At 35.5% G+C, this 144,179-nt stretch overlaps 1 protein-coding gene across 1 annotated transcript; it reads left to right on the forward strand.

Annotated features, from left to right (window-relative positions):
• Positions 1-8,774: 8,774 nt before the first annotated feature.
• Positions 8,775-111,978, forward strand: LOC105471055 (ST8 alpha-N-acetyl-neuraminide alpha-2,8-sialyltransferase 4). The gene is given in 7 exon segments (XM_011723398.3): positions 8,775-9,215; positions 9,389-10,274; positions 10,276-10,559; positions 18,018-18,149; positions 27,679-27,936; positions 60,172-60,465; positions 106,994-111,978. Coding segments are annotated over 6 exon segments (1,365 nt in total). The 5' UTR covers positions 8,775-9,215; positions 9,389-10,160; the 3' UTR covers positions 107,277-111,978.
• The last annotated feature ends 32,201 nt before the right edge of the window (positions 111,979-144,179 follow it).

Raw genomic sequence — 144,179 nt, forward strand, 5'->3', positions numbered from 1 at the left:
TATTTTCCCCTAGAAATCCAAGTTGTAACCATCTCGCTTTCTCAGTATTACTAAATATCTCCCATCTTTTCAGCTCAGCTTCCCTGGTAGTACCTCAAAATTGAGACTTCATCCCAAGGAGCTTTAGATTTTATCTTTTTGCATGATTCCCTTTCTGTTTTCACTCTCTTTGTTACTCTTATATTTATTTGGTGGTTCATATTTATTCTCACGAGTTTTTAAGCACTTACAACTCTTGTTTCCTCTTCACCACTTGAACTCAAGTACATACATTTTCTGTGTCTAAACTCCATACAACTGAACTTAACTGAAAATAGTCATATAACCGTATTGACAGGACTCTCTTTAAATTCATCATTGCCTAAAAATAATATTATGTGTCCTAAATCAGTATGCTGTTTTAGAATTTGGTATAATTATTTCAGAAATTTGCTTTCAATAAATCCATCCCTATATACTATTCTATCTTTCTTAATTTATTGTGCTCAATATGATGGCTTCCATTGTATTCTTTATTTCCTGACATTTCTGCCTAGACAATTTCCACTTCCTGATCTTTGCACTTTCTATTCTTTCAGACTATAAGGCTCTTTCCCCAATCTGTTCAGAGCTAGCTCTTATTCTGGAGGTCTCAATTCAAATGTCACCTCCTCGGAAAGCCCTTGGATGGAAATCCTATTCAAAGAAAAGCTCCTTTATTACTCTCAGTTACATTGCCCTGTTGGTTCCCTCATTGCACTAATCACAATAATTACCTCCATTTTTTCCCTTTTATTATACCTTTCTACATCTAAAAATTATAGCCCTCAAGAGGAGGATGTTTTTCTGTTTTGTGTTCTGCTATACCCTTCGTGTCTAGTATAATGCCTGGCAAAGAGCACGTACACAGGAAAGATTTTTTGATTGATGAATGAATGAATACCAAATGCAGATCACTTGCTAACACTAATTCAGTTTTTTATATGTAAAGAGAGCAGGTAAAAATACATGATTTCCAAAGTCTTCTTTGGGGTTTTAGTCTCATCTTTAACCCCTTGACCACAGATTGTGAATATATATGCCACCTGATTAGGTGGGTAGTTGAATCAACTGTTAGTTTGAAGTGTCTATTTGGGCTAGTTCTACCATTTGTCATAGAGATTTCCAGATACAAGGCTATTTTTGATGCTTCCTATAGGTGACTACATCTTCAAAGAGATCTCAGCATGCATAAACAAGAATCATCGGCCGGGTGTGTTGGCTCAAGCCTGTAATCCCAGCACTTTGGGAGGCCAAGGCAGGGGAATCATGAGGTCAGGAGATCGAGACCATCCTGGCTAATATGGTGAAATTCCATCTCTACTAAAAGTACAAAAAAAATTAGCCAGGCGTGGTGGTGGGCGCCTGTAGTCCTAGCTATTCAGGAGGCCGAGGCAGGAGAATGGCTGAACCCACGAAATGGAGCTTGCAGTGAGCCAAGATTGCACTACTGCACTCCAGCCTGGGTGACAGAGCAAGACACCATCAAAAAAAAAAAAAAAAAAAATCAATTATCCAAACCTCTCTGCTCACCTTAGTAGATATATAGCAGCTGTTTGTAATATTAGCTACACACCACATATTCAAAATCTCTATAGGTTCTAGGATAGTGTTCACAAGAATTTTACACGTTAAAAAAGTTACAATAATCAATTCATTCCTGAGAACTCACTTTAAATTTATTCATCTGCCAAAAACAAAATTGGAAAAATCCACTCTGTTACCTTCTTCATGTTCCCATGTAAGACATGGAGTCACAAAGCAAATAGCTTTACATGTAGGTCATACAAAAGTTATTAAAATTCCTGATAGTTTAGATCTTTTGGTAAAGTTTAATACGTATTTCTTTGTTTTTTTCTTTTTTTTTTTTTTTTTTTTTGAGACGGAGTCTCGCTCTGCCGCCCAGGCTGGAGTGCAGTGGCCGGATCTCAGCTCACTGCAAGCTCCGCCTCCCGGGTTCACGCAATTCTCCTGCCTCAGCCTCCCGAGTAGCTGGGACTACAGGCGCCCGCCACCTCGCCCGGCTAGTTTTTTTTTTTTTTTTGTATTTTTTAGTAGAGACGGGGTTTCACCATGTCAGCCAGGATGGTCTCGATCTCCTGACCTCGTGATCCGCCCGCCTCGGCCTCCCAAAGTGCTGGGATTACAGGCTTGAGCCACCGCGCCCGGCCTCTATGTTTTTTTCTAGTGATGAGATTACAATCAGACAGCAACTAACATAAGCTGTCACAATTTGCATAAACTTTGATTCGTAAGCATAATGTGCTTAAACACAATATCTATGCTATCCTTAGATATTGACATGAAGTTTTCTGGTGAAATGTAGGCAATTATAATTGTGGAAATACAGAGAGAGATCAATTGTTTATAATATGTTGGGTAGGCACAGGTCAGATGTGAATAAGACTCATTATTTTTCTTGTATTCCCACAGGCTCCCTCCAATAAGTGTCTATTGATTCATTCTCCCAGAGCAACTTTCTCCTGCTGACTGATAAGGCATCTCTAGAGTTGGCATCAAACTCTAGTTCATATGAGTTTTAGTTAGTTATTTCCTCAACTATTCACTTTACAAATGCTAAGATTATTAACATTTTAATCTATTAAGCAGGTCAGTTATGAAATTTGTGTATCATAATAGAAGTATTCACTTTAAGGATTGCAAACTCAGATTCATGCAGGGTCCAAGTAAATCAAATCACTGAATAAAATTTTTGGAATAAACAAAAATTTAAGATAAAGTAAGCTGACACAACTGTTACTCAACTCCATCTAATTGTTACTCTGAGAGTAGGTAAGTCTGGCATTAACAAATTGTATGATATTTCTGAAAAGCAATTTGAAGTACTGGCACCGTGTGTGTGTGTGTGTGTGTGTGTGTGTGTGTGTGTGTGTGTGTGTGTGTTTTATTTCAGCCCAATTTACAAAGAAAAAAAAGTCTTCTGCAGGCTATATCCATCACTCAGTCTACAGTTATTAATGATTTCAGTATTGTTATTTTTATAACATTCAAACAATAAATACTAAAATAATATTTAAAATGTCATTTCCTTTACAAAAATTCAATGTACATAGAACTGCTCTGTGTAATAATGTGTACTTTGATGCAATATTTTTCCGTGATACTCACTGTTTTTATTAGAACTATAAAAGCTGTTATGTAGATGTGTAGATCTCAAAAGACATAGGCTTACACAAATAAAGTTTTAGCCTTGCATAATATGTACCATTATTTCTTCTTTTGCTTTTAATATGAAGGGTTAAAAATAGAATAAAAGGAAGACAAGTTACTCTAATGAAGAAATTAAGTGGGAGATTGGATTGGACAATATGAGAGAGGAAAGATCCTATGACAGGTGAAATAAGTTGGCTAAACCAGATACAAGTGAGAACTTTTAAAAAGCCCACAAATATGAAGAAATTACAACTCCAAACAATAAATTTCCTAGAGATAGTGACATAGAAGATTGCCTAGTAAATGACCACTTTTCAATAGGAGAGCAGGTTGGAGGGATATTTTGTTTACTGATTACTCTGTTCCTACCAGACTGTTCCTCTTATCACATTTGATCAGAAAAACACAGCAGAAAGAAAACAAAGAAAAGACAATATATTGCTAGATGTTAAAATAGGACATCTGTGATTTCCCAAAACATGTATGGGGTAGTCTATTTGTTTGTTTACAACATTTTAGGGGTCTATACAGTAGAAAATAAAACATTGCTAACCTGGACTATATAACTAAAGGAGATAACTGTAGATAAACAATTAAAATGTGGATTGTGAGCAATTGAAGTGCTTATTACAAATTGAGTCTGTTTGATCAACAGTAGTTAAAAGATTTCTTTCAAAGGACATTCGAAATGGATATTATAAATTGAAGACTATTTGACTAATGCTACCTAAGAATTGCCTCTTGCAAGGACACTCATGTTTAAAGAGAGATCAGAGTGCTAAATGCAAAGGATAATTCTATAAGTTACACAGGTCAAACAATGAGGAGGAATTGATAAGGACAATGATGGAAGTTTTCTGTTCTTTCAGAAATTATACTAGATTCATGATTTTGTCTTTTACCTAATGTCAAGGTCATCTTTCTGTTGTAAGCTTATTATTTCTGGTTATTATGGATGAAAAAAATGTAACAGAAGAATGTAAGTGAATACACATACAGAAAAATATTAATATTTTATAGGAATTCATATAGATAAAAATTAATTTAGAAACAAATACTTAAACTAGATATTTTGTCTGGAAAAAAATGAAAGAGAAATAATTGCTCAATGGTTAACAGCAGTTTTCTCATTTATATGCTTTTCCTCATTCATAGGTAAAAACTAAGCATGAATAATCCTCACTGTATCATATAATCACAAATAAAAATTTCAACTTTTTAATTTTTTGTGTCAACTTAGCTAGGCCATGGTGCTCGGATATGTGGTCAAACACCAGTCCAGATGTTACTGTGAAAGTATTTTTTAAATAAAATTAACTTTAAATCAGTTAAAATTATCAGTAAAGTAGATTGACCTCCATAATGTGGGTGGGCCTAAATCAATCAGTTGATGGTCTTAGTTAAAAACAGATTGATGTACCCTGAATAAGAGGGAATTCTGCCTCTAGACTGTCTTCAGACATGAAGATAGCTCTTCCCTAGGTCTCCAGCCTGTCAGCCTTCTCTGCAGGTTTTGGAATTGCCAGCCCACACACCATGAGGTGTATTCCTTAAAATAAATCTCATTTTCACTATCCATGCAAATATTATTGGTTCTTTTTCTCTGGAAAAAAAAAAAACTCTGAAGTATACACTATTTAACATTTCCATTATCAAAAAAATAATATATATATATATATATATATATATATATATATATATATATATACCATGAGTTCCTGCAAAGGGCAATTGGAATTTGAAATGAAACACAGTATCAGTTACATTAACTCGCCAAACAATAAAATATTCAGGTATAAAACTAATTAAATATGTTAAGATCCACGTGAGGAAAGGTAAAAAAAAAAAAATCTAATGAAATAAATTAAAGAACAGCTAAATAAACGGAGAGATAGCCCATACTCACAGCTAGAAATATTCAAACTGTCAAGATATCATTCCTTCCCAACATGATACATGATTCAGTGAAAGCTCAATGAAAATCCCAATAAGATTTTCTTGGATAACAACGAACTCATTCCAAAGATTATACAGAGAGACAAAAGACCCAGAATAGCTAACACAATATTAAAGGAAAACAATAAAGTTGGAAGACTGATGCTACCCTATTTCAAGACTTACTATAAAGCTTCAGCAGTCAAGAGAGTGTGATATTGGTGAAAGAATAGACAAATAGATCAATGGAACAGAATAGAAAGTCCAGAATAGACCACCCAATATATTTAACCTTTGTTTCTTTGACAAAGAAGCAAAGACAATACAATGGAGAGAAGACAGCTTTTTCAACAAATGGTGCTGAAACAATTAGACATTGACATGATAAAAAATAATAATCTAGACACAAACTTTGCATGATTCACAAAACAACTCAAAACAGATTATAGACCTAAACAGAAAATGATAAAATGCCTAAAAGATAACATATCTGAAAAATCTAGTTTATCTTAGGTTTAGATTTTAAATAAACATCAAAGAAATCATCAATAAAATAAAAATTAATATGTTGGACTTCATTAAAACTAAAACCCTCTGCTCTGTGAAAGAAACTGTCAAGAGAATGAAAAGACAAGCCACAAACTGAGAGAAAATATTTTCAAAAAAGAGATGTAATAAAGAACTGTTATTCACAATATAGAAAGAACTCTTAAAACTCAATAGTAAGAAAATGAACAACCTGATTAAAAAACTGAGCAAAAGTTCTGAACACACAACTTACCAAAGAAGATAAACATGTGCACATTGCTCAACATCATATAATATTAGGAAATTGCAAATTAAGACAACGGTAACATAGGTAAGATACAACTACTACACGTTTAATATAATGGTCAAACTCTAAACCAATACAACAGCAAATGTTGGCAAGGATATGAAACAACAAGGACTCTCATTCATTGCTGATGGGAATGCAAAATGGTGCAGCCACCTTGGAAGCCACTTGAGCAGTGTCTTACAAAACTAGACATATTCTTACCATATAATCCAACAATCTTATTTCTTTCTATATACCCAAATGGGTTGAAAGTTTTGCATCTACACAGAAAACTGTACAAATATGTTTACAGCAGCCTTATTCATAATTGCCCAAACTTGAAAGCAATAAAGATGTCCTTCAGTAAGTGAATGGATAAACTTTGGTATATCCATAGAGTGAATTTTATTTAGTGCTAAAATAAAATGAACTTTCAAGCCATGAAAAAAAAAAAAAATCTGTTTTTTAAGCCATGAAAAAAAATGGAGCATATTACTAAGTCAAAGAATCCAAACAGAAAAAGCTACATACTGTATGATTCCAAATGTATGACACTTGAAAAGGCAAAACTATGGAGACAGTAAAAATATTAGGGAAGTCAGAGCCTGGGGTGAGGGGCAGTGAGAAGGAAGCATGAATAATCAGATCCCAGCGGATTTTGAGGGCAGTGACACTAATTTGTATTATACTCTAATGGTGAATATATGTTCAGTATATATTTGGCAAAACCCATAAAGTGTACACCAAGGATGAATCCTAATATGAACCATGTACTGTAGGTGTTAATATATATACATGTAGGTTCGTTGAATGTAAAAAAAATGTACTGCTCTGATGAGGAATGTTGATAGGGAGGCTGTGAGTATGGGGAGAAGGTAGAGTTATATGGGAACTCTCTGTATTTTCTGTTTAATTTTTTTATACACCTTAATGTTTTTTTTTTAAATAGTCTATTAAAAATGTCACGGGTCATTAAAAACTCCACCATGAGACTGCAAGTATCTATTCATTTCTTGCCAACTAGATTTGAGAATACAGCCAGCAATGAAAATATGAATTTACATTAAGTCAAAGGATAAAGTAGAATTTTAAAACCAGCTGCCATTACTCACATTATTTATTTATAGGCTATTGTATAATTGCAGAATTGTGCTGAATAAAGACAAATATATTCTCTTTATTGAAGAACTTACAATCCAAAGATCAAATGAAAATTTAGAAACAACCTTATTTGCTCAGGAACATCAAACTAAGCATTCTAATAGAAGAAGTTAATTCCAAAAGACTTCTTATGTGGACAAGATTTTTTGTCCCATATTTATAATTCTTGCACCTACTTACATATTGAGTAAAACCATACTGTTCTCACTTTGGTCTAAGTGTTGGCCTGTATGGCTTCTTTTCAATTGGTAAATTATAATGGCTCTGTATTTAATGAGTCTAACAATACTAAACAAATGGCATTCAATTACACTCCAAACACTAAATTGCTTTAATTTGGGAAGAAGAATTCCTGGAGTCTCGCTGAACAGTTATCAGTCATTCAGAATTGCTCACCGTAATATAAAAAGTTCTGTGCTTAAAAAATTCAGAAACAGCAGCATTATACAGTTGGAGAGCTCACTTATTCTTCTTCTGGGCATTTACATTTGTCTTATGTGTTCCTATAACTAGTTCTTGGTTGCTTTAGTTTCCCTCTTTTCTTTTTCTGTTTGGGCTAGGTAAGTAGTTTCCCCTAATGTAATTTAAAGCTTAATACATAAATTAAACTCACTTTCCTCTTGAAGATTTTCTGTGGCTTTCTCATTAGAGAAGACAGCTTCACACTCTGGAGCCATAGAATATTATGAGCACACCGAAACTTTTGGACCAGCACTCTCCCTTACCACTTTCCCTTCTAACAGTACTGAGCCACTTCAAAGTTGCCCCAAAGCACCAGCGTTTTATTCCTCTCTGCAGTTGCGCATACTCCTTTTTCCACTTGCAATGTTCTATCCTCCCTCTGCTTGGCTTAATCCCTTGTCAGTTTTGAAAACGGGTCTGTGTGTTCCCTTCACAGGGAAACTCATCTTCGGGGCTTCAAAAGGCTTAAACACTCCATGTACTTCAACCCAGGAGCTTACTCAGATACCATGTATATTTCAAATGATGTTTCTGATTCGTGGTGCCATACTGTAAATTATTATTTTAAAAGATGTCCCCCTTTGAGTGAGTAGGATTTGTGTCTGACTAGATGCTACGTTTTGTTCATCTTTGTACTCCCATCCCCTCACACATTGCCTGCCCTATAACAATTGCCTAAGAAATAATTAGTTTAATGAAATGATACTTGTTACTCTATCCCTGACAGAGAGTGGTGTTTTACTTATAATCTAAAATATAGTTGTCTACTGTTTACAAATCAAAGTTTATCCTTGATAAATTAGCATCCTCACCACGCATCCCTATCCCACCCGACCCCTGCCCTCAGCCCCTGAACTCTTTTAACTTGAATAAGAAGTTGTTTTATTCCGGCAGTTTTTGCCAGAATAAAAGTGAGTCTAACAGAAGTCAGTCCAACGGAAATGCATTAATGCAGGCTGGATTTGCCTAGACATCAATAAACTCGAAATGCTCCCTGCGGGGCACTTGTAGTGTCAATAAAGGTTCGTAATTACTTGCTCCTTGGAGCATTTTTATACCCGACCCCGTTCGCTGTGCTGCGAGGAGGAAACTCAAGATCTCACAAGTTCTTAACTTCCTAAACTCTAGAGGAAGTATGGTAAACACTGGAGGGAACTTCAGGTTTTTAAGCAAAGATGCTGGTAGTTTTCGTTGCTATTTTAAGCTGTCAGGCGACAAGCAACTCAGAATTCCCCTTCTTACTTCCGGCGGGAGGGAAGATTGGAATTGGGCCTCATCATTTCTGAGCATGAAAGACCGCTGAAGCTACTGTTCAACCTGAAGGAACAAGGAATTCAACTGGAGAGAAACTCTGGCGACCAGGGAGCTGGGGACGGGCGCATATAGATGAGGGAAATCCTGGTTCCAATACCTTGTCTCATGCTAGAGGTGCCTCCCGACCTACCAGACCACATTAAAGACCGGGACCAAGGCGTGGTACTAACAGAGTAGCAGGCATCTCTTCCACTGACGTCAAGGACCAAAGGATGGAGGAGAGGTACTCAGAGCGAGCGCTTGAACACAGAACTCTTGAAAAGTGTCCCTGCCACCCAATACAAGTACGAAAAATGGTAGGACGGAGGAGACGTGACAATCAGAGGCTGCATATGTATGTATATATAATTGAGACTTTTGGAGAGGACTTTGTTCTTCCTTCCTCCCCCCCCCCCTTTTCTTTCCTTTCCTTCTTTCTTTCCTTCGTTTCTTGGTATCCGAATGTGTGTGGGTGTATTTGCGTTTAAAAGAGAGGTCCGTGGTAGCTGCTTTTTTTTTTTTTTTCAGAACCCTGTTTCTCTGCAATGAAGTTTAAGCGGGACTGGAGTTTCCTTGACTTCTGCGTGAGGAGTTTCCAAATGAGAATTAAAGAGAGGAGCATAAATATCCATGAAGTTCCTAATGACACCTCTATCATCACTTGTTTCCTTCAGAATGCTGAGCCAGGGTCGTCGTCCACCACCCATGCAGAGTGGGCTGATCGCCTAAGAGGTTCATGCGTGTCTTTCCAGATTGAGCTGTTGGTGGAATAATAAAAGTCTTCTTCCTTCCAACGCCATCCCCACTCCGGCACCCCGTTTCACTCCACCTCGGAGGGCTTGTTTTTGCGTGTGAGGGTGTGTGTTTAGCAAAAGCGATTGAAAGAAGGTACTCCTCTTGCAATCCACCCCTAGCTCTACCCGAAGCATTCCTCGGGCGGGACGCTTTTGTAATCTGTCCCCAGGCGAGGTGCCCTCTCACCTAGATGCGGATAGACTATCTTGGAGCCCCCAGGTCCAGAGAGCTGATGCTTTGATGTCCCAGGAGAGGGTGTGTGGCTCTGTGTGTACGTGTGTGTGCGTATGTATGTATGTATATGTGTATGTGCGTGAGCTCGCAGGCGCGTAGCACTGTGAGCTTCCTCTCCCGGCACAGAGCAGGCAGAGCCGGGGACGTTACTCTCCAAGCAGCCTCCGCCCCCTTAGCCCGGTGATTGGCTTTGCGCAGCGTTTATCTCCTAGCAAGAGGGAAGGGCCAGTGACGCCCCCGAACCCAGCTGCAGAAGCTGCCGCCACCTCCAATGCACAAGGTGTCTCATCTGAAAAGAAACCTGAGCCCCAGGGAGGAGGCGCTGAGCGACCCTGGCAGAGCTGGCGCGAACGGGGCGAGAGGTCGCTGGGCAGCGCTCGAGGACAAGAGGGAGCTCGGCCACAGAAGACCCCAGCGATCTGATCCTGGGATCCCGGCTCCAAGCTCTCCTCGCATTTTACAGATTTCAACCCCGCGACTATCTCCCCAAAACGGAGTCTTTATATCAAGAGAAGGTGCCGGAGCTGGGGCAACCAGGACTTTCCCGGGCACCCAAGATGCGCTCCATTAGGAAGAGGTGGACGATCTGCACAATAAGTCTGCTCCTGATCTTTTATAAGACAAAAGAAATAGCAAGAACTGAGGAGCACCAGGAGACGCAACTCATCGGGTAAATGCAAAGCTTCATTTCAGGATATGACAAAAAGTCAAGCCATAAATGAAATGTGAATATAGAAGGTAGAGTGGTGGTTAGGATAGCATGTGTGTGTGTTTGAGCTTGCGTGTGGGTTAGTGTCATGAATTAAATAACAAAGGCTGTTGTTGAGATGTGCGTGCTTCTCTAAGCTGTTCCCAGTATGAGTTCAACTTGCTCTGTGCGGTTGTGGTGACAGTTGTGTTGGCCCTGGGTGCTCTCACGCCAAAGGAGAAGTCACTGCAGAAGTGTCAACAAAGAACGTGTGCCCTTGTCCTTTTAATCTGTGGACAGAGAGAGGTGTCTTTATTCTCCAAACGGTTGCCTGTTTTATCTGTCCTATCACCTAAGGAGATACTGGAGATAGATCGTTTCTTGAAGGGCTGAAGGTAAAGCTTAGAAAGCAGGAAATAGGTATACTCTGTTTCTCTATTTTTTTTTTTTCTTTTTGACGTTGGATAGATTAATGTATTATAATTTGCGTTAGAAACTCCAGTACCACTAAGGATACTTCCTTATTTGTTCTTCTATGGGTAAAACGCATGGGCGTCATGGTTACAGTTTTAGAAAGAAACTGGGTACTGTAGCTTCACAGAGACTATATTTCTGCTTTTTTTTTTTTTTTTTTTAGTTTGTCTAGATGAGTTCAGACTCTCCCCCGCCCCATTAAGTTCTCTAAATACCACACTTCCTTCCACCCGCTGGCCTCTGTGTCTTTGAAGTTTACCCAGGAGGTGGTGCAACTTTGTGTTGCTGACATAGCCTGGAAGCCTTTTTCTGAGGATGTGAACCTGATTGTCAACTCTATTCAAAGTCCTGTTTCGGAAGTCCTCCCTGTTCCGGTTTGGAGGCGTCCTCTATCAGAAACTACACACCAGCAGAGATGCCTGCCCGGTTTATATTTTTATCTGACATTGATTAAAACAAAGAAAACAGTCCTTGCGCGTGTGTGTCTGTGTGTGTGTTTGTGTGTGTGTGTGATGGGACTGCTAACACACACACATGCTCTTAAACTTCCTGCACTCCATTTCTTGATATTCCTGCTCCCTAGTTAATAAGCATTTATTTAAGTGAGCAAGATGCAGGTTTATCCTTACAGAAGGACTTGCTATTCTGTAGAAAACCAGGATAACAGTAGCACAGTCAATGAGGACTGGAAGAGAATGAAAAAGCTAGCAAGGAATGGACTGGAATGGTCGTTATGCATCAACGAATCTAAACATGGTCTATTCTGAGGGGGTAAAAGAGACCGGTATGAGATCGTTTACACAAGACTGGGTGGCTTGAATATCCAATCTGGCTCAATTGTTAGAAAAGCAGGACTTTGGGCAGGGGCGTGGGCATCCCTTGCAGACCTGTGCTTGCCAGACAGACAAAGGGGTCTTTAGAAAGGTGATGAATGGGCGCGTGGGGCTCCGATGAGAGGCAGAGGCTAGAGCGTGAGGGTCGAGGCTCTTTGTTCCCTCCCGGGCGGTGGGCTAGGAAGATAAGCCTGATCTCAGACAAAGCGGCCAAGGCTCACTAGGACTCCGAGGGTTCGGGCCCTTGGCTCGGACCCTGGAGAGCAGAAGTGGGCGGGGCGAGTGAGGAGAGGGTCGCCAGATACTGCCGAGGTGTCAGTCTCCGAGCCTCCCTAAACCGTGGCCAGGAAAAGGAGCGCGCCTCGAATCCCTGCGGGGGGAGTGGAGCCGGGACACTCCACATTGCACGGGTGTCATTTTTCCTGTGGCCTTTCCTGGACGTCGCCGGCTGGTGGAAGCAGCCCTAGGCGTTAAGGCAGAGGAGGCGGGCACAGGCGCGGCAGTTGAGCTAGCCGGGCTGGGTTTTTGCCCGCATCCTTTTCAAGCTGAGGCAGTTTCCTCCCAGCTTGGCTGAGAAGGCGTTGGGGCAGGCGCTTGAGTTAACCAAACAGGAAGAGAGGCGAGCACCGGGGCTATCCCCCTGCTCCCAGAGCGCTGGCGGCGAGGGGGAAAGAATGAGTGAGAAGACAGGGGCAAGCCTTTATTTCAGGACTCAGGCCCCTTTCGTCCCTCCCCGCCCCCCTCCCTCCCCCCTCTCCCCCCCCCCCCACACACACCAAAGTCACTTTCAACGCTCAGTTGGCAAGTGGCTCCTCCTTCTTAATTAAAACCCGCAATGGCAGTCTGGTGGGGCGAGGCAGAGGGCAGACCGCGAACATCGCGCTTACACCCGTGCCCTGTAGCGTCCTGGCTGCTTTGGCTCTTCCTGAGAGACCGAGACTGTGGATGGAGTTGGAGCTCCAGGAACAATGCGAGGACATCTAGGCTCCCTGAGCACTGTTTCTTTTTTCTCCAGGATGAAAGGTTCAGTGGAAAAGCTTGTGACTCGAGCTCGTTATTTCGTTTCAACTCCCAAATAGCGCTTCTGGTAGAGGAGTTGACTCATGAAACGATCTAATCATCTCATTGACTCTCTTTCTACCCAAGCCACGTGGAGAGGCCAGTTTTGAGTAACTGGAATGGAGGTTCGACTCCAGATCCCGGTCCAGTATTCAAGTGAGGCAACCAAGGCAGTCTCTGGCCTTTGGGGGGCACTGCGAGCCTTGTGGCTTGGCAGCAGTTTCAAAGAAGGGCCTTCCGTAGTCCTTGAATCTTGCGTCACCACCCCAGATTCATATTTAGCTTTTCTGCTACCATTTTTGCCATACACAGGCAGTTCCTTTATCCTTTCGACCCTTCCCCCGCAACTGAAGGTCCCATCTACAGTTACTATAGTCCCATCATTCCACGCAGACGGAAAAATAGAGAACCAGCACAACCTTCTCACCAACCATCCACACTCTCATATCTCCAAAGGAATACCTGTGGCATGTTTGTTTTGTTTTGTTTTGTTTTTTAAATATATATATAAGGAATTGTTCCAGCATAGGTCAAGTAATGATTATTGAACATCTAAAATTCATGTTTCCTTCCACGAAAGCCTATTAGTTAATAAAGTTTAAGTCAAAGAGCAGTGAAGGCATTAAGTGGTGTGTTCTTGAGTAACTTTTCTTTCTTAATAGACCTCACAGTTGGTTTATGACTTAACTAGCTCTTTGTGCTCTTTTTTTGTTTGTTTGTTTTGTTTTTGTTTTTTGTTTTGTTTTTTGAGACGGAGTCTCGCTCTGTCGCCCAGGCTGGAGTGCAGTGGCGCGATCTCGGCTCACTGCAAGCTCCGCCTCCCGGGTTCCCGCCATTCTCCTGCCTCAGCCTCCTGAGTAGCTGGGACTACAGGCGCCCGCCACCGCGACCGGCTAATTTTTTGTATTTTTAGTAGAGACGGGGTTTCACCGTGGTCTCGATCTCCTGACCTTGTGATCCGCCCGCCTCGGCCTCCCAAAGTGCTGGGATTACAGGCGTGAGCCACCGCGCCCGGCGCTCTTTGTGCTCTTTTGGGTATGATTGGAAATGTGTTAATGTAAGGCTCCCACAGGTAAAATATGCAAGCATCCTCATTTAATGAGATAATATATTTGAAAGTGTAACATAGACTTTAATGTGCTATAAATATTTGTTTTGTTAGTCCTTAAATCTTGCTACACACTTGCTACACACTACTTTTCTGGTTGACTACAAATGAGACTAACTTACTTTTCTTATTATCCAGAAATCTCCCTTATAATTTGAGTATTACTTTAGGTTGTGTTACTAAGTAATCAACAATATTAGTTCTGAAACCTATGATAAAATTGAAAGTGGAAATAAGTATTTTTACTTAGAGTATTACCATTGACAGCAAAGTTTGTTCCAGTTTGTTCTAGTTTGAAACACAACCTCGTGAAATCTAGAATTTGCACTTTACTTCACATTTCACATTTCACAATTCTAATAAAACTCATAAGCAATAAATTAAGGTAGAACCTATCATCTTTATTTTTAGTTGTTTGACACTTAGGTAATGAAAATACAAAATGGCCTGCTGTATGTGTTCAGGCTTAGTTTCATGCAAATTCTTTTCTTAAAATTTTTATATTAAAGAGGAAGTTTAACTTAGTCCAAAGGGAACAAATACATTCAAAAGCCAAGTCATGAAGAGTTTCAGAGGGGTGGAATACGGGGCTTTTGAGACCTAATGCCATGAAGTGAAATTAATCATATGTCTTACGTACTGCAAATCTATTAGAGTAACTTGTGGTGAAGCCTGGAAATATTTGTAGATACTAGGTTGCCTAAAAAGTGATTAATTCCTGCCATTGGTATCACATGGATGATTATCTTAGTGAATTTTTCTTTGCTCCATGTAAACAGGGATCCTTTGTATTATATTGATTTGTGCAGAGTGATTTCTTTGATGTGTTTTGCTCTTTTCCTTGTAAAAGTACGTATTGAATCTTCTTGTAGATGATCCTATGCAATAAATGTTTTCAGTGCAGCTGTTCAAAAGTCATGTCTGATCTGGAATGAGAAATAAGTAGAGGGGTGGCAACATCCTTCGAGCTTCGCATTCATGGGAAGGAAGAGCCTTTTCTGAGACAGAATGCTACCAAGGTCATGAGTGAAACATCCCATGGGACCCATTTAACTTTATACAGAGGAATTTACTCTAGAGCTTCAGATTGTACTAAGTGGCCTTCTCCCACACTGAGTATAAGAAGTGTGACTAGTTGCAGATATTTTCATTCAAAATTCTTTCCAGTGATAAAAGTCTGAAATTTGGCTTATCACCAGCTCAATGAAAGAAATTCAAACAGCAGAGTAAGATGGTAGCATTTTATTCATAGAACACTGATTTAAACTTTTTAAATCTTGGATATTCTGAAAAGGTTTGGAACAGCTGAAAACATCATAGCAAACATTCTGCCATGTAAAAATGTATCTGTATTTACATGTCAATGAAGCAATCATCTATAGATTATCTATTTAATTAATTACTTAGTTTTTAGAGACAGGGACTTGTGATGTTACTCAGACTTGTCTCTAACTCCTAGGATCAAGTAATCCTCTCACCTCAGCCTCCTGAGTAGGCACTGCCCACCATACCCTGATTTTCCACACATTTTAAAGAGTGCAAGTCCATGTATATTTTTATTTCTCCTATGAAAGTTTATTGGTGGTGAAAATAATTATTATAATGATATCAATCTGTGGTTAGAAAAAGAGGACATTGATACATCAATTAATAAGGTGATGATTAGAAATATTTCTTATCCCCAGAAATAGTGATAGTTTGTACCTGAAACCATGTAGTCATATTTCCCAAAGTGTGAATGTTAGCTTCTGTGTATAGCCACATTTTTATTCATAAGTAGTTATTATCATTAGAAATATAATATAAAAATTGACTTCTAGGCCGATGGTCAGTAAAGCACATCCCGTGTTTCTTGGCATCCTAAATGCCCCCTGTAAAGCAATAATTATTTGCCATGCACAGGCATGCAAATGTATCATTTTCATCAGTAGGATAGTTTAAGATATTAATTTTTATAGAATTCTGAATTTCACAGGGAGTAGCAGCCTATGATGCTTTGAACTGCTTCAAATTTAAACTACATGTTTAAAAAAGAATGCAAACCAAAATACCAAACTATAAGGCTTCAATCACAGAACTCATCCAATAACTGTTACACAGGCAATGTTTCCATTGATACTAGGAGAGGATTGCGTAAAAAAAAACAAACAACAACAACAACAAAACAAAACAAAAACACAGATTTAGACTTTGTTATGGAGCAAATAGTCATGTTACTTTTTAACTATATTTTGACATTCTAAGAAGTAAAAGGTGATGTAAAGAAATAAATACAAATATTCAAACGGCTACGGTTACTATTGGTATCCCATAAGAAGTAGCTTTTTGATTTTCTGAGTCTGGGTTTACATTTATAAAGTACAAGAAAATGGTCCATTGAATAATGAATTTATTCAGTTATAAATGTTCTAATGGCATGCATACTATTATAGGTATCTGCCAGCATCATCACTCCCACCACCATCTCAGCTAGTACCATGCCCCATGATATACTAGCTTGACACTATTGGTTGCAGAGAGGTAGTCTTTTTTTTTTTTTAATGTAAGAGAAAATGCCAGTAACAATGGCTACTGAATGAGTTTTCTGTCTACTATAATCTCTGTCTCTCCACCAACTGTCAGGGAAGTGACTCATTGTTGAGATGTTTTGAAATCGATGCAATTTTTGAAAAATTACTTTTGCATGCAGAGCCTTGCTTGATCCTCACAAAGCCATGGTATATTAGATAAAGTTATTGTAATTTTCAAGGTAAGGTAAGACCACTATGGCTTAGAAAGAGAGTAGAGTCCAGGAATTCAAGCAAGTCATAGAGTCACAAAGATGCCCAGATCACCTGATAGTCCAAGTTATTCTTGCTTCAAAACAGAAGCCCCTTCTATTATGCATATATGCCTTCTGTAAAAATGAAATTACAGTCTTAGGAATCACAATTATACAGATGGAGGAGCACTGACAAAACATTCTGTCTCTGTTGTCTAAATAGAGCTAGTGAGTGACTAGTAGGAAACAGAGCTTATTTGTTTAATCATATTTTAATTGCCAAATAATAATTGTATATATTTATGGGATACAATGTGAAGTTTCTATACAAGTATACACTGTGTAATGATAAGATCAGGCTAATTAGCATATCCATCACCTCAAAAGCATGTCATTTATTTGTGGTGTGAACATTTAAAATCTCCTGCAGCTACATAAAAATATACAATACAATATTATTAACTATAGTCACTGTGTTGTGCAACAGAACTTATTCCTCCTGTCTAACTGTGAAATTTTGTACCTGTTGACCAATTTCTCCCCATTCCCCACTCCTTCTTCCCTATATTCTGTTATCTACTTCCATGAGTTCCACTGTTTTAGAATCAACATGTAAGTGATATTAAAAGGTATTTGTCTCTCTGTTTTAGACTTATTCACTTCCCATAATGTCCTCTAGGTTCATTCATGTTGGCAGAAATGGCAGGATTTTGTTCTTTTTAAGGGCTGACTAGTACTCCATTGGTATATATAACCACATTTTCTTTATCTATTCCTCTGTTAATGGACACATATATTATTTCTACATCTTGGCTATTGTGAAGAATGCTGCAATGAACTTGGGACTGCAAGCATCTCTTTGACATACTGATTTCAATTCCTTTGGGTATATGCCCAGAGGAGAGATTGCTGAATTATGTAATTCTGTCTTTATGTTTGGTGATTATTTTTCTTCAAGTACCATATATATCATTTTTTATTCAGAAATTGTTTAATTTCAAAAATATTACCTGTAGATTCTTGTTCTGAGAGTCATATTCACTTAATCCTCATAACACCTTTCATCATGCTTGCATATTTCCTTCTAACTTGTAGGGGAAAAGGTATCTAAAATTCATCACCAGTATTAATTCAAATTGTGTACTGTGCTATATAGACAAAATGTTTCTTACTTTCACAAAGCTGGCAATTTTGTTTTGTTTCAGAGATGGTGAATTGTCTTTGAGTCGGTCACTTGTCAATAGCTCTGATAAAATCATTCGAAAGGCTGGCTCTTCAATCTTCCAGCACAATGTAGAAGGTTGGAAAATCAATTTCTCTTTGGTCCTAGAGATAAGGTGAGTTTCTTTACTAAGGCATAATAAATTTCACATCATGTCCTCAAATATGTTGGGCTTAGCAAATTTATATTAAACACCTGATTTATGGTTTAAGTATGAATACTTAAATAAAAGAATGAACCAGCTCTATTTAATGTTGCTCACTGAAGAATATGAAATCATAAAACTGAAATCATTACATAGTCAGAGATTTAAGGATGAATATGTGAGTTTTGAATATAGTGTCTTTATACGAGTGGAATACAATATTCATCAGAGTACTAATATTTAACATACTTCACTCAATTACTCAGGATGGACATATATTTTAAGAATTATCTTTAACTTCCCTATTGAGTCTTCATTCTGCTTTTGGGTTTTCTCAACTAGTTGAAAATTGAGCCTATTACACTCCTATTGTGCTGACGATTATAAATAAATTAGTCTTATCCTGTGAATGAGTATTTCTGTGTGGGCTCATGTTTTAAAAATTGGATAAAAATCAGAAAATAAGCTTTCTAGATTACTGACTTCTTTGTAAGACTAGTCATTTTAGCTGAAACCCACTCTTGAAATCATACTCCATGCCTACATTTATCCAGTATGTAATTTTCTTCTGATATAAACCTGTTACTAATAGGTAACAGGTAGGGTCACACCTTCTCAATTATGGAGGAAACAGGAAGATTGTTTTTTCTCTATAGTTACATTGCATTACTATATTGGTTGGTACCTTTGAATTAAAGCATTTCAGTAAACAAGAACTCACTAAAGTGTGAAAGAACACATTTGTTATATAATAAAATAATCTCAAAGTAAATGATAGCATTAACACACAGATTTTATAGGTGTAGCTTAGTGACTAAGATATAAGGGGCTGATTAATTTTCGTGGGTTTCTACCTACTCATTTCTTGGATTATACCCACCTTTAGTGTAGATTATAAGAAACTTGAAGGAGGAGTCTACTAGTCTATTACACTCATCTTTAGAGTATGCACAGAAATTTCACACAATGTTTTGGAGCAAAGATAATTACAGCATGTTGAAATTTATTTGAACTTATGTCTGGAAATTTTAAAAATATGGGCATCAGGGAGATGCAGGAATAGTATTACTACTTTGGTTTAAAGGTTTGAAATTGACTGGAAAGGGAAACAGGAATCAAATCATGGCAATGTCAAGTGGTGTATATTTGTTTGCTGTTAGTTTGGTGGGAGCTTTCTATATTCATGTGCCTCCTACAAGAATGAATAGATAAGTAGAATCTGATGATAGAGCTCATAAATCAATGACTTCTGGGTAAAATATGGCCAGCAAGCAAAATTTATTTCCACTGGATAAAGAAAAAAGAAACCTTAAAGCCAAGATTAAAAGCCAGGAGGTTTTTTTAATAAAAGTACAGATTTCCATAAACTCTTGAGAAATGGAAAGATTTGAAAACTCTGAATCTGTACTCTTCCTAACATTTAGCTGATTAAAGCTGACCCTAGCCATGGTCTCTCAAGTTTGACATTTTCATACTTGGAACTCACATCTTTCATGATATCTATCAAGTGCATTCTTCTCTGTCTCATATCCCCATTCTCATATTTGAATTTAGAAACCCTGTGAGAGATGAGATAATCATGAGGAAAAAGCCACAAGATGTGAGACGATGTGGGGTTACAAACACAGATATATTTTGGTTTAGAATGGTATGAAGGTTCATGTTTCTTGAAGGTACATTGGAAAAAGAGAGAGAGGGGTGATTAAATAGCAAAAATTTGATCTGTAAGCAGAAAAATAACTTTCAAATTGGATGAGTTAGCAAGAAAGGGGCCAAATAAGGCTACAGAGATCTGGTAAAGAAACCTGATGGAAGAAAGTAAAATAAAATATTGTAATAGTTTAACTAGCATATCTAGCCATGCTAAATAATGTGTCAGATAACAAAAAATCTATTAAGTAAATTAAATAAGTAATTGGCACTAGTTCAATTATTATATCTGGTAATGCCTTTCCTAATAGCTATATAAAAATCAAATACTATAAATATGCATGAGGCTTTATACATTTTGCTATTAATAACATATTCAAGTGGAGGGTAATAAACCTAAGTTGACCCAGAAGATTCATATTACAACTTTACAAACCAATGAGCATTGCATTCAGGTATTTGAGGGTGATCTATTTTCAATTATAATAGCTGATAATATGAATGAAATGTTAGTACTATATTTGTGTGGTTCTCCTTAACAGATTAAAGAAATAAACAATAAAACAATGAACAAATGTTGAATAATACATACAAGGTTGTCACTTCCTTGAAAGGAAAGGATAATTTGAAAAACCATTATTGTACAATGTACAAAGAGTTCATAAAAATTAGAATTGGCTATAGCAGAAATGACTAGTGAGTATTAATCAGTTTGACACCTGTAATAAAAAATTTAGAATATGAAAGTATCTGACTGTTGGCTTAGCTTTTGCAAATATTTTTAAAAGACATATTGGAAACTAATTATGGACCATTTATTACTATTATTATTATTATTATTTTCTTTCTTCCTCACCTTTCTGGCATTTAAGAATTTCCATATCACTTTGGGTCAGTGATTGGCTGTGGGTAAATTTTAAAAATGTTTTCAAAATTCTACTTTTAAATTTTTGTTTATTTTAATTTATTTTCTATTTTACTTTAAGTTCCAGGATGTGTGCAGAACATGCAGGTTTGTTACATAGGTATATATGTGCCATGGTGGTTTGCTGCACCTATCAACCCATCATCTACGTTTTAAACCCTGCATGCATAAAGTATTTGTCCCAATGCTCTCCCTCCCCTTGTCCATTGCCTTACGACAGGCCCAGGTGTGTGATGGTCCCCTCCCTGTGTCCATGTGTTCTCATTGTTCAACTCCCACTTATGAGTAAGAACATAAAGACGTTATTTCCAACCAATTTTTATCTTACGTGATTCAACTATGATTATAAATCTTTCAAATTTAAAAATCTTATTAAACTTATGATACTTTTATTATATTCCTAATTTTGTCCACATATTAAAATGTGAAAATAGTTCCTGAGATATATTTTTTTACATTTGTAGATATGATTTTCATCCCTATTACTAGCCCCTTCATTCCCATATGCCTTATATTATTTTCATAAGCACACCAAGAATTGCTTCCTATGTATTCATCAAACAACTGTACTTCTATGGAGTTGTCTATGAGAAATGGTTCCATGTGTTACTTCATTGTACTTTGAGGATTCAAAATATATGGAGTTTATGCATTCTACAGCTAACTTTGCACTCAAAATAATTATCCTAGTTTTAAGGCTTGATATTATTGATAAAAGTTTGTTCTTTATTATTACAAGCTAAGAAATGACATATTTAAGATCCATTAGATGTTGTGAATAAATCTGTGAACATTGTACTGAGAGATTATACAGTCAGGTCCAATACTTGCAACTTGACTTTTTTTCCATATTTGGATAATTTATTTTCTTTTTTTGTTGTTGTTTTTTATATGTTGACTAGAAACCTCAAACAGTGCAAACATGAATTATAGATGTATAGAAATGTACAAATGTACACATCAGGACAGCTTTATCACATCAAAATTAGGAAACAATATTTCAGCTCTTAGTGTCATGATATATCAATGATCTGAAATACATAAAACTTGCAGATTAACTAAACATAACTGCAAATTTATAGATGCTTAACTGACAAGAAAAATTTTCTTTTGCATACATAGATGTACTTTACAAAAAGGTATACATACAATGTGTATACCATCTTCCACTGGCTTTGATCAATAAGTTACCAGTAGAGTTAATCTCGGGTCACAAAGCTTATTAGTGGCAGTGTTAAGACTCAAACCCAGACCTCCTGACTGAGGAACCAGGACCTTATAAATATTTTTTTTGTTAATAATATATTTTAGTACCCAAATGTATATTATTAAAATTTATCATTATGGAATAAATGATTCTCTTTGCTCTAAAATAACACAAGATATTTTTCATTCAACATTACCAAATGCTGGGCCAAATATCAAACGGCAGTCTAGGGTGTAAATTAAACTAAAAATGCTCTTCATCAAGTATTGTGGGACAATTTTGCCTTTTCATTTGCTGTGTTTAAGATTTTTTTTTTTTTTTTTTTTTTTTTTTTGAGGGTACTAAGATGGCTTTCCCATAACTGCTAGGTCTTAGAAATCCTAAACAAGATACAGTTAAAGGTTTTATTTTTTCAGCGCTTTAAGGCAAGTTGCCTTGCAAAAATAATCTTTTGAAATAAACAAATAAACAAAATATGTGTGTTCTCTCTGTTTTTTTGTAGGCATAATGAAACACTTGGCATTTTTTAATTTTACTTTTTATTTTCTTTTAGTGAACTGTGTCAGTACTAACTTAATTTACAGTGATTTTTCTTGTAGTCAGTGTCTAAAGTTTGCAAAAACTGATTCCTAATATATGTATCATAGCCTAATTTGCTTCTCAACTTGTGATACATTCCACCTATAAGATTTGTCACACAGTATTTTCTGATATAGTTAACAATGTCATTTAGATTAAATTTTAGTTGCAACTGTGTGCTTATTATTGCCAAGAAACTTACAGAGAAGAGTGGCACTTGGTGATAGCTTAGCTATATTTAACTTTTCACAAGTGAAAACTTGTTACTAAACAATGTTCAGTAAATTCATTTTCTGGGATTCTGCAGTTGCTATTTCAAGTGATAGGTGATGTTGAAAGGGAAGTTCTAGTTGAAAATTCAGTTAAAAGTTTCCGTGTAGAACTCTACTTGTTGTCAGTTCAACAGTCCAAACCAACCTCTCAGTTTAAGGCTGATATTGCCTAACAATAAATAATTTCTATGCCTAAGATACTTAGTTTCACTGAAAATGAAACACATTTTCAGATTCCTTCAGTTATCTTTAACATTAAAATAGTTACTCAATTTAGGTGTTTGCTTATCTTATGAAGCTTCAAAAGTTGCATTATGATCACAAAATGACAGTTAAAGACCTGTGAAGGGTCTTTTTTTGGTTTGTCTGTTCTTTTGAGTCATGCACAGAAAACACAACCCCCTGCTTTGAATATCGGGTAATAACTTGACCACGTACCAGGAAAACTTGTACTGGTAAAGCATGCATATTAAGCATTAGCTTTTGTTGATTCATGTTTCTCTAGATAGAGCATAGATATTAAAGCCAGTTTTCTTTCTACCTCTCTCATTTCTCAAATAATTTTGTTTGACCTGCAGTTAAACAAAAATTTCTATCAATTGTCTTCTTAGCAAAAGCATGTATGTTCTCCTTGGTGACATGGTGTTTCAGTTCAGTGTAAATACAGGAGTTTTCTATGCTTCCAGTGACATTTAGCTAATTATATTTGAATGCATTTTTTTTTCATATTTATAGTCTGAACAACAACTAGACTTAGCAAATTCACAAAGCTTTTAATTCTGCATTACATCTACAGTCTAAAAACTGTTTTCACTAGGAGATAAAAAGCTAACCTTTTCTTACCGTTTCCAGAAATTATTAAGCACTTAAGTCATAATATTATTCACTCATAGTAATTACTTTCAGTCTTTCTTGGATCCTAGAAAAGGAATCTTAACTCAGATAACTTCCCATATGTAGAAGACCTAAAACAGAAACTAAAAGTTTGGTTCGGGAATAAGAAAAAAAAACAAAACAAAAACAAAAACAAAAAACCCAGAGCCACTAAAGTTTACCTCTTTTACTTTTTACTTTGTAAAATAGCGAATTCTGAGTTTTGCCTAAACTTTTTGTGTTTTTATATTTTGATTCGTCTATGTGAGTTGGTAGTCATTTTTGTTTTGAAATCACTTTTACTATTTTTACTGCTTCAATTGAAAAAAATACTGGCGAGCCTATAACAACATTGGAAAAACACGTAATTAAAATCTGCATTTAGTAATTATTTATCTTATTAAGCATTAGTTTCTTCTAAGAGTTAGACAATATGATGTCTTTCAAAACTTTGCTTAACTCTTATAGTTCTCCTTTTAAATCATTTTTCCCTAAGAGTAAATAAAGTAAAGAGATTTAATTATACTCAGGAACTTTTTTTTTTTTTTTTTTTTTTTTTTGAGACAGAGTCTCACTCTGCCGCCCAGGCTGGAGTGCAGTGGCGCGATCTGGGCTCACTGCAAGCTCCGCCTCCAGGGTTCACGCCATTCTCCTGCCTCAGCCTCCCGAGTAGCTGGGACTACAGGCGCCCACCACTACGCCTGGCTAATTTTTTTGTATTTTTAGTACAGACGGGGTTTCACTGTGTTAGCCAGGATGGTCTCGATCTCCTGACCTCGTGATCTGCCCGCCTCAGCCTCCCAAAGTGCTGGGATTACAGGCGTGAGCCACCGCGCCTGGCTATACTCAGGAACTTAAAAGACATGTTTTACATTATTTTTGCAACTAACTTGTCTGTAACACAGCAAAGGTGCTGTTATTGGAAAGTCCCTTTTGATGTTAGTTGACTAGCATGTAAGTGTTAACTTTTTTGACCATTTCCCGTTTGGATTTCCAAGCTACAGAGTCTTTTTTCACACCAGGACCACTAATCTACTCGCTGTAAGCTTGCAAACATGCCACTTCTTGGTAGTGTACATCTTCAAATAGCTCTACAGCAACCCATTTAAATTATATTCAAAGAAAAACGATAACACCATCTAGCTTGATGATTTAACCACATCCGTGTAGTCTCTATTTTAGAGCCAGCCTTGTCATTTACACAGGAAATGAGAAATTTCTGTTGAAGTACAGGTGTCAGATATTAATTATTCACCAGACAAATAAGTGGTACTCAATAAATATATACAAAAGTCTCTGCATATTGACACTTTTGGTGCTAGTTGTTAACTTTTGTGAAAAATCATTAAGTGCTTGACATAAACACTTTTGCAGTTTCTATAATACATAAGCCCTAGGGTTTCTTATTTAAAATATAATTATCTTCTTATATAACCTGGACTTTGCTAAGATAAACTGTTATGGTGTGTCAGTGGTATTTCTATCAAATTTTGTGATTTCATTTGTAGAGTATTATATAGGCTTTCCTGTACAAACTCTACTGCTTTTAACCTGATATTCAGAATATTTGGGAAAAAATCATAAAATTATTTTTTCAACTAGCTGATGGACATATTTCTTGTTTATAAAATCAGAGCAGAGTTTTTCAATCACTTGGTTTTCTAATTAGAACAAATATTAAACTGGAACCTATTTAGAGCAAATACAAATAAAGACAACAAAAGAAAAGATATGAGTTACTTTCCTCCCTTCTTTGCTAATCATGCTTATGCCTTCTGAGTTAGAGAATTACTCTTTTGATGGAGTCAAGGGATGAGGTTATATTCTGCTCTCAGTAATAAAATTTACTAATTGTGATGAACTTAAAAAGTAAGAGCAGTAGAGGAAAAAATGTGTCCATCATATCTTAAATGTTAAAATAATGCCATTATTGTTATTACTTTGAAAATACAAGCTTGCACTAACAGCACTTTAGTAAATAATATCCAATTTCCAACCTAGGTGTAGAGTTTTCTTAAATTGTTTCTTGCTGTTATTATGTTGTATATCCCCTATTATGTTGGATACCCCTAGAATCAAACAATTCCAGACTTTTGTAGACCAGGTTCATAATTTGAGCTAAACACAACCCCCTGCTTTGAATATCAGGTAATAACTTGACCACATAGTAGGAAAACTTGTACTGGTAAAGCATGCATATTAAGCATTAGATTTTGTTGATTCATGTTTCTCTAGAGCTGAGATGTTAAAGCCATAAATATATATATATATGTGTGTGTGTGTGTGTGTGTGTGTGTGTGTATATATACACATATGTGTGTGTGTGTGTGTGTATATATATACACACTTTTTTTTTCCTTAAAACCTACTAGGGTCCCGGACTCTTCCCTTCTTGTTAGTTCCAGGTATAAATAACCTCATCCAGTGATTTCTTCTGCTCACTGTTCTTAAGCCTTCGAACTCTCCTCTAAGTACTCTGACCTATCCTTCCCTCCTCTCAATTTAATGGCAGCTACCCTTAAGTCATTTGAATCTATGGACTTATATGGGAAGGCAATATCCCTTTTGCTGCCGGGATGGCTCCAATTTATAGTGGTATCTCTTGCTAATTGGGGTTACAGAAACATTTAAAAGGTCCCAATCAATAGACTCTCACACAGTTCAGATTACAGGCACTGCTAGATATGTATTCTCTTTTATCTCAGCCTGCAAGTTAGTTGGCTATTTTATGCCTGACTTCACCTCTTTTAGTGCCTTGCTAAAAGGAGAAACTAACATAAACCAACATACAGACACATTTTAAACAATTATCTAAGAACAACATATTTATTAGATGTATGGCACAACTTCCCAATTATTGCAGACAGCATTTGTATCAGGTGCTTTTCTATATCATGCCAAGGATCATCAGTTCTCCAGCCAGCCATATATATGTATAGTATAATAATTATACATATATAGGATGTATATATATGTGTGTATATATATAAAAAAATCATTTTCCATCATCTATCTAAGCATATGCATATATTTATGTTCATGTAGCTCTCAATCTGTTATCAATTTATATATTAGGTATGGGTTGGCTAAGTATCGACCAAAAAAGTAACTTTAAAATTTAGTGGCCAAACAAGTAGGAAATTTCTTTATTTCTCACATAAACTCACATGATCCACTCATATCCTATTTAATTAAGAAAACTAACTTGCATGACCCAGCTGAGCTCTACTTGGGTTTTGAGACTTGATGAGCATCCATGTGACCAGGTAAAACTTAGAAGGTTCAAATATTAGAAGGAAAAAGAGAAGAAAGGAAACTAAGGAACAATTAGCTACCTCTGCCACACACAGTCCAATGTTCTATCTATTCATTTTGTCTTTGAAGTATCCATCTTACTTCCTGGACTCTTGATCTTAGAGAAAAAGTTGCATATATATTTATTGCTATAGTTTTAATTCTTCTTTAGATAATTATAATATACATATCATATGTATAAATGTATATAAGTTTGAGAAGTTCATTCCTTTTAATAGCATTAACTGTGATACAATCAAAAACAATCTCAAATTATTTCTCTCCACCTTAACTAGATGATATTAAACAACATTTATGACTATCAAAATAGGCTGAAGCTAGCAGAATAACTATTCAAAGTCAAGTCATGGCAACTATGTTCTACTTAATATACCAATTTTTCTATATATTTTGATAATTGGAGTACTTTTTATAACTCCACAAATAGATGTATATACTATATCTATGTACACAGTCATGAAGAATCTGTGCAAATGATTTTTAAAATTTTATTTCTTATAGAATCAACTTAATTCATTGGTTTAATCACCACCTAAGATTCATAGCTTACCGATTTGGTAATCTAAGATTAATAGTTTGCCAATTTGTATTTCTTCTTATGTTACTTTTTAAATGACACCACCAGTTCTTGGATATGCTGATGGTAATATAAAAACTTTGCTTGTATTTCAAACACAGGAAGAACATACTTCGTTTCTTAGATGCAGAACGAGATGTCTCAGTGGTCAAGAGCAGTTTTAAGCCTGGTGATGTCATACACTATGTGCTTGATAGGCGCCGGACACTAAATATTTCTCATGATCTACATAGCCTCCTACCTGAAGTTTCACCAATGAAGAATCGCAGGTTTAAGACCTGTGCTGTTGTTGGAAATTCTGGCATTCTGCTAGACAGTGAATGTGGAAAGGAGATTGACAGTCACAATTTTGTAATAAGGTGAGTTTTCTTCTGTTTTTTGAGATTGTAAGTTTTTCAAAGACATTTTACTTGGGGATGGAAAACTGTTAGAAAATTTTAAAGTACTACTAAAAGCTCAAACAAATATTTGTCTATGATATCCTTTTCTGTGTAACATTTAAATTATATTTACCCTGGAAGAGAATATTATAATTATTGCATAGTTGAAAGAAAAAGTGATCTCATCACAGCAACAAGATTCACACAGCTTTTTTTGGTGAGGGGGGAGGCAAATGGCAATTTTATTAAATTTAATATTCCACACAAACTTTTTTCTTAGTATCTCTTCTTCATATTCTATAGTTTTGTGTGATTGTATTTGGTGTATAAAGATTATCAATATTACTATGGAATGATGTAATAGATTTATGTTAATGTTACTTTTTATTAATAATTATCTAAGAGATAGTAAGAACATAGTTTAACAAGTTTATATTTGATATCCTGAGCCATATTTCTTTAATTTCTCTTTATATGTGATATTTGTGTATGTTAGTATGTTTGAGTTTTATGGTTTTCTTACATAATTAAGCATGCATGTTTGTTTTTCATTAATGGTTAAAAGACATTTGATGAATTGTGTGTTTGATTAATCTATTAACTGAAAAAACTCAACAGTAGAAATGGAATTATAATCATATCATAAATGTAAGCAGTTTTTAATGGTCAATTTTTATATCTGTACAGTTTTTTTGGATTGTTTTAGTTCCTTAGAAAAATTAGCTAAATGAATGAAACATGGATATTGAAATATGAAATAGTACAATTTAAAGATGGAAGAAAAGTATGCTGAGTTGACATGTTGAAAAACACAGTCTCTTGAAGATATGCTGGAATATATTATTTTTGAATATTTTGAATATTTTTTGAATATTTTTGAAATAAAGTCTTAAAAGGAAAGATAACTAATTATGTATGTATTAAATCATAAATAGGCAACTACTTTAAAAAAAAAAAAGTCATGAAAAATCACACCCAAGCATTATCAAGTGAAGAAAATGCGTAACAGCAAATAAAACTGCAAACATTTTTCCTTATTATCTTTCCTTTTCTCTCTTTGGTGCAGGGTCAGAGATTAATGTGAAATCAATTTAGCCTTTTAAAACTTGAACTCTTACACTAATTAGACTATGAGAGAAACCTTGTGAACAAGTAGATATAAACAAAGACAATTGTATAGAAAGAGGATGTAAAAAATTTGATGAGGGAATGGCAATGGAAGTGGAAATCAGGAGCTTCAAATGTTGAAGTCTATGCAAAGTATAGCTGGGAAAAAATGTAAGGCCTCTAGAATTTCTGATGTGACTAAATCATAAGGTAGGTAAAATAAAGAAGTAACGATGTCAAGGCATAATCAAAATTGTTGCAATGTAAGGATTTCAGCAATCACAATAGGGAATTTTGAAAGGTGATAATACTGAAGGAAAGTAGAGTCTAAATGACTTCTTATTTCTGCATCCCTCTAAACTTTGACACTGGGGGCCAAGTTGTTAGATTTAGCCCCAGCTGTGACTCTGAAATGAAGACTGCTTTTACATGTGGGTAATGTTAGAGGCCTGATGACAGTAGTCCCCAAAGTTTACGTCATTTCCTTATTGCTTCCTGATCTGGCTTTGTTACTCCAGTTTCTATTGACTGGGATTTTGCATTATTCCAATTCCTAAACTACTGAGTTCTTATCTCATGTGGAATTGTGTGTCCAATAAGTAGGTTCCTACACTCTTTCTCTGTCTTAAGAGTGGCTGGTGACCAACCTTGCTTTATACTACCACCTTTCATTTTCACTTTTCCTGCCTTCAATTTCTAGAAGTTATACAGCCTGCACTATATCTCACTTCCCTGTAATTGGCTATGGCAAGCCTATAGGTTTCCAGATTTCTGGGATGTGGTCAACCTGTGAATAAAATTCTGATCTCAAAAAATCTTTCTGTCCACCCCTCTTATTCTAAAATTGAAGACTATTTTCTCTTTTACTGGCCAAGCAACAACTGGCCACTTGATAGTATTGCTTTCACAATTCTACTATGGACTACTGGACATTTAGATCACTACCAAGCTACTCTGGTGCTACTTCAGCAAAATGCCTAGAACTTGATATTGTACATATACTTTCTCTTCCTTTTATGTTTTAGGCACGTAATTTCATGCCTACTTTTTAGATTTAAAACCCTATAATCTGCCGTATACTAATGCACTCCAACTTCAATTTGGAATATTCTTTGATCATTCCTATAGTAACCCAACTCCAGTGATGTTCAGTAAACTGGTTTAACTGTTTTTACCCCATATTCTGTGACTCCTAGATTCTTTATCTACCTTATTACTAACTATCAGATGAATTTGAATGTCTGTTCTCAGTTTCTTGTCCTCTATTGTCAATCAACAGATCTACTTTTCTAGCAGAATATCATTAGCACTTCCTTAAGTGGTCCGTTTTCATGCTGTTTATAAGGGCATACCTGAGACTGGGAAGAAAAAGAGGTTGAATTGGACTTACAGTTCCACATGGCTGGGAGGCTTCAGAATCATGGTGGGAGGTAAAAGGCACTTCTTACATGGCAGCAGCAAGAGAAAATGAGGGAGATGCAAAAGCAGAAACCCATGATAAATCCATCAGATCTCGTAAGACTTGTTCACTACCATGAGAACAGTATGGGGAAAACTGTCCCCATTATTCAAATTATCTCCCACCAGTCTCTCCTACAATACATGGGGATTATGGGAGTACAATTTGAGATGAGATTTAGGTGGGGACACAGCCAAACCATATCATTCCACCCCAGCCCCTCCAAATCTCATGTCCTCACATTTCAAAACCAATCATGCCTTCCCAACAGTCCCTCAAAGTCTTGACTCATTTCAGAATTAACCCAAAAGTCCACAGTCCAAAGTTCCATCTGAGACAAGGCAAGTCCCTTATGCCTATGAGCCTGTAAAATCAAAAGCAAGCTAGTTCCTAGATACGATGGGAGTACAGTTATTGGGTAAATACAGCCATTCTAAATGGGAGAAATTGGCCAAAGCAAAAAGGTTACAGGGCCCATGCCAGTCCAAAATCCAGTGGGGCAGTCAAATTTTAAAGCTCCAAAATGATCTCTTTTGATGCCAGGTCTCACATCTAGGTCACGCTGATGCAAGAGAGGGTTTCCCATGGTCTTGGGCAGCTCAGTCCCTGTGACTTTGCAGGATATACCTTCCCACCTAGTTTCTTTCACGTGCTAGCATTGAGTGCAGTTTTTCCAGGCAAAGGGTGCAAGCTGTCTGTGGATCTACCATTCTGGGGTCTGAAGGATGGTGGCCCTCTTCTCACAGCTCTGCTAGGCAGTGCCCCAGTAGGGATTGTATAGGGGGGTGCTCCAACCTCACATTTCCCTTTCACACTGCCCTTGCAGAGGTTATCTATGAGCACCCCGCCCCTGCAGCAAACTTCTGCCTAGGCATCTAGGCATTTCCATACATTTTCAGAAATCTAGGCCCAGGTTCCCAAACCCGAATTCTTCAGTTCTGTGCACTCACAGGCTCAACACCAAACGGGAGCTGCAAAGGCTTGGAGCTTACACCCTCTGAAGCCACAGCCTGAGCTCTACATTGGCCCCTTTCAGCCATGGCTGGAGCAGCTGGGATGCAGTGCACCAAGTCCCTAGGCTGCATACAGGGATCCTAGGCCCAGCCCATGATACCATTTTCTCCTAGGTCTCCAGGTCTGTGATGGGAGGGGCTGCTGTGAAGACCTCTGACATGCCTTGGAGACATTTTCCCCATTGTCTTAGGGATTAACATTCGGCTCCTCATTACTTATGAAAAACTCTGCAACCAGCTTGAATTTCTCCCCAGAAAATGGGTTTTTCTTTTCCATCACATTGTCAGGCTGCAAATTTTCCAAACTTTTATTTTATTCAGTTTCCCTTATAAAACTGAGTGCCTTTAACACCACCCAAGTCACCTCTTGAATGCTTTACTGCTTAGAAATTTCTTCTGCCAGATACCCTAAATCATTTCTCTCAAGTTCAAAGCTCCACGAATCTCTAGGGCAGGGGCAAAATGCCACCAGTCTTTTTGCTAAAACATAAAAAGGGTCACCTTTGCTCCAGTTCCCAACAAGTTCCTCATCTCCATCTGAGACCACCTCAGCCTGGACCTTATTATCCATAATGCTATCAGGCTTTTGATCAATGCCATTCCACAGTCTCTAGGAAGTTTCAAACTTTCCCACATTTTCCTGTCTTGTTCTGAGCCCTCCAGACTGTTCCAACCTCTGCCTGTTACACAGTTCCAAAGTAGCTTTCACATTTTGGGGTATTTTTTTCAGAAACACCTCACTCTACTGGTACTAATTTACTGTATTAGTTTGTATTCATGCTGCTGATAAAGACATACCCGAGACTGGGAAGAAAAAGAGGTCTAATTGGACTTACAATTCCACATGGCTGGAGAGACCTCAGAATCATGGCGGGAGGTGGAGGTAAAAGGCCCTTCTTACATGATGGTGGCAAGAAAAACTGGGGAAGATGCAAAAGCGGAAACCCCTGATAAAACCATCAGATCTCATGAGACTTGCTCACTACCATGAGAACATTGTGGGTGAAGCCATCCCCATGATTCAAATTATCTACCACCAGGACCCTCCAACAATACATGGGAATTATGGGAATACTATTCAAGATGAGATTTGGGTGGGGACCCAGCTAAACTATATCAAGTGAGAATCTCATGGAGTCAACAGTTGTATTTTGACCTTATACTTTTTCTGCATGCAATGTGTGCTTTACTTTCTTTCAAATTTCATGAGTATTATAAAATTTATATACATCCAAACTTTAAAAGGTAAAATTCCTTGCCTAGATAACTAGTAATATTAACTAGTGTGAAAAAAATTCTTTTAAAGCTTTGAGAATAATGTTGAAATAGTTAACAAACTAGAATTTTCTCTTATTGGTAGTTTCCAGGTGCTTTCTCTTCCCAGAGAACAGATGACCTCAGATGAACTAAAATGAGAGGTATTATATAAGAATATACGCCACACAAAATACTAACTTTCTCAATTCAAAGTAGACTTATCTCTATACTTTGTAATACAAGAGTTCTTTGACAATTCAAACAGAGTTGATAAACTTAAAAAACAAGACAGGCTTGCTGTAGTTTTAATTTATATTTTTGAATTTGGAACATCACCGTGGATTTTTCAAACGCATTTCTGTAAATCTACAACCTACTTCAGTCTACCTCCCACTGTTGGTGACTTTCCTACATGAGTCTTACCTGCATACAAAATCAGAAATTTTAGAGTGGAGCAAGAATCTGCATCTTTGAAAAGCATATATATGGGGAGTTGACACTTAATTCACTATAAGGTAGAAGTTTAGTGAATGTAGATATATGTGTTTTATGTATATCTAACTCACATAACTAAGTCTTAGAGTGTCAGATTCATATACACACCCACCGGCACATACAAATATCATATTTAATTATTGTATGGTAAATATGAATGAGAAAAATTGAAATTAGTATAAAAGTGCCTTGACCCCTTTTTCTTCTTAGCATTATATCACCAATTAATCAGCAAATTCTATAGATATTACCTTCAAAATATATCAGGAGTCAAATGATTTATCATAACGTCCACTGCTGTCACCCTGGTAAAAGCCAACATCATCTCTTGATTAGAATTCTCCAATAGTTCCCTAACTGATTGCCTGGTTGCATTCTTGCTTCCTGTCCCCAAAGCCAAAGTCACTCTTTATCATAAAACAGCTTCTTACCACACTCTATAAAGTACTAATATCTTGCCAGTAACAATAAATGAGGTAATCTGAAGCTTCAGGGACAGACGATGTTCCTGCCAGTCATTTTCCCTGAAACCCTCTTTCCCACATACCTATGGGTGGTTTCACCCCCCATTTGGGGGAAAGGATGAGGGTCTATGCTTGTACAGAATATCCTCTGCAAGTCTTCCCTGACTGTAATATCAGAAACACTCCCTACCACTATCACCATCTTTCTCACTATCTCTTTACCCTTCCATTTATGTATTTATTTTTGCATTGTATGTTTATTTCTTTATTGTTTATCTTTTCAACTAGAATATGCAAGACCAGTTTTGCCTGCATTTAATCATTTTTTAATCTCAGACCCTGGCGAAGAGTCTGACATATTTATATATTCCATAAATATTTGCTAGAGGTAAGCGAGAAGGCATGTAGTAAGAAAGAAAGGAAGTAAGGGAGGGAAGGAGGAAGGAAGTAAAGGAGAGAGGGAGGGAGAGGAGCGAGAAAAGTGTTCTATCAAGGTCTTCCATCATCCATTCCACCTTGCATGAATGATAATCCCTTATATAATCTTCAGTATTACCATAATAATGTACTTGGTTGTCTGGGATGAGTGGCTGTCACATCATCTCATCCAAAACTACAGCTCATCTAGTCATCATCTCCTCTAAAACCTTAGGCGACCAAGTTTCAGAGCAGGATGCAAATTCTTCCTACAGTAAATGCAGAAGCTATCTTACTCTGTCTTTCATAGAGTAATATATATTGGGCATCTGTTGCTTGCCTTTTAGCCCACCATCTCACCAAGCAAAACATGAGGATCTCTGCTTTGAGTGCCTCTTCATTTTCTCATATTAACATAGTTTTAAACTTACAGTATATAGTTATAATTCCAAATGTATAGAATGTATCTTATGAAACAATTGGCATGAAGTTGAATTTACATAAACTCAGTGTCTTACAACCTAGAGAAATGTTGTAGGGTAGAGGCTACTTTACATGTGCACATCTGAAATCTTTTTGTAACCAGTTTTGTTTTTCTAAATTATCGTCATCTCTATTATATTATTCCTTTAAAGATACAACATCTCTATTATTTCTTTAAAGATAAAACATTCCTTTATATTTTATTTAAAGATGATAATAAACTTGAGGGCAAATCTATTGGGCTATATAAATTCAAAATTTATGAGTTTAATTTTCAAGAAAAATTCTAAACCTTTCTCTATAAACTTGCAATGTAGAAATGAGTTGAATAGCCATAGAACTTACTGATTTGTGCTTGAAAATTAGTAAATAGCAGAGTACACTTAGAACTAGGAGTTTAGGAGTGTCTTGATATTTTTAGCAGCTATGATTATTTTTAAAAAACTATTTAATAAGAACTAAATAGTGACCAATTCAAGTTCATAATTGTATTCCAGACTTATCAAGAAGTATAGAAAGGTAAAGATAAGCATCTTAATGAAGGCACAGAAATTATCACCGTGATCATTTTTTATTTTTTCTATGTTTTTACTACTTTCCAAAAATAGAGGTTAGAATGTTGTAGATTGAATTATTTGCTAGGGCTATACTGTCTTTCACGGAGTAAGGGATTACAGATTTGGCATCTGTTGTTTGCATTTTGCCTCACCATCTCACCAAGCAAAACATGTGGCACTGCTTACCACATAATCTAATCTACAATATTCTACAACAAAATTTCTGATTTACCACAAAAAAATCAGATTTTCTAATGAACATTTTCGAATGTATCTACATTTTAGAAACAATATCTACAGAAAAATCTTTTGTTACTTAATAGCTAGCTGAGAAATTCATTCGCTTGAGTTTATCATTTTATTATGAAATTGTATGTGATCACTTACTGTATTCTACAGTGTTTAATTGTGGAGATATTTGAAAAGTTTTCTCAGTACCTATGAGCTGAAAAATATATTCCTTTATTGTAGGAAGCAATAAGCAAAACACTGATAGCTGGTCATTATTAAGTAGTTGGTGTTTGTATCAAAGTTCAATTAGCACTTAAGAGTCATCATTACGAACAAAAAATGAGCAAAAGTAATGCCTGGGAATAAAAACTTTGCAGCCCAGCACAATGGCTCATGTCTGTAATCCCAGCACTTTGGGAGGCTGAGGTAGGCGGATCACTTGAGGTCCGGAGTTCGAGACCAACCTCAGCCTGACCAACATGGAGAAATCACATCTCTTCTAAAAATACAAAATTAGCTAGGTGTGTTGGTGCATGCCTGTAATCCTAGCTACTTGGGAGGCTGAGGTAGGAGAATCTTTTGAACCCGGGAGACTGATGCTACGATCAGAGATCACTCCCTTGCACCCTTGTACTCCAGCCTAGGTAACAAGAGTGAAACTCCATTAAAAAATAAATAAATAACTTTGTCACTTCTGAATAAAGATTGTCACTACTTGCCAAGAGGCATGCAACCTCATTTTTCTCATTTTATTTATTAGGCCACTCCTAAGAATATATTCTTCAAACCATCAAGCCGAAAAATGAGGTGCTATATCTGGCAATATTAATGATGAACCAAACTGTCCCAGCGCTTAAACTCCCTGTAAGTTAGATCCTTTTCAAAGGTTCATTAATAGTCATCTGAATATCTGAAATCAAGTCATTATTTGAGGCATAGTAAAGAAGGAAGAGTAAAACAGAATCCAATGCCAACCAGTTTTCCTAAAGACAGAAGTTAATTTCAGCTCACAAATGTCAATTTGTAATTGATAGCTGGAGAGTGTGACCGTAAGTAATTTAAATATAGAGTATATGAAACAAAAATCAGAGACTATTTTGGTAATAATTTTAATAATAGAAGCTCTCCAAAATCACGCGTAAGTGTTCAACCGATAGATTTTGGATTATTTCTTCTGGTACTACCTTTTCCCTTAGTATGATATCTATTTTCTATTTTGAAGGTCATATCGTGCTACCTCTTAACATTCTTAGATTTATAATAACCCTTGAAAATACAAAATTATAATCTGACTTATGAACATAAACAAACCAGTCACTTCATTGTGGACACAAGATCTTCAATGACCTGTTGTCATACCAGACTTCCATTCTTCCTTACAACTCTTGTTCCTCTTGCTGCCTTCTGACTCATTATTTGTGTAACAAATACATTTCCTTCCCCAAGTGTGTGTGTAGCCCTTTGTTACTACAAATGTGTCTCCTCTACCGTAGAAGGTACGGAGAATTTTTGCTTCAAATTTAATCAATCCTCATTATTCTTCCTTGAAACAGTTTCCTAGCCACATTGAACTGGTTAAAATTATTACAAAATTTTAGTAATAATTTTTAGGATCTCTAGAATTTTTTATTATCCTGGAGATGTGTATGTATCTGCGTAGCTGTAGACCTAATTGATTCGTTGGATGGTTGGTTTTATAGTCTGTGTTTCCAGTTTTTTGTTTCTTACTTTTCCTTTAACATAGTAAGTTTGTTGAAAGAGAGAGGGAGAGATAAATTATACCTGGTCTACTTGCAGTGGTCACTAATTAGTGCAGTAACTCCTTAAGGCTAAGATTTACCCACGTATTATACTCAAGTTGACCTCTAACTTTATAAACCAAGATAGTCTCTTAGTGGAGGTTTGTATCATTAATTAATCAATTAGGTTAAATAATGGTTTTAGTGGGGTATTTCAAAAAAAGGGAGTCCTGGTCAATATCATTACATGATGCTTAAAGTTAAAAAAAACAAAAACAGATAAAAATAGGAAAATAAATTAAAACTCAATTTTCATTGCCTACTGAGTGACTCAACATTGAACTAATTTCTAAAATTTAGGTCTCATGTACATATATACCTAAATAACAGAAAAATAATCATAAGAGTAAAATTCTTATTTCTTAACAAAAATGTCTAAAAGCAAAATTTACGTAAGAATTTTAAATACACTGCGATCAATGTTTTTGTATGTGAAACCCTAAAAACACCTAGTGTTTTTACAAGATTCCTTAAATAGCAAATGCCATGTTTCAAGGAAAGAAGATTGGCTAAGATAGAAAAACAAAGGAAGCCAGTCATTGACTAGGTTAAAGATATCTTCTTGTCCTACAGTCCCCTCTCATAAGAAAGATTTGTAAAAAATGATAACGTCCTCGTAATATTAAGATTTAATCATATGATTATAGACAAGCAAAATTTTGACAAATTTGGTTGGGCATTGATGTGCCATTTAAAATATACCATTTCTCACCTGTTTGAGAAAACAAGCAAATGGGAGCATAAGAGAAAATACTGTTTTGATATTATTCCTTAGACCTATCTCTTCAAAGATTGATAGGAATTCTGAATACCCTCAATGCGCTATCTTAAAACTACAGAAAATGATGATTTTCCCCTATGGGATTCTGTACAAAAGAATGTTCATTTACATATATAATTCAATCTCTCATATTCTCTTTTTCATCTCTGGGATAATTTATTTTATCCTTCAAATAACATCTGTATTTCTGGTATTGTTAAGTACAGAGGAGTATAGTTTTAGGCTTTATATATTTGTTTTAATAACCTAATAAGAGAAAAATTCCAAATAATCAGTTGACTAATGCTACACTTCTAATATCAATAGTAATGATGTGTGCAGAAGAAGGTAAACTATATGTGATTTTAAAATTGTAAAACACTAAAACACTACTTGATATTACTGCTTTTAACATTAGTAAATTGAGGAACCTGTAGAACTAGTTCCCTAAAATTTGTCTCAACCAGAGTCCATTTTAATGAAAAGTCTATCAACTGAAATACATTGGTTGTATATTTTTCTTGTAAACATTTAAAGAGAAAATTACCTTCTAAAAGATAAACATTAAGTTTATTTTATCAAAGGAACTAACACTTGTTACATTATTTTATCTATACAATAACATTTCATGAGTACCAACCAAGAGCCAGTCATGAACAGTGCCCAATTACAGAAATGAACATCTACATTCATTCTTTTTGTTTTTTGCCATGAGGACTTTTCCCACTTATTTTATCTATTAATTTCAGGGGACTTTTAAGGTATTAATTAACATGTTAAATACGTTCTTCCAGAGGTCATCCTTAATACAAAACAAAACCTCCTAAAAAGTTATGAAATTAGCTACATTATCTTGCAAGATACTCATATTATGAGTATTCCAATTCAAAGGATCTAGAATTTTACAACAAAGTGATATAAATAAGAATGTAAAACAAAATCTATTATACAAAGTCAAGAGCAAAAAATCAACTCTAGAGAAACTATAACAGCAATGAGATTTCTTATGTTATGTTGTTCAAGAGTATTACATTTATCCTATCTGGTTATACACCACAGAAGATGTCCAGCTACCAATACAATGAATGCATCAAAACATTTGTAAATGACTACACCTTAATAGGGGACAAAGTCAAACACAAGCATCTGTTAAACATACGTTTAGCAGTAGAATATTATCTCTAAAAGCACCACATTGAAAGATTTTCGATCGGAATCTTTAAAAAATGTTTTGAAAATATTATCTTAGGTACACTGGAGAGTGTTTCTTTTTTATTTTATTTTTTATACATTCATTCTTAAAGGACAGCTGGTGCCGTGTGGGGTGAGGAATAATCACTACAATTCAGAATCTCCAAAGACACATAATACATTTAAAATATTTGACTATGGCCAGGTTTATTATTTCCAATAATGCAGAGGACTAATAGAATGTTTGAAAGAGAAGTTAAGGTATGCTTCCAATGCTGAATGAAGTGTTCCCACTCAGAACTTTATCTGAAGTCTTTGAGATATTTCAGGATAACTAATTAGTTACTAATCTTTAGATATCACACATAATAAATTTTAAGAAGAAATCATTAGTAACTTTAAAGTTTTAGTTAAGTGCCATAAGCTGTCTGACATTCTGCTACACACCAACCAGAACACCGCCAACATCTACATATCTTATATGATTAACTATTAACAGACTCAGTCATCATCATAAGGGGCTGAAAAATATTCAACTGACTAAAACCATGGCGGTTTCTACCATACCTGTACTGTAGAATACTTTGACCCACTTTGAGATTTTACATACAGTTCATGGGATAGTCTATTACCATATCTGAGCGGAATTTAACTTAAATAACCCTTTTTAACGCCACAAAAAGTGGAATAATGATGAGTAGAATCTTTATTAAGTTAAATAAAAACTGGTAAGCATTAGAAAAATTGTCCAATTGATATATATTTTTTTAATTTTGCACTTGGATTGTCTAATGTGCTAAATACCATATAAACATAGAGATAGATAGACGATAAACAGAGATAACAGATAGAAGCTGGGCACAGTGGCTCATACCTGTTATCCCAGCACTTTGTGAGGCCTAGGTGGGAAGACTGCTTGATTCCAGGAGTTTGAGAACAGCCTTGGCAACATGATGAAACTCCATCTCTACAAAAAATTTAAAAATTAGCCAGGTGTAGTGGTATGTGCCTGTAGTCTCAGCTACTCGGGAGACTGAGGTGAGAGGAACACTTGACCCCAGGAGGTTGAGGCTACAGTGAGCCATGATGGTGTCCTACAAAATCCTTGCCTCAAGTTTACCCCCACCATGTATACTTATTTATCGAAAAGTGTGCTGTAAAATTTCAAGAATTGAGAGTTTGAAAGATTACACATATCATTTATATATCACCATAGGTAAAGGAACACAAGTTTAGAAAGATCCCCTCATACAATCTGTATAAATTGTCTTTTGAAACTTTTCTTAGGTTCTTTCTCTTTGAGTAGTTTTGAAATTAATGTAATAGTGCCTATCTTACATTAAGGAATTTAATTTGTTGGTTGTGAAAATTGTTTTGAATTTTGCAAAGCAATCTTTAAAGTGCTTTTAAATTTTTTCTCTAGTTATCTTTCAAGTTTTTACATAATCTACTCTCATGAGTATCTACAAAAAAGCATATTCTAATATTTGTATTAGCTATACTCAATAAATTCACAACAGTGGTTTTCAATAAAAATATTCATATATTTCCTAATAGTGATTTTGAGTGATGACAAAGAGCAAAGTCTCATTTCATCGCTCCTAGTCTCCTCTTTCCCCACCTTTGTTGGAAAAGTGGTGGTAAATTCTTTCCTTTCTCTGGGCTAGCTGTGGATTGTAGAAACTCTCAAGCAGCACTTCAGTACTGGTTCTTCACAGAAAAGAAACCTTGTTTCCCCTTGGTAACAAGAAAATCTGGCCCTGCACTGTCTTTGGTGTTACATGGTGGACTCTGAGGGAGGCAATGATTAACAATTGCAATTGGCACCTAATATTCTTTAACCATGAAATACCACTCCTTACTTTGTTTAAACAAAGATGCTAGAGGTAGTGAGTCTTTCTAGAGACAGTTAGTCAGAAATCAATTAAGAGCTACAAAACACTTTCTTTTGCCACTTTTGGCTAATTAGTTGGAATTTCTAACTTAAGTTTCTTTATTTACTTATTTCTTTCTGCTTACCTTTTCTCCATTCTGTCTTCTCATCTTCCCTCTAGATTAAATCACTATCTTCTATTTACTCCTTTTTAATTTCTTAACCAACATCTTCAGTCCCTTTCCTGCAACTTTTGCTCTCCTTGACTGCTTTCCTCCTAATTTCTTCTTGGTACATATTTTCTCCTTGAAATCAAAAACAGCAATAAGATATCAATTGAGAGAGCCACTTAAATGTGTATGTATTTATGTAAGTAAATCCTTGCTACTCAAAGTGTGGTCTTAGATGACCAGCATTATCACCTGGAAGCTTGTTAGAACTACGGAATATCAGAACTTGCACCTGGTCTGCTGAGTCAGCATGTGCATTTGATTACAGTGCCCAGGTGATTCTTATGTGCATTAAGGTTTGAGATGTGCTGGCCTAAACAATATGCCTTAGGCACGTTGGAGCTCCCACTATGTCTGACTTTTTTTAGCCTATATCTTTAGGACCTAGCACCAAGATTGGTATACTGAGGTTGGTCAACAGGTACAAAATTACAGTTAGACAGTTTAGTCCATTCTTGCTTTGCTAATAAGTAAATACCAAAGACTGGGTAATTTATAAAGAAAAGAGTCTTGACTCACAATTCCATATGGTTGGCAGGCCTCAGGAAACTTACAGTAATGGTGGAAAGCACCTCTTCACAGGGTGGCAGGAAATAATGAGTGCCCAGCAAAGAGGGAAGCCCCTTATAAAACCATCAGATATCTTGAGAAGTCACTCACTATCACAAGAACAGGATGGAGGAAACTCCCTCCATGAATCAACTATCTCTATCTGGTTCCTCTCATGACACCTGAGGGTTATGAGAACTACAATTCAAGATGAGATTTGAGTTGGGAGACAGCTAAATCCTATCAGACAAAAAGGATAAATTATGATGTCTATTACACAGTAGGATGACTATAGAAAGTTACAATGTATTGTATATTTCAAGATAGGTACAAGAAAAATTTTTGAATGTTATCACCAGAAAGAAATGAAAAAAATGTTTAAAGTGATGAATATGGTAATTACTTTGATTTGATTGTTTTATAACCTACACATGCATTAAAACATCACACTGCACCCTGTAAATATATAGGATTATGATGTGTCAATTATAAACAAAAAATAAAGAGTGAATACTTTTTTTAAAAAAAGAATATAACTGCCAAGAAAAACCTGATACATTGAGGTATATATAATGTATTTATTGAATGGATAAATGAATGAGAAAATTAATGTAGGAGTTGAGGAAATTTTGGTTTGTATCTGCTGCCAGAGTTTTTAACACACTGAATTTCAACATTAGTACATAAGATAAAGCATATATAAAGATAATTTAAAACTTTACAAGAAAATACAGAACTATGAAGAGTGGTACAGTGAAATGTTCTAAAGATTAGGAATCAGAAAACCTGGGTTCCTATTAATTACTATAAGTGTAATATTAGAAAACCATCAGTATTTTCATTGTTCAGTGAGGTCAATAATAATAGGCCTGTTAACAGCAGAGTGATTTTCTCACTTATCAGATGAGAACATAGTAAAGAAAAGCACAAACTGTAAAATGAAACTGATAATAAGTGATGCTAAAGGACGTCTTGTTTGAGTTCATTGTCATAGGTAAAACTTAAAATTGGCATTGCATTTTCTAACAGCCATGGCTAAAAGGGAAGCCTGATGACTAGAGATGCAAATTATCATTGTCTGATATGAGTAAGAAGACAAACTCTCCCTGGTACAATGCTGGTACAATGCGTTTTTATAACTCAATCAATTCTTTATTCTTCACTGGTGGATAATTTACAACAAGCTTTAAATCACCTTCTTGACCTTCTTTGAATGCTAACTCTTTTATAAGAAAATAGACTTTTCTGGAACAGAAAAAATATCTTTTCCTTTTCTACATGTTCACAATGAATGGCCTTAAGGCTTTTTTTAAATTTTTTAATTTTTTTATTATACTTCAAGTTCTATGGTACATGTGCACAACGTGCAGATTTGTTACATATGTATACTTGTGCCATGTTGGTGTGCTGAACCCATCAACTCGTCAGCACCCATCAACTCTTCATTTACATCAGGTATAACTCCCAATGCCATCCCTCCCCCCTCCCCGCTCCCCATAATAGGCCCCAGTGTGTGATATTCCCCTTCCCGAGTCCAAGTGATCTCATTGTTCAGTTCCCACCTATGAGTGAGAACATGCAGTGTTTGGTTTTCTGTTCTTGCGATAGTTTGCTGAGAATGATGGCTTCCAGCTGCATCCATGTCCCTACAAAGGACACGAATTCATCCTTTTTTATGGCTGCATAGTATTCCATGGTGTATATGTGCCATATTTTCTTAATCCAGTCTGTCATTGATGGACATTTGGGATGATTCCAAGTCTTTGCTATTGTGAATAGTGCCACAATAAACATACGTGTGCATGTGTCTTTATAGCAGCATGATTTATAATCCTTTGGGTATATACCAGGTAATGAGATGGCTGGGTCATATGGTATTTCTAGTTCTAGATCCTTGAGAAATTGCCATACTGTTTTAAACAATGGTTGAACCAGCTAACAATCTCACCAACAGTGTAAAAATGTTCCTATTTCTCCACATCCTCTCCAGCACCTGTTGTTTCCTGACTTTTTAATGATTGTCATTCTAACTGGTATGAGATGGTATCTCATTGTGGTTTTGATTTGCATTTCTCTGATGGCCAGTGATGACAAGCATTTTTTCATGTATCTGTTGACGGTAGGCATGTCTTCTTTTGAGAAATGTCTGTTCATATCCTTTGCCCACTTTTTGATGGGGTTGTTTGTTTTTTTCTTGTGAATTTGTTTGAGTTCTTTGTAGGTTCTGGATATTAGCCCTTTGTCAGATGAGTAGATTGCAAAAATTTTCTCCCATTCTCTAGGTTGCCTGTTCACTCTGATAGTAGTTTCTTTTGCTGTGCAGAAGCTCTTTAGTTTAATTAGATCCCATTTGTCAATTATAGCTTTTGTTGTCGTTGCTTTTGGTGTTTTAGACACGAAGTCCTTGCCCAAGCCTATGTCCTGAATGGTATTACCTAGGTTTTCTTCTAGGATTTTTATGGTTTTAGGCTGACATTTAAGTCTCTAATCCATCTTGAATTAATTTTCGTATAAGGAGTAAGGAAAGGATCCAGTTTCAGCTTTCTACTTATGGCTAGCCAATTTTCCCAGCGCCATTTATTAAATAGGGAATCCTTTCCCCATTTCTTGCTTTTCTCAAGTTTTTGAAAGATCAGATAGCTGTAGATGTGTGGTATTATTTCTGAGGGCTCTGTTCTGTTCCATTGGTCTATATCTCTGTTTTGGTACCAGTACCATGCTGTTTTGGTTACTGTAGCCTTGTAGTATAGTTTGAAGTCGGGTAGCATGATGCCTCCAGCTTTGTTCTTTTGGGTTAGGATTGTCTTGGCAATACTGGCTCTTTTTTGGTTCCATATGAACTTTAAAGTAGTTTTTTCCGATTCTGTGAAGAAACTCATTGGTAGCTAATGGGGATGGCATTGAATCTATAAATTACCTTGGGCAGTATGGCCATTTTCCCAATATTGATTCTTTCTATCCATGAGCATGGTATGTTCTTCCATTTGTTTGTGTCCTCTTTTATTTCACTGAGCAGTGGTTTGTAGTTCTCCTTGAAGAGGTCATTTACATCCCTTGTAAGTTAGATTCCTAGGTATTTTATTCTCTTTGAAGCTATTGTGAATGGAAGTTCATTCATGATTTGGCTCTCTGTTTGTCTGTTACTGGTGTATAAGAATGCTTGTGATTTTTGCACATTGATTTTGTATCCCGAGACTTTGCTGCAGTTGCTTATCATCTTAAGGAGATTTTGGGCTGAGACGATGGGGTTTTCTAAATATACAATCATGTCATCTGCAAACAGGGACAATTTAACTTCTTTTTTTCGTAACTGAATACCCTTTATTTCTTTCTCTTGCCTGATTGCCCTAGGCAGAGCTTCCAACACTATGTTGAATAGGAGTGGTGATAGAGGGCATCCCTGTCTTGTGCCAGTTTTCAAAGGGAATGCTTCCAGTTTTTGCCCATTCGGTATGATATTGGCTGTGGGTTTGTCATAAATAGGTCTTATGATTTTGAGATACGTTCCATCAATACCAAATTTATTGAGAGTTTTCAGCATGAAGGGCTGTTGAATTTTGTCAAAGGCCTTTTCTGCATCTATTGAGATAATCATGTGTTTTTTGTCTTTGGTTCTGTTTATATGCTGGATTATGTTTATTGATTTGCGTATGTAGAACCAGCCTTGCACCCCAGGGATGAAGCCAACTTGATCATGGTGGATAAGCTTTTTGATGTGCTGCTGTGCTGGATCCGGTTTGCCAGTATTTTATTGAGTATTTTTGCATCGATGTTCATCAGGGATATTGGTCTAAAATTCTCTTTTTTTGTTGTGTCTCTGCCAGGCTTTGGTATCAGGATGATGTTGGCTTCAAAAAATCAGTTAGGGAGAATTCTCTCTTTTTCTATTGATTGGAATTGTTTCAGAAGGAATGGTACCAGCTCCTCCTTGTACCTCTGGTAGAATTCAGCTGTGAATCCATCTGGTCCTGGCCTTTTTTTGGTTGGTAGGCTATTAATTATTGCCTCAATTTCAGAGCCTGCTATTGGTCTATTCAGGGATTCAACTTCTTCCTGGGTTAGTTTTGGGAGAGTGTAAGTGTCCAGGAAATTATCCATTTCTTCTAGGTTTTCTACTTTATTTGCATAGAGGTGTTTATAGTATTCTCTGATGGTGGTTTGTATTTCTGTGGGGTCAGTGGTGATATCCCCTTTATCCCTTTTTATTGCATTTATTTGATTCTTCTCTCTTTTCTTCCTTGTTAGTCTTGCTAGCGGTCTATCAATTTTGTTGATCTTTTCAAAAACCCAGCTCCTGGATTCATTGATTTTTTGGAGGGTTTTTTGTGTCTCTATCTCCTTCAGTTCTGTTCTGATCTTAGAAGGAGAAATAAAATCCTTTACAGACAAGCAAATGCTTAGAGATTTTGTCACCACTAGGCCTGCCCTACAAGAGATCCTGAAGGAAGCACTAAACATGGAAAGGAACAACTGGTCCCAGCCATTGAAAAAACATGCCAAAATGTAAAGACCATCAATGCTAGGAAGAAACTGCAACAACTAACGAGCAAAATAACCAGCTAATATCACAACGACAGGATCAAGTTCATGCATAACAATATTTAACTTAAATGTAAATGGACTAAATGATCCAATTAAAAGACACAGACTGGCAAATTGGATAAAGAGTCAAGACCCATCAGTTTGCTGTATTCAGGAGACCCATCTCACATGCAGAGACACACATAGGCTCAAAATAAAGGGATGGAGGAAGATCTACCAAGCAAATGAAGAACAGAAAAAAGCAGGAGTTGCAATCCTAGTCTCTGATAAAACAGACTTTAAACCATCAAAGATCAAAAGTGACAAAGAAGGCCATTACATAATGGTAAAGGGATCAATTCAACAGGAAGAGCTAACTATCCTAAATATATATGTGCCCAATATAGGAGCACCCAGATTCATAAAGCAAGTCCTTAGAGACTTACAAAGAGACTTAGACTCCCATACAATAATAATGGGAGACTTCAACACCCCACTGTCAACATTAGACAGATCAACGAGACAGAAAGTTAACAAGGATATCCCGGAATTGAACTCAACTCTGCACCAAGCGGACCTAATAGACATCTACAGAACTCTCCACCCCAAATCAATGGAATATACATACTTCTCAGCACCACATCGCACCTATTCTAAAATTGACCACATGGTTGGAAGTAAAGCACTCCTCAGCAAATGTAAAAGAGCAGAAATTATAACAAACTGTCTCTCAGACCACAGTGCAATCAAACTAGAACTCAGGACTAAGAAAATCAATCAAAATCTCTCAACTACATGGAAACTGAACAACCTGCTCCTGAATGACTACTGGGTACGTAACGAAATAAAGGCAGAAATAAAGATGTTCTTGAAACCAATGAGAACAAAGATACAACATACCAGAATCTCTGGGACACATTTAAAGCAGTGGGTAGACAGAAATTTATAGCACTAAATGCCCACAAGAGAAAGCTGGAAAGATCTAAAATTGACACCCTAACATCACAATTAAAAGAACTAGAGAAGCAAGAGCAAACACATTCAAAAGCTAGCAGAAGGCAAGAAATAACTAAGATCAGGCCTTAAGGCTTTATCCTTCTATCTCACAAAGGATATGTATTTCCTTAACTCAAACAGGAAATAGCGAACAACTAAATCCATGATAGAGAGCTAAGTCTAGGGCACTAGAATGATTTTTTAAAAAATTACTACTAAAAAAAATAACGACTAATAGTTTAGGAATAGTAACATTGCTTATCTAATATTTGCTACACACATTTTCTCCAGTAGTTTTGCTTAATACCTTGTTCATGTTTTTGATCTATGAAATTTTATAATTTATATAAAACTAAATTGTGATTTTTGTTTATTGATTTTAAATGCAAAATTTGTGTTATATGCAGAAACATGATTTATATGTTGTTCTAATTATGATGTTTAAAATTTAACTTAAAACTACACATGAAATATGAAATATAAATTGTGATAGGTACAGTTCTTTTTTTCTAATTCTGTCACTCCTCACACAGACATTATTTTATCTACAAGTAAAAATTTTTAAAAATGGAAATGATGACCATAAACTATCTAAAATTTTAAAACGTTTTAAATTTTCACCCATTTTCTAAAGCAAAGATTGTAAACAATTTTTCATATATAAGTCTAACAAAGATTTTTAAAATGTTTACTAGTCAGTGAAAAGTTACATTGATGTTGGCATTCCCATAAAATGCATTTGGAAATGTAAACTGTAAACAGCTTTTCCAAAAATCAAGTTAATGATGTCTTCCAAAGTCTTATAAATAAAATTAAATCATTGTACATCTGAATAATTATTCAAAATGTGAAGAAGAGGAATCTGAGGCAATGGGACCTGTAAGCACACAGACAAATACTTTCCATGATCTTAAGATGAGACTATTCACAATAGCAAAGACTTGGAACCAACCCAAATGTCCATCAATGATAGAAAGGATTAAGAAAATGTAGCACATACGCACCATGGAATATTATGCAGCCATCAAATAGGATGAGTTCATGTCCTTTGTAGGGACATGGATGAAACTGGAAACCATCATTCTGAGCAAACTATCACACGGACAGAAAACCAAACACTGCATGTTCTCACTCATAGGTGGGAATTGAACAATGAGAACACTTGGACACAGGGTGGGGAACATCACACACCAGGGCCAGTCATGGTGTGGGAGGGGGAGGGAGAGCATTAGGAAAAATACCTAAAGTAAATGACGAGTTAATGGGTGCAGCACACCAACATGGCACATGTATACATATGTCACAAACCTGCATGTTGTGCACGTGTACCCTAGAACTTAAAGTATAATAATAAAAAAAAAGATAAGACAGAATTTGAGACCACCCTCTTGTTAGGTTCATAATGAACGTTCAAAGGGAAATGCCAAGACATGCTGACTTTAAATGATGAAGGATCATTACATCAGGTTAAGAATTTGCATAGAATCTTACAGTCCAAGAGGGACCGCTGGAGTTTGTTGTTATGTTGGTTTGCTTTTTTGCTTGTTTGTTTGAGTTTTGTTGTCATTGTTATAAACAGAAGAGAAAAATACTGAGAAGTATAGAAACATGAGCATATTAACACTTGGAAAGACCATAATAATAAACAGATAAAAAAGTATATGAAAGAGAAGGCACCCTAAATGAGGAAGATATTAGAGGAGGAAAAAAGTGATGACATTCAGATCATAGCAGTAAGTAAGATGATAACACCTAGTGTTGATGGTATGATTGCTATTAATGTGAAATATTATCGTTATCATTCCTCTTTGACATGAAATGGACATTAGCAAATGGTCAGTAGATCTATCCTTCCACAGATTTTCAAAATACAGCTACAGTTTTTGGTTTAAAGTACTTGTTATTTTTCAACTATCATATTTATCTGTAAATAAGACATAGGTAAAAAAAATGTACTCCAAAGCCAAACACAGATACACTTGTCAGTGCCTATTGTTTCCAGTTATGTGTAATTATAACTTTCACCTTCCTTATAATTGTTCTCCACTTCTTCATTCAGTGCTTTATCAGAAAGTTCAGATACAAATATAAAGAGCAAGTTTCGACTTTTCAGATGATCATACTCTGATGAAGGAAATAAATTGTTACACTAACAATGTCCAAATTGCTTTATTAAAGGTACTCACAGAACTAGCCACTGATGATAAGGCAAAGGCAGGACATAAGCTCTCATTATTATTATGTGTAGCTTTACTAACTTATTAAAGATGTCAATCCCTGGACAAGTAACAAAATATGTCAGAGTTTAATACATAGTAGAATATAGATAACAGTAAGTACTTTTACACCAGAGCAGTGGAAACAATCAATTTGGCCTGGGAAATTAGGTAAAGCATTGAAATGGATATTAATCATTGGTTTTTAAGAACAAATACGACTTTTTCAGGCTTAAGGCTAGGGTGTCTTAGGGAGGGAGGTAGTTTCAGGCAGAGACATCAACATAAATAAAGGAACACAAATAAACAAAGACATAGGGAGTCTGATAATATTTGAATCTAAGATAGGCAATAGGATGTATAAAACAAAAATTCTGAGTAGGGGAGGGAATAGTTGTGGAAGATCCAATTCGGAATCTTGACTGAAATTAATGAAGATGTTTGGTTAGGTTCATAACATGATTAAATGTACATTGTAAACATCAAAACACTATCTCTGAAACAGAGAATTGATAAAGTTGACAGTCCTTGTGGCAAGCAGCTGGTTACAGCAGTGTCTTTTAATATCTTTTCACAAAGATGATTAGTAATAGAATCGATTTTATATCATGATTTACTCCTCGTATTGTTTTCCCGACTGTGGCTACTAACCATGCACACATATATGGAAGTCTTCAACAAATTTTCTTAAAATGATGTTCAAGGAACACTGTCATTTTCTGTTATAATCCATTCTATCCTTTTTTACTCTTTCAAAATTAGCGATCAATGAGCACACAATTAATTCATGATCTACCAATGAATCTACTTAATTGTTTGAAAAATAATAAGGATATTATTACAATACTAGTTCAAAGAAACATGGTGGTGCCTCAGCTGAGAATGTATCAGTAAGAACATAGAAGAGGAAATATATTTAGGGGAAATTCTGAGAGGAATTTTTAGGGCTTTGTAATGAATCAGATACAGAGGATAAGAACATTATGGGGATCAGGCATTACAACTAAGTCAAAGTATGAACCTGTTAAAATAGAGCTTGAGAATGATCCCCTTATAATAAGTATGGTGTAATAAACGTGAAATTGTCTTGGCATACCTTATGATATCAGAAATTGAAACATTCATTTTTATACACTCATAATATTTTTCCCAATGCTTGATTGGTATTAGAATGCCTACATATTTTGAGCATTAAGCCGACTGTCTTTTTGGGACTCAGTATTGAATAAATAATATATAATAAGTTAAAAATAATTTTCAACCTTGGGTTATACTTTCAAAAAGATATTTATAAGAATGACAAGTGAATATGTTATTAAGGTTTTTTGTTTATTTAAACAAGAAAGTTAAATGTCAAAGTGACATTTCTGTGGCAATTTGATGATATAATCACTAAGAGTTAGATATTTTTCCTACAACCCCTCTAATGTACCCATTGTACATACTTTATCAACAGCATGAATTGCAAAGGGAAAAATTATAGTTTTTCTACCTTAGTTTTCTATCATGGGTGATTACAATATCAACCATAGCAAATGTTGTTTCCTTCTTTTAAGTGTACAACATAATTTTAAAGGACTTAAGTACTATGCTGAATCAGTTCTTTTGTTAAACAGTAGTAACTGCTGCAACCACAGACCAATGGAGTAGTTTTACTGATTATTTTGGCAAGAATGTGTCATGATACATATATCTTGAGAATTCTCACTTGGTTCTCCAATCCCTAATTTTAAATATCCTAATTACAAACTTTTCTCAAAATTTTATTTTGTAATACACAGGGAATCTTTCAACAACTCATATTTTTTCCTTGCATTCCTTCAGGCAAATAAAAATTACACCTCTTTTTAATTACAAAGGCAGAATTTTGAGGGTATGCCTAGTATTAATTCTATGTGCAATTTTAAGAAACATATTTATGATTCAAATATATTTTAGTCGACTACCATAAATACATTCATATTCACTTTCATGAAAAAAAGAAAACAATCATATGCTGATTCTTAATGGTCTGTGATAAATGGTGAAATTAATGTCATATTTAAATTACTTTGACAATTCATGTAGTGTAACAGCAAGTTCCCAACAATGCTCATGAAGTTTAATGATGTATTTTTCACATCTATGTATATGTTTATTTGGCCCAGGTGTTAAAAAAAAGTTTGAGTGTAGAATCACATGTAGACTGCTTGGTTTTGAACCCTGGCTCTAGCACTTACAAACCAATGACGTTAGTCTGGTCACCCATCCTCTGTGTTTGTGCTTCAGGTTACTAATCTGTAAAGTATATATAATTGTAGTACTATTTATTTGCGTCCTTATGAGGTTAAATGTTTAAATTTATGTATATGTGTGTGTGTGAAATTTAGAAGAGGTCCTGGCATTTTTAAAGTCCTTTTCAAGTGTTAAAACAAAAACAAAGATGTCTTTGCAACATTTCATTGAAGAAAATGTTTTGCATAGTAATTCTTCTTCTTATTATTATTTTTGAGACGGAGTCTCGCTCTGTCCCCCTGGCTGGAGGGCAGTGGCGCGATCTCCGCTCACTGTAAGCTCCGCCTCCCGGGTTCCCGCTATTCTCCTGCCTCAGCCTCCCGAGTAGCTGGGACTACAGGCGCCGGCAACCGTGCCCGGCTAATTTTTTGTATTTTTAGTAGAGACGGGGTTTCACCGTGGTCTTGATCTCCTGACCTTGTGATCCGCCCGCCTCGGCCTCCCAAAGTGCTGGGATTACAGGCGTGAGCCACCGCGCCCGGCCCGCATAGTAATTATTTTTACTTACACAAACATCTTTCAGTTTACTCTTTGAAAGTAAATATGTGTGTTATATGTGATTTGAAAATGTGAACCTTAAACAGTTAATCAAGATATAGCACGTTTAACTTCAAATATTTCCATTCATTTTAGCAAATATTTTACACATCTTATTTCTTATTTCTCCTATGTTTTGGGCTTTGACTGATAGGCCCTGGAAACATAAAGAGAAAAGAGATATGTCTAAGGAATCCATATTCTGGTAGAAGAAACTAACATAACTATGTAATTAATCCACAGTGTGATAAATTCAGTGAGAGACAGACAGACACTATGTTAACATTGTGCCAATGAATACAAGACAACACTTAGTAAAACCAGTGTTAAAATGACATAATCTAAGGCTTGGTTCTTAATTCTGAAGGCACTGAGAATTACTATTGGCCATGCCCATGTGTCCTCAAGCTTAAGGGACAAGCTTATGCTTTCTAAAGCAGACTGAGATTCCAGAACACTAGATTTTAAATTTCATTCACTGGAAGTCTCAACAAACAGAATTATCATAATCAGTAAATGCGCATGTATGATTGGAGGAGTATGAGACTAAAGATTGTAAGACCATTTAAATTATAACAAAAATCTAAGCAAGGTATAACTAAAATTGGACAGTGGCAAGAAGAATAAATAGGAAGTGTCATATTTGGGTGGTAAGAAGAGTATATATAAGGCAGAATTTAGTGACCAAGAAGATATGGGGAATACAATGGGGAGAAAGATGTAAAAAGTCTCTGAGATGCTTGTATTTTGGTAACAGTAGAAGTAATAGTGGCATAGTATTAGAAAATAAAGAAAAAAGAAGTTTATGGAAGAGAAAAGAGAACACTACAGGTAATGACTTTCATTGTAAACATGCTGATTTGAAGTATCGTTGGGATAATAACTGAGGAGTTCAGTAACTGATTGAAACCCAGATAGGTGTTAGAGTTGGAGATAAAGATTTCCTTAACCATGCTAAGTGAAGGATGGGAGTAGTTGCGCTCCTGCAAGAGGTGAGGTGTGAATTGAGAGATAATATGGCTAGTAACAAAAATCTAGAAAATGCCAACAAGGAAAAATTAAGAATAAGGAGTGATCAATTGGACATTTTTTGCCTTTTTTTAACTATTCAGTATCTGACAATTTCTTGTTATTTAAGGAGAACCTGTAAATATATAGAAAGGGGACCTGCTATCCACTACAAAAGCAAAAATTGATCAATATTTTCATTTCTCTCTGCCTAGCAGCACAGGAACAGAAATGTGGTCAAAACTAGTTTAACCACATTTTCCTAATTATGACTTTGGCTGGTGAAATGTGGGGTAAGAAAACTGGGTTTACTAGAAGTTCAGAGTTCCCTGATAGTGAGAAACCACGGTGTCCCTGACAGGGACATAACCCATTGTTTGGGGGCTATGATCTTTTTAGTGATTCTGTGGTCTAGCCAGGTTTCCAATAAATCACTTTTTTCTAAGTTAAGCCAGAGTTGGTTTCTGGGAGTTGGGTATGGACAAGAACAGAACAGAAACAAAGGAAATAGACACTATGCAAATGTCACAAGAAGTCATATTAAATAACAAACATTATAATAGTTGGTTGCTTTGTGGGATGCAATTTTTAAAATATAGTATTCAGTTATGTGTATGTTATGTGTCACTGATATTGCCATGTGCTTTGTACTGCATTTAATAAATGAGAGAACTTTACAAAATGATTACTGAACACCTAATATGAGATATTTTGGCAGTGGGAATAAGTAATGAACCAGACAAGATAGCTACCCGCATTAGTAGAACCTGAATTTTGTTGCCATTTCAGAATTTGCTGTTGGCTTTTATAAATATATTGTGAAGTCCCAGATAAAGAACAGCAGTTAACGCTTTACCCTTCGTTTTGCTTATTACAAGCAACTATGCATTGACAACCAGATGCCATTAGACTTTCTTTTTAATTGATAAAAGTATTTACAAATTGTTGTCTTTATGATGTCTTATCATTTTAATTTATTCATTTTTGGTTCCTTTTACACTCTGCTCTATTTTTTTATCCTTTCTTGAAAAAACAAGTGCTAACTTGTAATTAGTCATACCATTCAAGTCTCCAAGGAGAAAGTTGATAAATGCAAAGTTTTAGTTTTATTTAAAATGTGGATTCACAAGGAAGCACTCTGACTATAAGCACCTTTCCTGATTTTACAGATTCTTTTCTGTTGGTATGCTGAAGTTAATAAAGACAGTGTAAGACAGAGCTGTCCTTGCCGTTTGTCCTTAGCTGAAGTCCTGGGATATCTCTGTAATTTTAGGTCTTAGTTTAATCCATTGCTTTATATCAGAGAAGATAATTGTGATTTTATATTACATTTAAATAAATTAAAGATACTAATAGCATTTTAGCGATCTCATAATATTTTGAGATAATGCTTCCAGTATCCTCTTATTATTTATTTTGAGACTTGAGTTCCAGTGCTAAAGAAGATTTTTTTCTTTCAGCAATAACATTTGTTTAGGTGTAGTTTTTCATACTGGGCACATTTCTTATAAGATGTAAATCTCTTGAAGAGAAAGAAGATAAAAATTTACACATTTCAATATATTTATTTTAAAATTAAACTCAATGAGTGGTTTTTACTTCTCATTTTCACATAGAACCACTTTTTATTTTAGGAAAGAGAATATAGGCCACTGGTTTTATTGTAAAGAGTCTTGATTTGAATTCATGTGTTCTGAATTTTAGTACTGTACTTTTAAATGGCATCTCAGAAGTGCATCATTTTTCTTCTTTCTTCTTTGCTTCCTTCTTCCCTCCCTCCTTTAGTGTGTGCACATCTACTATTAATTACCTAACCTTTTTTCCACACTTACATAGTAGGAAATCTCAGAATCAACCTTTTATTTTCCTTCACATTCTTTCCTATGTCTGTTTTCTTTGGTGGCTTTTCAGAGGATCACAACCTTCTGTATATTCCTACCAGGCAGTGACTTTCTGCATGCTGGAATTATCATCCTCTCCCACCCAAGACCCTACCTTTGGGGAGGAGTGTTTACAGAAGACTGAGGAAAGATGAAACCTTCACTTTAGCCAATTAGACTTTCAGACCAAACATAAGGTTCAACAAGGTGATGGAAGTCATAGCCATATCACCTTCACATATACAACTGAACTTGTGACCAAGTTCTTTGTATTTATTTTTTGCTTCCTTTCCATTCTTAGGGATTCAGTGTTACACAATATTTAAGAGCATGAGCTTAAAATCTGCCTCTACTACTTACAAACTATGTAATCTTGGACATATTTCTTGCAACTCAGTTTCCTCATCATTGGAAAACAGCAATAGTGACTATCTCATTGGCTTATTGTGAGAATCACATATATTACATGCAAAGCACAGAAAATGCTCCCTGGCACATCACAAATGTTCAATACAAGTTAGATATTCAGCCAGGTGGGGTGACTCATGCCTGTAATCCCAGCTACTTGGGAGGCAGAGGCGGGTGGATCACCTGAGGTCAGGAGTTTAAGACCAGCATGATCAACATAGTGAAACCCCATCTCTACTAAAAATACAAAAAAAAAATAAAAAAACATAGCTGGGCGTGGTGGCGGGCACCTGTAATCCCAGCTACTTGGGTGGCTGAAGCAGGAGAATTACTTGAACCCGGGAGGCGGAGGTTGCCCTGAGCCAATATTGCGCCACTGCACTCCAACCGGGGTGACAGTGGGAGAAGCCATCTCAAAATAAATACAGAAATAAAGAAATAAATATTTTAAAAATGTAAGTATTCTTCTTAGAGCAATAATAAAAGATTTTTATTACCGTCTATGTGAATTATGTTATTATGAAATTTTAGCTGGGAGGCCTTATTCTCCTGAATACTTGAGTCATATTCCTCTTTTTAAGTACAATTGACCATGTCTATGGGTTTTAAAGTTTCCATGCTGCCTATGGAGTCAAATTTGTTTCATCTAATATTTAAAATGTTTGCAGTCTGGCCCCATCAGTCATTCAAGTCTCAATTCCCAGGGGATCAAAAGTAAATTTCAGCCAAAATGGCTTACTAAATGTGTTGTAAATAAAGTCTGGACTTCCTTATGCTGTTGCTCAGAAAGATCTTATTTGACATGCCTTTAATTTACCTGCGTGCATTTCCAAAGATTTATGATCATAATACATTGTAAAAGGAAAGAGTATGTGAAAGGAATTAGCATAATCTAATATGTTTTATCCATCCAGGGCAAGGGAATTTTGAGAAGAATTTCTAATATTTTGTTTCATTTAATTTTCCGGTTACAGTTTTCTATAAATCAGTTAGCCTGATTTATAGAAAAATTTGAACTCTGAAATATTTTTGTCACTTATACTTGAATAAAGTAAAAAGTAAAAAGAAAAAAGAGCTATAAGCTTAGAGAAGTTAAGTAACTTGTTTGATGTGAACTCCATTGCCCACATTTTAGGTCTCCATTGCCCACGTGGTTACTGATGATCAGATAGCTAAGAATAGAAATGAAGCTAAGTATCTTTTATTTCTCAAAGTTTAAGCCAAATTTGGATAAATATGAGGTATATATTTAACATTTTTATTTAAATTAAACAATATATTTTTCCTTGGCATAGTTCTCCTTTCTGTCCCCTCCAAAATCTAAGCTATTCTGTAATATCTGTGCAGTTATAGCAAATTTGACCGAAGTTTCCATTTTTGTTTCCACAGAAATGTGAGAATGACACAGTCTAACATATTTCTTGGTGTTCAGATCTTTGTTTAGTAGAAGGAATTTGATTATATTTTCATTCTGTGAATTTCTCTAGAAATTATGACACTGTTCTTCCCACCCTTGCCAGTAATGTTAACGAATCTGGGTTTGTGAAAAATTTCCTCTTCTGTTTAGTCATTTCATTATTTTCATGATGTGTATTGTTTGTATTTCTATCAAGTTAAGAATTTCATCAATTGGCATTGTTAAAAGCATAAAATGTGGTATGTGTGTATATGTGTGTATTTTGTGTGCCTATTCAGCATACTGAAATGCAAATGTTCAAGGTGATATTTCAACTTTATTTCTTATATTTTGTTTACTACATTATGGTATACCACAGGAAAGTCAACTTTTAATCCTATGGTTAATAGTTCAAAAGTCTTATCAATTAGTTATTTAATACTTTCTAGTAACATTTTGAAATCTTGTCTATCAAGAGATCTGAGGTATAGATATTATGCTTATGTTTTAGATGTTTAAAACCTTTTGTTTAATAACTGCTCAAAATTTGGGAAAGGTCCTGGCTGAATGGCCTTGAATAATATACGCGAGTCCTAGGAATCTGAGCTATAAAGCTAGGGCTAAATGATAAAACATTCTTTCTTCTACAGGAAGGTTTGTGTGAAGGATGAATTTATAGACATTTATCATATTTCTGAATGAAATCGTATGTACAATAGTGTCAGTTAAAACTCGTGTCCTGGAATGATTACAAACTAGATGGTGCTTTTCCTTTATAACCTCTATGCCCTTGGACATGTTTCTCAACCACTTTAGCCTTAGTTTCTCATCTAAAAGTGAAGTTAATACTACTTTTTACCTCAAAGCAAAATGAATGGTTTGAAGTCTATGTGGAGCCCACAACCTTTATGACAGGAAAGTTAGAGAGACTGACAGGTCACATGTGCCAGCTTTCCCTAGGAATTTTGATAAAGTAATCAGAAAGTTTAAATATGTGACAAGAAAAAGTATAGAGTAATTGAGTGATTTTTTTCCTGAAGGGATAATTTAGCAGAATATATCATTTTTTATTCTATTTAATTGGGTTGGTTTTTACTAGTTTTACTATTATAGTGAAAATAAAGTATAAATATTGATTTTTCTACAATCGGAATCCTCTGAAAAGAAATTACTGAGGGTTTGTTGTAGTGGAAAAAATATCCAAAGCCATTTCCCCAACAGGAACATGTTAATTGTAATGTTACAAGTATTCTCACTGTTTTACCTAAAGAAGTGTCAGTAATAATGATGTCCAGAATATAATTTCTCCACAATTTCCAAATTCGTGTTATAACTAGCTTCATTAAGATTTTAGATTACTTTTAATATTTGTTTAGAGCACATTTTAGGACTTTAAAATGATCAAGTCCTTGATCTTCCTTGAGTTCCACAAGAAGGTGTTCACTTTGACAAGTATTCACATCAGCAAATCTTTTTCTGGTCAGTCCTGTTTGTAATATTCTTACCATAATGAGAATGAATAATATCAATCACAATTAGTGGTATGAATCATGAATAGAAACGAATATGTACTCTGTCATATAATATAGTGGATGTAATTAAAGATACCTAAATTGAAAAGATAATAATCTTTAACCTATACTTTCTAAATAATATTATTGTGTTAATATTTTTCCCTCAGTAGCTAACTCTAAATAACATAGAATTTGAGATGAAATATATTTGTTGTTATAGCTACATATTGTCAGAGATCTAGGAAGTAATAAGATATGTTAATTAAGAGAGATAAGGAACGATATATAAGACAGTATTTTTAATATCAGAACACATACTTGACTTTTTAATTAAAATGTTTAATAATTCGATTAATGTGACAAAGTACATAAGGAAAAGAAATGTAAGGAACTTTCATAATGTGACCAAACATTCAAAAATGCAGAAAAAGAAAATCACGTCCCTTGAAAGGCTGATAAAAATATTAAAAATAGTTTCATATTTTCATGAAAGGTTTGATTGAATTGATTCAAACAACTTTTTCCCAATACAGTAAACTCTTGTTTATCAAAATCTAGTTTTTCTTTTGTCAACTAAAACCTACCTTTTTAAAAGCAAGTTAAAATAGTTTTTTTTAATGAAGTTATTTTTAAAATCAAGTATAAAAAGGTCTATGTGACCGATCAAAGAAGCAACAGAAATTGGTTAAAGGCCATATTCAAGGTGCTTTTCAAAGCTTTCTTCTAATATAAGAATGGAATCAGGTTATATGAATAACATCAGGCCCAAGCTCTTTTCAAAACCTTATGGCTCTAGTGGAGAAAACAATACAACATATTCTGTTCTTTCCCTACATATGCATTCCCCAGGGATGCATACGTCCAAAAAGAGAAAACAGATATTTTGAGGAGGTCCTAAAATAACGGGAAGGCTGATATTTGATCTTATAGTAAGAGTTTTTCTGTATTACTTAAAACCCCAGAAAGTCACATTAAATATGATATCTCCACTCTTCTTATTTTTCTTCCCCATTTAGACCTATAGAAAACAATTGTAAATATGTTTGTGTAAGACACTATAAGGAATTGTACTTTTCCCTTAACCTCAGAGTATAAGTAAAGCCAACTTTATCTCCTTAGACTTACAAAGTTGTTGAAATGACTTAAGTTTTACAAGTGGTGCAGATTAGAATGTCAAGTCCAATGCGTTTTATTTACTTGTAGAGCAGCATGTGGTTTAAATTGCCTACTGAATGGCCAAAGAACCCTTGTGAATTTACCATAATAAATTCTCTGATTACAAATTCAAATTGTGTGGTTTTATGAAGATAATAGCAAAGGGTATTCTTAGACAACAGGTTGAATTCACACAAGTGACATTTTGAGCCCTGTACTGGGAGTGCACTTTTTTATTGCAAGCAGCATTCCTGCACGTGCAGAGAGTTATTGAAAATGCAATCTTACCAAGTAGATGATCTGTTGGTTTTCTTTTCACATGGTTAAAAAAATGCTCATTTCCCATTCTTCTTTTCATGAACATCATTTTACCAGTGAATATTTCTTTTTTTTTCATTTGTCTCATTAATTTTTTCCTCTTCAGGTGTAATCTAGCTCCTGTGGTGGAGTTTGCTGCAGATGTGGGAACTAAATCAGATTTTATTACCATGAATCCATCAGTTGTACAAAGAGCATTTGGAGGCTTTCGGAATGAGAGTGACAGAGAAAAATTTGTGCATAGACTTTCCATGCTGAATGACAGTGTCCTTTGGATTCCTGCTTTCATGGTCAAAGGAGGAGAGAAGCACGTGGAGTGGGTTAATGCATTAATACTTAAGAATAAACTGAAAGTGCGAACTGCCTATCCATCATTGAGACTTATTCATGCTGTCAGAGGGTAAGTGACTGGAAAGGATCAGTTTGTCCTTGGCACAGTGGAACACATATAACTAAACATTTTCCCTAGACAAGAATAAGCTTCAGTAAAATCTCCAAATGGATATATGCTTCCATTATTTCATAATGGTTACTCTATTTACAAACTTGAAGTTTGTTTACATATGATATGATTTTAATTCATCTTCTTTTTTGAAAAAGCAAATTGTTGAACCTGTCACTTATTTATGTCTGCTCATGAACAAACTACTATTTTTTTTTTATTTTTAGCGCTAAAAAGTAATAAGAATTCATAGTAAAATTAATGGGTTTTGTGTAAGGAAACTACAACAGAAGTACTGAATGGCTATTGGGCAATATTATGTAAGCATAAATGTTAGATATATTTAAGGAGCAATTAAGTCCCATCTGTAGCCAAGAGGCCTACTGGTGAGAAAGGAGGCTGGCTGAGATAAAATGCCTTAATGCTTCCCCCCAAAGTCACAGATGCTGTTTTAATGAATTAAGCCAACATTTCCCTTTTATTAACACAAGTTCAGAAAAAAGCATTAAAATATAAACGCTTGCTTAAAAGTGGCAAATGACCAAAAGGCCAAATTCACTCATGCACACATATAAAAGTATGTAAAGAAGATGAACCACAGATGAGAAATTATGTTTTTTTACTGGAAGTGTACTGAGTGTCAGATACTGTAGCTTCAAAAATGAAGAGCTGACCACTAACTTTAAAAAATGCATAGGCTTTACAGTACAAACAGAGGCATATACAATTCACTAGTGGCCTAATAGGGGAATATATTGTCAGAGGTGTATAATTTGTCACTCAGGTTCACAAAGACACTTGGAAAGTAGATCAAACATTTGAACTGGACTTTAAAAACAGAATAGCCTGTAATCCCAGCACTTTGGGAGGCCGAGACGGGTGGATCACGAGGTCAGGAGATCGAGACCATCCTGGCTAACACAGTGAAACCCTGTCTCTACTAAAAAATACAAAAAAACTAGCCAGGTGAGGTGGCGGGCACCTGTAGTCCCAGCTACTCGGGAGGCTGAGGCAGGAGAATGTCGTAAACCCGGGAGGCGGAGCTTGCAGTGAGCTGAGATCAGCCACTGCACTCCAGCCTGGGCAACACAGTGAGACTCCGTCCCCCCCAAAAAAAAAAAAAGAAAAAAGAAAAAAACAGAATAGCAATTGCCAGAGGGATAAAAGAAATGTAATAAGAAAACCAAACAGAAGGAAATGCCGTTACATTATTAGAGGGTACCAGGTCAAGGAAATGATGAAGTGCACAGTAAACATATGGAATAATGGAGCCTGTTGTGGAACACTGGAATACAAAGTTGGAAAAGTAACTTGGGATGTGGTTGAGAAGGGAATTGAGTTTATGCTGTAGGAAGCACAGTTAGATGTCTGACTTTAATAAAAAATCTTGTAACTGCAGACATTTATTTGGCAAGGACAAGAAAAATGCTAGAGGCATAAAAACCAATTAGGCTTTTGATCAGTTTACTCATAAGATAATAAGGATGTAAGACAGAAGCAGTGGACTTGGGAAGGAAGGGCAAGTTCAGGGGGCCAATTAAATACAATGGATACAAGTCCTGAAAAAAACAGGTTTCCAAGCCCAGACTTAAAAATAGTTTCTTATACTGTAACAGGAACTGGGCTAAGGTGTTTTTGTTTTGTTCCTGAGATAATTTCCTGCAAGGATTTACCATTTCCTGTTTAAATCTCTAGAGAGTTTCTTGTATTGTATTACTCTGCACACAATTACATTGCTTTGAGACAGAGTCTCACTCTGTCGTCCAGGCTGGAGTGCAGTGGCGCGATCTCGGCTCATTGCCAGCTCCGCCTTCCGGGTTCACGTCATTCTCCTGCCTCAGCCTAGGGAGTAGCTGGAACTACGCCCAGCTAATTTTTTGTATTTTTAGTAAAGACGGGGTTTCGCCATGTTAGCCAGGATGGTCTTGATCTCCTGACCTCGTGATCCGCCCACCTCGGCCTCCCAAAATGCTGGGATTACAGGCGTGAGCCACCGCGCCCTGCCTAAATTGCATTCTTATAATTACATCATGGTTATTCAACACACATTCTCTTGGTGTTTGACAGGAAGTTTCAACAAAGTAAGATAAAAATATGTGCATTTGGATAAGTAACTGGTTTTTTTTTGTTTGTTTGTTTGTTTTTTAAGTTACAAATATCCCCGGTAATTACAATTTGACTCTTAAAAAAAAAGTACATTTTAAGAAAGTGTAACATTACAGTGCATTGTGTTAAGAACATGTCTGTTTTTGTCTGTTTGGGTATCGTGTTATTCTGAAAAACACCTTAAAAAGATAACTTTTCCATCTTAAACACACACACACACACACACACACACACACACTCACTCCAGTGATAGCAGATTAAGTTTTAGTAAGAAATACTCTGAAGTAAGCAGACTATGGAAAACTAATGAGAAAACTTAAGATTACTCTGAATTAGTACCTTTGTTTCCTAGATTTTGGTTTATATTTCTCAATCCGATACCAAAACCGAAGCATGAAATAAGAGGAGTGACTGCAATAGTGCATTTTCAATAAGTTAGAATCCAGATAGTGTTATATATGATTAACAGTGAATACACATGGGTTTTTACATATATTTTAAAGGTAAAAATTGCAGATTCTTTCAGTAATTTAATAAGACTCCTATGTTTTGTCCTATTCACTTTTATAACCATTATAAATATAAACTACTTCACTAATTCCTAAGCATTTTATTCCAAAGAGCAACAAGGCTAAATTTCTTACCACTGGTGAAAGGAATGGTATGCTTTTTTTGGTTACTGTGAATTAGATATATTTTCTAAACTGATTTTGAATTCTGTAGAAATAACTTCTCTCTCCACCTTCCTTATCACAAATCTACATATACCCTCTTAAAGGGTCAAGGTATTGAGTTCTAAGCTGTGGCCATGGATAATAAAAGGAGCTCTAGAGAGTCTTGTGACTTTTCCAATAGAATGGAAATTTGTACACATGGTGTACGTGTGAAAGGCAACTTCATTTATGGATTTTATTGAAACTAGTACATTAATGTATGCAAGATAGTGTTTTGACATAATGTATGTAGTTTCTACTGGAACTGTAAATGAAAATAAGGAAGTATGAGCACTGATGAAACAAAAATGATTTATGTGATATGAAAGCAAAGGCAAACTCCCCAAAGAACTATTCTTTAAGTAATTGTTTTACATCTCCTTTGACTTACCTCTCTGAAACCCTGTGGTTAATACAGTTCAGCAAAATAAGGAGTTTCATATCCTCTGTTGATTACTGGACTTGGTTGACCCTCATGAGCAATTAAAGCACCCAAGACGCAGAATTTAGGGTGTGTATAGTCATAATGTTAAAATGTGAAGGCTCTTCCAAGTACTGCAATTACAAATAAAAAGTTTAAGTGATTTGTAAAACAAGATTCCTGAACACAATGAGGATCATTTAGATAGTTTTCATACGGTCAGACATCATTACTTAACCATTTTGCCCTCTAAAAACTGTGATTCCTTACTAATTTTAAAATCCTATTTAATTTTAGATTTTTCTATAAGCTCTAAAAATGAAGCCGTCAGTCACAAAATTCAGATACTCTTAAGTATTGTTTTAATGTGTTGCAATTCTTCTGAAACCATATTCAGTAAAACAGAAGGAAAAGTTATATACATAGATTCATAATTTAAAAAGAATCTTGCAAAATAGTAAAAGAGTAATCTAATGGGGACAAATCAGATATATACATTACAAGTTTAAGAGAATGTATGAAAACATAAAATCGGTGTGGGATTGCCACTTTTTTATTGGTATTTCTTCAGAAGCCCCACGTGGTCTGCATTTTTCAAATTAGCATTTTGTATTTTTTTTTTTTTTTTAATAAAGAAAGGAATAATTTTGGGCCCAGTGCAGTGGCTCATGCCTGTGATCCCAATACTTTGGGAGGCCAAGGTGGGTGGATTACCTGAGGTCAGAAGTTCGAGACGAGCCTGGCCAACATGGCAAAACACTGCCTCTATTAAAAATACAAAAATTAGCCAGATATGGTGGCACACACCTGTAGTCCCCGCTACATGGCAGGCTGAGGCAGGAGAATCGCTTGAACCCAGGGAGGCAGAGGTTGCAGTGAGCCGAGCTCATGCTACTGCACTCCAGCCTGGGTGACACAGTGATTCTCTGTCTCAAAAAAAAAAAAAAAAAAAAAAATTGGAGCAAATAAGATAGTAAGCATGAAGAGGGGATTCGGGGTCTTCAAAGTCATTTAAAAATTTGACTACAAAATGTAAAATAAAAGCTTCTTATTTATATCCAGCTAAGAAAATTATTAATATACAACTTAATATCTTAATAACCTGTTTAAATTAATGACAGTTTTATATAATATTTTAAAATATTATCTAAGACATAGCTCAAAATACATTTTTATAAAATGCTTAGAGACAGGTAAAAATTCCTATTTTACAGTTGCTTTAATTTGACTAGTAATAACCAAATGTAGTTTTTACATTGGTGGGATGACTATACTTAATTTTCTTACATTTAGTATGGGAAAAAAACAAACATTACAGAAAGTGTATCCTCAGTTTCACTATCGAACTACGACAGATAATTTCATAAGAATCTTTCCAAAAACCATATAGATAGAGAAGCATATTTTAAAATTATGTTTTAAATGCACAAGCCTAAATATGTATTTATTGTAGTAGCTCTACAACTCGAATCATATGTACTCTTTCGCACTTTATTTTTTTTTATTTTATTTTATTTTATTTTTTTTTTTTGAGACGGAGTCTCGCTCTGCCGCCCAGGCTGGAGTGCAGTGGCCAGATCTCGTCTCACTGCAAGCTCTGCCTCCCGGGTTCACGCCATTCTCCTGCCTCAGCCTCCTGAGTAGCTGGGACTACAGGCACCCGCCACCTCGCCCGGCTATTTTTTTTTTTTGTATTTTTTAGTAGAGACGGGGTTTCACCGTGTCAGCCAGGATGGTCTCGATCTCCTGACCTCGTGATCTGCCCGTCTCGGCCTCCCAAAGTGCTGGGATTACAGGCTTGAAGCACCGCGCCCGGCCCGCACTTTGTTTTTTAAATTAACATGACATTTTCTTAACACATAAATACAGCTTTTTTTTTTAAATAGCAAAGTATATTCCATCATATACTTTTCTATAATGTATTTAACCAATCTTGTTTGATGGACATTTGTATTCTCATTTGTTCTTGTTATATATAATTTTATTTTGTTATTAAAAATAAATTATAGGAAAAACGAGAGGTAGGGAAAGAAAAGTAAATATACAATTCTGATTAGCTAATTTTATAAGCTAATAGTATATTTTAAAATATAAAATTAATATATGCTCACAATAGGCCAGACATGGTGGCTCATGCCTGTAATCCCAGAACTTTGGGAGGCCAAGGCAGGTGGATCACTTGAGGTCAGAAGTTTGAGACCAGCCTGGCCAACATGGAGAAGCCCCATCTCTAATAAAAAATACAAAAATTAGCCAGGCATGGTGGCGCATGCCAGTAATCCCAGCTACTAGGGAAGCTGGGGCAAAAGAATTGCTTAAGGCCAGGAGAATCGCTTAAGGCCAGGAGGCAGAAGTTGCAATGAGTTGAGATATGCCACTGCACTCCACCCTGGGCAACAGTGTGAGATTCCATCTCAAAAAAATAAAAAAAAAAGTATGCTTACAATAATAATTCTGAACAAATAATTATATATAAACTAGTCTTATATTACCTTTTCAATTACAATATCCTGAAGGAACAACAGTCAGAGAATGTATGAAAACATAAAATTGGTGTGGGATTGCCACTTTTTTATTGATATTTCTTCAGAAGCCCCATATAGTCTGCATTTTTCAAATTAACATTTTGTATTTTTTTTTAAATAAAGAGTGGAGCATTTTGGGCCCAAAATTGCTCTTATTGATCTATTCTTTTTGTCTGTGTGTGTATATATATATACACACACACACACACACCTTATATATATACATCATACATGTATATACATCTATACAATATGCATTCATTTAGAATGTGTTTTTTTTCCCCAGAAAAAAAGGGAATTTTAATAAACACAGAGGTATGGATGGGTTTAAACCTAGTGAATACTGTATAATATGTTCCCTTCTGAAAATGTTATTTGTATTCAGATATTTTAATTTTAAACATTAATTGGTTTAAGCTTTTGATCTGTTGATATTCAAGTCTGGGAAAAAAAATGTTAAAATATTTACATTTGAATCCTTTGGCCCCTGCTAATTATTATGAACTATTATTAAAAGATTTAAACCAAAAATGAGATTTTTAATTCAATTACCTTAAAAATTTTGATGGCCCCTTAGTTTTTTTTTAATTTTTACTTTTTTTTAATTCTACTATAACAAAAGTAATATAGATATATTCTTTTGCCACCACATTATAAGTACTAATTTGTTTTAATATGATGGAGGTTATCCTCTTATTAAATTAATAAGCTTCTACTTTGTATTAATCAAGATAAACACTTGGATTGAGTACTCACAGAAGATACTGATAAATGTATATAATATTCTGTGATGTCACCATCATAGTAAATAATTCCAAAGTTATTTACCATTTTTAAGCTTACATCTTTCTCAAAAAAAATTTTAAAGATAATTCATTTCATATAGATTTTTAAAATTTTGATTCAATGAGTAGTATAGTTCAGTGCAAAAGTAGTTGTGGGTTTTGCTATTGAAAATAATGGCAAAAACCATGATTACTTTTGCACCAGCCTAACGCTTTTGGTTTTCGTTATTTATCTTTTAGTGGAGAATACATAACATACCTGTATACTTAAAAAAAAATAGAGTCTTTTTTAGTGATTGCAAAGCACATGAGTATGTGTAAGATAAATGGGCTACATAAACTGCCTTAGATTTGCCTGGAATTAAAAATTGTTGTTTTTATTTGAAATACTTGGTAAACATCTCATGCCCTACAACAGTGTTTTTTTGTTTGTTTTTTGTTTATCTTTGTTTTTTTGGTTTCTTTTTTGAGACAGAGTCTAGCTCTGATGCCCAGGCTGGAGTGCAGTGGTACAATATCGGCTCACTGCAACCTCTGCCTCTTGGCTGGGTTCACGCAATTCTTCTGCCTCAGCCTCCCTAGTTGCTGCTACTACAGGCATGCGACATCACGCCCGACTAATTTTTTTTTTTTTTTTTTTTTTTTTTTTTTTTTTTAGTAGGGATGGGGTTTCACCATGTTGGCCAGGCTGCTCTCGAACTCCTAACCTCAGGTGATCCATCCACCTTGGCCTCCCAAAGTGCGGGGGTTACAGGCATGAGCCACTGCGCCCAGCCAGCAGTGTTTCTTAAATTCAAGCTCACATATGTATTTTGGAGATTCTGTGAAAATGTTCTTGATTTTAAAGAGGATTTGAACAATTCTAACTAAGAACACTGACTTAGAGAATTTTAAAGAATTTTGCAGAAATTTGATTTCCAAGGAAGACGAAAACAAACCTTTCCTATTCTGACTTTAGACAAGACTGTTTAATTCCTTTAGTGTCAGATTTATAACCATTAAAATATAGGTATTGATGTATATAATCGTATAGATTCCTTTGGGCTCTAAGAATCACTGGTTCTGAACTTTGATTGTCCTTACACATGGGAATATTCAAACTGTCACAAAAAAACCTCTTGTCCTTAATTAAACATTCTCAGGAATGTCTTCTCCGTAATTTCCTAAAGAGGTTCATTAAATTTTTGATAATCATGATAATAAAGAGAGCTTTCTAAAATATTTCTTCTTTAAAGTCATTTTCTCTTGATATTTATTCTTTACATGTTTCAACACCACAATTAAGTTAACCCACCATCATCTAAATGTTTACTTGACAGCAAAAGAAACATATTTAAGAAATATATATATTTGAAATATATAAGAAATATATATACACACATAGGCACACATAGATACACATTCATATATATATAAGCATGTATATATACCTAGGTAAATATTATATAAAAAGAACAGACAGACATGTTTATTGCTGAATTTGCCCTTTGTCTGATTTCTGCAATTATTAATTTTTTTTAAAATTCATAACTTTTTTGATAAATGTCAATTGTGGAAAACCTATTTCTGAACTAGTATTTATATATATGAAAAATAAAATTAGTATACATACATATTTACTATTATATCTATATACACACACTGTACAGACTTTACATATATAGTCTATATGTATTCTCAATATACTTTGTAAACACACACAAAACATATATCAATATATTATATATAATTCTATATATTTTCTTGCTATTTCTCTGTCTCTATATATGCTATACAGAGTATATATACTCTGTGTGTAGATATGTTTATATTCTTTGTATATATACACACGGCATAAATAGATAGATATACTGTATATAATTTACACATACTAACAAAGTATAAAATATACAAATATATGTTTTATATAATTATATAATATGTAATAGTATACTCATAGTATATATGTTTATTATTCTATGCAAGTTACTTTGTTAGACATTTTGTATGTCAAACATAAGGCCAATAATATATTGATTTTCTTGTAATAATGGTACATTACTAAATTTTATTCAACTGTAGTCACTTAGGATTTTCAGAAATCAGTTTTTCCATGCTTAATATATAGTAAAAATCCTCCCTTTTATATTTCTGTTGTTGGTGTTTGACATGCCATCTTGAATTTATTTCTAGTAATTTCATCTTTTGTTTTTAAGTAGGTATTGTTTTACATTATTACTTTAAGTGACTAAATAACTCTTTATTTCCTCATTCAGAATATAAGATAATAGTTTAATTGATTTACGTACTTTATATGCAGTATCTTTTTTGCTTCATTAATTTTATTAAATAAAATTACGGTGAACAACAGGATATCACTTAATGTACCCTCCTAGGGTTCCCAGGGTTTTGCTAGAACATTAATATTTTATTTTGGCATACCTTCCTAAACTACCTGTGCTCGCACTTTATGGCATGATGATCAATACCATAATTCTTAGCTAAATGTAAGAGGGAAAAAATATGTCTTACACATATCAAGTGACATATCTCTCTAACTTCTCATCTGGGTAGTTTTCACTCTGTTGAAAAATATTTAATGGTTATTAAAAGAATGAAAGCACACATTAGTTGCTTTGGTAGAATATTTTTATGGTTTCTAACCAATAAACAGATTATATTTTCACACATCATCCATCAACTTTTTTTCAGCATTAAGACTAACAAAAATATCGTTTCTCAAATGTTAGTTGCTGCACTCATCTTTCAGATGCAAAAATTCATTTTAAATGAATGTAAGGGTTAAAGTCTATATAAAATGAAGATGATCTTCTGCAGGATAACTTCATGTGAATGTCATGGGTTTGTAGAAGAATGTGAATCAGACCAGGCTCCCAATAGTCTTTAGCAAAACTATAGGCTAAAATACATCATCAATAGACCTCAGGAAATTGAGTTTATTAGTCATTCTAATGGATTGTTTTGGAGTATTCAATCAACTCAAGTCACATAAGGAAAAGCAATTTTAAAAAACAACTTTGAAAAGAGAATATTCACTCCAAGTGCTTTCTGAAAATGGCTTACTTGTTTTAAAATTAGTCTTAGGCTAAAAATATTTCCATATGGTTTCTATTTTGACCTATGAGCAACACAGCTGTAATATTTCTTTATAAAACATGTGTCCTAGTTTAATGTTTTTGAGTAGCTAGATGCTGCGTATTAGGTATTTTAAACCAAAGGAGATTTCCATGAAAGGATATTTCTTTCCTTACTGGTGGACTCTGATATGCACACTTCCGGAACTTCAGTGTTTCCTGATATTTTAATCTGGTTACCCTTCAGTCACAATGTTATTTCCTAGTAGATCCTATTATTCATATTGCATTGTGTAATGTGGAAGTAAAAATAGTTTATGTCTGAGAAGATATTCCCAAGTCTGTGGCTCAAATTGGAACCTATGGAAAACAGCTTTCATTCTGCCCCTGACCAATATGCTTCCCAGTTCTGGTTATCTCTCATTGAGACTAAAAGGCTTTGCAAAATATCTAGAATTTCTTTGGAAGAGTAGTTAAGGTTTCATAGCACCTCTGTGACATTGGCATATTTTGGCTTTCCTTCTTGTTGTGTATTTTTTCTCTCTTCTTCATATAGATCATTTTTTATTCCTTCAAGTCTCAATTTAAAGGTGAGTTTCAATTGGGCATCATTTCTCACTCTTGTTCCTTTTGGTGAGATTGACCTGGGTTTCTGCTCTCTGTATTCTCTTCTCTTTTGGAACATTCTTCAAAATGTATGAGTATTGTTTATTTTCAACTTTGTAGGTTTATTTTAAAGTTTTTCATAGCAAATATTGACTTATTCATCTCTGTAACTAAAAGAAACATGAATTCCCAGTATATGTTACGGTGGAGGTTGGGGCACATGTGCAAAGGGGTGGAGAATAAAAATGGGCAAAGTTGTGCTGAAGTTAGACGTTGCAATTTGGTTCAGTTAGTTCTCTAGAGCAATTCAAATAAGCAGGAAACCAAACAGAATTGAAGAAGAGGTTTTTTTCATCAATCTGGGTAGCACTAGAAATTATTTTCACCAGGCAGTATTATGATGAAGAAGAGGGAAACTTTCAAGAAGGAAGGCTTGACTTCTAAATAGTGAGGACATAATCTGGATAGTTTGTTTTCCTGCAATTTATTATTAATCAAACTATGTATCAACTTGTGCCCTGAATCTACTAAATTATGAAATTAATGCTTACTAAATTTTACCTGCCTGTGGTGTTTGTTAGGGTAAAAATAGAAGAGCAAGTTCTGATAAGAAAAGTAGATGAATCATAATAATGAGGCATGACATATGGAAGCATCCAGGCTGACCATCTATAAATTCATCCTGGCCACCTGAGAAAAGTACCCTAGATCTATAATTTAGTAACAGTTTTCTCTTGGGTGTTATCTTTCAAAATCTGCATAAATAAATCAGTCCATTAATTTTTAATATTAATTTATCTTGGTGCTCTATAGAGGAAAAATGGTTACTCAAACATTTTAGCTGGGGAAATAAATTAATTGTCATTATTTTATAAATTCTAGGACTGAAATTTCATAATCAGAACAAAGCGCTATACTGCTATATTCACAAACTGCAGGGAAAGCTCAATAATTTGTTCTATTACCTTTTACTTTCAAGGCTCAATCTTTTAATGAGTGATAGAAGGTGCACAAATAACCTCAGAAATTCCCTTGTTTCTTTGACTTTTCAGAAGAAAAGAACATTGATCAATATGCAAAATATATACTGAGTTAATTTGCATTAAGCTATTCTAATTTAAGTCAAGATGACTGGTCAATTATTGCATTCAGAGATTTCTTATATATAGTAAAATAATTAATATATTTTAACTATTAAATATTAAATACTTGGGAATTTAAAGTTAAATGCAAATATAAATTTTTAGACAGTGAACACAACTAACTACCTCCTGAGTTTGTGGATAAAAGTTATCTAATCAAGTTTCCCATAAATCTTTGAAAACGTTACAGGTTCTTATCTTCTTGAAATGATACAAGTGTACTTTAGCTTGAGTGTAATAGTTTAGATTAGGTCTTTTGTTTCTATGTGATTGATCATGGTCAGTTAACTAACTCTAGTGTCTCATGTGGTTGATCATATAATCACAGCCTCAGGCCACAACTTCCAAATTATGGCTATTGCCATTGGTCAAGCCAGCTCAACATACAAGAAATAAGTTAGAGAATAAGGCAAAAGACTTGGGGCTTGACCACTAGAATTGCCATGTAGGAAACAAGATACTGGTACATTCTGCCAACTTTTTCAGAGACTAGTTTGCCACACCAGGTTCCTATTGGTAAGAGATCAAAGAAAGAGTCATTTCTGCTTCTTTTTCTCTTTGCTCTAAAATCTTATGCCCCAACCTGGATGAGTATATCATTGTAGCAGAATAAGTTTAAAGACTTTAGTTATAAAAATACTTTTAAAGTGGCTTTAACAATCGTTTTCAGTGACTTGATTACATAAAGCCAAGTATTGGAGCCACATTCACCAGAGGAAAGCTGGAAGTTTTGTTTCTTAGTTTCCAGTTTGAGCCTAACACCTATGACTGACTTCTCAGAAATAAGCCATTTACTTTTTCACATTCCATGGATAAAATAAATCAAAAAGAATATTCAGACCTACAAGAGAAGAATCACAAAATACAGCCCTAGTGAAGACCAGTATCCAGTGCAGGGAGTAAAATCAAAATGCAGTGGCCTGATTCTGATACCTCTGGCAGCCTCCTCACATCAATGTGCATCCCAAATAGCCAGGGTTATTCTGTGTTCCCCACTACTCTGTTGAATGAGATTTCTTGTTTGTGTGTTAGTAGGTTAATGTGCTCTCCCTTCAAGATAGTACATTTATGATTGAGTATGGTTTTCTGAAGATTATATTTAAACATAATACATGGTGGTTGACATATGTGGGGAATATTGTTCAATAGTTTCTTTCAAGATCAATCAAATCACATTATATAAGATGCAAATTCTTACACACTATTTCCTCCAGATGGTCTTATGCTGGGGCTGTCACCTGAGGAGCATAAGTGAAAGCAAAGCTATAAAATGTTTCCTCAGTTCTTAAGGAAGGATACTTGCCATCATATCTTAGGAACTCTGGCCTTCTAGTGCAACATTGTGCCTATTTGTTGGTAAATTAGGGAGCCATCCAGATGGTACCATTTTTGTACATTCCACGAAGAATTCCTGTCCCTCTTAAGACCTTACTTCACTATAACTTGAAAGGCTTTACATCTCAGTGAGCACCACCTAAACTTCAAATATTGGAGAGAGATAATAAAATGCTTAAATACCAAGTAAGGTGTAAATAACCGATAGCTAATTCATTCTTAGGGGCAAATAAGTTGTTGAGATTAAAAGAAGGGATTTATAAGGGCCCTGTGAACACACTTTGGGAATTTGCAGAGCAAGCAGTGGAAAATATGTTGGAGCAGCAGTATGGCTGACTTCCATTCCTCATGATAACGCATACACTGCATCTTCATTCAGGTGGATCATGGTTAGGCATCATAGTTAAGCTTGGTAACAAAAAATTGTAGGTGACAAATCATTGCTCTGCATTGTGTAAATGCCTGCTGCTTTTTTAATTTTTACATGAGTTTTCAACACCAGACTTCATTTCTTCAGCAATGATATTGTTTAGCTATATCCTCTGGTTAAGTTTTCCTGGTGAGAATACAAGTCAAATGCTAGCATCTTAAGAACTCACTTATAAACACTCAGTTCTTACCTGCTTCCACTTTTAGCCTCCAAACCATCTTCCAGTGACCATGTTGATAGTTGAATGGAATATGTTGCAGAGGGAGATTGTGCTGGCAGTTGCTACCTTTTTTCTAACTAAGAATAAACTGATTTTGTTTCAGACAGTATAAACTTTGATTGTCAACATCAAATTATTTTCATAATGAAAGTATGGTCTATATTGCTTGCCCCATTCTCTAATTCGTCATTTAAAGTACACTCCTTTATGTACCTTTTGATGTCACTCTAGAGATAGTAAAATCAGTGGAAAACTATATTTCTTTAAAAAATAAACAAAATAATAAAGTGACGATATAATAAAGTAATGAGGAATTCTTAGGTAAATAGCTTATATGGATTTCCCTTAAAAATTATTGGCTTTTATAATAGGAGCTTCCTTGGCCTTTATACAAATTTCAGCAAACTTTGCCAATGTTCATTAAGCTAAGCTACAGCATCAAGCAACTGAGTTCAGCGTTAAAGCTCCCTTGTTTTAGATACTCAACAATATTTGCACCAGTTACAAACTTGGATGAAATTAAGTGCTAAAAGAATCATGTGACTGGATGTATCATAACATAATCTAGCATGGCAAGGATTCTACTTTACACTTAATATATTTGATAATTTGATCTAATATAAACTTTTTTTTCTTTTCACTGGTGAATCTTAATTAAAGTAAAATCATTACTTGCAGCTAAAGTTCTGATTCTGTATTTTATTCAAATGATGACCTTATTCCTCTCAATAGAATTCAGTGAACTTTTTGCAAAAACTGTTTTATAGGCACATATAAAATCTACAATATGGCAAGCTAATCTTACACCAAAATATATGTTTCTCAATACTGCTTGAAAGAATTGTACAGTCATTATAAATGTTAATAGTCCATAACTGAAAATAGTAAAAACTGGGGATGGTGTTGAGGGGGGATGTGGGCATGTTATCAAAATTTTCATCTTTGTTTTTGCTTAATAGTCAACTTTTTTTTTTTTTAAGGAACTTGATACTTTGTGGAATCCATCTGTGCTATAATCAAATAATCCACCAGCAGGTCTCCATTAATAAATGTCACTACCAGGAAGAATCAATGCTGCTAAAATTTTGTTGTTTGCTGAGATCACAATTATTTCTTCTCTTTCTGTTTTCTGTGGAACAGATGCATACACCAGAATTGCTGTCAGTTTCGAAATTAATAAGCTAATTATTTTATGAGAAATAACACAGAATATATAAATATGAATATTTTAGGAATGTACAAATTACAAATTCCTATCAGGCGGAATAAGAGTGAAATACAGATATTTTTCATTAAAATAGTCTATTGAAGCAGTAAAATATTTGAAATCACACAATTCCACAACATTTTGAAAATATGAATAGAAGTATTCCTGCTATATCACTAAATTCCTTCTGTAAACACGTATAGAGTGCTGTACTGGGGGCTAGGTCTGAAGCTGCAAAAAAGAAAACAAAGCAGGGGCTTCCTCAAGCAACAAAACCAGCTTGGTAGCCAACAAGGTTACATAGGGAAGTGACAAGGTAGTTTTGGAATGCTAGATCAAGGGATTTGGCAAATGCTTGGATGGGACATGTAATTAGTCACTGATTAGAGATTCACAGAAGAGATTCCAAACAGTATTAAAGATCAGCTAAAAGTATAGACTAAGAGTTTACAGAAATGTCTATCCACAAATTGTGTCAGAACTGTGTCATCAGTGGAGGGTGTCTAGGATTTTGATATCTTGAACAAATAATTGGACAAAACACACAAACAAAGCAAGGAATGAATGAAGCAACAAAAGCAGAGAATTATTGAAAATGAAAGTGCACTCCACAGGATGAGAGCGGGCCCAAGCGTAGGCGCTCAATAACTGGGTTACCAAATTTTCTAGTCTTTAAATACCCTCTAGAGGTTTCCATTGGTTACTTGTTGTATGCCGTGTGTAAATGAAGAGGATATTTCTTGTCATAGCTAAAGTGTTTCCATTTGATTTAGTTCTAAGGAGTCAATTGGAATGTGAATTGACCTTACGTTCCCTGCCTCCAGACCCTATCCTCCTGCCTCAGCTATACACTGCATAATCGACCTCTTTTGAAAGAAATAAACATAATGACTCCAATACCTATGGCTTGAAAAAAAACTTCTATTGATCCCAATTTACAAAAGTTCCAGTTTACACAAAGCATCAGGTTCCCAACCATAATTTTACATACTCAACTTTATTCTAGAAGGGCATGGAAGGTAATAAGAGTAAACAGCTATGCAACTATTGAAATCAGTAATCTGTTTAGAAATTACCAACATGACAACAAAAATACGTTCCAAATAGATTTGTGAACCTCTCTTCTTTCTTTATTATGATGTACAGTAGGTTTTGCATTTCCCTTATTTTGGCTTTCTCATTTAACTTGGTGTGCACAGGAAATAAGCTTTTGGATGCCTTACTGTGACACTGAGTGTGATAATGAGGAGGCATACTGTGATTGCAAATGGATTAGGTGGGGGCCAGGGAAAGGGGTACTTACTAGAGAATAAAACACACAGAAACAATTTTTTTTTTTTTGAAAAAAACTATTTTCATTTGTTTTTATTGTTTGGAATACATGTAATAATAAAACTTTGGGGACTTTTTTTTTCTTACATTCTTAAGTAACCTAGAGACAAGAATGTTATGAGAGAGAATGTAGGCTGACTGGAAAAGACTCTATGGAAGACAAAAAGCTCCAAAAATGTTATGCTGCCCAAGCTAGTCAGGAGATAGTATAGGCATTCACCTTCCTCTATAGTAACTTGTGTGTTAAGAAATGACTTTTCTTTATTCAAGCATTGTGAGTCATGAGGAAATCAACTTCTTGGGGGAATTTTGCAACTCGCTCAATGTTCTGACCCTTTTAATATTTAGGTATGATTGGGGATTTTCTAACCAAGCTGATGATGATATTAGGGAACATTTTCATAGCTTGTTTTTTAGTTCATTAGAACAACACGTTGAAAACTAGTTTCATGGTCTCCTTGAAAATTCCCCAACTTGTACCCTAAAGAAAACTCTAAAATAGCCATGTGCATATGTATGTATATACACATATATATATATACACATACACACAGACACACACAAATATTTCATCAAACAACTGTATGTATTCTCTGCTCTGGATTTCTTTAAAATAGCACTACAATATTCCTTAAAATAAGTAGAAAATACTCTAAAATGTGAAAAGGAAAGGGTGAAAGGAAATTTATAATAATGGAAAAATCTAAACACATTTGAAAATTCTCCTTTCAGGTATTCGACAATGTTGCTGTGTCTCATTGATAAGACCAAAGAAAATATAACATAATATAAAAGTTTGGGATCAGGAATAGTTTTAAAAATACTCTGTATGAATTGAAAATATTAAAAGTATATATTTTTATTTAAATATATGCATTTATTATATGTAGCTAATGCTTACATATGGAAAATATTTTCATGATTTTTTGACATAATCCAGTTAAATTCCTTATTTTATAAAGGAGACTGTTGCAGCTCAGAGTCTCATTTGCTCAAAAATGGGCATTCAGTTAGTGGCACAGTTAGAGTTGCTAATTCCAGGAGCAGCTCTCTTTCAACCAATCTCACTATAGAGCAGTTTATCTTTATAATAACATGGCAATATTTGTGCCATTTTATCATTTCTTTTTGATGTATGTTTTTTCAATATAATAACACCTATTGATTTAGAGACCCTTGTATGTATTGCCAAAATAATATTCAGAAAGTGAGTGCTTTCTATTTATATAAGTTATCACAGATCTTGAGCTGTTCTGTCTTGTGTTTCCTGGCCAGAGATAAAGAGAAGATTATTTTTCATAGACAAGAAGAGGAAACAACTAAATTAACTGCCTTTATAGCTAAGGATTCAAAGCTCAAACTTCAGACCCAAGTTTTCAAATAATTCTAAAATAGAATTTCAATGGTTATTTTTTCAATTTAACAAAGAGAGTGTAAATTCTATAGCTGAACTTCGAAGCATTTCATTAAATTTAAGTTCATTTATCTGCTCAGGCTTTCAGCGGACATCTGCAGAGCAAAATCAAGATCTTTTCTGGCAAATTGATTGATGGTGTGCCATATTATTTATAAGGCTCAAACTATGTACATTTGAAATATTTTAGTTTAAATGAAATTTGAAACAAGATATGAAACCTTGCAATATGCAGTTACCCAGAAAACAAGTGAAATTCATTTCATAACTAAATATAATTTTTTACATATTGTAAGTTGGCGAAAGTTTATAGAAAAATTTTTTAAAAGGTGGGTGTGGTGGCTCATGCCTCTAATTCCAACTATTTGGGAGGCTAAGGTAGGAGGATTGCTTGAGGCCAGGAGTTTCAAATCAGACTTTTCATCACAGCAATCCCTCATCTCTACAAAAAAGAAAAAAAATTAATGTTCTGTTTTTAGTGCAAGTTTTGTCACTATGGCTTAAATAATTTTGCCAGAAAGTTTATAATGTGGATGTCATAGTGTTGGAAATTGAATGCCACCATTTTATGATTTGCTGAAATTACCCAGTAGCAATTTTATTTTCTCTTGTACATATTTGCTAGTCTATTCAAAGCAAATATTCATGAAGCTATAGCAGAAGAAACTGCCAGAGAATAGCCTCTAAGTATCTACAGTGTTGATGACTTACAGTAAGTCTCTGGAATTCACAGAAACATTTTCATTATAAATTCAGATTAAATTAATTAAATTCTTATAGATAAATAAGTAAATACTTGTAATACAGTGACTTTTAATTTGATTTTTAATTTAATAGGTTGTTTTTTTTTTTCTCTAGTGCTCCAAATTTAATCAGTTCCTAATGTTTTGACTGGAATGAAAAAAATATATAATTTACATGTTACTTCTGGCCAAGATGTATTTTGGTTATATTATTTGATGTGTATTTGTTAGCAATCTAAGTAATGTAACATTGGCCTTCATTAAAATCTCTGATTTCTTTCATTTATCTTACAGAAACACCATAGTGTAATTTCTGTTCCTTATTCTGGTTGTAGAAGAGAGGTAGCAGACTCATGACTCACAATTTGACTTGGCCTACTGACCTGCTTAATAACACAGATATTTAAAAATGAAATTAACTGTCAACATCTAATTATCATGAGATTTTTCAAAATACATTTCAATATCTGGTGATTCTTTTAAAAATCAGAATATCTGTCTGTCCTAGATCTCTATTTCTTCATGATTATGGTGAGGCAGAGCTAAACTGTGCTGTCTTCTATACTCTAGGCACTGATATCCTGTCCTTCACAGTCCCATGTACTGCTTTGTCTCATTCATCCTGATAACAAGCCTGATTCACTCATCCTAGTTTCTGGCTTTATCCAGCTCTCTAACCATTTGCTTCATTATTCTGCCTTCTGAAGGTAGAATGCCGTATAAACATATGTGGTAATTGATTCAGACACTCTTAGAAGTGGAGAAGACTGCATATTTTCCAATGAATATCTCATTTAAAAATAATGACCTTAAGACATTCTTGGACAGATTAAGTGACTTACTAAGACGACATATACAATAGGTTGGTCTCAAATATACGTCTATCAGCATGAGTTTAAGAAACCAAATCTGAAATAGTTGCAAAAAAGCAGGCAACATCTCACCAGTTGCCTTTCAGGCAGTGTGTGCTAGTAAATGAGATTCCTTTCAGGCAGTGTGTGCTAGTAAATGTTTAACACTAACTCTCTGGGAAAACAAACTGGATTTATAGCATTTGCTGATTTTCATAAGGTAAATACTCCCACCATGTCCAATTTCAGACTAATGAGGAGATGGCAAACAGTTCACAAAATTAAAAAAGAAAAAAATTCTCTGTGGTTCTGTGAATCAATAAGGGCCAGCTCCAGCACTCTAGAATGGACATATGATTCAAGGAGATTCTTGTGTAAATTGGGTGAAGAAAATTACAGCTACTAACATTCAGGCTTATTAAATGAAATCATTTCTATCACAGTGGCAACTCTATCAGAAATGTCTATCTCATGTATTAGAATATTTTATTTAAATTTTCACTGTCATCGTAGTTTAGATTGGCCAATGCAATTGCACTGGCAACAGTGATATCTGTAAACACAAAGTCAATAGCTTTTATAGACTTTGTCACTTCTGGTTTATTATACTAATCAAATATCAACATGTGTAATGGATACTTTATATAATAATACCTAAAGTGGAGTCTCTAAATGTTTTGGACAAAGAAAAAGTATTTAAGTTCTTCATCCTGCTATTGAGTTTGGACCGGCTAAATGCTTTTGAATAGCATTCAGATTTTATGGTGTGTGTCAGAAATGGATATTTACTCTAAATCTATTATTATTTTTCTAAATTTTCATTCTTTGTCTAAAACGTAAAAAAAAATCCAATAGTAATGACATAGCACAGTATATATATATTCTAATTTCTCTATTATATATGCTTAAAAGCATTTTGACATTATTTAAATGTTTTCATTTTATTCTGGAAACTTGGTAGTTATGACGTTGGTTCTCACAGGTAAGAAATATGTTTACTTACATAATTGGAAAAAATTGATTTCTTAACTACTTAGCCTGAAAATGAGATGATATTAGTAAAGTGATTGCTGCTTATCTGAGGAAGTAAAATTATATCATTTCCTTTAGAATTTGTGATACAAGTTTTATACAAGAAACAGAAATAAGATTTAATTCTTGATAATACATGATTAAAATATGACAAATATTACATATACACGTATATATATGCTCATTTGAGTATGTGCGTGTATATTTGTGTGTGTATACATATTTCAGTTAGTATGTATATTCAGCTTATTATGCATTCAATTCTATTCCTAATTCCAGAACTGTAATGCAGGATTTTATTAAACTATTAATACAGATTATGATTAATTTTTAAATAGAAATAAGGTATTTGGGTGTAACGTATGCTCAACTTTTGAGGGGGAAAAACTCCTTTCACCTATGATGTTTTACTGTACTTCTCAGTGATTGACTTATAGAGCTTTTAAATTAAGAATTGAAATATAATGTCTCCCTCATTCCATAAAAAAAGGAATCTCACCACTAAAGAGAATTACAACCAAATATTTTGCAACAGTACCTAAGAATATATAGGTTATCTTAATTTCTAGCTTTCTTAATTTAATATTGAGCATAATGGTTTTCTCAAAAGACTGATTTTGTGCTACTACATGAGCAAAATAAAACGGCAGATGTTTCATTTAAAACCTCTTAAATTCATTCTTATGGTTGAATGTCATTCTATTGCAACCACTGCATCTAAAATATTTCACCCTTTTTGCTGGAAGGAGACTTGCCCAGTGCTACAGAACTATTAAATGTTACAGATAGAGAATCTGCATCGTTTGTTTCCATTAACTGTTCTGTCTGGATGAAAAAAAAAAAAATCCATAAAATGACAGATAAATGTAACATTTGACTTAAAGAAAGCAAAGATAAAATTTGCTGAAAAATATTCAAATAGTATTAAATACTAGTAAAAGATTTCTGCTGCTCCCAGAACTTATACACCCCAACGACTTTACTTATTGTCTATGAAAAGACTGGCAAAATGGATAAGTGTGTGTGCGTGTGTGAGTGTGTGTGTGTGTTGGGAAATTCACTTGGAACAGTTGTTGAAATCTGTCCTCTGCTGTTTATAGTTCCTCACCTATAATGTAAAGGAAATCATCCTTTTGCCCAACGATTTGGAGAGAGGACTTTGAATTTGAAGTGAACAGTGTATGAAAATAGAAAAGGGCATAAGAGAAAAGTAAAATAGTGGCCGGGCGCGGTGGCTCAAGCCTGTAATCCCAGCACTTTGGGAGGCCGAGATGGGCGGATCACGAGGTCAGGAGATCGAGACCATCCTGGCTAACATGGTGAAACCCCGTCTCTACTAAGAAATACAAAAAATAGCCGGGCGAAGTGGCAGCGCCTGTAGTCCCAGCTACTCGGGAGGCTGAGGCCGGAGAATGGCGTGAACCCGGGAGGCGGAGCTTGCAGTGAGCTGAGATCTGGCCACTGCACTCCAGCCTGGGCTACAGAGCGAGACTCCGTCTCAAAAAAAAAAAAAAAAAAAGAGAAAAGTAAAATAGTCTGTGCTCAAGTACTCTAGAATTATTCTTGAGAAAGAATTTGGAGCGGAAATGATGACATGAGACTGAGATTTAAAATGTCCTATTATTTTCTTCTATGTTCTTTCACAAATTTAGCTAGAGAGTGTGGGTATGGAAAATAAAGCTGCAGTAGACAATCAATTCTAGATCTCTCTACTATTTAGCTATCTACCCATCTATCTACTATCTATTCTCTCGTCTCTCTCTCTCTCTCTCTGTCTCTCCCCCTCTCTCTGTCTCTCTCTCTCTGTCTCGGAAACCAGTTCAATACTAGCTCCCTAAAGCACTTGTGACACTTATTGACGACTCAGGTTTTGCAAGTGGAAAGTAGAGCTAATGATCAGAATGGTATCTTATTTCCCTTAGGTATTATGGTCTGTGTGTGTGTGTGTGTGTGTGTGTGTGTGTGTGTGTTTTAGCACTAATGAGAAAATTCCCTAGACTTCCTTTAGAGTTCCTATGAGTAAAGTCAATAGTGATAAGTGACGTGGGAGTATTTTAACCTGGAAATCGGAAAGTAAGTCTCCAAAGTATTATATTTTAACGTCAGTACGGAACAGTAGCAATTTTCTCTGATGGATTTTATTTTTTCCAAGTTTCAGTCTGTGTTTTCTACCAAATCTAAATAAAAAATTGAATCTGGCAATGATAAAATAATGCTTTTTAGAATTTTAAAATTATGAATAATTCAAGTTTATTTTTTAAATTTCATTTTATTTAAAAAATATTTGTCCACCTGGGAGTTTTGAAATGATAACTTTAATTTGCCAAGTTGGAGAAGTCAACGTGGGATTTAACATTTGCTGTAGAAAAGTAAAAGTTAATTATTTCTAGGTTATATTTAGTAAGGAGTACCATATATTTAGATGAGAAAACACGTGAACCTTCCTTTCTACATTCAATTTTAGGTTTCTTCTTTTCTATGTACTTTTATCCATTAGTAGTCTACCAAACCTAATGACAAATCTCAGAACAGTGCAAAAAAAAAAAAAATGAATTCTGCATTCAACCCTCTATCACATCTTATGATTTTCACAATTTAATTTTAATATTTGAAATTAATTTAATCCATGTAAAAAGGCATGGCCAATTTAATAGTAATACTAGAGATCCAGCTCAACATGGTCTTTAGGGGCACAGACTCTGGAGCCAGATTACGTTGTAATTCCCAGTTCCACATTTTACTAGTTCCATGACTTTGTGCCAGTTAGTTATTATCATTCCTCATCTGTAAAATAAGATTATTAACAGTGCCTACTCAGGGCTACTGAGAAATCATTTGAGTTATATGCAAAGCGCTTAGAACAGTGCCTGGCACATTATAAGTGCTAAACAAGGCTTATCTCTAATTAATACATCACTGAAAAATAGATTCAGTAAATTCTCCTTTGGGTAATTAAGCAAAGCTCATTTCTCTCTCAAGGTATTTCTCTCTTTCCAGACAACACTTCCCTTTCTGCAGGTTTATTTAAATTAATCACACTTGTTCTAATAAAGTGTCTTGAAATACATAAATGAATTTTGGTTAGAAAAACAAGTAGGAGACCTAGTGATCACATCTTATTATGCCTTACTTTGATTTCAGAAAATACTCTACTCAAAATTTCTGCGTTTAGCTTCCTTTTTACTTCTGTATCTCTCTCAATTTAGAATGAAGTCAACTGATGGTTATCTTTCTATTCTGGTGAATATTAATAATGAATGAATATGTCCAATGTATCCCCCAAAGTGGGGATGGGTCCATTCCAAACTTGGCAGTTGAAATAGCTGTATATTAATTATTGGTAAATATCTGTTGACTTCACTATGCTATTTCTGAAACAATAATTGGCAACCACAGCACCTATAATGATGTTTTAATATTTTAAACTTCATCTTAAGCTTTTCACAGGAGTGACAAGTACAATCTCAGATGAAAAATTTGGTATGAATGAATATGAATTAGTGGAGAACCTTATTTTAACCATCAGTAATAGCAGTACTGTAACAAGTTAACTTTCCAATGTTTATCTTTAATAGCATTGCATATTTTCAAATTTCAAGTAGCCACATTTACTTGGGCTGAAAAAAAAGGTTTTTAAAAATTGAATGGTTTTTCTCATGCATTTTCCTACTCATTTACCTACTTTCATGTGAGTATAACTTAATTTGTTTGTGTTAGAAAAAATGACAACCTCTTTCAAAATAAGTAGAGAATCATTCCTGGCTGTCAGAATGTCTCACAATTCCATGAAAAATTGATTAACTCTCCATATGATAATTCAAGGGAGAAGTGTCACTGTATAGCTAATCATGTGCCATTTACTAATAGATCTAAACTCATGGGTAGCTTTAGCATTTGTGATTGAAAATTTTGTTTACAAACAGAGAAAGAACAAATTAACATATTTTCTAGGATATAAAAATGCCACATCTGTAATAACAAGAATATAAGCTGGAAGACATCTCAGCCCTAGTTCCTTGTTTGTTTTTCATTTCACATGTTTTATATTTCGAAAAAACAATAATCCAAGAAGGCTGGATGTGTTAGGCCATTCTTATGTTGCCATAAAAAGATAACTGAGGCTGGGTTATTTATTTATTTATTTATTTATTTATTTATTTATTTATTTACGTTTTTTTGAGACGGAATCTCGCTCTGTCACCCAGGCTGGAGTGCAGTGGCCGGATCTCAGCTCACTGCAAGCTCCGCCTCCCGGGTTTACGCCATTCTCCTGCCTCAGCCTCCCGAGTAGCTGGGACTACAGGCGCCCGCCACCTCGCCTGGCTAGTTTTTTGTATTTCTTAGTAGAGACGGGGTTTCACCGTGTTAGCCAGGATGGTCTCGATCTCTTGACCTCGTGATCCGCCTGTCTCGGCCTCCCAAAGTGCTGGGATTACAGGCTTGAGCTACAGCGCCCGGCCGAGCCTGGGTAATTTAAAAATAAAAGGGATTTAATTGGTTCATGGTTCTGCAGGCTGTATAAGAATCACAGCACCAGCATCTGCTTGGCTTCTGGGGAGGCATCAGCAAGCTTACAATTATGACAAAAGGCAAAGTGGGGCAGGCTCTCACATGGCGAGAGCAGGAGCAAGAGAAAAGAGCTGGGAGATGGTACACGCTTTTAAACAATCATATCTTGTGAGAACCCACTCACCATCGCGCGGACAGCACCAAGCCATAAAAGATCCACCCACACGATCCAATCACTGCTCACAAGGCCCCACATCCAATATTGAGGATGACATCTCAACATGATATTTCCCAGGGACATAGATCCAAATTGTATCACGGAATCAATTTGATCAGTAGTGACAACTTAAGGGAAAAAATAATAAGCAATATTAAAGCTTTAGAAACTCAAAACTGTCAACATAAAATAAATACCATAATAATACGTTTTAGCAATTATATTTTAATGTCCCCATTCGATACCAAATTATAGGCATTATCATAGCTGAAAACATTTCTTTTTAATGTGAGTTAAATAGTTATGAGATCACTGTATTTAATATTTAAAGTTTTACTAAATGCTAATTTCTAATTTCTAAGCATTCTGCTCTCTATACCCTACAACTCCTTTTGTCACTAAAGCGTTCTATGTTTTATTATTCTTTTATTCTTCTACCTAATTCTGTTTAAAACGGACCTCAGTAGTACATATCCATATATATTATATGTGTGTATATATAAGTGCATCTATTTTTAGATGGGATTTTATAGAAATAATGTCTTTTGATTATTATATTAGCACTCATTTGATTAAGATGATAACCCAATCTCTTCCATATCCTTTAATTCTTTCATTTACTTATTCAACAAATATTTATTGAACATATTCTAAGTGCCAGGCATTTTGCCATATCTGGGGTGCACATTTGGATTAAATAGATACAGTTGTTACGTCACTTGGATAATTAAATCATTACTAGGAAATTATAGTACAGTGTGATAAGTGCAAGATGAGTGAGGAGTGGATGCTCTTGGAGAATCCCTTCTAGCAAAACTGAGTTAGGGGACTGATTAAAAGAAAAAGACCTGCTGATGAAATTGATACTCTAGCTAATGCCAAAAATAGGGAAATATGTTTCAGGCAGAGAAAATTACATGTGCAAAACCAGATGCCTTTTTGTTGTGTAATATTAGTTAACACCCATGTAACACTGTGTGCCAATCATTATTACAAGTGATTTTCACACTATGTAAACAGCCCTTTTAACATAGGTTTGTTATTACTCCTATTTTCCCCTTAAGAAAACTGAGGAATAAATTAGTTAAGTAACTTGCCCAAGTTAACATAACCAGTAAAATTCAAGGCTGGGATCCAAGTAGCTTGGTTCCATCATCTGTACGTTTCCTGCTTCCTCTCAATTCCATACTGCCTTGTACAATAAAAATGCACAAAAAAATTTGATTTATTATGCTAGGTATTCATTTTACAGCCGAATCAATTGCATAAAATAATTTTAGAGACCAACTTACAATCGTTGAAATAATACATAAACCCTGTGTGTCATCAATCATGAATTTGAACTCAGCAAGAAGGTTAGGAATTTACTTCACTTTAACGAAGATTTATTGTCTTCCTGTACATGCAAGACTCTGTGCTAGTTACCAGGCATGTAAAGATCAGTTAGTTTAATCTCTGCCCTCAAAGAGTTCACAATGTTTCCTGCAAAATAACATGTTAACCAATAAGAATGTATAAAACTTATGCCAAATGCAACCTACATGTGATATGAAGGTACAGAGTTTGCCTGATTCACCTTTGAATTTATAACACAATATCTATTACCTGACTAAAGACAGAATGAATGAATGAATGAACACAACAACATGCTGTAAAGGGAAGAATTACTTTTCTCGGGGTCAATCATGAGATACTTCATTAAAAGGAGGCATTTAGGGCCTGTAAGAGTGGATTGGATTTTCTCAATGGAAGGTGGTAGAGTAGTAAGGTAGATGAAACTTGACACATAGAGGGGAAGAGGAGCAAAAGCAATAGAATAGACAAGTTAGAGCCGAGTAAGAACAATGAGAGAATGTCCTGAATAGTTGGGTTGGTGTAAGTTTCTAGATGGTCTCGAATGATGTAACAGGAGCCTATAAGAACATTTTAGAGGTTAATTTGTTACACTTTGTGCAAACTAATGATGATCTAAGGCAGACTAATGAAAACAAGAAGATAAAGAAAGAGATATATGTGGAAGTTAGCTAGGGTTGTATTAAGATTATGTTTTTAGAATGCTGCAATACATTTTAGTGCAGTAACCTACATTAACTGAAAAAGGGAGAGTCATACTTTGAAAATAAGAACAATCTCCTTCATTTCATTTATGGGCATAGCAAATTTCTCTTCTTATCATTGCGGTTTCTGTGGTCCAAAGCATGTTTGAAAATGAAACATCTGTGATACTGAAATATCTTCAATAAAAAAACATCTGTGATACAAAAATATCTTCAATTTTTTTTTAGAAATTGAGAAGGCTTCCCTCAGGCATATGTCCCAGATATACAGTATCACATCTTAGTTATAATTGCAAGCACTGTGGTGCCCCAATAGAACCTCCAAAAGAAAAACTAACCCATATGAATTTAACTAAAATAAATATAAATAATTAAATAAAACCTAAAGCGTGAACTGATTTGTATCAAAGCTCCTGCTTTAAGTGTCAATGAGCGGAGCACACTTAATCCATCCAAATACGAACTTTTTGTTACTGATATTTAGTATCTATGTAGAGAAAGATTAAAAATAGCATTTAAACTAAACTAGATTCTCTTTGGAATTCATAGGTAAGTTCCTTTCTTCTAAATATTTCCTAGAACCAATATTTTAAATAAAGTTATAGTTCTAGATTCTGGGAGTATACTCAAGTATTTTTGACTTGCATACAATATGTAGATTCCCATCATTTCTCAATTCCTGTGTCACCTTTCCAGCCCCTCTCCCCATAACGCAAACCAACTGTGGAAAAGTTAGTTCAAGAGTTAGATAAGGAAAATTTAAAAAATAAATATTTTTGTTTTGAGCCCCCTGACCCTCAGAAATAATCAGACCAACTCATATAGGGGCATTTTAGCTCTATGCATTGCACCTGATGGACAATATTTCAGTGGAGCAGAGACAGTGGAGAATGAAAGAAAAATTAATATCATGAAACAGGATGGAGATGAGAAAGTACTCTGAAGAAGAGTTGTGTCTCTGCATGAAAGAAAAACAGTGGTCATCATAATAATTCCATTTATTGAACATTTATTTTATCATTGAATCATCAGAAGTAGGTTTTATAAGTCTTTTTTTAAGATGAAAAGAACTGTGCCTCCAAAAGAATTTTAAAAGATCTTGTTAAGAATCCAGACGGGAAGTTTTAGAATTGATAAATGTTTTATGTCTTAAGGTATAATTTTAGAATTTTTTATAGTTACATTTTGGAGATTGTCTTGCTGTGGCACCTGCAAGGCATTTTATACAGTCCTTTTGTGGTCCGGTAAACGAGACCCTGGGCCTTAGTTATGGGATAAAGACTGTCAGTCATCCCAGGGTAAGGATTATATTTTTTCTTGTCTGGGCTTGTTCACGAGTCAAGTACCTGGAGAACAGTAGTTCCTCAAAATTAAGTGGTCAATGGAGAACAGAACCAATAATGAAAAAAGAAATAATTCCAAAAGTTAATTTAGGTAGATAAATATAATTATATAATGTAACTAATTACCTCTTGCAAACCAGTTATTTCAATTTCAATTAATACTTTTGAAGAGAGTTGTCACTGGACATTTATTATAAGTCCTATACGTAGGTGTAATAGGATTTATTTTGAGAAGCTATAGGTCTAATTTTAAGAATGCATTGGTTATACTGTGCTTTACCAATTCTAAGTAAACATAATAAAACATAATATTTATATCTGAAGTCATATGCAAGTATAGTTACATAAATAGATATGATTACTGAATCTCCTATAGAAATTATTTGCTTGTATCCTTTAAAAATTGAGTTGTACTTGCACACGTTTCTTGTGTATTTGTACATTTATGCACACACATACATGCACACACATAGACAAATATAATGCAACCATTCGAAAGAATATCTTTAAGTTATGCAATAATCAGTTGCCATATCATTCTTGATGATGTGTCCTTGACTGCTTGCCTGAACTCATAAAGTTATTACAATATATTACCACCCAGAAATATTATAAGACATAAAATAAGTCTGTCGAGGGTTTATAGAGGTATTTTGAATTCAGAAGAGTAGAATATTTGATGTATACGGATATTTGCTGCATATGGCAGTTTCTAACTTAGACATGGATTGGGCTTTAAAAATTTGAAATCCAAATAGGAAACTATTGACTGTTTTATTCAACAATAAATACTACAGTACTAATTATGTGCTAGGCATTACTTAAAGCACTTTACAAATTTTACTTTATTTGGTCTCCATAACAGCTCTATAAGGTAAATATTATTCCCATTTTATTGACTATGAAATAAAGCACAATGAAGTCAAATAACTTATACAAGCTCACATAGTAAGTGGTAGCACTGGGCTTTGAAACTCATCAGTCTGGTTCCAGAGTCTGCACCTATAATTATTGCACAGAATGTCTTGTAAGTATTCCCTTTCACTTACTTGTCCCTTGTAACAGGTCTTCAACAGTTTTATAAGCGATTCCTAAAGTCTTAGAGTGAGCCACATAAGTATTTTATCTTCAGTGTGGCACATTTGTGACCAAAGATTGCAAAAATAACATGACCATACTCTTAAAAATGAGACATAAATAATAAATAAAGACTTCTTATCTCTTTATGTTATTTAATTGTGCTTTGGAAAGATCGTTTTTCCTTACAGAAGAATATGTTGCTAGGTAGAAATGTTGTAATAATTCTAAAGGATCTGAACATGTTCGAGGATTTCAGAGATTATACACAACAAGTAATTTATTATGTCTACTTTCTCTTTAACTTATGGCTTTCCTTTCCCCATTACAGATATATCACTGTCAATATCCTATTTTTTCAACCTTTACTTTATTACTCTAAAACAGAATTCAGACAAAGGAAAAAAGTTCAAGTAAATGAAAAGATTTATCAAAGCATTTAGGTAATAGTTGGGAGGGAGTGAAGGGAAAAAACAGATCAAAGAATATATAGGTGCTTGTATTTGAAAAAGGGTTGAGTTTAAATTTCTAACCCATGAGAGACCAAAAGACAAAGAATCTTAATGATCAAACCAATAGATAATTATTTTGAAGGGAGAGAGAGTGCTGGGGAAGACTTCATGGCTCACACAGTTCTGTAGGGGCTCACGGGGTACTGTTCACTGGGATTCTCTTGGCAATTAACCCAAGAGAGCAGAGCATGCCAGTGAGGTGAGAGCAAGCGTGAATACACACTGATGCTCCTATGTGCAGAATATTCATAGTTTATAGGTAATTGCCTGCGTCAGAATTCATAGTTATTTCATAGTGAGTCATTTGACAAGGTTTTGTTCTTTTCCTGGCTGTAATAATTAAGCCAATGAAAATTCTTCTCAGTCTCAGACCTGCTAAGAAAATTTCCCAGGAATGTGGGCCATTGAAGAAAACGGAACTCTTCCCTTGCTTAATTAAGGAATAGTAGTTTACCTCTTTTGACTTGAACCAATGCTTGTTCAAGACTAACGATCTTCCACATCCCACACAATCCTCTGATCCTCTTCTGGAATTCTAAGACCTTTCTACCTAAATTTTCTAGAGGTAAAGTGCAGGTTTAGGCAAGGGAAGTAGCCCTAGAGATGTCTATGGGGTCCCACGAGTGAGGAATCTAGGGCAAAATCAACTTTTGGCCTGAGAGGAGACTTTTAGCAAAGACGTGATTAGAAATCTCAAGTCCAACCTATGTTTCCATCTAACGGAAAAGCTTTTGATCCATAATGAGCCACTTTCAGGGATTTTCAAAGAGGTATTGCTTTTTGAGGTCTCAGAGAAGGAAAAGCGGAGCTTGGAGCCTGCAAAAAGCACACTGACCCTAAGGAATACCGGAAAGTTGCTTTCTCAGGCTGCTGTGAGTGAACGTTTTGGAAAAGCTCTTGACTGGCACAAAAGAGGAACTCTGAAAGGCTGACAGAAATGTTCCTCATTTCAGCACGTATCAATCTATTGCTCATCAGCTCATTAGGGTTTTACACGGTGGTTGGTTTATGTGAGCCCCAGTGTGTAATGAACCCAAGAAGTGAAAACTCCCCCAGAACCCCAGGCTCTCCCAGGACAGGTAATTTACTTTTCCAGTGAATGGTAGTGGACTCATGTTTTGTAGTTGCAATCACAGGTTTGCTCTGATTAGTGAGATGTCCCAGAACTGTAAATTAGAGTGTTTTATTTTTGCTTCACTACATACATTCTGTATATGCATAGATAAATGGATACAGAGATAGATTTCAGTTTGAAATTTGAATTACTTAACCAGTGTTTTATCAACAGTGTACAGTACTGATGTTGCACATGGCACCAGGGCAAAGTCCTACAAGAAAACATAGGAAATCTGTGATCTTAAAATGCACTTTGCCCTCTTCTTGTAGAGCTGCAGATTGTTGCTGTGAATGTCAATGCTCTTTAGGGAGGAACTAGAGTGACAAAGGTAAATCCTGGATTTCTTTGAGTTGCCTGTGGCCACACGTGCTGCTTGTCTCTGAAGTCAGGGAGGGCCTGATTAAATACAGGGCCCACCCACTGTGAGAAAACACTCTGCCATCCCAGCTGCCATTCAGAATGTGAAATCCAGGATATGACCTGTCAAGATGAGCCACTTCAGCATATTGTGGCAATGCAGCTGTCACTGAGATACATAAGTCTCCAGAGAAAAGCATTCAAACTGTTTCCATGGTGGAATGAATACAAATGCACAGCAGCTCTAGTCATATTTGAATGTGAGTTTTATCAGCAGGATGGTCCATAGTAAATATGCAGATGTATGCAAGTGACCCCAGTACCTCTTCTCATCTCTGATTGCTGAGCCTTTTCTGAAGCCATAATTCTCTTAGTTTACATCTGAGAGGGGCAGGGAACATTTGTAAGCCATACAGAGTTAAGATATCCAGTTGTTGTTCTTTTTCCTCAATGAAGACAAAATTGTTATAGATTATCCAAGCTACTTCAATGACTCATCTGAAAAAGAGATGTTTTTACAACGTAGATTTAAGTTATTTTATATTTATTTATTGATATTGAACTTATTCTCTTCAACATTCTGTCAAATGTATAGTGCTAGCAACACATTTATAATATTACTTCAAAATTTCTAACTTGTACCATTAGTGTTAGGAGAAGCCCAGTAAATATAATTTGTTACTTTGTAAGTATTTTTCTAATAAGGAACTAACGTATATCACCCCACAGGTGTGCCCAAATAGGTGGTAATAAAAACTTGGAGAGGAAATTTTCTTCCTATGGGATGTGTGTGTGTGTGTGTGTGTGTGTGTGTACATATATATATATGTATCTGAATAGCAAACTGAATATATATATTTACATATTTATTATATATGTTTACAGATATGATTTGATGTATTAATGTATTATATATAATTGTTTGTATAAATATAATATACAACATCTAACTATACATGTTATATAACTATTCTGAATAGGACACTCATATGGATATTTACTTTATTTATTATAATTAAATGATATATTACCTAATGATACCCTGTAACAATTTGTTTCACTTGTTTTTTTCAGAAACTCTTGATTTTAATAATTCATTAATTTAACAAGTATATTCAAACTTGTTATGTGAAAATGTTAAGTATATAAGAGTTTCTAGTTTGTTTACATACAAAATACCCGAAAGCCATAACTGGACTGCAGGATAAACTTCAGACCTTCACTCTTGTCACTTCTTCACTGCACTGTGATTTTTTTTTTTTTTTTGGCCCCAAGTACCTATCATATTCCCCAGATGGCTTAGCCATCATCACTGGCAGATTATGAATAATGTTTTACATCGAACAGATGTAAGCAATTTGTAATTTTTCCCCTTTCTGAACCAGCTTTGTTTTGATGAATCAAGTGGAAATTGAAACTTAAGTAGAACTTCTGTTTGAAAAGGAGCAATGTTTTCCCACATTGGCATATGTAGTCAGCTCTTAAATATAGACAAGAAACAACGAATAGGGGAACTGGCCAGGGTGTGTGGCAAGAAAAACTGGAAGATCATTACTTAGCATTACTACATAGTTACAATTTCTTTATTCTATAGAACCACATCATAAAAAAAAAAAAAAAAAATTAAGTTGTTCCAAACCAACCAAAAGTTCATCAGGTTGCCTGTGTTTCTATCCAGTAAGAATATTCTTCAAAAGAACTGGAATTCTGAAAGTACAGTAAGTGCTGGTGAAATGTTAAAAGAGAAAGAAATGAGCTATGCCCTTGACAAGGATGTGTTTGCTCTGCTGAATTTTATTTTATGTAATTATATAAATTATAATTATATTTTTTGACCCTAATATAAGCAAGTCAAATTAAGCATTACTGGCAATTCAGTGTTAGGTTAAGCTCTCTACAGTCTACAAATTAGGTGAATAATCTCTCTACAAGCTACAGGTTAGGTAAATAATGACAAAAATATCTACCTAAGACAGACCTTAATTATATGGCTAGAAAAGGTACTTTTATTTGTGCATTGATATCCTATTCATAAATAATATATATTTTCCTTACATTAGCCAGTGGCGAGACCTAAAATGCCACTTAATGTCCAGAGTTCAGTCATGGTCCTGCGCTTTCAGAGCCTGTTTCTGACCTGATAATTCTTGCAGTAGAAAGAGCAACCATACTGAGTATCCTTCGCTTTCTTTAAAGTCTGTGAGAACAATCTGATTGGCAGTTTGTCTGGAATAAATCTGAATTATTGAATATTTGCAAATTTGAAAACTTCATATGTTACAGACAGAATTTGATGACAAAAATGTGAACTATCCAAGACAGACACTAATGCACTTCTTATTTCTGTGCTCATTACTTAATTTCAACATCACTGATCTAGAAAGCTTAATGTTAATATATAAAATATAATTCAGTAGAATCATAGACCATCCTCAAAGTTTCTTTAACCCTTGCCTCCAAAATAAATAAATAAATAAATAAACATGAAATCTCATGTCTGTCTTTAGTAATATTTGGAATTGCAAAATAAATTAAATAATATGATTTGAACCCAATCAAAACAACTGTATTTATTATACTTCTACTTATATCCCACTCTAGGAATCTATATGTTTCTCTGACAGTGAATAATCACTGGTTCTAATAATCTGATAAAATCTCTTATTTTTATTACTTAGAGACAGAGTCTCACACTGTCACCCAGGCTGGAGTGCAGTGGCCTGATAATAACTCACTGTAACCTCAATTTCCTGGGCCCAAGTTATCCTCCTACCTCTGCCTCTCTAATAACTAAGACTTCAGGTGTGTGCCACTACTGCTGGCTATGTTTTTTTTTGTAAAGGCAGGGTCTTTCTATGTTGCCCAGGCTGGTCTCACACCTTTGGCCTCCAGGACCCTCCCACTTCAACCTTCCAAAGTGATGTGATTGCAGGCATGAGCCACTGCACCTGGCCTAAAGATCTTATTTACTAAGTCTTTTGTGTAGGCAGCCGTTGGAGGAACTCATTAGGTGTATTTTCTTATTTGGTTAAGGAACTGAATGGGATGACTTACCTTACCCCCTGCTCTTTTTATTTTTCCTTTTTAGATGCTGTTATTTAAAATTTCTTAGATATATAACAGAGTTCCTTAGTTCCTGAGTTTGCTTTGATACACAATTGTTAGACCAAAAATAAAAAGCCTTTTTTTTTTTTTTTTCATGTCTGTTCAAAAGGTAGGATCCTCTGGATATCCTTTAAAGAGTTCCCATAAATTTTATGGATTTGTAGCCTTCTTCCAAAGAATGAATTAAGATAGCAACTGAGATATCTCAGTTTTCTTTTAGTTAAGTAACCCCACTAGAGATTCAATGTGAGGTTTTGTAATATTTTAAACTTAATCTTTCCCCAATATTTTAATGCAGTTTATACTCTAGTACTCTATACATTCTTTATGAACCTGTATATACCCTAGATTCTTCTCTTGCCTTCTGCACTCTATATGTATTACATGCATTCTAGCAGTTTATACATGAAATTTGAGTCATCATACAAAACAATATTATGTGAATGTACTAAAAGAGAAACAGACGGTCAAGGACACTGTACACTTCTTCACAAACCAACTCCCACAGATTGCCTTTCTTCAGATTTTTTGCCCAAGTAGAACCAATCATCAATCAAACAAGTGATTTGAGAGGCTTTATTATGGAAATATTCCTCTTGAACAATAACAACAACAAAAAGCCATTTCAATCACATTTTCATTGTAAAGAAAGTTATATTTAACTCTCTTTAAGTTTATTGTTATAAAGTCTCAGTTAATTATCTCTATCAACTTATATTCTTATTCAAAGTGTCGGTAAAAAAACTTTGTGACTCTCATTCTTGAATTTCTATTATACCAGTGTAACAGAAAGAAAACAAATTGTATGGAATAAATGTTTGTCTTAGGCAGTGCCTCTAAATTTAAATGAATTTCATGATTGCTATATTGAGTTGAATTGCATAGTCCACATTCTAGATAGATACCACATGATCATTTTTCACTGCTTTCTAAAATTTATCAAGTCCAAAAAAAGTAACTATTGGAGTTTTTTGTTTCTTCATTTGTTTTGCTTTGTTTTACCGGATAATTTTCAAGTCCTGGTTGTATAATTCAGGCACCAATTCGTTAAATTATTTAAACAAAAATAAGAGTTAAATGAAACTGAACTTACATTTGTTAGTTGAGTGTTATATGAGCATGTATTACTGGAAAGGGGATCCCATCTAGACCCCAAGAGAGGATTCTTGGCTCTCACATAAGAAAGAATCCATGGCAAATCAGTAAAGTGAAAGCAAGTTTATTAAGAAAGTAAAGCAATATAAGAATGGCTACTTCATAGACAGAGCTGGTTGCCCTTTTTTATTTTTATTTCTTGATTATATGCTAAATAAGGGGTGGATTATTCATATCTTCCCTTTTTAGACCATATAGGGTAACTTCCTGACATTGTCATGGCTTTTGTAAACTGCCATGGCCCTTGTGGGAGTGTAGCAGTGAGTATGACCAGAGGTCACTTTCATCACCATCCCGGTTTTGGTGTCTTTTCTTTTTTTTTTTTTGAGACGGAGTCTCGCTCTGTCGCCCCAGGCTGGAGTGCAGTGGCGCCATCTCGGCTCATTACAAGCTCCTCCTCCCGGGTTCACGCCATTCTCCCGCCTCAGCCTCCCCAGTAGCTGTGACTACAGGCACCCGCCGCCACGCCCAGCTAATGTTTTGTATTTTTAATAGAGACGGGGTTTCACGTGTTAGCCAGGATGATCTCGATCTCCTGACCTCGTGATACGCCCGCCTCGGCCTCCCAAAGTGCTGGGATTACAGGTTTTGGTGGGTTTTACCTGGTTTCTTTACTGCAAACTGTTTCATCAGCAAGGTTTTTATGATCTGTGTCTTGTGTTGATTTTCTGTCTCATCCTGTGACTTAGAATGCCTAATTGTCTAGGAATGTAGCCCAGTAGGTCTCAGTCTTATTTCACCGAGCTCCTATTCAAGATGGAGTTGCTCTGGTTCTAACACTTGTACATAGGTAATGTGACCTGACTTTGTTAATGTGATTGCTTCGACATAATATATTACATTTCATTTACATATTGATACGTAATTTACAGTGAACTATTATTTGTATGGTATCATTCAATTCTTTCAGCATTCCTAAAGGGAAGAGGTTCTTGCCCAAATTTAGAGATCAGGAATCTGAAACACAGACGTGACAAGGACTAGCCAAGGCTTAGAGCTTACACTGTGAGGGCTGACTGCAATCTAAGTCCTAAGATTTTTCACTGTACCAAAGTTGTTCAATAGGAACATTAACATTATGTTAGAAACTTTCTCTATATTAACATTCTTGATTTCGGCAATCATTTTATAAATGCAGTTTTTAAACTAAGTGATTCTGCCTAAAATGTGTTGAAAGTATCACCATTGACTTTATTTTAACATAAAGTAAAGGGAGGAAAATTAACAATGGTTTGAATAGATTGACATTTCACCAAATAGGGATTAACATGTGGAGGGGAAAAACAATCCAGGTATTTATTGATATTTGACTAATGAAACATATTTCATAGCATCTTATAGCCCTTTAAAGTTTCAGGGCTAAAAGTTGAAAGTTTTTCTTTAATTTTGTGGAGCAGAATTAAAACAGTGGCTTTGTAATAGAATTCAAAACCCAAAGCCTGCCACCTTGACATTGTCTTAGCATTATTCCTTCATGGAGGTTTTCCTCAGCTGGGAAGTTCCCCTTCTTATATGCTCATGGAAAGTCCTTATTTGAATGTTCAGTTTATGCCAGGGACAAGGCAATTGTCTAAATGGGCAGTTCCTACAGTATCTTCCCTTTATGGCAGGAATAAAAATAGAGAATAAAGATTTATATTTGACTAACCTTCCCAAATGCTATTAGTTTGATGCTTGCTGAGAATGTTTTTAGGAACCACTTTGAATTTGCTTATGGCTATCTTAATTCTATTCATTTGCTGGGATTTGAGAACTCTGATCTTTGACTGATGTTTAGTTAGTGTACATTGATAGCAAGAATGTTACATTATTCAATGGAATATAGATCACATTTGTTGCTCCTTACTTTTCTTGAAATTGATTTTAGCACAACTGAGAGGTTAATGTAACCTGACTTATTGATGTAAACTGAGCATATCCATTTGTAAACAGTCCAAATCAAGCTAAAATAAGATCATCAGATCATTAGAAGAGTTGTTTATATTTTGTTGTCATAGTAAAATTAACTTTTATTGGGAAATTAACCTCATATAAGCTGGGGAATATGGAAGTATATTCTCTAAGTACCTCCTTGGACTCCATGTCAATGTAAAGAAAAAATGTGCATGGATAAACACCTAGATCATTATCGTCTTCCCTATCTAACCCGTTTTTACTGAGCTTTAGGATTACCTACACAACTACCACTCCTTGTATTTTAATGCTTTTTTTTTTCTTGTAGGATTCTATGTCCTGTGATTAATTATTGCACTGTTTCCTTTCAATCTTAGTAAGAAAAATGTACAGTTTCCATGGTTTTTGATTTTCAAACAGTAACCTGATCTCATAAGAGCACTTAAATGTTAACCTAATTTAACTCCTTCATCATGCTTCAGAAGACCATCCCTTTTCTATTTTTCTAGTATTTCACTTTTTGTACGTCACCACTTCTTCATTCTGGAAGTTTAGGTTATGAGTTTCAGTTTTTTCTCAGAAGGATTAAAAGTGGAGGTCATTGAAATAGTAATGGATTTTAAAAAAGGCCATTAACATCTGTGGTTTGACATCTGTTTCATATTTTACTCTACCTCCAATTTGCCAGCTCAAGATTTTAAGCATTATCTTTGACAACTCCCCAAATATATTTTACTAATGCAGTTATAATCCATCTATTATATGATGTTTATTTTTAAAATTCTTCTTCACCAAAATCTAGCCCACATATGATTAGTTGAATCATATATGTAGTTTGGGAGACATATATTTTAATTCCATTCAACAATCTGACATGGTAAATAAAGTCTAGAGTATTCTCTATGGTTATTTTTGTTTAATTTTTCTCAATTTTCAGCAAGATTCCATTTTCCTGTGACTTAATTCTCTTACATTAGCTTTAGCTTTTAAATTGTAATGGGTCATTTTATAACTTTCAGATAATCAAACATTATCAAAACATCATGTTTTATAAAATGAATACAATTTTATATGTTAATTAAAATGAATAAATAAATTTGAAATAAACATTAATTATGAATTTGTTAGGAGAAAAGATTATATGACCCTTAATTACGAGTATTACAGGAAAGTGGAAATTATATTGTAAGTTTTTCAGTAGGGATGATCTAATCAAAGAGCTCCATGATGCGGTTGAAGAGAAATGCTGCATGTTATGTCAGATAAAGTAGGGGTAGTTAGTATCTGCCAGCAAGATGTAAAGGATAGACTACTGCTATAGTTGAATGAGCTCTCTTGTTCCTTATTGTGAATTTCATACTGCTTTTGATCATATAGAAGTGAAAGTTTTAGATACAGTGAAACCATATTAAGATCCTCATTTTGTTGGTGAGTAAACTGAGTCCGAATATGTTTAAATGGTTTGCTCAAGATCACATCATTAACAAAGGTACATCAAAGCCGGGCTTCAGTTTTTCCAATACTTTCAAACTATTGAATATTGTAACTCAGGGATTAGCAAGTCATAAGAATGCTGTTTTATTAACACTACAATTCTCTAAAATGCCAGCAAGAATAAATTAAATAAGCATGCATTAAGTACCAACTGTGTTTCCAGTATTGTGTTGAATATGAGTTTAAAATAAAAACATCATTTATCTCTTCTGTTTCTATTTTTATTAGATAATGGTAAACATTTATATTAATAGGTAATGATGCTATCTTTACAAAGATAGCTTCCTTACTCCACTTTCTCTCTTAATAAATGGTTTACTCTATTTTCTCTCTTCACAAATGGAATAAACAACTAATACCTGGAAATGTTTCTAAGTAATTTTTTAAATTGAATTTTGTTGGTTAAAACTCATGAAGCTGCAGGTCAGAAGGAATATTTTCTCTCTCTTCTGCAGTCTGCAGCATGCTGGAGCTTGCTTGTACTGGCTTGTAAGATCTCATTGCGCCATCTCTTCCCAATTTAGTGTTCACTGATGTCAGGTTGGTAGCTTGAAATCAGCCATGATGGTAATATTTACACCACAGAAACTGACAAATGCTATATATATCATTGAACTGTCTCCTGACACCCAATGTCTGCTTTAAACATTCACCAACATACCAATGTACAGCTTGTTGGCTGAACAAAACTGGATAAGCTATTTTACTTATTGAGCCACAACTGCATCCTCTATGAAGTAGGGATGATAATATATTCTATTGCGTATATTGTAATATTTTATGAGGATCATGTGAAAGTGGTTTGAAACTATATGGAGTAAAATTACTAATATCACAATAATGGGAGTTGTGTATTCATTAAATATGAGACAGTTGGCTGAACTAACATAATATAGGTAGATCTAGAATTTCTTAACATTGTATCCATACTTGATGTGACAATGTGCATAGACAGATAAAAAGAAGAGGGGTGAAATTCAGAGCTAAGGGCAAAGCCTTGTTTCTCTGATAGATGTCAGATAACATACATTGGTACTGAATAGAATTTAGTGATCATTGAGCATAAAGCAGTATCCCCATTCCTTTCCTCATGCCATGAGTCGTTTATGCCTCTGATGAATTAAGCTTATAAAGTGTGATAAAGTATTCTCTGTATGTATACTATGAAGAGCTTCTGTAGAAAATATTTTCTACTTTCTCTTTCTCAGCTATTTGACGCAGAGCTCTGAATACAAAGGGCACGTAGAAAAAAAATTAGCAATTGACCTCTTAAAGCTACAGACTTCTGCTTTCATTTTAATGAGACTTCAAAATACCTTCAGAAGCATCATAAAACTCTGCAAGGAAATTCTTACCCTTTGGTACAATGTCATTGCCTTTGTCATTTGCAAGGTGGTTAAGTAAAATATATCGTGAAAGTACAAAATTGTCTTCTGACTTCAAGCACTTTTGAGAGTGTACATGGGAAAAGTGGGTCCTTTTTACTAGTCCTCTTTTATTTACCTTTGAAAAAAACATTTCCAAAAAGCTTCATACATAGAAAAAAATCACTATTGATACTGGCCTGTTAATCACCATAACACCATACAGATCATTGTTTACTTTTTCCGCCAATTAACTCCCTGTTGGTAATGATCCTAAGAACTTGCTATTCCAAGCTGAATGCTCTTAAGTAGCTAAAGAAAACAATTTTTAAAAGTTAAAATTAAAATAGTTATAGCCAGGTATATGTGAGCCTAAATCTTGGTCCTGTCACCTACAATTTCTGTGACTTTTAACTGATTATTTAGCCTTTCTTTCCCATCACCACCAAACCTCAGTGTCCTCATATATGACATAACATCTACTCATAGGTTTTTGGCGAGGATTAAATGAAAAAGGACCATATATAGAGCTCTTTACACTGTTTCTGGCCCATTATATACTCTCAATAAATTATTCTTATTGCTACCTCTTAATAATTGCTTATCTTTTTACCCCTAGGTTTACACTTAGCTTGCCAAATCATGTTAAATATGTCTGTCTGTCCCTTTATTTACACACATTAGAACAAGATCTAAGATCTATCACTTATTGTCTGTCTGGCATACTATAAGGATTACTTCATGGCAGAGTGAATTATTTTCAGCAAGTTCAGTGCTGGAAGTTCTACTTTTATTTAAAGAATTTACTATCAACCCTGCTTTATCTGACAGCACAAGCCATTTCATAATCTTAAAAGGTATCATGAACTGTGCCAAAATAATTTCAAAACAAAATTAACTTGCTTGTGCTTTATATAATATACTGCAGATTAGAATACAATGAAAGGACTATTTTAACAGTAGGGAAGAAAACAACAGATATTCCATTTCAATATGTCTAGGGATGACTGCTTTAAGTTCCATGTTATATGGTTGACACACATATACTCCTCATAAGAATGAATGGAAATATTGACAAATGTGAATGATGGAATCTCAAAAAAACATACATTTATTTATTGTTCCAGACATGATTTTTGATGGGAAAAATAATATCATCATAAATGGTCTCTGTTAGCTTTCTGGCGTGACTCTAGAGTTGAGAATGTGCAGATATGTTCTGCAAAGATTACTAATAGAAAGCCAATTATTTGGCGGGGCACGGTGGCTCATGCCTGTAATCCCAGCACTTTGGGATGCTGAGGCAGGCGGATCATGAGATCAGGAATTTGAGACCAGCCTGGCCAACATGATGAAACCCAGTCTCTACTAAAAATACAAAAAAAAAAAAAAAAAAAAAAAATTAGTTGGGTGTGGTAGTGGGTGTCTGTTATCCCAGCTACTTGGGATACTAAGGCAGGAGAATCATTTGAACCCGGGAGGCGGAGATTGCAGTGAGCCAAGATCGCGCCATTGCACTCCAGCCTGGGTGACAGAGCGAGACTCTGTCTCAAAAAAAAAACAACAACAAAAAAAGCCAATTATTTTATAATATCTCAAGTTACTGTAGACTAGAAGAACCAAAAACCATTTTTTTAACCCGTGACATAGTCTTCCAGTGGAATCAAGCACAAATCTCAGTTATTGGAAGATAAATATGAGAGGAGAAATAGAGGAGCTCCTGAATTAAGAATATAAAGGTATATTTTGTTATACACTTCATCTCACATTCCAGATAGAAGAATTTCTGGGCTCATTAATGGAAACTTTGTTTATAATATAACATTAAATTACAACTGTTGGCACAGTGAAATTCCATCCTTGATATTCAAATTCTTCTAGAAATTATCACATTTGATTTTTTGAAGAAGACTAACATTTTAAGAGGAAAAAAACTATCATTATTAGGATGGTATAAAATTAATTGCAGTTTTTGCCATTACTTTCAATAGCAAAAACCACAATTACTTTTGCACCAATGTTATACTTCTAAAAATTTAGACTTCTTTATTTAAATATAAACACAAACTAATTTTCCTTGTTTGTCAATATATTCAATGTGAGCTCTCCTTAGTATCAATGCTGTTAATTGTAACATTGTTGTTCTAGAACTGTGGTTGCTTGAAATAATCAGGTATTTTGACTCATCAGGTGATTATTATCTGCTATTATTATGAGATACAATCTAAAATATTACTGGATTTAAAATCAGTAAGCTTTTATTAGGTACCTTCTTTTCTCTGCAATGTACTAACACCTGAAGGAAGGAGAGGGAACAAAATTGTGAGGAGAAAGGAGACAAGGAATAAGAGTGTTTCACACAATTTCATGGAGAGAGAAGATTTGAAACTACAATCGAATTTTATAGAGGAAACCCCAAAGCCATAAATTAAATGTTTGTTTCACAATTAAGGAAATATATCCATTGAGGTTAAACAACGTGACCACAATTGTCCAGCCAATAAGTAGTCACGGAAGTTTCCAAGAGAGAAGTGGGATTTGTGAGTGGGACTGAAGAATGATTGTTTTGGGATATGCTGAGAGCCAAGTAGTATTACTTATTATATGTCAAGCTTTATATTCTTTTACTTTTACTGTCTCTTTTACAGCATCACAACCTTTTATGTTAAATATTGTTAACTGGGCTCCAAGGAAGGGAAACAGCTTTCTCAAGTACTTATAAACATATCACAGATTCAAAGCTGCAGCTACTGACTATAAATATAGCCTTCTATAGCACACTGATTTGGTCGGTAGAGACATTACAAATTTTGAGTTTCTTTGATGTAAGAAATGGAACAACCATGTTGGAGCAAGAGTATATAAGACACCTCACTTAGCCAAAACAGAGCTTTCATGCTCTGTTTTGTATGTGAGAGAGTAGTGAGATCTATAGAGGCTACCAAATTTATTAAAAAGTAATAAATGTTCTATTTACACATAAAGTCCAGAGTGAATGTTTCATACAACAGAAGAAAGTATAATCATAAAACAAAAGGGAAGGAAAGAAAGAAGAAAGGAGGGAAGGAAGGAAAGAAGGAAGAAAGGAAGAATGAAAGGAAATTAATAATATTAAAAATAAAACAAAGCCTCTCTGATGAAAACTAACTTGTATATGTCTATGTATGAATGTAACATATATTAAGATCCAAATCAACCAGAGAAGCAAAAGAATGTCACATATTATAGCAGTAATTATCTTTATGTGTATGGATTATAGGTAATATTTTTCTTACTCAGATTTTTTTTTCTTCAAATTTTCTACAAGGAGTTTACATTGATTTGGTAACACACAAAAAAATCAATTTACATAGAGAGAAATACATGTATGCAAACTAAATTATTGGTTGAATTTAAAATTTTGCTAAATTTTAAACTATAACATGTATATTTGGGATAAAAATTAGAACATGCTATACTGAAACAGTGTGACTATTCCATTATTTTATAATGCATTATTTTCAATTTATTATTTTTCCTAATGAGGATAAAACACAAGTTAATATTCTATCTCTTTTGATAGACTCCATAAGAATTTGCAGTTTTCAAATATCAAATTGTATATAGGTGTATACATTCAGGTATGGATTTCAAAATTGTAGTCTGGGCTCTAGCTTTTAATGCTGATAATTATTATCTAACCAAATATGCTAACAGAATTTAAAAGAATATCTATTTTTGTTCTTTTCACATGTGGAATTTGTTACTGGTTTAATACTGAATTACTATAATTTAGATTGGCCTATATAATTTCAAACACAACATTAGGTTGATAATAAACACAAAATATAGTCTTATTGACTGTTTGATCAGTTCTGTGTTTTTAAATTTTTAGAAAGTTATTACTTATTGCCTGACTTACGGTATTTTTCAACTTATCTGTTACATATTGATGTCATTTATTAAGGTGTATTTTCCTGTGACACTTTTTAGAAATCAATAGGATAAGTGGCATTTATTTTATGTTGTTTCTTCAAAAATGTCCTGAAATATTGATGGTATATTTTTCTTTGAAATTATTCAAAGTGTTGCAAATGAAATATCGCAAAGTTTATTTTTCTGTTAGCTGAATTAAAGCTAAATTAATTCAGTATTTTAACTGCATAGATTAATTTATCTAGAACAAGACCACAGAAAGGTTTTAAAGCCACTCTACCCATTACTTTCAAATAAGATGCTTCGCAATCCCAGTTTCATTTTCAAGACACTTCAGTGATATTCTATTTGTGGTATCTCATAAGATGCGCTGAATCGAAAAAGGTTGAGTGATTGCTCATCTCTGACACCATTTTAAAGAAAATAATTTTGCCTTCAGCATTTCTAACATTGTAGTTACTTATTTGTATTGCATGTAGAAATTGCTTTGGTATTTGTCAATGAGCGACCATAGTTACATGAACCTTGAGGAAATCTCTCCAGAATTAGGAAATGGAAAGCATTCATTGGTAGTAAGAAGTTTGGAGTTTCATACAAGTAATATAGCAGCATTTTTCTCACTTTAGAAATAATTCACCATGAACCTCATACTGTCAAATTATTCCTAATCATTGACTTTGCCTAATGGTAATACTCTTTTCTTTTTGACTGAATGTGAATTTGCTTGGCTTACTTTAAAAATTTATAAATAGATAGATTTTTTTTAACTAACCAACTGCATCACCTAACCTCTGTAACCATACACGTTCACAATGCTTTCACATAAGATCACATTCGCAATACTTTCCTATAATCATTATTTCATGTTAAAAAAACACTTGTTTTCTCAGAGCCCAGTGAGCTTCAGGCCATATCATAGTTTCTTCAAAGTCTTCAAAGAAGTTTGACTATGCTCCTTGCATAGAATCACGCTCTATGGTTTCTTCATTATGTTAATAGTGTATAAGTTATGGTTTTGCTCATTAAGTTACTCTGAGTTATGAGAAAATTCCTAGATGTTCTTCTCTGAAAATTTCTTATAAAATCTTCTTTACTGATTACAGGCGTTCTCAAAACAATTGTGATAATAAATGGTTCATAACACATTTCATACAGCTCAAAATATTTAGCCCACGGCCTTCAGTAAATGAGAAAAATAGAATATGTGTAAGGCCATTCCTGATTCAGAGAAGCGAGAAAATGAAAGACAAAATATAGAATTATTATGGTGAGGTATATTTTCCCTGTTTTGGATGTTTCCAGTGAGGTTTGAAAGTATAAATTTATTTAAGGAAATGAAGTAACATCTCACTTTAAGTTTTTTTCATACTCAGTAATCTAGATATATTTTATCTCCCCTGGAAAGCTTTATAAAAGTTTTAGAGAAAAAGAAAATAATATGTGAAATCTAAAGCAAGTTTATTAAATACAGCAACAAATGGGATCTAACATATTTCCCTTACATCTGGATGGCAGAGTACATATCTCTCCAAATAGAAGACAATAGCAAAAACAAAATAATTTTTAAACTTATTAAGTTTTTGTGTTTATAATTGGACAACTTTGAAAGTAAGAGAAAAATCCACACTCAGCTGTTTTCAAAAAACATCATTGCCCTTAAGGAAATGAATGTGCCAAGAAATATTGGAAATCTCCTTTCTTCCAGAGATGTGAGTTTGTGTGCTTTTCACATGAATGTTTGACAGCAATTATGGATTTAAACATTTTGAAGTGCTTTATTGCCTGTAAAGTACTTATCAGCATTGAAATATATTTTATCTATTTAACAAAATGTTGAATTGTGTATGTGGAAAACTATCAATTATTCTACAACTTTTTTATTTATGAGTGGAACTAAGGCTTCTAATTTGCTTTAGTACCTTGTGACTTGGAAAATTAGAGCTGAATAAATCAGTTGATATAACATAGATAAAGCATTTATTTCTTTGGAATTTTAATTGCAATATCATACATTTTGAAAATCTATAGGCATAGTTTCAAACTATTTTTTTCTAGGAAGATTATTTAATCTTTACCCAGTTACCATGACTTCTGCAGTCATATTTAGTCCCTTTTGAGAAGATTTTACTCTGCATATTATATAAATGTTTGCTATTGATTCATTTCAAAGGTGAGGTTCTAGAGTAATATTCACCTACATTCCAGGTCCCCTGCGTATTTATATGACCTCAAGAATAAGAAAGAGAATAAACATTAAAGAAAAAATAAAATAAAAGCATCAAATTTTCTAAATGCTTAGAAATATTTCTTCAGTAATTCTTTAAAATATTATTCATAAAGATACTTTTTAAGTTTTCTGCATTGTATGCTTGCTATAGGATATGCTCTGTTTCTCTAAATTCTTCTCTTCTTGATTTTGTTTTTTGTTTTTCCAGTTACTGGCTGACCAACAAAGTTCCTATCAAAAGACCCAGCACAGGTCTCCTCATGTATACACTTGCCACAAGATTCTGTGATGAAATTCACCTGTATGGATTCTGGCCATTCCCTAAGGATTTAAATGGAAAAGCGGTCAAATATCATTATTATGATGACTTAAAATATAGGTACTTTTCCAATGCAAGCCCTCACAGAATGCCATTGGAATTCAAAACATTAAATGTGCTACATAATAGAGGAGCTCTAAAACTGACAACAGGAAAGTGTGTAAAGCAATAAAGCACATTTTGCAACAAACAATATGCACTTCTTTTCTGAAGATGCTTCCGGAGATTTGAAAATAGGATCCAAAACACGGCTGGGTTTCAGCATCCACCAATTAACTGAAAGGTGAATAAAGGACGTTCATGAGAAATTGACTACCAGCTGACGAAATACCTGCAAAGTGCTCTAAAAATTAAATATTTTGACTTCAAGGGTCCTAGTAAGTGCCACTTCCACTAAGAATACAGTTTGAATGTATAATCAGTAGTGTTTACAAGATCCAACAGTGCACTCATCATTAGTTAACAAAGCAAATATGTTTATCACTGTCAGGCTGCCCACAGCAACGCCAAGCACATCAGAAGAGGAACCCCAGGAACATAACTCTGACCTTGGGAAATTAAACCATCCTTGTCAGCAGAAACCAAGATGGAAGCAGTTTGAGCAATGAAATCCATAAGATTAAACAACTCAAGTAAATGCCTTCAGTCAGGACTCTGAGTCTGATCATGAATTTTATGTTTTAATTTATGTTTTTGTTTGTCTTCTGGGATCTCTTTTGTTTTGGGTATTAGGGTGCTTAGAAATCCTTTCTGAGATACATATGAATGAGGAAAGAAACTTTAATTATTTTTAAAGTTCTTATACTTTTTAAAAGCTATCACACAAAGATTTTATTTTATTTTATTTTATTTTTTTTGAGATGGAGTCTCCCTCTGTCGCCCAGACTGGAGTGCAGTGGTGTGATCTCAGCTCACTGCAAGCTCCGCCTCCCAAGTTCATGCCTTTCTCCGGCCTCGGCCTCCTGAGTAGCTGGGACTACAGGCGCCTGCCACCACGCCCGGCTAATTTTTTGTATTTTTAGTAGAGATGGGGTTTCACTATGTTAGCCAGGATTGTCTCTAGATCTCCTGACCTCGTCATCTGCCCACCTCAGCTTTCCAAAGTGCTGGGATTACAGGCGTGAGCCACTGCACCCGGCCGACTTTCTAAAAAGTTTTATTTTGCACAACTCTAAACCTGCATATTATTTTCCAGTGGTGTAGAAGGTACCAGCTAAAGTGAACCACTATGTAATATTAGGCCATTCTAAAGGAAAGATGTTCCATGTCATCAGAGATGGTAAAATAGGCAGAATTTTTTAAAAATGAAAAAAAGAAAAAAGATCTTTGGTACCAAAGATTACGCTTGCGTTTCTACACAGCAAACCATTTTTCTTTCATGAAAATAATATATTATTAACATGAATATATTATTTTGCTATTAATGTGAAAGTTGTCTCTAAATATTTTTAAATTTCCAAACTCATGCTTTATTTTCATTTGAAATGTTTTTCACACCTTTTGCATTACATAATAATTTTGTGGAAGCATTTTGCCCTTTAGAATAAATATTAGATTGATATAGCTGAAATGTGACGTCCAGTTCTTTGATATTCCCCTTGTTATTCAAATAGAAATATGGAAATACTTCATATATTACTGTTAAATTTCTTAGTGCAGAAATAACATTATTAATAGAGTATTGTTTTCAAAACAGAGATGATTAATTTCAAGAGGTTTAACAATGAAATTGTGTGTCAATATTTTGCATTTAAAATGAATTTAATTGACCAATATTTTCTGTAGTTAAATTTAGTCACAATATCACATGTGTTCTTCAAGAGACACATGAAATTATTAATAAAGTAATTTAAAAATTTTTAATGTATGACAGAATTGACCGGTAGGCCAGTTTTCTGGTAACATACGATAGTGGAGTGTTTCTTTAGAAAGCAGAAGCACTGCATTCTCACTTCTACTTTGATTTCTTATTTCTTGGGGAGGCAATTTGAGGAAAGAAGAAATGCACGGGGAATATATACGTTTTGTTTCTTAGGGAAAACAATCTGAGAAATGAATAAAAAGCATGAAGTGTGTGTGTGTGTGTGTGTGTGTTACCATGGAAAAGGATATTCACAGTAGTACAGTTCTCAATATTTTTAATGAGATGCCATCTTTTAAAAATATAGTAAAACCTTGGGATATAGAATGTTACATCTTTTGAGAATGTATGTGTCTCTAAGTAAGTGAAATCTAATGCGTATAGGAGGCTGATAGCTAAAAATGAATGGAACATTAATGTACTTTTATAATTAAACCTCTTATCTATTGGAAATTGTAAGAGAATAGATACATGTTTTGAGTGTAAAGTTGAAAAGTCTGGTTTACTTAACAAATTGAAAGTGATTTATAAAATCTAAATTTGGACTACTTGCAAATGATAAGCTGTTCAAGTAGCCTTTAATTTAAATCCAACAGAAATCTAGAAGTCACAAGCAAATATCTTATAGGTAAAATCCATCTGGGCACTTAAAGTATGTCTTTAAAAAGCAGCAGCAATGTACCTTGCCATTTTTAGCATATTTTCTTCCTTTTTTCTTTCTTTCTTTCTTTTTTTTTTTTTGGAAAGGGAGTCTCACTCTGTCACACAGGCTAGAGTGCAGTGATGCCATCTCAGCTCACTGCAGCATCCACCTCCCAGGTTCAAGTGATTCTTGTGCCTCAGCCTCGTGAGTAGCTGGGATTACAGGCGCCCATAACCACACTTGGCTAATTTTGTATAGTAGAGACGAAGTTTCACCATGTTGGCCAGGCTGGTCTTGAACTCCTGACTGCAAGTGATCCACCCACCTCAGCCTCCCAAAGTGCTGGGATTACAGGTGTGAGCCACTGCAGCCGGATCATTTTTAGTATATTTTCAATAAATATATTTAAACAATGTTAAGGCCACAGCACACATATCTCAGCCATTAATTGTTCTGTGCATTGATGTTTATCTCATAGATGCATTGAGTAGTGCCTTTTTAGCTTTTTCACATTGCTTTGTTACTACTGTATCCTTTGTGTTCCCTAAATACATTGCCCACTTCCAAAAATGTTCAGCATGAAAAAAAGGGCTTCAGTATCAACTGAGACTACTTTCGTTCATCTCAGGGAACTTTCAATAGTCAAGAATGAATTCAGTTAAAAGTATTTAGGGTTCAAAGAAGACAAACCGTACAAGCCCATTTCATTCCTTGTTGTATACCTTTCCATCTGCCCTCCCGCTTTCACTATCTACTGTGGCCTTTTTATAGGAACAGAGCAAGATCAATGAAGGCTAATGGCAAGAATAAGAAAATGAGTTGAGATTTAACCAATAGCAGAGCATAAAGGATCATAACAAAATCAAATTATAAAAGCATACTTGAAATAAGTGGAGTTTTTTTTACTTTGAAAATATCATATATTCACAATTTTAATATTTTAATTTATTTTTTACTATTTAACCCTGTACCTGGCAATGCTCAGGCAGCTGATTGTGAAATACTCCTGTCCTTTACAGAACATGGTTGTTATTGTGCTGTTGACATGAATAGACCATGGAAACATTTTCATCATTATTACTCAGCCTGTGCTGTAATTAATGTTAAGTTGCTGAAATAAAAAGTGAGCAAGTAATAGATTTTCTGGGCAAATCTGATGATTCAGCCCACAGGACTGATGAAACTACTGCGGAAGTTTTTCTATCTGAAAGAAGGTGCTGGGCATTCAAATGTCTTCATGTATTGTATATCATATGAATTGTATATCAATTACTAATGGGAATTTCTACATATATGCTTACAAAAGCAATTTATTTAAGTAATGCTAGGGGTAGTGTACATACCAATTAGTTATTCAGCTACTATACAGAAAAAGGATGAACAAATTAATTTATTTCTGATTGAGTCAGTTAGACATAATGCATATAACGTGATACTTGGTTCATAAAAGAATTGTTTTCATGTGGTTTTTGTAGGGAGTATATGTAATTGTGGAAGGGGTATGGGAAGAGTTGTGTATAGTTAGTTGTTATCTCTACAAGTTTGAAAGTTTTCCCATCAAACATTATCAATATCCCAACGTTTTAAAAATTGAGTGAGGGTTATTATTTGTATTTGATGAAAGAAAATCCAAATAAAACCCACCTAGAAATAGATATTTTATTATATATGTGCTATAGATATAACTATATAGTACAAATAGACATGTGTGATGCATATATACAATGTTATATATGTGTATATGTGTTTATACACACTGAGTCTGTAATATGTACACACTAGATTTGTGTTATGCTAACATCTTCAGGGTCTGCACTGTGAACTACCCTGGAGATAAGTAAGGCCACTTTAGAATAAAGAAGTTCTTTTGAGACTTCAGTTACTAACCTGCTTTAAGAGGTATCTACTTTATAACTGAATTCTATGTCGTTCATATGTAGAGTTACAGTAAGAGTCTAGTATGTCCAAATCTTAAAAATAATAATAAAGAAGAAAAGTAAAGCCTTCAAGCTAGCAATGTATTCGAATTACAGTTTTCAGACTGTGGCTCTAGGCCTTGTGTTTTTCATTTAAGTAGCACCTTTTAATAAAAACCGTTTCTTTGTGTAGGCAAAAGCACAAGTGTTTCAAATGTAAATAGCAGGAAAAAAAAGAGTTTACAGAGATAGCATTGCTGCACACAATAATTGCTACTGAGTATTTCTTATAGAATTTGTGGAATTGAAAGATGAGGTTTATTCTGTCAAGTTCATTCTGTTCAACACTGTTTTCTTATTGTTTGTGCATAGCAACCGGGTGTTATTGTTTTATCATTTGTAAAATTGTAAAATAAATTAAATCCCTTTTTTTCGCTGCTTTTCTTATCTCATATATCCAAGCCCTTGGTTATACTTTGTACGTTAATGTTAAGTGATCATTTTTAACAAGCTTTGGTTAGTGCTTTGATTTTCCACTCCCCTTAGCCCTAGTGGTTGGCAATTAGGCAAACCATTTATTTGTAAGTGTATACATGGGAATATGAGCAATGTCAAAAACTCCCTGACTATTAGGAAATCCTTAACAATATTTTGTGTAGTACATTCTGTTTGTGGTTGAGGGAATAAAGTATTTCACAAGTGACAGTCATTTATATCCAATTCACACTCCCACTGACTAATGTTAGTGAGTTATTTTAGCTACAATGGGTTCGTACACACTGCACATTCTATGACAGATTTTTGATTTAGTATTTCGACTGCTATTTGATCCACTTAATATTGTTTGCAATTTGCCTTCCAGGAGATGATTCCGAAAAACTACATGCTTAAATCTTCTTCCATGGCTTTCTATAACTTGCAAGTCTGTTTTCAGACTCTGTATTGATTTCCGCAGAAACATTTAAGAGAAATTTTAAGAAGCCACTGTAGCATTCTGCAATTTTGAAACATTTACTGGAGACCAGTAATGAAGCACTGACAATAATTAATACATATAGATGTTATTTATATTTGTGTTATTACCTTCTTTTTCAAAGATTCATATACAATGGGTTATTCTTAGCTACTTTGGGGGGTATAATCAGACCTCATCATGTGGAACTCCATTTTTGACGTTATGGAAGAGCTTTCAGGATTGTAGTATGAGTTTTGATGCCTGAAGCAATTTTCTAAAAGGCAGTATTTACAAATAATTTATTCCTACTCTCAAATATTATTTTTAAATGCTTATGATTTAAAAATAGGTTTAGGTATGGTTTTGCCTGAAATGGTGGATGATTTGCTATAATCCCTCTCTTTACACTTATTATTTTATATTACAGCCCAGGCCTTTTCAAAATGTATTCTGAGAAACATTGCTGTTCAACATGCTCTGCAAAGGAATGATGCAAAGGAATAATTCCACAATACTCTCAGAAATTAATAAGAGATGGTAGTATATTACAAACCGAGAAGTCTCCAAATAAAGAAAATGATTTAAATTTTCCTAACCAAGTATATTAAAATGTATCAAATTTTTGCATATTTAATACTTATTTTAAGAAATTCCAAAATACACTATTTTTACAAACCTCTTCCCAGAATTAAAAACTGAGCATACATTTTTATTTGCCTTAGAATTAAGTATCTATAATGTTCTACACAATTTATGATATAAATATAGATTACCGTATTCACACCTTTCCTTATATTACATGCTACAATGTAAAACACAGGTGTCAAGATGAACATTTGGATATGTACGGGCTTTCCATATACTTTATTAAAATGTACATTCCTCTAAGTTTTTGAACAAGCTTATTAGCTATGGATTACTGAATCAAATCAATCCAATTCACCAAGGCCTATAATGTTAGTGTAAAATAGATTGAATATGCACTCATAGTAATACAAAAAGTGTATCAGCCATTTGAATCTCCCCCTTCATATGTTATCAAGACTTAAATTGTCCTTACTCTGGGCCAAACATAGTTTTTAATATTTAATATGTATTAACTGATTTAATCCTAGTAACAAGTCTATGAAATGGATTCTGCAAATATTATAATTTCGTAGATAAGATTAAGGGAGAGGTCATGTGATGTGCTCAAGATTACATAGCTCAAAAATGAGAGAACAAGGACTTGAAACCACTAACTTCAATGTCCACCTCCCTAACCATCACGTTTTGATGCTGCGGTTCCTTAGCTGCCAAGAAGTTCTTTGGGAAACAGTTTGCAAAATAGATGACTATTTAATGAGTACAGATCAAAAATATAGGTAAGTATGTAGAAATAATACATAATTTAGACTTCAGGAAGGTCTAATTACTGATTCCTGCCCCCAATAGGACAATCATTTCCAATAATAAGAGTATCTTGATTTCCAGGTCAGTGTTTTTCCCCTGAATAATGCTGGATAAAAACTGCAAATTCTTGCTTCTGACTCTTCTTGTTATGTTTTTTTCATGCAAGCTGCATTACCTTTATGTTCAAATCTGACTTTATGTATCACAGAATTTATTACATTACTTTTAAAGTCTAAATATGAACCTCCTATGTAAACATTTTGATTGAATTTAAATGTTTTATTCATCTCCATTAGCAACTGTTTATAAAAATCTCTTAAAGTTGAACTTCTGCAGATAGCTAAACTAACCTATTTGATATTGTTTTTGTTGTGTTTTGTTTTGTTTACTAATTTATCTCTCTTCCTGGGGATAGGAATAACTTAATCTCCAAATTAAGGCGGCAGCTTAATTACTTGCTCTATAAACTAGCTTCTTTGTGCATGAATATCAGACATAAGAATAAAATCCCGACTAACACGGTGAAACCCCGTCTCTACTAAAAATACAAAAAAAAAAAATTAGCCGGGGTGGTGGCGGGCGCCTGTAGTCCCAGCTACTCGGGAGGCTGAGGCAAGAGAATGGCGTGAACCCTGGAGGCGGAGCTTGCAGTGAGACGAAATCACCCACTGCACCCCAGCCTGGGCGACAGGGCGATACTCTGTCAAAAAAGAAAAAAAAAAAAGAAGAAGAATAAAACTAGTGGCCGAGCGCGGTGGCTCACGTCTGTAATCCCAGCACTTTGGGAGGCCCAGGCCGACGGATCACGAGGTAAGCAGATTGAGACCATCCTGACTAACACGGTGAAACCCCGTCTCTACAAAACAAAAACAAAAACAAAAACAAAAAAAGAATTAGCCTGGCGTGGAGGAGGGCGACTGTAGTCCCAGCTACTCGGGAGGCTGAGGCAGGAGAATGGCGTGAACCCGGGAGGCGGAGGTTGCAGTGAGTCGATATCGCGCCACTGCACTCCAGCCTGGGCGACAGAGCGAGACTCCGTCTCAAAAAAAAAAAAAAAAAAAAAAAAAAAGAGAGAGAAATAAAACTAATTTAACGCATTTTTAAAAGATAAAATATTTCAGTCACTTGGTTGCTTAATTTCTAGAATCTCAATAAAGAAATTATGTAAAAAATGAATACCAATATGAAAATAACTCTTTGCTTATTTACTTTTTGCTTCCAGATTGCTGATTTCGGATTCAATTACCAAAGTAGAATTACTCAAACACAAAAGAATTCTAGTCCGGAATGTGTTCCACAAAAATATGTTCAGTAAAAGACAACTCCATAGATTCCCTAGTTGGAGACTGAGAATATAATTTAACATCATAAAAGAGCTGAGAACCTGCAATATAGAAATTCTGTTGTTTTAAAAGCCATATATCCTTTTATAAGTACTTCTATTGGCTATGAAATTATTTTCTGAAGAACATACTTTGGATAACACTTCTGAATGTAACAAATGGTAACAAATGTAATAAACAATACAAGAAGGGAGAACAAATAAGAGTTTCACAGTGAAAGTTTTTACTTATTCAGTGTTTTCCCACCTACTACATATTTTTAATATTTTCGAATATGAAAAATGTTTAAATTTATATATTTATTTGTTCTCTAAACATTTCTTAAATTATTTTTCACAGAAATGATTACTCTCTTTTCTTTTTTTCTTTTCTTTTTTTTTTTTTGAGACGGAGTCTCGCTCTGTCACCCAGGCTGGAGTGCTGTGGCCGGATCTCAGCTCACTGCAAGCTCCGCCTCCCGGGTTCACGCCATTCTCCTGCCTCAGCCTCCTGAGTAGCTGGGACTACAGGCGCCCGCCACCTCACCCGGCTAGTTTTTTGTATTTTTTAGTAGAGACAGGGTTTCACCGTGTTAGCCAGGATGGTCTCGATCTCCTGACCTCGTGATCCGCCCGTCTCGGCCTCCCAAAGTGCTGGGATTACAGGCTTGAGCCACCGCGCCCGGCCGATTACTCTCTTTTCTAAAATATTAATCACACACCTACATGATTACATTCCTAAGGGCAGTCGGGCAACTAAAAGCTGTTGCTCATTCTAGGCCATACGTACAAATCAGTTAACTTTCAGGCCTTTTTTGTAGAACAGGAAGAAACAAAGTGCTATGAGGCACTAATTTGCATTTTCTAGAACAAGTCAGGATATTATAGTAAGCTCATTCTCTGTTGTCTGTCCAGCCCAGCTTCCCTGGCTCCAGCCTCTGGGCACCACACAGATGGGCTGACTATGAGCACATCTGCCAATGCTGCCAAAATGTAAACACACTCAGCTGGCAGCAGATGTTTTCCAGGAAAGATCACTACCACTGGAGTTGTTCTGCTTTGGATTTTGTTAGCTGATCTTTATGGTTGGATATAAGGCTATTCTGTTCAAATAGATCATTTGTCTCCCAGGTATAGAGCAATAACACAGTAGACTAAGGCTCAACTGTTTTATATTTACCATGTTCATATACGTAGAAATGTTGTTAAAGGCTTGACCCTAATGGGTCAAGATTTTTCTTCTTATATAAATGGGACTTATTTTACTTTAAGATCTCATTTACTGAGCTCTTCAGTAAAATATAAAGTTTTGAGGAATAAAAATAAGCATCCTTTCTGCTTTTCTATGATCATTGGTATAATTTGATTTAGTGTTCTCTTGTGCTGTTCTCATCATTATCTGCATTAATTGCTCTAGTCCTGCTTTTTTATTGAAATACTCAGCATTCATTTGTGGTAAATTTATTTAATACTGTAGATCTTAAAAGTACATTTTTATATGAGTTTATAAACTCATTTAATATATATGCATTTGTAAATCTTGATGGCATATAAAAATCTCGAAATACTTCATCGTATAAAATGGTTACATTTATTCAGCATTTATAAAGTAATAGTAACTACTTGTCACTCTGTTAAACATGGAGGAATACCTTTCTCCGTGATTATCAAAATTTAAACAGAATCAGCATAGAAGAAAATAAATGATATCATTTGTTGTCAAGTATTCTACTCATAGTGTGCCCAAAGAGATAGGGGAGTCTCAAGGAGGCTTGTGGATGGGGGACATTGATCTTGGCCTATAGAAATGGATCATCAAGAATGCATCTTCTGACCAGTGGCTATTAAACTGAGTTTTAAAGAACATTTTTCATTCAGTTTGACAACCGCTTTTCAGTGTTGACAATGTGCACCTATGAAGAGCTAGCAATTTTTACATCTGTGCAGCAGCTTTATTTCAGTTATTTGAATGACAAGTCATATGGTTTGGCTGTGTCTGCACCTGAATCTCATCTTGAATTGCAGTTCCGAAAATCCCCACGTGTCGTGGGAGGGACCTGGTGGGAGATAATTGAATTAAGGGGGTGGTTTTCCCCATGCCATTCTCATGATAGTGATTAAGTTCTCACAAGTTATGATGCTTTTATAAGAAACTTTCCCTCTTGCTCAGCTCCCATATGTCTCCTTGCTGCTGCCATGTGAAGAAGGACATGTCTGCTTCCCCTTCCACCAATGACTATAAGTTTCTTGAGGCCTCCCCCTCCCTGGACATGCTGAACCATGAATCAAATCTCTCTCCTTTATAAGTTACCCAGTCTCAGGTATGTCCTTATAGCAGTATGAGAACACACTAATACGACAAGCAACACAGGAACTCTGATCACCTATGAGAGCAGCAGTTGATTAGGCAGGACATGGAGCAGAAGAATTTCAGGAAAGCATGGAGCCTGGTGGAAGAACACCACTCTTTTTAAATAAATTGTCCTTGCACATCCTCTACAAACTTGAAATGTCCTGAGCACAGGACATGGGCAGAGTTGGACATGGTTTGTAGTCAGTGGTAAAATCAAGACAAGAGATATTTAATTAACAAAATAAACAATATTCATTTAAGACAGAACACCAAAATAACAAAAGGCAGCTATTTTTCTTGTTTGTTTGTTTTTAGTAATCTAAACAGTAGAGTTTGATAGAAGCTAACTATTGTCCTAGAAAATTGAAATACCTAACAATACCTGCATATGGAAATTATAAAATTCTCTGAGCTCCCCACATCCTGATCATACTTCTCCAGGTTAACTTTTGAACTACAAGTTTAAATAAAATTAAAGCATACCATAAAGCATGCACTTACTACCAATGCCAAGTAACTGCAGACTGCCTGAAATTATTTACTTTATGAAATCCTTCACTTGCAAATATTACTCTTAATACTTTCTCTATGTTTCCAGCTTGAGTGAATGCATCATAAAAGAAAATGTCTCAGACTTGATTCTAAATAATGAATTAAAAGTGATTTTAGTTACTTTAATATATGTTTCCAAATTATCCTAATTTTAAAGTTTGATTTTTAGTGATCTCAGAATCTGAAAATCCACCTGCCAAAATTTTCATGATATACAATTTGAAACTTTTAATATTACTTTTCACTCAATGACTAGGCTCCTCCATAGACTCCTCTATTATGTCCTCCTCTAAAATACTATGTTTGAGGGAAGATATTTTAGCCTTGTTTTTAAATCTCCACACCTATAGAGGTCTTATCTATTCTGATGCTTTTGATAGATGTAGAGACACCCTGGAGATAATAATAAAAACAAGGAGTCTAGTCATACAACAACGTGCATATGCATGTCTTAGTCTAGGTCCCTTTAAAACATGGCTCAAGGGAATTTTAATGCAAATAGTTTATTGGGCAAATGTCCCTAGGAAGCAGAAGTGAAGAATCAAGAAAAGTATGACAGAAAAGGAGTGAAAGCCTATATAAAGATATGTTTCAAATCGGCCATTTCTGTGAATAATGGGAGCTCAATCTCACTTGAACTATCTGAGGGGCCTTAACATAAGGGTCTCAGGATTCAAGAGGTGAAAGAAAGAAGTTATTCTCCATCAGACCCCATTCGCTATGCAGAGTTTCCCTGTGAGTCATTAGCTCCCTGAATTACTGGGATGTGCTTGTGAATTCTAAGCTAGCTCCCACAAGTTACTCATAGCATATGCCAGAAAAGCACTTGCAGTATCAAGAAAGGTAGTGCTTAACATGAGGCATTGTATGCAAAATATTGTTTGCTGAATTTGTGACTGGAATCATGGGTGAAGCAGAGAGGAAGTGAGGTAGTGTGTTAGATGTTTAACACAGTCTTCCTAGTGCGTCACTTGGATAGGCTCATGTACTCCATTAATTCCAGTTCATAGCCAACTCTCCAAATTGTTAGAAGGCTGCCAAATTTATGGAAGACTGTATATAAAAGGGTTAGTTTGGAAACTATAGCCCCTCTATCTGTAAATCATTCCAGGAGGATTGATATTTATCAACTCCTCCCATTACTCATTTTAGGGCCCCCTCACTTCAGCTAATGTGGGTTTGTTAACTAAGGGACGACCCAAACTTTTACTCCAAGGAATGTGAGCACTCAATTGACTTTTATGTGGTGAACTTGACTGCTGAAATTGTCCATTCAGATTTATTTCTGGGCATTGAAGCACTAAAAGACACTTGATGACTTTTCTGGGTCCCAAACTTAGCCTCCTTTACCTGCGTTGTGTAGCATAAACTGTAACTCTTTGTCATAATCAATGTCAATCACTCCTGCCAGCATAGTAACCCTTTTCCTTGCCTATTGGTTCACTGTGATGAGGAGCCCAATTTAATAACGTAGTTGTTTAGCTTCAAGTTGAGTGGGAACTTCATTGTGTCTCTTGGAAGAAACATTCCTCCATTAGAAACCAGAACTTCTGATGTACCACTTCCTGAATTATGAATAAAGGAAATTCAGAGTTCCAAAGTGGATTAACAGGAGTAATTGTACTTTTACTTCTTGGTTATGGAACTGGAATTCTAGATATTGGGGACACAGCGTCATATATTAGCTATTAGTTTAATGTCTATAACTCATTTTAAAGGACAGCCTCCCAAACGTGCATGGTGTCTTGCCCCTGACCTGTCATTCTGCAAAACAATTGACAGGTCATTCCATTGTATTATGTTGGCGCTTTGTGGTAATAAGCTATGTACTGAGAGAAGTGGATTCCATGGTAATGCACTTAATGCCTCACCTTGTTTGCTAGGAAATTGTTAGTCTGAAAAAAAAAATCGTTCAGCATCCCATTCCAATGAATTAGTGATTTTGTAAGAGCCTGGATGACAAGGTTGGAAGAAGTACTGTATATAAGAAAGCAAATCCATATCCAGACTGAATTATATCAAATTTAGTAAGACTAAATTACTGCCTTCTCCAGGGTTTAAAGAGTCCAATAGAATTGCACCTGTCTCATTTCAACATGCCTCCAAATTATTCAACTTGAACTGGTAACATTTTAGGGGGCCACACTGGTTACTGTCTTTGACATTTTGTCCAATTAGCAATGGCAGTAGCTAATCAGCCTTAGTGAGAAGGAACCCATACTATTGGGCCCCTACATAGTTCCATTTCTGCCACCATAAATGGCCCATTGTACAAACACCATGGCAGCTGAGAAAGAAGTCAAATGACATCGGCAGGACAAGCCATTGCATTCACCTACTGGTTGGGATCCTCCTCTGTGATAGAAGCTCTCTTTTAGATATCAATGAAACACACAGTAATTTACAAACTTTGAACCCTCTCCCTATAATCAACTGCTTATAATATTCCCAACTTTCTTTTATTTCCATTTTCGTCTGTTTAGGTCCCCATTCAACTGTAGAAATCATTTGCCATTTTGATACCAAAGTGAATGATCAAAGATATTACTCCTAACTCTGCTCCCTGGAAGGATATCCCCTCACCGCTATCCTATAGGAACACACTTGGGATGGGCTTAAGTACAGTAGCAGTACATATTTAGGTCACATCATCTATTGAGCTGACCCCTCTGAGAACTAGACCCAAATTTTCCATCTCTACCACTTGGTCATAGGGAGCTCCCTAGAAGGCCATAGAAGTGAACTAAGATATACAATGGTTCACTAGAAGTAGTTTACAGGGGATTTTAGGCCACTTATTTGTATAACTTAGGTATATAACCTAAATGAAATAAGGTCCTGCTATAATCTGAGTATTTGTGTTCCTCAAAAATCATAGTTTAAAAATTCTAACCTTTCAGGTGATGTTATTATAAGGTGGGCTATTTTGGAAGTATTTGGGTTATGAGGGCAATGGCCATGAATGGGATCAGTGCCCTTAAAAAAGAAGCCAAAGAGGGTTTGTTCACTTCTTATGAGTACATAGCAAAAAGAGGCTGTCCATGAACCAGTAAGGGGACTCTTACCACACCAATTTTACTAGCACCTTAATCTTGGACTTCTGAGTCTCAGAACTGTGAGAAATAAATTTCTCTTTTTCATAAGCTACCAAGTTTATGGCATTTTGTTACAACAACCTGAATTGACTAACAGGGGTTCTATACTGGTTTTCATCCTACATATGGTTGCAGTTGTATGATCTTATTACTCAGAGTATCTGATAGTCCCCAGCTCATGGTGGGCAGTGTTAGCTGCATAATCCCTTGAAGTCCCAAGCACAGTCATTCAGTCTTTACCAGAGTCCATCATTATTCCCAGAGTTGCTTCTCAAATTGCAAGTAGTTATCTCCCTGATAAGACATGACTCTGACTCCAAAACACTAGGGATTTATGGTGTGGCATTCCAACTGGAGTATTTCAGAAAATCGACACAGAATACTTAGTTACTACAAAAATGTCAAGCATCATCTTATCTAATCGTAAGGCCAAAGCGGTAGGGTCAGCTTCTACTGCAGCCTAGACCTGCCACAGAATCCTCTGTCTTCTGTCATATGAGTCAGAGTAATTTTTCCAAGTCCATTGTAGGCTGCCTTCAAAATCCAGTGGCCCTCTGAGTAATATGCCTCTTTCTATGTCTGAGGAAACAGACAATGAAAATAAACATAATCAATGAGGAACTCTATACATTCTAGAGTCCCTGCCCCGATGCTTCTGGGGCTGTCTGAGGGTCAGCAGTAGAGTTTGACTTTTTCCCTTGTCAAAACATTCTTTCTCTCTCCCTAGTTCACAGATATTCACACCTGATAAATACTCAACTTATAAAATTCCATCTCAATGTCTGCTCCAAGAGAATTCAACCTGTGACGATTGGTGTTAGAGGTGGCAGAGGAATCAAGCAATGAGATGCCACCTAGTTGAAAATTAGGAATTCATTTCATCACTGTTGGTAGGTAGAGCACAGGTATCTACTTGCATGCATTGATGTTTAATTGTTACAACTCTCATCCAGTGAATTTAGATGATATTAGTGGTGTCATGTAACAGGTACAGGGAAAATAGTGATTATAAGAACAATAGGATTGAATGACTCTTGTTAAGCACAATAATTGATGCTCTAGGAAAAGATACTTCCAATTAATAGGTAGTTTAAAAGTCATAGGAATGATAAAAGGATTCTTTGAGAGCTCACACAAACACATTCTTCTTCTGCAGTGGGAAGGCATAGACAGCTGAGGACCAGGACTAAAACCTAATTGTAAGAATGACAGAGTAGCCCACCTCCAAAGAAGGTAAAATCCTTAACCAAAGGAGCTTGTTATGTCAAAATCAGGACCTTGGTTGGGAAAAAAATATGAGTCTGACACATGGGCTGATGCTTCTCAACTTATTGGATTCCTGGATTCTCCTGAGCCACATTTAATGTGTTCAAGAGCAACATAGGACTAATGACTATTGACTTGGACAGGACAGCCCAAAACATTCCTTCTTTGATGGATTGTGGAGGCACCTTCACAGTCAACAATCAGGTTACATCTATACAGGAAAGAGCCCCAGGGCTACAGGCCTGGTCTGGTCCTAGCTCCTTTACTCATTTGCTGTGAAATTTCTGATTTTCATCATCTGTTACCTGGAGAGAATAATAATGCCCTCATAGAGTCTGACACTTAGCTATGATAAGATACCATGATTAATAGAAAATAATCTTAGCAGTGAGAAGAATTGTGTGATGTGCTGAGTGGACTAGATATTGGGAATGGTGTAAAGGAACTAGTTTCTCATAACAAATAGAATACAGAAAACTTAACATATACATTAACATTTATTCATAACAAAATAGAATACATAATCCTTGGTTTTCTGTAATAATGTTACCACATGTTTACATTATTAAATGATATGTAGCTCATTTTGCATGACTTTAAGCTCAACAAAAGTGGATGTTTGTAGGCCATATTGATGTTGATACAAGTAGCACTATTTGATACATTTTCACTACTATTTTGTATTTCATTTTATGAATATAAATTTTAAAATTATTTTGGTTGGGATACTTAAATGAAAGAATCATTAGACAATATCCTGCCCTCAGCTTTCCAGATGTAAAGTCGGTTTCTCTGCATGTGTCAAGATGCATTCCAGTGCACACCTGTATGTCTCAAGTCAAGAAGTTCTATTAATTACAGGTTGATTCTCTAGGTAAACATTTTCTCTCACCACAAACACGTAATTCCATTTTCTCCAAAGGAAGCAGGGTATCACAAGGAGAAGGTGCACTCAGGGTGATTTGGACTCTTAGTGTATTAAATGATAGCTATTATGGATCTAAATGTACTTTTCTGTTAATCTTTGCTCATCAACGCTTCAAGAACTTCTTTTTTTGTCTCTTTAATCACATTTCTTGATGCTTAAACTTCATAGGCTGTAGGGAAAAGAAAGAATTATTTTTCTCACCCATTATTAGGTCATGGCTGAGACCCCTTTAACAAAAGGCAAATAAATAAGGGAAAAGCATATTAACTTCTTTAATATACTTTCCACATGACACAGGAGGCTTCATAAGAAAATGAAGCCAGAAAGAAACAGGGAAACCTGTGTGTTTTTATGCTTAGGTTTGATAAAGAGTGGGCAGTGACGGGGAACTGTCATTGGACAAATGGGGCATGAACCAATAGTGTTAAACTGGGGGGATTTTAGAAAGACCTGTTTGGATCCTTATCTGTGTTTTTCTGTGTCTTCAGACATAAGAATGTTCCTTATTTCTAGGTATAAGAGGGTACCTTTTAAATAAGGGTTTTTATAACCTGCCACAGGTAAAATGGTAAGAGAAAGTCACAGAATGGTCTTCCTAGATTTTGCGGTCAGCTTCAGGGAAGAAGTACAAGGGGAAGGTGACAGTGACCTTCCTTCTGCTTCTATATTGTCAAATACCAATATGCTATAGTTTGGGGTAACATGTCCTGGGCCCCATCAGGGCTAAACAGTGTATTCTAGCCATACTATATTTTGTTAGTTTCCTATGTGCATTGTCCTCTTTCTATTATCTCTGGTTTATTACTTTCAGTTAGAGTATATGATATCCCATTTTCACTACATATTATCTGGGTAGTATCTATATCACTTGGTTCTCATCTCAATCATGAATCTACATTCCCCCATCACAGCACCATCCAAATTTTATTATTATTACTTGTTTGTCTATTGATTTCATAAAATTATCAAAATAATAGAGACAAATTTTATCAGTTCAACCTGTTATTAATAGAGGCCTCTCACAGTACCTAGCACATAGTAGGTCCTTTATAGTATTAAATGAATGAATTATTTAATTACTGTGTTTTAATCAATTTCAAAGCACATATATTTTAACATCTCTGAAATCAGAGTGCTGCTTGTGTCTCAGGATCCTTAGGGCATCACTTTTCCAGGTGGAAAACCTCTGTGGCCCGTGGTGCCTATGCCCAAGTTTTGCTCAGGCCCACTGGACTCATCCCACCCACTTGGTCTTGCACTATCAGCCTGGATCCCACACCTGCCAAGGGCTAGCCAGGTGCAGAGTGGTGAGGGGTGGGTGAACGAATGCAGGGTCTGGCCACTGTGCACAGCCAGGCACACTGGCTGTGGTGGGGCAGGCAGCTCCAGGTGCTGGCACAGCTGTTGGTTCTGTTCGAGACCAAAGCTAGAGTAGACATACTCTACACAAGCATACACAAGAGGCTTCTGTTGTGGGCACCAGCATCTGGTTAAAGGGAACACAATGGTGCCCGAAATCTCAGAGATGCCAGGAAATGCAGAGCCCCAAAGAGGGTGTTACACTGTGTCACAGACTTAGGTCAGGGAGCCCAGAATTATGGGCTCCCAGAAAGGCCTCAGTTATTCTCTCCTTTTCATTGCCTGAAGCATAGAAAATCGGGGTGGGAGGGGGTGTTTCAGCCCTGTTTGTGTTACAGCTTTTTCAGTCCCACCATTAGGTGGGTCCCAAATCCTTATCCTATGTCCAGGAAAAATTAAGTATGTGGACACCTGCAGGATGAGCAAGGTAGAGAGGAGCTTTATTGAGTGACAGAACTGCTCTCACAAGACCCACACCGGGTAGCAACTTTCTACAGGCAGGTCATCCCAATGAGTCCAGGAGACCTGAAGTGGGTAGCTTTTTCCCACAGCTGATAGTCCCAACATTTGTTGGAGTCTGGCTGAGTCTGGGGTTTTTATGGGCTCAGAAAGGAAGAAGTGCCTGCTGATTGTTCCATGGGCAGCCACGTGTGGGCCTGGAAAAACACCACAAGTTCTCACTCTGGGCCGTGGTAGACTCCAGGCACAACTGACAGCCTGGACCCCGGGCTTTGGGTCATCCCTGGCTTGACTATGGGGTTTCATCAGGGACCCGTCCCTTTCAGCCCAGGATACTGTCTTCTTCCTGCTGCTATCAACATGCCATCCATGGTGCCCAGGCTGTTCATGACAAGGGGTGCCTATAGGCCCATGCCAAGCTGCCCTCAGTGTCCCCTTGGCCTCCCTTCTGTGCTCATTGGCACCCAAAGTCCAGAGCAGGCTGAAGCAGCAGGGCTATGGAGTGTCAGGGCACCCTGAATGTGTCAGGGCACATATCCAGCTGGGTTGCAACAGCACCTGGGCTCAGCCTCCACTTTGCTCTGAAATTGGAGCAGGAGGAGGGAGGAGTGGGAGCAGGCACTTCCAAGACATTTGGGGAAGCAGGGCTTCCCAGGACCCCAAAAGTGCAGGGATGCCCAGGTCCAGAGCTGCCTCTGGGTGGCTGCAGCTGCACTAGGAAATGTAGAGCTCTCACCCCACCAACTCAGTAGGGGGTGAGGCTCCTACCCCATTGACTCCATGGAGCACACAGCCCTGGCTGTGACTCCCCAACTGCAACTGGCTGCTCCTGAGGGACCGCCACCATCACTTGTCTATACGGACCTTGTAACTGCATCAGTACACAGAGGCCCCAGCCAGCAGTGCCTAGTTATAAAATCCAGACTTCTAGGGCTCAGAGGGCAGGAAGTGCTGGTCTTCTTGTTCTGAGCTGTTGCTGCTAAGTTAGTACTCCCTCTCCTTGGTCTCTAGATTTTCCTCAAGGGTCAGACTCCAGTTAGCCAACCCCAGTTCTGGCTGTGGGAGAAAAATACCTGGATGGTCACAGATATTGGCCTTCACACCCCTCTTTACCCCACTCTTGTCATCAGCCTACTGCACAAATTAGCCCGCCTTGAGATTTTCAAAATGATTGTCAAGGTGAGAAAAACATCTAGGTCTTCTGAGTCCAATTTAAACCTTACGTACATTGTTTTCATTCACATGTTCTTCACGACATGTTCATACTCCTCAATGCATTTTGACAATATGGACAGTTACGTGACAAAATACAATAAAACCCCTCTTTCTTGGCTCGGGGAGGAAGCTGAAGTTACAGAGATTAGACTTGTTTTGAAATGCCCAAAAGAGTAGCTGTCCAATGAATCTTAATATTAAGAGAAAATGTATATATCAAAGTAGTGAAAATTTTTAAGGTAATATACCCCCTTTGTCTTCTCACTCAGACATAGATTCAGTCCTAAGAGTGGCCCAACAGAATTTGCAGCACTTTGACGCACTCACGTGCTGCTTTTTCTCCTTCCCCTCCAGTCCACTGGTTTCCCTGCTGTTGTGACATGTCAGTCATGATTCTGCCTCAGAGCCTTTGCTCTGATGAACTCTCTCCTCAGTGTTCCTTCTACTTGTGGATATCTCAGGGTTCACTACTTCTTCATCTTCTTCCCTCATACTTCACATTCTCAGTGGGCTTTCCTAGCTACATTATATTAAAGTTAAACACACCTCTCTTTCTTGCTTGATTTTTTCTCCTGACACTCATCACTATTGGGTATCTATACATTACTTACTTCTTATTCATTGGCTATTTTTCTTTACTAGAATGTTAGCTTTGAGAAGGCAGGAAGTTATGATCTTAGTCTCTGCATTATCCTTGGCATTTTAAACATTATCTGATATATAATAGGTGCTCAAAAACTAGTTTTTGAGAGAAAGAAAGATTTTCAAAACATTTGAAGACTCAGGACAAGCATGATATTCAGGTCCATAATTTTGACAGTTGATAAAGGGATTAAAGTGGAAAACATATCTAATTCAACAAGCCCATTCTCCATGACTAAACTTATTAATTTTATACATTGAAATTCCGGGCAACATTCATTCCAAAAGTATCTAAGCCTTCAATTAAAACATGTTGGATTCATCCATTGTATTTTCAAAAATGTCTGATACTGTGATCACAACCACAAATTAAATTCAAAGAATCATTCATTTATTCACTTATTCATTATTTTAATGTAGGGTTATAAAATGGCTCATCTGTGTTAAAGATTCTTAACGGCCTCATGGTACCAACTAGTCAGTTTGACTTATCATGAGTCACCTTAGTAAGCAAAACAATAAACAACAAATACAGACTTTCTGGTCTTAGGTTCCAGAACTTCAGCACACAAACAAGACAAATGAATTTTGGTTACCTGAGCAGAGTCTATTTTGTCTTCTTTCATATTGTCAGATATGCTTCTCTAAGGACCTTTTCGACATAGGAGTCTTCTAACTTTTTTACCAGGCATTCTACTAAAGGATAGAAGAGAAGTATGCCTCTTAGATTGGCAGAAAGTGTGCTGTGCTTCACAGCTTACACATGTATACAAGCCAGTGTCCACACTGATGGTTTTGGCTAGTTCCTTTTCTAACTTTAATTATATTATTATGATTCTTAAGTTTTTACTATGGAAGTTCTCCCTGTGTTTTCAAGTAACATGGATACATGTAAACATTTTCAATCAGGTCCAGTTATGAACATAATCTCCATAGCACAACGGAATTTAAGTTAGAGTGGTGTCTTGGAGTAAGGAAAAATAAAAGGTAAGAAAGATAAGTGAAAATTTCTTTTTAATGTTTTCTGAGAAACTTTTTGTTCAGACAGTATTCACTTTCAGGGAGGCTCCAGTAGGTTTTGAGGGAGGGTCTGACAAAGTTTCCGGTGAGTGAAGAACAGTTAAAATTTAATCAAGCGTATTCAGGCATCCCTGGCTGGATTCTAAGTGGTTGTGTAAATCATTAAAAGAAAGAAGGCAGCGGTAGAGATAGTGGGTAGATTTTAGTACAATAAGTAAGTGCTAGATAAGCATATCTATATTGCAGACATATTTGTTTCACCAATTTACAAAAATCTTTAAAAAGCTAAGCAGCATACAATTTCATTAAGACTTTCACTTAAGAGTATGGATAAAAAGTGGACGGGAGCGGAGGCTCATGCCTGTAATCCCAGCACTTTGGTAGGCCGAGGCGGGTGGATCACGAGGTCAGGAGATCGACACCATCCTGGCTAACAAGGTGAAACCCCGTCTCTACTGAAAACACAAAAATTAGCCAGGCGTGGTGGCCGGTACCTGTAGTCCCAGCTACTCGGGAGGCTGAGAATGGCGTGAACCCAGGAGGCGGAGCTTGCAGTGAGCGGAGATCATCCCGCCACTGCACTCCAGGCTGGGCGACAGAGTGAGACTCCGTCTCAGAAAAAAAAAAAAAAAAAAAAAAAAAGATAAAAAGCACTTATACAAATCAGTTCTTTAAGCTTACTTTTCCATTTGCACATGGAATTCATTCACAGTAAGGTGATTATACAATGATACACATAAAAAGTAAAATCTTCCATTTCAGTAGATGGAATTTTAATTACTACCAGCTAGACTGAGATGCTGCTCTAGTTCAGGAGGTTAAGAAATCAGTGCAATGCTGTTTATGTTCTCCACAACATATGATGCAGCAGTCATGTCTTTCTATTATCTATTGTTTCGGAAAGTGATTATGCCAGGAGCTATGCAGCTTGGGGGAAAAAACTGAAATGCCCCCATCTATTTCTAATGAAGATTAAGAGAATCTTCTGTCATGTTGACTCCATTTAGGCATAAAATTGCAATTATTTTGACATTAAATTCTCATTATTGTATTTCCCTTGTGTGATCTTTTTACAGATATTTGTGGAAATGCTGACTGACAACAATCTTTTGTTAAATACTATTCCCTTGTCTACTTTTCTTTCTTACCTCAATATTCATTCCTCCCAACACTAACTCCACCCTCTTATCTGTTATGACCTTTGAAATTTCTTTTTTTTTAATTATACTTTAAGTTCTAGGGTACATGTGCACAACGTGCAAGTTTGTTACATTGTATACATGTGCCATGTTGGTGTGCTACACCCATTAACTCGTCATTTACATTAGGTATATCTCCTAATGCTATTCCTCCCCCTTCCCCCCACCCCAAGACAGGCCCCAGTGTGTGATGTTCCCCTTCCTGTGTCCAAGTGTTCTCATTGTTCAATTCTCACCTATGAGTGAGAACATGCAGTGTTTGGTTTTTCTGCTCTTGCGATAGTTTGCTCAGAGTGATGGTTTCCAGCTTCATCCATGTCCCTACTGAGGACATGAACTCATCCTTTTTTATGGCTGCATAGTATTCCATGATGTATATGTGCCACATTTTCTTAATTCAATCTATCATTGATGGGCATTTGGGTTGGTTCCAAGTCTTTGCTATTGTGAATAGTGCTGCAATAAACATACATGTGTATGTGTCTTTACAGCAGCATGATTTATAATCCTTTGGGTATATACCCAGTAATGGGATGACTGGGTCAAATGGTATTTCTGGTTCTAGATCCATGAGGAATCGTCATACTGTCTTCCACAATGGTTGAACTAGTTTACAGTCCCACCAACAGTGTAGAAGTGTTCCTATTTCTCCACATCCTCTCCAGCACTTATTGTTTCCTGACTTTTTAATGATCACCATTCTAACTGGTGTGAGATGGTGTCTCATTGTGGTTTTGATTTGCATTTCTCTGATGCAGCCAACAGACACATGAAAAATTATTCATCATCACTGACCTTTGAAATTTCTGTAGGAAAGAACTAAAAACGAAAAGAAGCATACAATTATTATTTCCCCACTGGTTTATGTAAGAAGAAAAACAAAGACAAGAAGCAATTGGTAAAATTATTCTCACACTAAATAGGTTTCTGAGAGCCCATTTCAGATGTGGGGAGGCTGCAGCGACAGCAGGAAGAAACATTTGCAGTGCTCTGTAATTCTGAGCCCTGGCAGCTGTAGCATCAGGGTTTTCTGTTCAGTTCCCTGGCAGCTGGAATGTGGTCTGAGGTCTCAGATACAGACAGACCAACCCAACCTCTAACCTTCAGTTAACATAACCTCTGAAGCCACTACCTAAGTGCTACAGGTGGCCCCTAGAGCAGTTAAGGTCACCTTTCTAATAATGTCCTGAGAGCTTGCTCTTTTCTGCTGCAGACAATCCCCCTGAACTTTTCTGTCCTTTCCTCTGCGGAAAAGCTGACAGGCACAACCTTGGACAATGGCACCTTAAAGGAGGCATGCTGACTTCATTGTCTCTTTTAAGTGTCCCTTTTGAAGTGAAGGAAGTCAGTCCATAGTAATCATTATAGCTCCCTCTAGGATGGCACTGCAAGGTCAGCTCTGCACAGGAGTCCTGCACTGGAGCACGAGAATAAGATAAGAATATCTGACTTCAAACCTCCTGGCGATTTTCATTAAAAGATAAATCTCCCTCAATCTATTTTGAGACTGGGTTTTTTATAATACAATAATAAAAGGGTCAGTGTAAAAAAGACTTCACTTCATCTACCATATTTTTTCTGCTGCTCGATCTACTCTATAAATGCATTTAGCAAGTCTAAAGGCAATTGGAAAGTGTGTAGAATGTGGTAGCTTTGCAGCCAGGTGAAATATTGCTCAATCAGGTTAGAAAATTCAAGATCTGACTCTCCCAGAGTGAGTGTCTTTGTTCATTTCTGAGAACACAGCAAAAGTCATCGTACTCTCCATCTGAGTCCGTTCGTGTGAAGTGACAACATGATCGAGGGTTGCATTGTGTGAAAACACAATGAGCAGCAGCATGTCACCTACTATTTCAAAACTATACTTCAGAGCACCTGAGAGTCTGAGAGATACTGACTAGGGGATTTGAGTGATTGCCTTCAGTGGGCAATGTGTCTTAGAACACACTGCTTATCCATGCTCTAGGGTTAGAGTGTTTCTTGCAGAAGGTCTTCTGCTGCATAGAGTCAAGCCAAAAGATACAGTCATATAGGAAGGGTGCGATTATCCCTGATGGGATAACCAAGAGGCCACACATTTCCTGGAATGACATATAAAACGTGACAGCATTTTAAAATGGATTAATTTCTAATATTTTAAAATACTTTAATCTGTAGGAAATACAATTGTGATTAAAATTATTGTACGATGAAGCGCTGGATTTGAACTAAAGAAAGATTTGTTGTTATGATAATGGTATCAATAACACTAGAAGATGAATAGCCTCAAATGCAATCATTAACATATTTCAGGTCTAAGGGACCGTTTACCTTTTCATCTCTGTCTCACATAATTTAATTTTCTTCTATTTTCATGAATTTTTGAATTATTTCTTCTTTCTACTTTTCTTCTATATGAATTCCAGTATTCAAAAAAATATGTTTTCTCATGCATCCATATGTTCCTTAAACTCCTATAAAGGTTTATAATAAGTCAATTATAAGCTTATTACAGGCGTATTTGATTTTGTTGCACTTCATTTTATTGCATTGTGTGATACTGAATTATTTTACAAATTGAAGGTGAGTGACAACCTTGTATGGAATGAAACCGTGGGCACCATTTTTCCAATAGCATATACTCACTTCATGTTTCTATGTCAAATTTTGGCAATTCTTGCACTATTTCAAACTTATCATTATATTTGTTATGGTGATTTGTGATCAGTGATCTTTGATGTAACTATTATAATTGTTTTGGGGCACCAAAAACTGCACCATGTAAGAAAGCAAGTGTAGTTGATAAATGTTGTGATGCAGTATATATTCTCACTGCTCCACTTAATGGTTGTTCCCCAGCTTTTCTCTCTCTCCTCTGGCTTCACTATTCCCTGAGCCACAACAATATTGAAATTAGGCCAATTAATAACCCTGCAATAGGCCGGGCATGGTGGCTCACGCCTGTAATCCCAACACTTTGGGAGGCCAAGGCGGGAATATCACGAAGTCAGGAGATCGAGACCATCCTGGCTAACACGGTGAAACCCTGTCTCTACTAAAAAATACAAAAAACTAGCGGGCGGAGGTGGCGGGCGCCTGTAGTCCCAGCTACTCGGGAGACTGAGGCAGGAGAATGGCGTGAACCCGGGAGGCAGAGTTTGCAGTGAGCCGAGATTGTGCCACTGCACTCCAGCCTGGACGACACAGCGAGACTCCATCTCCAATAAATAAATAAATAAATGAATAAAAAATAACCCTACAATGACTTCTGAGTGTTGAAGTGAAAAGAAGAGTTTCAGATGTTTCACTCTAAGTCAAAAGCCACATATGATTAAACTGAGAAAGGCATGTCAAAAGCCGAGATAAGCTGAAAGCTATGTCTCACACACCAAACAATTAGCCAAGTTGTGAATGCAAAGGAAAAGTAATTGAAGGAAATTAAAAGTGCTACTCCAGTGAACACATAAATGATAAGAAAGCAAAACAGCTTTATTGAGTATAGGGAGAAAGTTTGTGTGGTCTGGATAGAAGATCAAACCAGCCACAACATTCTCTTAAGTCAAAGCCTAATCCAACCCAAGGCCCTAACTCTCTTCAACTCTGTAAAAGATGTGAGGAAGTTGCAGAAGGAAAGATGGAAGACAGCAGAGGTTGCTTTAGGAAAAAAGCCATCTCTATAATACACAAGTGCAAGATGAAGTAACAAGTATGAACATATAAGCTGCAGCAAGTTATCCAGAAGCTCTTACTAAGATAATTGATGAAGGCAGTTGTACTAAACAACAGCTTTACAATGTAGATATAATAGTATTCTATTGATAGAAGTTGCTATCTAGGACTTCAATCGCTAGAGAGGAGAAATCAATGCCTGGCTTTAAGGTTTGTAAAAACAGGCTTTCTTGTTAGGATCAAATACAGCTGGTGACTTAAAGTTGAAGCCAGTGCTCATTTACCACTCTAAAAATCCTACAGCCCTTGAGAATGATGCTAAATCTACTCTGCCTGTGCTCTATAAATGGAGCACTGAAGTCTGGTTGCCAGCACATCTGTTTACAGCATGGTTCACTAATTCTTTTTTCTTTTTTTTTTTTCTTTCTTTCTTTCTTTTTTTTTTTTTTTTTTTTTTTTTTTTGAGACAAGGTCTTGCTCTGTTGCCCAGGCCAGGTGTGAAATTGGCTCACTGCAACCTCTGTGTCCCAGGCTCAAGCAATCCTCCTACCTCAGCCTTCAGAGTAGCTGGGACTACAGTCACATGTCACCATACTCAGCTAATTTTTGTATTTTTTTGTAGACATGAGGTTTTACCATGTTGCCCAGGCTCGAACTCCTGGGCTCAAGCAATCTGCCTGCCTCAGCCTTTTCCCAAAGGACTGGGATTACAGGTATGAGCCACTGTGCCCAGCCAGTTTGCTAAATATATATATTTTTTAATTTTTATTATACTTTAACTTCTGGGATACATGTAGAGAACGTGTACGTTTGTTATACAGGTATACATGTGCCATGGTGGTTTGCTGCACCCATCAACCCGTCCCCTACATTAGGTATTTCTCCTAACGCTACCCTTTCCCTAGCCCCCGACCCCCTAACCAGTCCTGGTGTGTGATGTTCACCTCTCTGCATCCATGTGTTCTCATTGTTCAACTCCCACTTATGAGTGAGAACATGCAGTGTTTGGCTTTCTATTCTTGTGTTAGTTTGCTGAGAATGATGGTTTCCAGTTTCATCCATCTCCCTGCAATGGACATGAATGCATCCTTTTTTATGGCTGCATAGTACTCCAAGGTATACAGGTGCCACATTTTCTTTACCCACTCTATCATTCATGGGCATTTGGGTTGGTTCCAAGTCTTTGCTATTGTGAACAGTGCTGCAATAAACATACGTGTGCACGTGTCTTTATAGTAGAATGATTTATAATCCTTTGGGTATATACCCAGGAATGGGATTGCTGGGCCAAATGGTATTTCTGGTTCTAGATCCTTGAGGAATCACCACATTGTCTTCCACAATGGTTGAACTAATTTACACTCCCACTAACAGTGTAAAAGTGTTCCTATTTTTCCACATCTGTTGTTTCCTGACTTTTTAATGATTGCCATTCTAACTGGCATCAGAAGGTATCTCATTGTGGCTTTAATTTGCATTTCTGTGATGACCAGTGATGATGAGCTTTTTTTCATATGTTTGTTGGCCGCATAAATGTCTTCTTTTGAGAAGTGTCTGTTCATATCCTTTGCCCACTTTTTGATGGGGTTGTTTGTTTTTTTCTTGTAAATTTGTTTAAGTTCCTCGTAGATGCTAGTTATTAGCCCTTTGGCAGATGGATAGATTGCAGAAATGTTCTCCCATTCTGTAAGTTGCCTGTTCACTCTGATGATAGTTTCTTTTGTTGTGAAGAAGCTCTTTAGTTTAATTAGATCCCATTTGTCAATTTTGGCTTTTGTTGCTATTGCTTTTTGTGTTTTAGTCATGAAGTCTTTGGCCATGCCTGTGTCCTGAATGGTATTGCCTTGGTTTTCTTCTTGGGAGTTTATGGTTTTAGGTCTTACATTTAAGTCTGTAATCCATCTTGAGTTAATTTTTATATAAGGTGTAAGGAAGGGGTCCAATTTCAGTTTTCTGTGTATGACTAGCCTGTTTTCCCAACACCATTTATTAAATAGGGAATCATTTCCCCATTTCTTGTTTTTGTCAGGTTTGTCAAAGGTCAGATGGTTGCAGATGTGTGGTGTTTTTTCTGAGGACTCTGTTCTGTTCCATTGGTCTATATGTCTGTTTTGGTACCAGTACTCTTTTGGTTACTATAGCTTTGTAGTATAGTTTGAAGTCAGGTAGTGTGATGCATCCAGCTTTGTTATTTTTGCTTAGGATTGTCTTGGTTATGTGGGCTCTTTTTTGGTTCCATATGAAATTTAAAGAAGTTTTTTCTAATTCTGTGAAGAAAGTCAACAGTAACTTGAGGGGATAGCATTGAATCTATAAATTACTTTGGGCAGTATGGCCATTTTCATGATATTGAGTCTTCCTATCCATGAACATGGAATGTTTTTCCATTTGTTTGTGTCCTCTCTTATTTCCTTGAGCAGTGCTTTGTAGTTCTCCTTGAAGAGGTCCTTCACATCCCTTGTAAGTTGGATTCCTAGGTATCTTATTCTCTTTGTAGCAATTGTGAATGGGAGTTCCCTCATGATTTGACTCTCTATTATTGGTTAATAGAAATGCTTGTGATTTTCACACATTGATTTTGTATCCTGAGACTTTGCTGAAGTTGCTCATCAGCTTAAGGAGATTTTGGGCTGAGACAATGGGTTTTCTAAATATACAATTATGTCATCTGCAAACAGAGACAATTTGACTTCCTCTCTTCCTATTTGAATACCCTTTATTTCTTTCTCTTGCCTGATTGCCCTAGCCAGAACTTCCAATACTATGTTGAATAGGAGTGGTGAGTGAGGGCATCCCTGTCTTGTGCCAGTTTTCAAAGGGAATGCTTCCAGTTTTTGCTCATTCAGTATAATATTGGCTGTGGGTTTGCCATAAATAGCTCTTATGATTTTGAGATACGTTCCATCAATACCTAGTTTATTGAGAGTTTTGAGCATGAAGGGGTGTTGAATTTTGTCAAAGACCTTTTCTGTATCTATTGAGATAATTGTGTGGTTTTTGTCGTTGGTTCTGTTTATGTGATGGATTACGTTTATTGATTTATGTGGAACCAGTCTTGCATCCCTGGGATGAAGCCCATTTGATTATGTTGGATAAGCTTTTTGATATGCTGCTGGGTTTGGTTTACTAGCAATTTTTTAGCCCACTATTGAGACCTACTGCTCAGGGGGAAAATTATTTTAAAATATCACTGCTCACACCTATAATCCTAGCATTTTAGGAGGCTGACTGGGAGGATCATTTGAGCCCAGGAGTTCAAGATCAGCCTGAGCAACATAATGAGACTCCTTCCCTAGAAGACAAATTTAAAAAATTAGCCAGGCATGGTGGCACATGCCTGTAGTCCCAACTACTTGGCAGGATGAGACAAGAGGATGGGTTGAACTCAGGAGTTCGAGGCTAGAATAAGTTGTGATCATGTTGTACACCAACCTGGGCAACAGAGCAAGACCTTGTCTCAAAAATCATACATATTACTGCTTGTTAAAAATTCATCTCGTCACCAAAGAGCTCTGATGGAGATATACAAGATTAATGTTTTTATGCTGCCAACACAACCGCTGTTCCACAGCCTGTGAATCAAATGGTAATTTTGACTTTCAAGTTTTATTAGTTAAGAAATACATTTTGTAAACCTATAGCTTCCATAGACAGTGACTCCTCTAATTGCTTTGGGCAGAGCAAATTGAAAACTTTCTGGAAAGGATTCACCATTTTAGATGTCATTAAGAACACTCATGATTCATAGGAAGTCAAATTATCAGCATTAATAGGGGTTTGAAAGAAGTTGATTTAAACTTTCATGAATAATTTTGAGGGTTTCAAGACTTCAGTGGAGGAAGTAAGTGCAAACGTGACGAAAATAGCAAGAGAAATAGAACTAAAAGTGGGGCGTGAAGATATGACTGAATTGTTACAATCTCCTGATAATCTGTTAACAGAAGAGAAGTTGTTTCTTATGGATAAGAAAAGAAAGCAAAGATGCAGTCTACTCCCAGTGAAGATGCTGGGAACATTGTTGAAATGACAACAAAGGATTTGGATTATCATTTAAATGTAGCCAATAAAGCAGTGGCAGGTTTAGAGAGGATATTCTCTAAATTTCAAATTTAGAAGTTCTACTGTTGGATAAAATGCTACCACGCAAAATAACATGCTAATGAGAAATGTTACATGAAAGGAAGAGTCAAATGTGGCTTTATTGTCACCTTATTTTAAGAAATTGCCACAGCCACACCAACCTTCAGGACCCATCACCCTGATTAACCAGAAGTCATTAGCACAGAGAAAAGACCTCCTCTGGACCCCACACCAAGTAAAAGATTAGGACTCGCAGAAGGCTCAGATAATCATTAGCATTTTTAGCACAGTATTTTTAAAGTAAGGTATACACATTTTTAAAGACATAATGCTGTTTCACACATAATAGACTACAGCAGTGGTCTCCAACCTTTTTGGCACCAGGGACTAGTTTCATGTAAGAAAATTTTTTCACGGACGGGGTGGGGAGTAGTTGATGGTAGGGTGGTGACGAAACTGTCTCACCTCAGAATATGAGGCATTGGAATATCATAAGGAGCGAACAACCTAGATCCCTCGAATGTACAGTTCACAATAGGTTTATGCTCCTGTGAGAATCTAATGCTGTTACTGGTCTGACGGGAGACAGAGCCCAGATGATAATGCTTGCTTGCCTGCTGCTCACCTCCTGATGTGTAGCCCAGTTCCTAACAGGCCACTGATCGATACCAGTCCCAGGCCCAGGGGTTGGGGCACCCGAGACAACAGGATAGCCTATTAAGTAAAAGTAGTGTACACATAACTTTTATATGCACTAGAAAACCAGAAAATTTGTGTGACTCACTTTATTGTGGTGATTTGAAGCCACACCTGCAACATCTCCAAGGTAAGTCTGTATTTTTAACAGGACATTTTTTTTCTCTGAGTGACAACTTCTAGTGGTATTTGCTGTCGGAATCTTGTGGCCCAATTTACAAGGAACATCTCACAGTGTGCTTCCCTTAAAGCCATCGCAAGGAGACAGGCCATCATGAGTCAATTGCTACACTGCAGGTATAGACCAAATCAGATCAGATGCTGACACCAAACTAAACATTTTAATATACAAAACTCCATCTTTGCTCTGAGAAGACCCCTAAAATCAAAAAGATTTATTCATTTTTTATCAAAGTTCAATTTTGGACTTGATGAATATCAACCACATACAGGATTCACTGCTAGGCACTAAATCCAGGTAAGCTACTCTCTTTCACCTCTTCTCATGCTATATATTCTCTATGGGCAATCTCTTCCATTTGTGTGGTTTTAGTGGTGACCTCTTTATACCTATACCTTTACAATCTGATGGTTCAGTGCAAACCAGTCTCCTCACTGAAGACTCATAGGAACAACTGCCTATTGGCGAAGCTAAATATTTTACCCCATTTCTATCCCTTTCCCTCTTTTAATGTTTCCAACTTAAATGGCATAATCATCCACCCAACCGAAATATAGAGCCATCTATTTTCTTCAGTCCTTCCAGAAAATGAAATACCATTCACTAAAACTTTTAATACCTCCTAAATATATAGATTTTTCTCTAGTCACTTTGCCACTGTTATAGTTCATGATACTATAATTTTTCTCCAAATAATGACAAGATTTTTTATGATGGTCTTCCTGACCCCACAATCTGTTCTCGCATAAAGGCAGATACAAAGACAAAGCTGATTATACCTATGCTTTGCTTTTAACAACCATCAACCTTCTGAAAAATTCAGCCTTACTTGATTTGCCTTGAAAAATTCTACATTATCTGACTCCCAACTGAGATGGGGCAATATCTTTCCCACCTCAGTTTGTTCTTTCATTCATAAATCTATTCCTACATTTCTAAGATTTAGTTCCTAGACAGAACCAAATTCACTGTTACCTCCATATACTATTTATTATTTTTCTATGTTTCTGCCTTATCTCTTAATACTGTTTATTGTTTTTCTATGTTCTTGACCTATCTCTTTAATTTGACATACCCTTGTTCATCACTCAAGACTCAGTCTAAACATCACCCTCCGTGTGATACATTCCATTCCCTCCTAGAGTACTTTGTAAACCTCTAGGGTGTTTTTTAGTTAGATAATGGACAGGAAATGATTACAAAATCCTCTTGTTGTGTCAAAATCATACCCAAATCATACTTTCAAATCACCTTAAAGATTTCTTGTAAGTAACAAAAAGAACATAATTTCTTTCAATTACCGGAAGCTAACTTTCTTCTATGTGTAATGCTAAGTGCTTTGCATGCACTTTAATTAGTCCTTATAACATGTACTACTATCATCTCATTTTACTTCTGAAAGATCTGAGGCTACATTAGTGAAAAGTGAAACAGGAACTTAAAGGCAGGAAGTTTGACTCCTGAGGTTACACTAGGCTAACAAGTTAGCTGTGCTCACTCACAGTCTGTCTACAAAATAGCGCAAACATAGGAGAGAATAGTTGTTGTGATCGCAAAAGTCAGGAGTCACTCAGAAAAAGGAAGAGTTGTAGGAAATTGGGAGTCTGCGAAAATAACAAAGAAGACAGTGAAGATGAACCCCTCACTTACTAGATTACCAAAAGCTCAGAGTGAATGCAGCCTGAGAGAACTTCCATGGTAGCTAATCCTGAGGTGGCCCTCACCTCTCGTTTTTACCTTCAGATATTCTAGGATAGAGACTGGCTGTAAGTGTGCAGATCCCGTTTTTGTCACAGAAATTGAGCAATTTCTCAACATGACCGGAGTGGCACAGTGGTAAGGGACATTGCTTATGTGGTAAAAATAGATCCATAGTAGACACAAGCAAGAGCACTCACCCTCACCTCCATCCTGACATGCACTTTCAATCAGGAAATGGCCTCCCTTGAGCTACTTCTCCCAACAACAACAAAATATAAAGCCATAAACAACACCAGAGGCCAAGCCAGAACTTACTGATGACTCCAGGCAAAACCTCTCCCAAACACCCTGACTAATTTAGGTGTATATACATTATGGTCTAACACATACGACACCATCAATTCACTCTTGTGGCCTGTGCAGGCAGATCGCCCCTAGATAGGCTGCCCACTAATGACAGAGCAACAGCATAGAAACACTAACGCCTCTGAATGTACTGACTACTTTTTTAACATAATGAAAATTCATGAAACGTGTATGATTTGGCCATTGAGAATACACTGAACTTCCCAGACATATTCACAGTCCCAGAAATATCAACTAGTCTGGACTCATTTACAGCCCTTACTGCACCCTAATACTTAGATCGATTCCATCTGTTCTGTCCCAGCATCCCATGGGCAATGAGTTAAGAAGGAGGCGCTTAGGTCATTCAGAATTCCCAGCAGGCCATATTACACCTTCATGGTTTTACTAGATTTAACAGTAGTGGTTTTTATTGAACATTTCAGTCACTGAACCCACTACCCACCTATTAATCACAAGAAGCTATGCCTTATGTCACAAATACTGATATCTATTTAATCACTTCTGAATGCAGTCTGCGAATTTCTATAATATGTACTGTTAAACATGTCATCTATGTTGAACCTTATGTAATACACTAAATGATACATAAAAATTGACTGTAACTCCGAGTATTTCATTAGGGTATTTTTAAAAGAATTTTTTTTATATCTTCCACATCAGAATTTTATCCCAAACAATTTTTTCACGATTTCTTTTTTTTTTTTTTTTTTTTGAGACGGAGTCTCGCTCTGTCGCCCAGGCTGGAGTGCAGTGGCCGGATCTCAGCTCACTGCAAGCTCCGCCTCCCGGGTTCCCGCCATTCTCCTGCCTCAGCCTACCGAGTAGCTGGGACTACAGGGACCCGCCACCTCGCCCCGCTAGTTTTTTTGTATTTTTTTAGTAGAGACGGGGTTTCACGGTGTTAGCCAGGATGGTGTCGATCTCCTGACCTCGTGATCCACCCGTCTCGGCCTCCCAAAGTGCTGGGATTACAGGCTTGAGCCACCGCGCCCCGCCTTCAAGATTTCTATAACTGGATTCATAAAAAGCTATATCTGATGCAGATTTGTAATAGTCAACATTAAAATAGAGCATATTAGGGATTTATTAGTAGTTATTTAGACCTGCCAAGCAGTATCTTTTATCCTGGAGACAATTTGTTATTGTTAAATTTGACATGTTAGTTCTGCATTCCTAGTGTAATGTCAGGTATATAATAGCCAAAAGCATTTGTTAAATGATTAAATGAAGCAATGGTTCCTCTCTCTGGCACTTTCTACTCCAGAAACTAGGGGACTTCAGGCATATGGCATCTCTTTTTGAGCTTTAAATTTCTCATCTGTTAAATGCGTATATATGAAAGCACATTAGCGTTCCAAGATATTGCTACTTTATAAATTAAATTCTACTCCAGATGAGAATACGAAACAATGGAAACATGAAAACAGTACCATACTAATAACACTAAAACGTTAGAGATAAGATTGAACATTGTGGGAGGTAATATTGCAGACAAGACTGAATTTTAAGAGACATGAACTTGTTTTCAAACCCCTGCTCTGTTACTGAGTAGCTAGGGGACTTCAGGCATATGGCATCTCTTTTTGAGCCTTAAATTTCTCATCTGTAAAATGGGTATATATGAAAGCACATTAGCTTTCCAAGATATTGCTACTTTATAAATTAAAATAAAAGTTGAGGGCCAGTAGAAATCACAAAAACGTTTGAAGAATTGGACCATAAACTGAGATTTTAAGAAAGAGTCGAATTTCAGATAAATGAAGAGAAAGGAAACGGAGACTGAGTGTAGTTGCAATAAAGAAAGCAGAGTAGAGAAGAAAAAAAGTGCTTATATGAAGAGAATTGTTACGCTTTGTGATCATATGGGGAAATATTAAAGTAGCTTTGATTAAATCAGTGGTGATGGTTGTATTGTGTTGTGGGTGTGGATAAGTCAAAGATAATGTCCATGTTTCTAATTTGTGAAACAATATAGAGAGTGATATAATTCACTGAGGCAAAGGACACCAGAAGATAATCAGTTTGAAGAGCGATAAATCAAGAACCCTGTGTGTGGTAAGTTGAACTGCTGTAACTTTTTTGTGTTAATGTTTAATTATTAAAGAATAAGTTGAATATTGAATGTAGTGATCTGGAGCGTAGAGGTTTGAATTACAGAGGTGGTTGCTATTCAAGGGGGAGAGTCTGGAAGCAAATTCACCAAGGAAAAGATATTCTCCAAGACCAACATGATCAGAATAGGCTGGAAGCCAGAAATATTACACAGGATACACATGTAAAGCTTACAGATGGGGAGCTGAAATTTTAACTGGAACCAAGAGAGATCTGCTGCCAAATAAATGAACTGAGAACTGTTTAACTTAGTAGCAACATTTAAAGCCATAGGAGTATATACAATGTATAAGAGAGAAAGCATAGAAGGGGAACAGAAACTTGACAGAGGGCCCCATTTATGGAGCGGACGGCAGAAGAGAAGCTGAAACAGGAAATGAAGACAGCGTGAGTCATTGGGGAGCAAAACTTTAAAATGCAACTTCAGAAGAATCAAAGGAAGATAGTTTTAAGATACGCCCAATGGACATTTAAAAAGTACTTCAGAGAAACCAAAGAAAAGAGCTTAGGTATAACCCATGAAATTAACAATTTTATCACATTTGAAGGCAGTGATGGAGTCTATAGTCAATTTGTAAATAATGTGGGAAGTCTATAGATATTTCTCAAAATCTTTACTGGTTGTTTTCCCAAGGATCCAAATTCTTCCTACTAAACAGTATGTCTTTATCTCTGGGATCAACATGAGAATATCAGAAAAACAAAATATTCTCTTTTAACATTTGTCATAATAATGTATATGCATGACAATATGTTATAAGCATGTACATTAGTTATACATGTTACCAGTTATTTGAATTACATTAAATTTATCACCTCCATTTCCAGGTGGATATTTTAAGGCCAAGGAAATGTCAAATGACTTGTCTTTTGTTCTGGTAAATCAGAGAAAATTGGCCTATCACTTAATATTAACAGCACTTGGAATGCCTTCCAATTTATTTAAATGAAGGTCTTCATTTTCTGTGCATTTTTATATAATTTATTTTAAAATAACGTATAGCAAGGGAAAATTGTGATTTATTAAGAATAATCAGGACTTAATTCAGGCTGATATAACAGAATACTATACTGGGTGGCTTAAACAACAAACTTTTATTTTTATTTATTTTTATTTTTTATTTTTTGAGATGGAGTCTTACTCTATTACCCAGGCTGGAGTGCAGTGATATGATCTCAGCTCACCACAACCGCCACCTCCTAGGTTCAAGCCATTCTCCTGCCTCAGCCTCCCGAGTAGCTGGGATTGCAGGTGTGTGCCACCATACCCAGCTAATTTTGTGTTTTGAGTAGAGACAGGGTTTCAGTATGTTGGCCAGGCTGGTCTTGAACTCCTGACCTCGTGATCCACCCGCCTCAGCCTCACAAAGTGCTGGGATTACAGGCTTGAGCCACCACACCCTGCCAAACAACAAACGTTTATTTCTCACCATCCAGAGGCTGGGAGGTCCAAGATCAAGGTGCTAGCAAATTCAGTGTCTAGTGAAGGCCTTCTTCCTGATTTTCAGATGACTGATTTCCTGCACTATCCTCACACAGTGAAGACAGCAGAAGAGAGTGCTCAAAGTATCTTCTATAAGGGCACAAATCCCATTTATGAGGGTTCCACCCTTATGGCCCAATCACCTTCCAAAGGCCTCATCTCCTAATTCCATCACATTGTGGGTTAGGATTTTAACATTTAAATTTGGGGGTGATACAAACATTTAAGCCACAAATAAATAAATGCTTCCAAACCTATTAAGAGCATTCCTCTCTCCTTTAAATTAATGTCAACATTAGAATTCATTAGAGGAGACCAAATTTTTTTTGTATTTTGCTGTTATGTAACTCAACAATACACAATTCTTCAATCGGCCTCTCTTACGAGCCTTATATTTCACAAACAATGGTTTGTGAAGGAAGTGTATATAATGTATATATAACTAATATAACTATAGCAAAGAAACATTGTGATTTGTTAAAAATAATCATGTCTTAGTTCAGGCTGCCGTTACAGAATACCATAGACTAGGTGGCTTAAAATATAAATAATACATATTTTTAAATAAATGCATCAGAGACATTTAAAAATATTTTAAGCTTTAGGGTAGAGTCGTGGTAGGGAACAGT

This window comes from Macaca nemestrina, chromosome 6, assembly GCF_043159975.1.
Source record: "Macaca nemestrina isolate mMacNem1 chromosome 6, mMacNem.hap1, whole genome shotgun sequence".
Classification (NCBI taxonomy): domain Eukaryota; kingdom Metazoa; phylum Chordata; class Mammalia; order Primates; family Cercopithecidae; genus Macaca; species Macaca nemestrina.